At 47.9% G+C, this 133,191-nt stretch overlaps 1 protein-coding gene across 1 annotated transcript; it reads left to right on the forward strand.

The window, feature by feature from the left end:
- Window positions 1-12,044: 12,044 nt before the first annotated feature.
- Window positions 12,045-115,490, forward strand: anpepb.1 (alanyl (membrane) aminopeptidase b, tandem duplicate 1). The gene is made up of 20 exons (XM_070858662.1): window positions 12,045-13,280; window positions 15,233-15,375; window positions 22,204-22,340; window positions 30,245-30,371; window positions 36,554-36,708; window positions 38,339-38,452; window positions 48,520-48,663; window positions 48,757-48,822; window positions 48,926-48,991; window positions 50,534-50,709; window positions 63,059-63,138; window positions 78,687-78,820; window positions 83,481-83,536; window positions 87,134-87,281; window positions 91,572-91,663; window positions 95,836-95,946; window positions 97,308-97,475; window positions 98,284-98,424; window positions 98,589-98,670; window positions 112,928-115,490. The coding sequence occupies exons 1-20, from the start codon at window positions 12,661-12,663 to the stop codon at window positions 113,090-113,092; spliced, it is 2,925 nt and encodes a 974-aa protein (XP_070714763.1). The 5' UTR covers window positions 12,045-12,660; the 3' UTR covers window positions 113,093-115,490.
- Window positions 115,491-133,191: the final 17,701 nt, after the last annotated feature.

A 133,191-nucleotide genomic window follows, 5' to 3' on the forward strand; every position in this document is an offset into this window, starting at 1 on the left:
ATACAATCATTTACACACAGTATTATTCGCGACAGTTTCATTCGCAAAACCACATAGATTTAGGTACCCCTAATTTCTAACATGACCCCCTGTCCACCGCCATCCTCCTCCCCCTTCACACACCCCCTCCCCCTTCACCCACCCCCTTCCCCTTCACCCTCCCCCTCCCCCTTCACCCACAGCCCTCTGCTGCCCCTCCACCCTGTCACCCTGCAGCCTTTTAGCATCCTCCTCACAGCTCACACCGCCACTCAGTTTAGTGTCATCTGCAAACTTGGAGATATTACATTCGATTCCCTCATGCAAATCATTAATGTATATTGTAAATAGGTGGGGTCCCAGCACTGAGCCCTGCGGCATCCCCACTAGTCACTGCCTGCCATTCTGAAAAGGACCGCTTTATCCCGACTCTCTGCTTCCTGTCTGCCAACCAGTTCTCTATCCACGTCAGTACATTACCCCCAATATCATGTGCTTTAATTTTGCACACAAATCTCTTGTGTGGAACCTTGCCAAAACCGGAAAGTGGAACATACAGCTTGCAACACATTGAAACGCATTGCATCAACTTACCTCCAATTATTAAAGTCTCCCCCGCCCCCTATCCCTGGCCAAATGGCCTCTTCCCACCCGGTCCCTGCACCTAACTACATCCAAAAGGCTTCCCCCCACCCTCTCTTTCTTCTCTCTTCCCTCTCACTCACTCTTTCCCCCCCCCCCCCCCACTGCCCCCTCTTTCTCTCTCTTCCTCTATCCACCCCCGCCCCCCCCCCCCCCCCACAGCTCCCTCTTACCTTTCCTGCTACTGCTGTCTGGGCATCTGCTGCACTTGCCTGCTCCGATTCCCTTGCCCGCGCCGATTCCTTTAACTCTCCGGAAGGTTTTTCTGCAGAGGCCACATACACCGGCCTAAGCAGAACTGGAGTAACTCTCAGCTGGCCAAACTTGCCAGAATTGGCGCGGGTGGCAGGTTACACCCACTTTGGCTGAAAAAAAACATACCTAAAGAAATCGTAACTAACTGAGTTATGCTGGTGTAACTTGATTAGGGAAACTGTATTTTTAACTTAGGCCAAAAAAAGCAGCCTGCTCCAAAAGAACGGCGCAAATCACTGGGGGAAAATTGAGCTCATTGTCTGGGAATAACAGGACCTGATCTGCGAGGACCATCAGCGGCAAGTCAGGGCCTTAAAAGATGAGCAGTGTGGAGCATACCACTTCTGGGAGCAGCGCGAGCTGGTGCAAGAGGGCGATGGCTGTGACGACGGCGACTGGTTTGGACGTCACCATAACCCAGGTTGGTGATTGGAGCGTGGGCAGGTACAGCAGGAACGGCGAGTGATCGTGGAGCAACATGATCAGGGCCTAGGCGAGGCATTGGCCCAGGGGCAGCACGGGCCAGGTCACATTGCAATATGTGCAGTCGTCCTGGTTAATCCTTGACACTGGACCAAGACCTTGCTCTGACAAGCCCGTGTGGTGGCTGGTGTGCAACGGTCAAAAATTCCACGCACAGGCATCTTCCACCCTTCAACATGTAGTTCGGGACCCGGAATATCAGTGAAACACCTGTGAATTCAACCCTTTTTGGCGTGGAAGCAAGTCATCCTCGATACGAGGGACTGCCTATGATGATGATGATGATGACCATCTTTGTGGAATAATGGGAACATCTGACTGCCCATGAACCAACAGTCACACCTCGCCTCTAATGCGTTGTTACTAATATTTCCTTGTTCTTGTACAGTTGAAGTCTGATGTGGTAAAGACAAGGAGGATCACACAAAGGCACGGGATAAAAGCAATCGCTGAAATATATTGAAGCAGGTTCTCTGTTCATTCACACTACGAATTTACATAGACGTGTTTAGACATTCACCCTGGACCACAGGCTCATCTATTCGTCTGAAACATGGAAACCAAAACAATCCCCAAGAACGAAATCCCCAAAATGCACACCTTCCAAAAATAATATTTAACAAAGTCTAAAGGTCTTCTTGTCATTTCTGGGTGTAGACCAGTCTTTCAGCACCGCCATTGCAGAGTTCATGAAATTATAAGGCTGCTTGCTGTGTTTTTAAAACATATACGAGCCATTTTAAAAACAAAGATGTTCTGCAGCCACAGAAATAAGTACATTACCAACTGAGAAAAGATTGGTTTCTATATTTTTGCTATACCTTAAAATGTTGAAATATGCTTTTAGTATTAAGTTCGGAGTATTCATAAACTATAATCCTACAGATTTTCTGACTCCAGATGTTGTTCCACAGCTGCTTTGAGGGATTGTGCCATGTGTGGCTTTTCCTAATTAAAAACCGATGGCAGCAATAAATTTACAAGGAACTTAAAATGTTTCTGAATTACTGCAGCAAAATATTAGACTTCCAAAATTTGAGTGTCTTAAAATGCAGTTTTGCCACCTTTCTGCCATTTCTCTCACTGCTTATGTTTCCCTGCCTGTGCTGAAAATCATTTATAAAGTAATGCTGGCAGCCAATCCAATCTCTACCTTTCCTGATTGAAAACTGTGAGCTTTTTCATCCTTGGGAAGTTCGGAATTTGCATCATGTAAGGGGTTCTCAGAGAGTGTTGTTGTGCCTTGGGTGTCTCTCTCTGGGCTTCTGCCCTCACAGCTTATGCCTGGCCTGTGAGGTACCCTGAGTGCTGCAAGAGCACCCCTGGAGAGACTGTGTCCACAGCTTATGAAGGGGGTTTTGAGACTTGTGCATCCCCACAGCTTATGCCTAGCCTGTGAGGCACCTGTGAGTGTCAAACACTCCTAACCCCTTCTCCCCTAGCCTGTGACACACAGTTGAGCGTTTTCGAGCGCTCCTAGCTTCCCTTACACTGTTCTGACATAAGACTCACGATCAGGAGATGTAATACAATAGAACTGAGACAAGGTGATTCCAAGAGGAACTTAGGCTTCCAATTTATTTGACAAGGTGTATCTCAACAAACAGCTATACACCAACAAAACAATCCCCCGAAATCCCACTAAACGGACACAACGAAAATCTTTACACAAGTTTAGCAGTACAATGCCCAACCTCCCACCTTTCCTGGCCTAACTGAGTTGGGAGTTCCGGGGACCAGAGGTTATACTCACTACTGTGCCTTCTGCAGTCTGGTGGTTTGTTTCTTTTATCTTCGGTGTTTTCGGACACTGGTTTCCCTTAGAAACATAGACATAGAAAATAGGTGCAGGAGTAGGCCATTCTAGCCTGCACCGCCATTCAATGAGTTCATGGCTGAACATGCAACTTCAGTACCCCATTCCTGCTTTCTCACCATACCCCTTGATTCCCCTAGTAGTAAGGACTTCATCTAACTCCTTTTTGAATATATTTAGTGAATTGGCCTCAACAACTTTCTGTGGTAGAGAATTCCACAGGTTCACGATTCTCTGGGTGAAGAAATTCCTCCTCATCTCGGTCCTAAATGGCTTCCCCCTTATCCTTAGACTGTGTCCCCTGGTTCTGGACTTCCCCAACATTGGGAACATTCTTCCTGCATCTAACCTGTCTAACCCCGTCAGAATTTTAAACGTTTCTGTGAGGTCCCCTCTCATTCTTCTGAACTCCAGTGAATACAAGTCCAGTTGATCCAGTCTTTCTTGATAGGTCAGTCCCGCCATCCCGGGAATCAGTCTGGTGAACCTTCGCTGCACACCCTCAATAGCAAGAATGTCCTTCCTCAGGTTAGGAGACCAAAACTGTACACAGTACTCCAGGTGTGGCCTCACCAAGGCCCTGTACAACTGTAGCAACACCTCCCTGCCCCTGTACTCAAATCCCCTCGCTATGAAGGCCAACATGCCATTTGCTTTCTTAACCACCTGCTGTACCTGCATGCCAACCTTCAATGACTGATGTGCCATGACACCCAGGTCTCGTTGCACCTCCCCTTTTCCTAATCTGTCACCATTCAGATAATAGTCTGTCTCTCTGTTTTTACCACCAAAGTGGATAACCTCACATTTATCCACATTATACTTCATCTGCCATGCATTTGCCCACTCACCTAACCTATCCAAGTCGCTCTGTAGCCTCATAGCATCCTCCTCGCAGCTCACACTGCCACCCAACTTAGTGTCATCCGCAAATTTGGAGATACTACATTTAATCCCCTTGTCTAAATCATTAATGTACAGTGTAAACAGCTGGGGCCCCAGCACAGAACCTTGCGGTACTCCACTAGTCACTGCCTGCCATTCTGAAAAGTCCCCATTTATTCCTACTCTTTGCTTCCTGTCTGACAACCAGTTCTCAATCCATGTCAGCACACTACCCCCAATCCCATGTGCTTTAACTTTGCACATTAATCTCTTGTGTGGGACCTTGTCGAAAGCCTTCTGAAAGTCCAAATATACCACATCAACTGGTTCTCCCTTGTCCACTCTATTGGAAACATCCTCAAAAAATTCCAGAAGATTTGTCAAGCATGATTTCCCTTTCACAAATCCATGCTGACTTGGACCTATCATATCACCTCTTTCCAAATGCACTGCTATGACATCCTTAATAATTGATTCCATCATTTTACCCACTACCGATGTCAGGCTGACCGGTCTATTATTCCCTGTTTTCTCTCTCCCTCCTGTTTTAAAAAGTGGGGTTACATTGGCTACCCTCCACTCCATAGGAACTGATCCAGAGTCAATGGAATGTTGGAAAATGACTGTCAATGCATCCACTATTTCCAAGGCCACCTCCTTAAGTACTCTGGGATGCAGTCCATCAGGCCCTGGGGATTTATCGGCCTTCAATCCCATCAATTTCCCCAACACAATTTCCTGACTAATAAGGATTTCCCTCAGTTCCTCCTCCTTACTAGACCCTCCGACCCCTTTTATATCCGGAAGGTTGTTTGTGTCCTCCTCAGTGAATACCGAACCAAAGTACTTGTTCAATTGGTCCGCCATTTCTTTGTTCCCCGTTATGACTTCCCCTGATTCTGACTGCAGGGGACCTATGTTTGTCTTTACTAACCTTTTTCTCTTTACATATCTATAGAAACTTTTGCAATCCGTCTTAATGTTCCCTGCAAGCTTCTTCTCGTACTCCATTTTCCCTGCCGTAATCAAACCCTTTGTTCTCCTCTGCTGAGTTCTAAATTTCTCCCAGTCCCCAGGTTCGCTGCTATTTCTGGCCAATTTGTATGCCACTTCCTTGGCTTTAATGCTATCCCTGATTTCCCTTGATAGCCACGGTTGAGCCACCTTCCCTTTTTTATTTTTACGCCAGACAGGAATGTACAATTGTTGTAGTTCATCCATGCGGTCTCTAAATTTCTGCCATTGCCCATCCACAGTCAACCCCTTCAGTATCATTCGCCAATCTATCCTAGCCAATTCACGCCTCATACTTTCAAAGTTAGCCTTCTTTACGTTCTGGACCATGGTCTCTGAATTAACTGTTTCATTCTCCATCCTAATGCAGAATTCCACCATATTATGGTCACTCTTCCCCAAGGGGCCTCGCACAATGAGATTGCTAATTAATCCTCTCTCATTACACAACACCCAGTCTAAGATGGCCTCCCCCCTAGTTGGTTTCTCGACATATTGGTCTAAAAAACCATCCCTTATGCACTCCAGGAAATCCTCCTCCAACGTATTGCTTCCAGTTTGGTTAACCCAATCTATGTGTATATTAAAGTCACCCATTATAACTGCTGCACCTTTATTGCACGCATCCCTAATTTCATGTTTGATGCCCTCCCCAACATCACTACTACTGTTTGGAGGTCTGTACACAACTCCCACTAATGTTTTTTGCCCTTTGGTATTCTGCAGCTCTACCCATATAGATTCCACATCATCCAAGCTAATGTCCTTCCGAACTATTGCCTTAATTTGCTCCTTAACCAGCAATGCTACCCCACCTCCTTTTCCTTTTATTCTATCTTTCCTGAATGTTGAATACCCCTGGATGCTGAGTTCCCAGCCCTGATCATCCTGGAGCCACGTCTCCGTAATCCCAATCACATCATATTTGTTAACATCTATTTGCACAGTTAATTCATCCACCTTATTGCGGATACTCCTTGCATTAAGACACAAAGCCTTCAGGCTTGTTTTTTTAACACCCTTTGTCCTTTTAGAATTTTGCTGTACAGTGGCCCTTTTTGTTCTTTGCCTTGGGTTTCTCTGCCCTCCATTTTTCCTCATCTCCTTTCTGTCTTTTGCTTTTGCCTCCTTTTTGTTTCCCTCTGTCTCCCTACATTGGTTCCCATCCCCCTGCCATATTAGTTTAAATCCTCCCCAACAGCACTAGCAAACACTCCCCCTAGGACATTGGTTCCGGTCCTGCCCAGGTGCAGACCGTCCGGTTTGTACTGGTCCCACCTCCCCCAGAACCGGTTCCAATGCCCCAGGAATTTGAATCCCTCCCTGCTGCACCACTGCTCAAGCCACGTATTCATCTGCGCTATCCTGCGATTCCTACTCTGACTATCACGTGGCACTGGTAGCAATCCCGAGATTACTACTTTTGAGGTCCTACTTTTTAATTTAGCTCCTAACTCCTTAAATTCGTTTCGTAGGACCTCATCCCTTTTTTTACCTATGTCGTTGGTACCAATGTGCACCACGACAACTGGCTGTTCTCCCTCCCTTTTTAGAATGTCCTGCACCCGCTCCGAGACATCCTTGACCCTTGCACCAGGGAGGCAACATACCATCCTGGAGTCTCGGTTGCGGCCGCAGAAACGCCTATCTTTTCCCCTCACCATTGAATCCCCAATCACTATTGCTCTCCCACTCTTTTTCCTGCCCTCCTGTGCAGCAGAGCCAGCCATGGTGCCATGAACTTGGCTGCTGCTGCCCTCCCCTGATGAGTCATCCCCCTCAACAGTGCCCAAAGCAGTGTATCTGTTTTGCAGGGGGATGACCACATGGGACTCCTGCACTACCTTCCTTGCACTGCTCTTCCTGTTTGTCTTCCATTCCCTATCTGGCTGTGGACCCTTTCCCTGTGGTAAGACCAACTCGCTACACATGATACTCACGTCATTCTCAGCATCGTGGATGCTCCAGAGTGAATCCACCCTCAGCTCCAACTCTGCAACGCGGTCCGTCAGGAGCTTGAGGTGGATACACTTCCTGTAGATATAGTCGTCAGGGACACTGGTGTCGTCCCTGAGTTCCCACATGGTACAGGAGGAGCATAACACCCGACCGAGCTCTCCTGCCATGACTTAACCCTTAGATACACTTAAATTGGCAACAACAATGTTAAAAGTTACTCACTGATATAGAAGAGAAAAAAGAAAAACTACTCACCAATCACCAGCCAATCACTTACCCTCTTGGCTGTGACGTCACCTTTTGATTTCTTTCTACTTCTTTTTTGCCTTCTCCCTGTAGCTGCACAAGTCACGCCTTTTATAGGCCTCTCCACGCACCTCCTCGACGCTGCTCCCGACTGCCGCCGACGCTGGGCCCCTGACTCCCTGCTGTGCCTTTTATAGGCCTCTCCACGCACCTCCTCGACGCTGCTCCCGACTGCCGCCGACGCAGTGTTGAGAGGCTTGCTGGTTGTTGGATCACGAGAGTAGGGAACCATACACACTACGTCAGAAACCCCTTTTTATAGCCAGATTACCCAGTCCGCCTCTCCTGCTAAAATCGATCCTTCCCAGGTGGGCTTTGTGATTTTGAAAAATGCAGCAGTTTTAGATTATTGCGGGTTTTTTCCACTGATAACCTACTCCAGGTTTGAGTGGGTGTTGATTGTGTTGGTCTCCTGTAGCCATTGTGTAGGCCCTTGGTTTGTTTTGGGTTCTCTAGTTTTCTGAAAGTTTGCATAATTTCCCTCCATAGTGTAAACATGGGGAAGACAATAGCCCAATAATGGCTATGAGTCAGTATCACAGTTTTCGAGCAAGTGCTCTCCCATTGGCTTGAAAGCCCCATGCTTCAGGCTGACTCTGTCCCACCATTGGCCCTCCAGTGTCCTCCCCTGTCCAATCACTGCTCTGCCAAGGTCAAACTGTCTCTGTTTCAATTCACAGCACAGACCGATCCCACAGCCCTTTTCCTTCTGGGTAAAATGAGGGAGTTTTCGTCCTCCCCTACAATCAGGACACCAATGTAGTCACAATATAAAAAGTTAATTGTCCAATCCAATTTCATAAATGTCATACATTGCAGCTCACTTTCTTCCACAAATATACACAAGATGTGATGATACCCAGATGTTAGATTTGTTATTATTTCCACTATACGCTTTCTTTGGATCAACCTAATCATCAGTAAATTCTGAAGCTGATTTGAGGTATCACGTTATCCCCTATTAAAAAGAAAACACTTTTAAAATGTTGCATTAATAGCTTCACACAACCAGCTACCTCCACCCGGGACTAGAAGTTACTACGTAGAAAACTATTGAACAATTAATGTGTGTTTGAAATTTCTTGGTCCACTATTTTATCAGAGGTATCAACACATTGAAAATGAGTGAGTGCCTCAGTAAATATCAGGGAGACAAACGTTCGATGAATGGATTAAGCATGTTAATAATAGCCCAATGCATAATTTCAGAGCCCCATGTCACATAACACTAGTCAAAATTATTTATTTAAGCTTCACCTAAGAAGCTAATAAACCTAAAGTTCAAATTATTAGCTTCTCAATTGAAATTTTAAATATTTCCAGTTCACTCACTTACTGGCCCAAGAATCAGTCATTTTTATTTGAAGCAGATGTTTCCTACAATGCTACAGGATACAAGAGCAGGTTTCGTTTCACAGTACCAGCTTTCTTCAAAGTAGCACAAAGCCAATGGGATAGTGAGGTGGGGGCCTGGTATGACTTGGTAATCTTAAACTCTGATCACCAGCAGTACAGGAATTTTCAACACAGGTCATACCTTTAATAATTCTAATATTTCAAGAATCTCGATTGCAACTTTCGAAAACAAATGCTTTCTATGCTTGCCTCAGGTGATCTGGTGACTGTGCGGCTAAAATTCTGGCCGCAATGTTAAGTGGCCCCTCCCCAAACAAGGCAATATTGAATCTATATCTGCCACCCTATCAGACAGTGCATTGCAAATCCCAACCACTCGTACTGTAAAAACATTCTCTGCATGTCACCTCTGGTTCTTTTGCCAATCATCTTAAATCTGTGCCCTCTCGTTATCGACCCTTCAGCCACTGGAAAGAGTTTCTCTTTATTTGGAGGTTACTCGGTTGAGAACTGTGGACAGGGCCAGTTTTGTGGGTTTGATGGAAATTCTGGTCTATTGGGTTTTTGCACATAACTCACACCCAGAATTCCGCAATCTGTTCAGTAATTGGTTTGTGCTCCGATTACAAGCCCTCTGGGCAAGAATGGGGAGGGAACACCAGAGCCAAGAGTTTATTGAAGAGAAAAAAAAGGAAAGTAACAAAAGAGATGATTCAAACACATGGATAGCTTCTCTTTAATTACAAAGGTAGAATTATCAATTTTATTTTGCTTGATGACTGATAGAATTTTAAGAGGCATGTTTTGGTAAAATCAGACAGGAGATTTGTCAATCAGCCCAATTTGCATTACATCCACATGAGTTGTCTCAGCTTGCATGTAATTGCAATGAATCTGCACGTTCTCCCAGCATTAGCCTGATGGCAGCTACATGAGAAATTCAGGTTTACATCTAACTGATTATGAGCTGGGTGAGGAATCCTCTTTGACCAAACTTTTGGTCACTGTCCTAATTTCTCCTTTTGTAGCTTGGTGTTAAATTTTGTCTGATAATTGCCCCTGTGAAGTGCCTTGGAACATTTTACTAGTTAAAGGCGGAATATAAATATAAGTTGTTGCATCTGGGACAGTCACATGGGAACAAGGAGCACAGGGAGGCTGTTCAGCCTCTCAAGCCTCTTCCACCATTCAATTAGACCATGGGTGATCTGTATCTTAACTCCATCTATCCACTTGGATCCATAGTCCATAATACACAGGAGATCCTCCAGACATCGAACAGTACTTCTCCTGTCACAATTACAAAATATTGTTAGTTATATTTGTTAATCTCTTCCTCTCCTTGCAGGATGGATAACCACACCATTCTAATCCTATGGCATGTTTCAGGGAAGGGCCAGAATAACCTGATTGTGATTGAGCAATCTGAAACTTCTTGTTGCATCGATCTCTGGTTAGAGATCAGCCCATCTCACTGAACACAAAATATTCACAATTCAGAAAGCTGGCAGAAGAACCAATGTGGGAGCAAAAGGTCAAAGGGTATTTATATTGTAAGGATTTGTGAATTAGGGAATTAGAAAAGAAAGTGCTGCAAAGTCACGTTCCACTGAGGCAATGAGGGGTGATGGAAAAGCCGGGGAAATATAAGAGCATGGGGGTGATTGGATCTTCAAATTGATTTGCACAAACTCCTAAAACTAATTGAGATCAATCGTTATCCAAGAAATGGACTTAAAGGGTGAGAAATTGAGTATTGCTCTGTTTGGGGCCGGTAACAGTTGGGAGGTGTGAGCTTTAGTACCAGGTGCTGAAGTTTCGCTCCTCTCCAAAAATTCGGGTTACTTCCCGTGCTTGATTTAGTTCTGCACTTCCTTCCTGAAGCGCCATGCAGCGCAGTGGTGTCTGAGGGGCCCTTCTCCCATGCTGGACTACTGGGGAGCAGGGGGGGACTGCACCATTAACATAGCTCTCGAGCACGATGCCGGACTGAGCGATCGCGGCCAAGATCCCGCGAAGGGAAGGGAGCAGCATCGGGAAACCCAAGGTACGTTTTCTTTGTATTTTCCCTCAGCCACCTGGCCTTTAATCATCGCCCGATCCGTGCATCCTGTAGCTCTCGGTGTTTGCGCGGAGCTGCAGCAGGGGTAGGGAGTGAATTTCGGGGCCGGGACACTAACGGGGCGATGTGCGCGGCGATGATGTCATGATCTCCGGGTGCCGCCAAACTTCCGCCTGGTCGGTAATTGGTTTGCGGTGTCAGTGCTCCCCGGCCCGACGGTGGGAGGGGGAAGGGGGCGGGACTAACGGTAGGCGTGAGACACCCAGTTTCACCCAAAACTGTTCAAAACTACAGCCCAACACAGACTGAAGCTGAGGGCGCAGGGTCAGCATGGGGGGCCCAGGGGGCAACACGGGGGGGGGAGGGGTTCCGGGGGCAACACAGGGGGGTAGCCAGGGGGCAACATGGGGGGGGGGGCAGGGGGCAACGGGGGGGCAGGGGGCAACACGAGGGGGGGGCCAGGGGGCAACACGGGGGGGCAGGGGGCAACACAGGGGGCCCAGGGGGCAGCATGGGGGTGAGGGGGCCCAGGGGGCAACACGGGGGGGGGGCAACACGGGGGGTGGGGGTCAGGGGGTAGCACGGGCGGCCCACACTGCGATATGTGGGCACACTAGGTCCATGCAGCAGAGCTGGTCTCCAGCCGTCCTGGGTAATCCTTGCCACTGGACCAAGACCTAGCTCTGTCAAGCCCGTGTGGTGGCTGGTGTGCAACGGCCACCCCACGTTAAAAAAATGCACGCACAGGCATCTTCCACCCTTCAGGATGTAGCTCGGGTCCGGGATGTCGGGACCCTCAGTGAAACTCCTGATGTGGTGTGGAAGCGGGTCACCCTGGATCCGGGGGAACGCGGATGAAGAGCAGGCTCCGGTTGGTGTGAAAGTTGCTGTTTGAGCCGCAGGAGCTCGGGCTCCGGGAGCTGCTCTCCGATAGTTTGAGTAATTCGAAGCCTCGAGAATCCCACAATAATGTGTAACCCGGGAAAATACCAGCGACCTTTCCCAACCTCGCCCCACAATCTTCCTGCCCCACTCAACTCTCCAAATATTCATCATGCATTACCGAACTTCCAGGTTTGAAACGGCCGCGATAAGCGCACAGAATGTCCCTCCCTCCCCGGGTCACAGAACTCCCTCCCTCCCCGGGCCAGAGAACTTCCTCCCTCCCCGGGCCAGAGAACTCCCTCCCTCCCTCCCCGGGTCACAGAACTCCCTCCCTCCCGGGCCAGAGATCTCCCTCATTCCCTCCCTCCTTCCTCGGACCACAGAACTCCTCCCTCCCTTCCTCCCCGGACCACAGAACTCCTCCCTCCCCGGGCCAGAGAACTCCCTCATTCCCTCCCTCCCCGGGCCAGAGCTGGACCTGGAGCCGGTCCAGAGCTACAAACATCTGCATTGTGTCACCCTCAGCAACCCCAGGAGCTCCCGGATTTCTAAACTCTGGTTTTAAGGACAAACTGCTCTTTAATTGTTTTAATTCCGGGTTCTGAAAGTATTTAATTCACCGACGGGGCTCCGAGTTCAACCAATTCACTCCACACGGGAGCAAATCATTTTTCGTTCAACTCAAACTGGTTCCAGATGTTTGGAAGCCACAGCCCGAGTTAACCAGAGAGCAGGAACCAGCGCTCGGTTAATATTTCAGTCATTAACCCGACTGCAATAAAAGGAACGTTTCAGCTATAAAACATCACCGCAGCTGGGTCCGTTCTTCTTCTTCACCCGGACCTCCCTCACCTTGCTCACCCTCAACCTCACCTGGATCTCCCTCACCCGGATCTCCCTCACCTTACTCGCCCTCACCCTCACCTGAATCTCACTCACCCGGATCTCCCTCACCTTGATCTCCCTCACCCTCACCTGCATCTCCCTCACCCGGATCTCCCTCACCTGGCTGGCCACCATGGGCAAAGGTTTCTTCATCAGCAAAACTCTGGCGGTAGTGGGAATCATGTTGGCCGCCGCCGCTGTGGCCACCATCATCGCCCTGGCAGTGGTGTTCGCCCAGGAGAAGAACCGAGACACGGGCAGGCCGGACGGGACAGAGTCGCCGGACGGGACAGAATCGCCGGACGGGACAGAACAGCCGTCCAGCCCGCCGTCTCCACGCAATCCCTGGGACGAGTTCCGGCTGCCTGACACCCTGCTGCCCCAACACTATGACCTGAGTCTGTGGCCGCGCCTGGACCAGGACCCGGTCAAGGGCTACTACTTCACCGGGAACTCCACCGTCTTCTTCCGCTGTACCCGGGCCACCGACCTGATCCTCATCCACAGCAACAAGCTCAAGTTCAGCAAGTTCGGACCAGACTTCGCCCAACTGAGGGCCTGGGACGGCTCGCCTGTCCCCGCAATAACCCAGAGCTGGCTGCAGAACCACACGCAGTATCTGGTGATCCAACTGGCCTCCCAGCTGGCGGTGGACAAGCAATATTTGCTCTACACCCAATTTGAGGGCCAGTTGGCGGACGATCTGGCCGGATTTTACAGGAGCCAGTACATGGCTGAAGATGGAAAGAACAGGTGAGAAAAGAACTTGCCAGCACTGAGCCAGCTATCCGAGATTGTTCAAAGAATGTGGGTTGAGGATGGTTGAGAGAAGAGAGGCGACCCGACAGGGGCGATTGGGTGAAGATAAGCTCCCCGGGACCCCCAGTAAATGTTCACTGCCCGACCCCTCTCCCACCTCCCTGCTCCGGTTTGGCTCCGGTTCCGTGTGACTCGGGGCTGTTCCGTACCTGGACTTCACCCGGCATAGACCCTGAACCCACCCAGAGAGGCAGCGAGGGCTCAGGGTTTGGGGCACTTCTCACCGGGCACATGGTCTGAAACTCGGCTCAGCATTCCTGAACCATTCAGAGCTGGGACTCGAGATCGGAGAGTTTCCACAGAATGATCAAAATGACAGCACAGGAGGCCATTCTCCCCCAGGGCTGGAGCTCTCTTCTGTAACCCACTCCCCTCAGATCCTTTCACATTCCTTCCTTCCAAATATTCATCCTAGTCACATAAATGATGCTCTAGTCTCTGCCTCAATAGACACTTGTAGTGAAGCATCCCACGGCCTCAGTAGACATCGAGCAGCAGAGGCCAGGTGGGTCCTGCCCCAGCCCCGAGAGATGGCAACTCTGCTCTCCAGGAAATGTTTAAACAACCAGAAACCAATGTAGGCCAGTGAGCTCAGGGCTGATGGGTGAGCGGGACTTGGTGCGAGTTAGGACACAGAGCAGTGGGCACAGGGGGTGATGGGTGATTGGGACTCGGTGCGAGTTAGAACGGGGGGGGCAGCAGAGTTTTGGATCAGCTCTAGTTTACGTCAGGTAGAAAGTGGGAGACCAGCCAGTTGGAATAGTCAAGTCTAGAGATAACACAGGCATGGATGAGGATTTCAGCAGTGGATGAACTGAGGTTTGCTGTGGGGGAGGGTGTGGGTAGGGTGAGCGTGGGGTGGAGGAAGGGAGGGGGTGAGGGAAGGAGTGGGGGGGGGGGGTGAGAGAAGGAGTGGGGGGGGTGAAGGAGGGGGTGAGGGTGGAGGATGGTGAGCAAGGGTGGGGTTGGGAGGTGGGCGGAGGGAGGGGAGGATGGAAAGGTGGGTGAGGGGAGGGTGGGCAAGGTTGGGGAGGTGGGAGGAGAGAGGCGGAGGGTTGGGAGGAGGGAGGGAAAGGGTGGGGAGGAGAGTGGATGAGTGTGGGGAGGTGGGTGGGGGGAGGGTGGAGAGGTAGGTGGGGGGAGCGAGGTGGAGGGTTGGGAGGAGGGGGGAAGGGTGGGTGGATGAGGGTGGAGAGGTAGGTGGGGGGAGCGAGGCGGAGGGTTGGGAGGAGGAGGGAAGGGTGGGGGGGAGGGTGGATGAGGGTGGGGAGGTGGGAGGGGGGAGCGAGGTGGAGGGTTGGGAGGAGGGGGGAAGGGTGGGGGGGAGGGTGGATGAGGGTGGGGAGGTGGGTGGGGGGAGGGTGGAGAGGTAGGTGGGGGGAGCGAGGTGGAGGGTTGGGAGGAGGGGGGAAGGGTGGGGGGGGAGGGTGGATGAGGGTGGGGAGGTGGGTGGGGGGAGGATGGAGAGGTAGGTGGGGGGAGCGAGGTGGAGGGTTGGGAGGAGGACGGAAGGGTGGGGAGGTGGGAGGGGGAGTGGTCACTTCGCACAGATTGACTCGGGTTATTGCAGGTTGCCCAGGAATAACCCGGGAAATCCTACTTCATCCTCGACAATCCCAGATTTACATTCCTGTCAATTGCTGCTGGCTCAGGTCACTGAGTGCTTCCCTGACGAGTGAGAGTCATTTAGCACTTCACCAAGGGGCCAATTGTACAGCAGGTCTTCCAACAGGCTCCTCCAGCCAGTGACTGACTGGCACCAGCAAAATAACGGAAAGTGGGGGAGAAAGTAATTATACAAAATGGGAGATCAATGTGAAAGTGCAGTCCGGCCATTTTGACTTCTCCTGTGATCACCGAGCTCTGATCTTCCCCTGTCATTAAAGAATTATCGCAACAACTCAGATGCAGCCCACTGATGCCAGGAAAGCCTTCCCGTGCTTTGATGAGCCGGCGATGAAAGCTACATTTAACATTACTCTCTATCACAAAGCAGCACACGTCGCAATCTCCAACATGCCAGAAATTGGTAAGCCTCAAGTTCCATTAGCGTATTAGTGGTTTTAATAAAGTAACTCGGGTAAAACTAGAAGCGTGTTTATTTGTAACACCTAAAGTTCTGATTGGGCCCCCTTGATGACAAGTCCTGATCGCTGATTGGTCCCCTTGGAGGATATGACACACACAACAGTTTCTCTTTGCAAAGTGTAATTCGAGCCATTCTGATTGCCGACTCCAGACAGAACAAAGCTCACTTGAAACAGACAGTGCTCACTCTCACGAATTAAGACCTTCTCCCACCCTCAAAGAAATTCCTACCCCACCCACCCCCAACAAGTTCCTGACCTCCCACCCCAAGCAATAGAAAGGGCATTGTGTGTGGGTCACGGATTGTTAATAGGTTTATTGGGTATGAAGTGAATAGTGACAGTGTCGTGACTTCTGGATTTCGTCCAGTCTTACCAATTGAATCATGCTCTCGCTTTCACTTTTACGTTCACATTCCCCCTTTTAGACCTGGATCATGTTCTTCTGCCATCCCCACTATGCCTTCTGTACTATTTACCCCCCATCCCCAACTGAGTTCCTGACCTTTCCCCCCTCTCTCTCTCTGATCACTCCCCCCACCCCCCATCTCCCTCCCTCCGATCTCTCACTCTACCCTCCCTCTTTCCCTCTCCCCCCTCTGATCTCCCACTCTCTCTCTCTCTGATCCCCTCTCTCTCTCTTCGATCCTCTTTCTCGCTCCGATTGATCGTCTCTTCTTCCTCCAGCCTTGTGAGGGGACTCGTGGCTATACTGCAGCCGCAACTGTGGGGTACCGCGCATACGCATAAGGACACAACAATGTTTGTACGGATAATCGCTTTGTAAAACTAGGGCAGGGATGGGGACCTGGGAGGGGCCTTGCGTGTCTGAATTCCCAACTGATTTCCTCCATTGCAATGATCAAAAAAAGGGGAAAGGATAAACTAAGGTAGATTGGGAAACTACATTAAAAGATATGACGGTAGACAAGCAATAGCTAGCATTTAAATAATTGTTACATAATTCACAACAAACATATATTCCTTTAAGGCACAAAAACCCTACAGGAAAAGTGGTGCAAATGTGGCTAACAAGAGAAGTTAAAGATAGTAGATGAAAAGAAGAGGCTTATAAGTTGCCAAAAAGAACAGTAAGCCTGAGGATTGGGAGGATTTTAGAATTCAGCAAAGGAGGACCAAGAAATTGATAAAGAAAGGGAAAATAGAATACGAGAGAATATTAGCGAGAGACATAAAAACAGACTGTAAAAGCTTCTGTAGTTATGCAAAAAGGAAAAGATTAGCAAAAGTAAATGCGGGTCCCCTACAGGCTGAGACAGGAGAACTTATACTGGGGAATAAGGAAATGGCAGAGAAATTAAACAAACACATTGTGTCTGTCTTCACGGAAGAAGATGCAAAAAACCTCCCGGAAATAGTGGAGAACCTAGCGAGAATAAGGAACTGAAAGAAATTAGTATTAGTAAAAGTATAATACTGGAGAATGGGACTGATAGCCGATAAATCCTCTGGACCTGATGGTTTACATCCTAGGGTTTTAAAAGAGGTGGTTATAGAGATCGTGGATGCATCGATTGTCATCTTCCAAAATTCCATAAATTCTGGAATGGTTCCAGCGGATTGGAAGGTAGAAAATGTAACCCCACTATTCAAGAAAGGAGGGAGAGAAAACGTGGAACTACAGACCAGTGAGCCTGACATCAGTAGTAGGGAAAGTGCTAGAATCTATTATTAAGGATGTGGTAACAGCACTTAGAAAATAATAATAGTATTGGGCAGAGTCAACATGGGTTTATGAAATGGGAATCACGTTTGACAAATCTGTTGGAGTTCTTTTGAGGTTGTAACTAGCAGAATAGATAAGGGGGACCCAGTGGATGTGTGTATTTGGATTTTCAGAAGGCATTCGATAAGGTGCCACACAAGAGGTTCTTAAACAAAATCAGGGCTCATGGGATTGGGGATTGGTTAACGGACAGAAAACAGAGAGTAGGAATAAACAGTCATTTTGGGGTTGGCAGGCTGTAACGAGTGGGGTACCGCAAGGATCGGTGCTTGGGCCCCAGCTATTCACAATCTGTATCAATGATTTGGATGAGGGAACCAAATATCATATATCCAAGTTTGCTGATGATACAAAGCTAGGTGGGAATGTAAGTTGTGAGGAGGATGCAGAGAGACTTCAAGGGGATATAGTGAGATATAGGATATAGGGGATATTGGCTAAGTGAGTGGGCAAGAACATGGCAAATGGAATATAATGTGGAAAAATGTGAAGTTATCCACTTTGGTAGGAAAAATCAAAATACAGAGTATTTTTTAAATGGTGAGAGATTGAGAAATGTCAGTGTTCAGAGGGACCTGGGTGTCCTTATACACGAAGCACTGAAAGTTAACATGCAGGTACATCAAGCAATTAAGAAAGTAAATGGTATGTTGGCCTTTATTATAAGAGGATTTGAGTATAAGAGTAAAGATGTCTTACTGCAATTACACAGGGCCCTGGTGAGACCACACTGGGAGTATTGTGCACAGTTTTGGTCTCCTTACCTGAGGAAGGATATACTTGCTATTGAAGGAGTGCAACGAAGGTTCACCAGACTGATTCCTGGGATGGGGGATTGTCCTATGAGGAGCGATTGAGTAGACTAGGCCGATATTCTCTGGAGTTTAGAAGAATGCGAGGTGATCACATTGAAACATATAAAATTGTTACAGGGCTGGACAGGGTAGATGCAGGGAGGATGTTTCCTCCGGGCTGGGGAGTCTAGAACCAGGGGTCACAGTCTCAGGATAAGGGGTCGGCCAATTAGGACTGAGATGAGGAGAAATTTCTTCACTCGAGGGTGGTGAATCTTTGGAATTCTCTACCCCAGAGGGCTGTGGGGGCTCAGTCGTTGAGTATATTCAAGACAGAGATCGATAGATTTTTGGATATTAAGGGAATCAAAGGCTATGGGGATAGTGCAGGAAAGTGGAGTTGAGGTCGAAGATCAGCCGTGATCTTATTAAATGGCGGAGCAGGTTCGAGGGGCCGAATGGCCGACTGCTGCTCATAATTCTTATATTCTTAAAGCTGACAATTGCAGTTTAACGTCAGTGATAGGAAAGCTTGTGGGGTCATTTTAACATGGGGGAGCAGGGTTGGGGGTTAAGTGGGCAAAATATGGAAAGGTGTCAGCAAACCAGCTCCAACCCACCGACTTCCGGCTTTTACTGAGGCGGGACGGGCGGGGGGCAGGTGGTGGGAGGATGGGGGGGCAGGTGGTGGGAGGATGGGGGGGCAGGTGGTGGGAGTGGGGGGATGGGGGAGCGGGAGGAGTGGGGGTGGGGGGGCTGGGGTGAGGGGGGGTGGGGGAGGAGTTGGGGGGCGGGGGGGAGCGGGGGTGGGGGGGCCGGGGGGGAGTGGAGCGTGGGGGGGTGGGGGGAGCAGGGACGTGGGGGTGCAGCGGGGAGGGGGGGGGGAGCGGCAGCCAACTGCCTCCTAGGAGGCGGGTTGTAAATATTGTAGTGAGGTTGGAAGCCTGTGATTTGCCATGTGGTGCAGGTTTAAGCGGGGCCATGCGGTGCAGGTTTAAGTGGGGTCATGTGGTGCAAGTTTAAGTGGGGTCATGCGGTGCAGGTTTAAGCGGGGTCATGCGGTGCAGGTTTAAGCGGGGTCATGCGGTGCAGGTTTAAGCGGGGTCATGTGGTGCAGGTTTAAGCGGGGTCATGTGGTGCAGGTTTAAGCGGGGTCATGTGGTGCAGGTTTAAGCAGGGTCATGTGGTGCAGGTTTAAGCAGGGCCATGCGGTGCAGGTTTAAGCGGGGCCATGCGGTGCAGGTTTAAGTGGGGCCATGCGGTGCAGGTTTAAGTGGGTTCATGTGGTGCAGGTTTAAGCGGGGTCATGCGGTGCAGGTTTAAGCGGGGCCATGCGGTGCAGGTTTAAGTGGGGCCATGCGGTGCAGGTTTAAGCGGGGTCATGCGGTGCAGGTTTAAGCGGGACCATGCTGTGTTAAGCGGGGTCACATCTCCCCAGCGCTACAGGACCCCCTCCCCCACTTCCAGCACGTCAAAATGTTATTCCCGCCAATAATCCAGTAAAAAATTAACAGCCACTTGGAGAACCACAGACTAATAAAGGAGAGTCAACACGCATTTGTTAAGATCAAATTATATTTGACTAACTTGATTGAGTTTTTGATGAGGTGGATGAGGGCAGTGCAGTTGATGATGAGAATATGGACTTTCAAAAGGCATTTGCTAAACTACCACATATTGGTGCAGTAGCAGCATGGATACAAAGTTGGCTGAGAGACAGAAAATGGAGAGTTGTGGTGAATTCCTGTTTTTCGGACTGGAGGGAGGTATATAGTGGCGAACCCCAAGCTGTTTCTGATATAAATTAATGATTTGGACTTGGGTGTACAGGGCACAATTTTGAAATTTGAAGGTGATGTGGAACTTGGAAGTATAATGAGCGATGAAGAGGATTGAGATAGATTTCAAGAGGACATAGACAGGCTGGTGGAACGGACGGTTACATGGCAAAAGGAATTCAATGCAGAACATAAGAACATAAAAACTGGGAGCAGGAGTCGACCATTCGGCCCCTCGAGCCTACTCCGCCATTCAATGAGATCATGGCTGATCTTCGACCTCAACACTTTTCTGCACTGTCCCCATATCGCTTGATTTTTTAATATTCAAAAATCTATTGATCTCTTTCTTGCCTTCCTAATTGCTTGCTGTACCTGTATGCTAACTCTCTGTGTTTCCTGTACGGGGACACCCAAATCTCTCTGAACACCAGCATTTAATATAGTTTCTCATCATTTAAAAAATATTCTGTTTTTCTATTCTTCCTCCCAAAAGTGAATAGCCTCACATTTCCCCACAGTATTCTACATCTGCCACCTTCTTCCCCACTCTCTTAACCTGTCTATATCCTTTTGCAGGCTCTTTGTGTCCTCCTCACCACTTACTTTCCCACCTAACTGTATCATCAGCAAACTTGGATACATTGCACTCAGTTCCCTCATCTAAATCATTAATATAGATTGCAAATAGCTGGGGCCCCAGCACTGATCCTTGCGGCACCCCACTAATTACAGCCTGCCAACCTGAAAATGATCCATTTATCCCGACTCTCTGTTAACCAATCCTCTGTCAATGCTAATATTACCCCCAATCACATGATCACTTATCTTGTGTAGTAACCTTTTACGTTCACATTATCGAATGCCTTTTGTAAATCCAAATATACTACATCCACTGGTTCCCCTTTATCTATCCTGCTAGTTACATCCTCAAAGCACTCTAATAAATTTGTTAAACGTGATTTCTCTTTCATGAAAAGTGTGAAAAGTGATACATTTTGGTAGGAAGAACGAGGAGAAGCTAAATGGTACAATTTTAAAGGGGGTGCAAGAACAGAGGGACCTGGGGGTGTCTGTACACAAATCTTTGAAGATGGCAGGACAGATTAACAAAGCAGTTAATAAAGTATTCGGGATCCTGGGATTTATAAACAGAGGCAGAGGTGAGAATCTTTACCACCAAAAATCGTCGGGTGGAATGTAAAAATCTGAAGCCCGCACCCAACCCACCCACTCCCAGTTTTAATGGGGGCGGGGCAGGGGGTGGGCGACCAATCCACTCTCAGGAGGCAAGTTGGTCATTTAAATATTGTAATGAAGCGGCGGCCTCAGACTTAATCTTCATTTTAAAGTTCACCCTGGCTGATCGGGTTTTCCGGGACTCGGGAAATTGGCAGCTAAAGGGATGCGAGGATTGCGAGGCTCCTTCCTACGTACCTGCTTTTAAATTCAGCAGGGCCCGAGGGAAACTGTTCTTCCCGATCCGCAAACAGCCCCCATCCCATCCACTCCCTCCCTGTTTCTCCGTAAATATTGGGGCTTTAGAGTATAAACTACAGGAAATTATGCTAAACCGATATACAACATTGATTTGGCCCCAGCTGGAGTATTGTGTCCAATTCTGGGCACCACACTTTAGAAACGATGTCAAGGCCTTAGAGAGGGGGCAGAAAAGGTTGATGAAAATGGTTGCCGGCTGAGGGACTTCAGTTATGTGGATAGACTGGAGCAGCTGGGGTTGTTCTCCTTAGAGCAGAGAAGGTAAGAGGGGATTGATTGAGGTGTTTAAAATCATTCAAGGTTTTGGTAGAGTAAATAAATAGAAATTGTTTCCAATGGCTGAAGGGTTGCTAATCAGAGGGCACAGATTTTAGATGATTGGCAAAAGAACCAGAGGCGAAATGAGGAAAAGCTTTCTACACAGCGAGTGGTTAGGATCTGGAATGCACTGTCTGACAGATTCAATACCAGTCTTCAAAATGGAAGTGGATAAATACGCGAAGGAGAAACATTGCCGGGATATGGGGAAAGGGCGGGGGCAGGGGGACTAATGGGATTGCTCTTCGAAAGATGGGTCGAATGACCTCCTTCTGTGCTGTACTGTTTTATGATTCTGAGCATAAAATTCATTAAAAATACAAATAATGGTAGATAAAATCAAATCAAACAAAATAAACTGTATTAAATGATTTGTAGGAATTTACATATGGCTGTTTGTTTGAAAAAAGCCGAACAGATTGTAATGTTGACGAGCATTCTCAATCTACTCCGCCAAAATGAGAATGACTGTTGATCTATCCTGGGGCTATCTGTGGGATCTTGTTGTGTGTAAAACGGCTGCTGCAGCTGCCCAGCTAACAGTGGTGCTAATTCAAAGAAGTTCATTAGATGTCAGGCACTTTTGAGGTGTTCTTGAGTTGCGATAAATACAAGTTTTTCCCTTCATTGCAGATAATAAAACCATAGATGTCTCCGGTAACTCTTGGATTGTTACTGCCTTTGACAAAACACCCAAGATGTCCACTTACCTACTCGCTTTCATTGTTTCCGACTTTGACAATTTGAAGGAAGTGAGAAATGAGACTTTGGTAAGAGATCAGAACTTAGTTATCTTTAAATTGAATTGCTTTCCTTCCTATCATCATCATAGGCAGTCCCTCGAGCTGAGGATGACTCGCTTCCACCTCAAAAAGTTCACAGGTGTTTCAATGATGGACCTAAATTCCAGGTCCGAACTAAATCCTGAGGGGTGGAAGATGCCTGTGCGTGGATTTTTTTAACGTGTGATGGCCGTTGCAAACCAACCACCACACGGGCTTGACAGAGCTAGGTCTTGGTCCAGTAGCAAGGATTACCCAAGACGACTGGAGACCTGCTCTGCAGCACAGACCGAGCGCGCACACATATCGCACTGTGGGCTGGCCCATGCTGCCCCTGGGCCCTCGGCTCTTCTGGGCCCCGAACATGCGCCTCTCCTGGGCCCCGGTCACGTCCTTCCTATGGGGCCTCCAGCAATGGTGGACTGACCTGTTGGAGCCGATGATTCTTAGTCTCCAGCTGCTATGATATAGTTGAGAGAAATTCTGGGTAACTTGCTCGGTGAGATGTCTCTGTGTTACGTGGCAATTATCACTATCTGGGCATCATGGCTACACTACGATGGCATCTTACAACGAGATGGTCAGCAACGCTCACCCTATTGGCAATTAATTCAATGGATGCTTCACAATTCATACTGAATCTCCGATATTGGAACATTACCCCTCCAGGCGTTATTCCTGTGATGGGATACATCAACCCATATATTGTACACTCAAACTTATACATTGGACACTGAGGCGTGTCAAACTCCAGGGGTAAAGCTGGGGGGATATTACAGGTCGGAAGGGCACCAGTGAGCCAAGCCCCAATCCTGCTCCTCCTGGCCCCACAGAACCTGATGGTGCCTCTGCTCTGGTCCAGTCGGGGTTCGTGCATTCCATATGCCTTCTTAACCACTTTATCCACCTGGCCTGCAACTTTCAGGGATCTGTGGACAAACACTCCAAGGTCCCTTTGTTCATCTACACTATTAAGTGGCCTACCGTTTAATGTGTATACCCTTTCCTTATTAGCCCTCCCCAAGTGCATAACCTCACACTTCTCTGAATTAAATTCCATTTGCCACTGCTCTGCCCACCTGACCAGTAGATTGATATCCTCCTGCAGCCCATGACTTTCCTCTTCATTATCAACCACACAGCCATACTTCTTAATCATACTCCCTATATTCAAATCTAGATCATTGATGTATATCACAAAAAGCAAGGGTCCCAGTACTGAGTCCTGTGGAACCCTACTGGAAACATCCTTCCAGTCACAAAAACATCCATCAACCATTACCCTTTGCTTCCTACCTCGAAGCTAATTTTGGATCCAACTTGCCACTTTACCCTGGATCCCATGGGCTTTTACCTTCGTGACCAGTCTTCCATGTGGGACTTTATCAAAAGCCTTGCTAAAGTCCACATCCACTACATCATATGCACAACCCTCATCGACCCTCCTGGTTACCTCCTCGAAAAATTCAATCAGGTTATTCAAACATGATCTTCCCTTAATAAATCCGTGCTGACTGTCCCTGATTAATCCTTGCCTTTCTAAATGTAGATTTATTCTGTCCTTCAGGATTTTTCCAATAATTTTCCCACCACTGAGATTAGGCTGACAGGCCTGTAGTTATTCAGCCTATCCTGTTCTCCCTTCTTAAACAAGGGTATCACATTAGCAGTCCTCCAATCCTACGGCATCATGCCCAAATCCAAAGAGGACTGGAAAATGATGGTCAAGGCCTCTGCTATTTCCTCTTTTGCTTCGCTCAAAAGCCTGGGATGCATTTCATCCAGGTCTGGGGACTTATCCACTTTCAAAGCTGCTAAACCCCTAATACCTCCTCTCTCACTATGTTTATTTAATCCAGAATTTCACATTCCTCCTCGATAGCAGTATTTGCATTGTCCCTTTCCTTTGTGAAAACAGACACAAAGTATTCATTTGGAACCATACCAACATCTTCCACCCCACAAACAGATTACCCTCATGGTCTCTAATAGGCCCTACCCTTTCTTTAGTTATTCTCTTGCTCGTAATATATTTATAGAACATCTTTGAGCTTTCCTTCATTTTATTTGCCAAGAATTTTTCATGCTCTCTCTTAGCATTTCTAATATCCTTTTTAATTTTACCTCTTACCTTTCTATATTCCTCCAGAGATTCTACAGTATTTAGCCGTTGATATGTGTCATTCGCTTCCCTTTTTTTCTTTATCCTCCCCTGGAAGTCTCTAGACATCCAGGGGGCTCCAGAATTGTTATTCCCACCCTTTTTCTTTAAGGGCACATGTTTGGCCTGAGCCTTTCGGATCTCCTCCTTGAATGCCTCCCACTGTTCCGACACTGATTTACCTACAAGTAGCTGTTTCCAGTCCATTGTGGCCAAATCATTCCTCAACTTAGCAAAGTTAGCTTTTCCCCAATTTGGGACTTTTATTCCTGGTCTGTCCTTGTCCTTATCCATAACTAACTTGAATCTGACTGAATTATGGTCACTGGCACCCAAGTGCTCTCCCACTGATACCCCTTCCACCTGCCCCAGCTTCATTCCCCAAACTAAATGCAGAACCGCCCCCTCCCATGTTGGGCTTGTTACATACTGACTAAAAAAGTTCTCTTGAATGCATTTTAAGAATTCTGCACCCTTTATACCCGTCACACTATATTTGTCCCAATCAATATTAGGATAGTTGAAATCTCCTACTATTACTGCCCTATGGTTTTTGGACTTTAAAGAAATTTGCCTACATATTTGCTCTTCTATCTCCCTCCCTCTGTTTGGAGGTCTATAATACACGCCCAGCAGTGTGATCACCCCTTTTTTATTTTTCAGTTCGATCCACATGGCCTCATTTGATGATCCCTCTAACATATCATTCCTCTTCACAGCTGTAATAGTTTTTTAGCTGTAATAATCAATAACGCCACACCCGCTTCCTTTTTATCCCCCTCTCTATCCGGAAATACTAGGGGACCGAGCGTCTAGCGAGAAGGAGGAACTGAAGGAAATCTTTATTAGTCAGGAAATTATGTTATGGAAATTGATGGGATTGAAGGCCGATAAATCCCCTGGGCCTGATAGTCTGCATCCCAGAGTACTTAAGGAAGTGGCGCTAGAAATAGTGGATGCATTGGTGGTCATTTTCCAACAGTCTATCGACTCTGGATCAGTTCCTATGGACTGGAGGGTAGCTAATGTAACCCCACTTTTTAAAAAAGGTGAGAGAGAGAAAATGGGGAAATATAGACCGGTTAGCCTGACATCAATAGTGGGGAAAATGTTGGAATCAATTATTAAAGATGAAATAGCAGCGCATTTGGAAAGCAGTGACGGGATCGGTCCAAGTCAGCATGGATTTATGAAGGGGAAATCATGCTTGACAAATCTTCTAGAATTTTTTGAGGATGTTACTAGTAGAGTGGACAAGGGAGAACCAGTGGATGTGTTGTATTTGGACTTTCAAAAGGCTTTTGACAAGGTCCCACACAAGAGATTGGTGTGCAAAATTAAAGCACATGGTGTTGGGGGTAATGTATTGAAGTGGCTAGAGAACTGGCTGGCAGACAGGAAACAGAGAGTCGGGATAAACGGGTCCTTTTCAGAATGGCAGGCAGTGACTAGTGGAGTGCCGCAGGGCTCAGTGCTGGGACCCCAGCTATTTACAATATACATTAATGATTTAGATGAAGGAATTGAGAGTAATATCTCCAAATTTGCAGATGACACTAAGCTGGGTGGCAGTGTGAGCTGTGAGGAGGATGCTAAGAGGTTGCAGGGTGACCTGGACAGGTTAGGTGAGTGGGCAAATGCATGGCAGATGCAGTATAATGTGGATAAATGTGAGGTTATCCACTTTGGTGGCAAAAACATGAAGGCAGAATTATTATCTGAATGGTAGCAGATTAAGAAAAGGGGAGGTGCAACAAGAATTGGGTGTCATGGTACATCCGTCATTGAAAGTTGGCATGCAGGTGCAGCAGGTGGTGAAGAAGACAAATGGCATGTTGGCCTTCATAGCAAGGGGATTTGAGTACAGGAGCAGGGAGGTCTTGCTGCAGCTGTACAGGGCCTTGGTGAGGCCTCACCTCGAATATTGTGTTTAGTTTGGTCTCCTAATCTGAGGAAGGATGTTCTTGCTATTGAGGAAGTGCAGCGAAGGTTCACCAGACTGATGCCCGGGATGGCAGGACTGACATATGAGGAGAGACTGGATCGACTGGGCCTGTATTCACTGGAGTTCAGAAGAATGAGAGGGGATCTCATAGAAACATGTAAAATTCTGACAGGACTGGACAGGTTAGATGCAGGAAGAATGTTCCCGATATTGAGGGAGTCAAGAACCAGGGTTCACAGTCTAAGGATAAGAGGTAGGCCATTTAGGACGAGATGAGGAGAAACTTCTTCACTCAGAGAGTTGTTAACCTGTGGACTTCTCTACCGCAGAGAGTTGTTGATGCCAGTTCATTAGAAATATTCAAGAGGGAGTTGGATATGGCTCTTACGGCTAAAGGGATCAATGGGTATGGAGAGAAAGCAGGAAAAGGGTACTGAGGTGAATGATCAGCCATGATCTTATTGAATGGCGGTGCCGGCTCGAAGGGCCGAATGGCCTGCTCCTGAACCAATTTTCTATGTTTCTTGTCTGAAAATCCTGTAACCAGAAATATTGAGCTGCCAAACCTGCCCCTCTTTCAGCCATGTCTCTGTAATGGCTATAATGTCATACTCCCAAGTGTCTACCTGTGCCCTCAGCTCTTCTGCCTTATTTGCTCTACTCCTTGCATTGAAGTATATCCCATTTACCACAGGAAGACCTCCTTGATTACTACTTACTAACCCTTGTTTCCTCTGTCTTACGGATTCACATTCTTGCTTTCCAATTTCAGCTTTACTTCCTTCCCTATTGAATTTGTTCTCAGGTTCCCATCCCCCTGCCAAGCTAGTTTAAACTCTCCCCAACAGCACGAGCAAAACTCCCCGTGAGGATATTGGTCCTGGTGCTGTTGAAGTGCAAGCCGTCCGGTTTGTACAGGTCCCATCTCCCCCAAAAATGGTCCCAAAGCCCTCCCTCCTACACCAACTCTCCAGCCACGCATTCTTACTCTCTATCCGTCTATTCTTGTACTCATTAGCACGTGGCACCGGTGGTAACCTGGAAATTACTACCTTTGAGGTCCTACCCTTTAACTTTTCTCCTAACTCTCTAAATTTTGCCTGCAGGACCTCTCCCTCTTTTTACCTATGTCATTGGTCCCGATATGGGCCATGACCTCCAGCTGTTCACCCTCCCCCCCCACGTAGCTCTCAGCCTCGCGGATGCACCGTAGTGACTCCAGTCGCCGCTCAAGCTCTGAAATGCAGAGCTCGAGTAATTGAAGCTGGAGACACCTCCTGCACACATGGTTGTCTAGGCTGCGTGAAGCATCCAGGACTTCACACATGCCGCATGACATGCACTCCACAGGACTGAGCTGCCCTGCCATCTCTCTAATTAGACTTATCTGTTATAAAAGGGAAAGAGAGATACTTACCAATCAACCAGCCAATCACTTACCTGCCCGGAGGAGGGCTGTGAGCTCCTCGCCGACCTCCGGGCCTCCCGAACTCTCGCACTCAGACCTCCCGAACTCTCACACTCCTGACCTCCCGAACTCTCGCACTCCTGACCTCCCAAACTCTCGCACTCCTGACCTCCCGAACTCTCGCACTCCTGACCTCCCGAACTCTCGCACTCCTGACCTCCCGAACTCTCGGACTCCTGACCTCCCGAACTCTCGCACTCCTGACCTCCCGAACTCTCGCACTCCTGACCTCCCGAACTCTCGGACTCCTGACCTCCCGAACTCTCGCACTCCTGACCTCCCGAACTCTCGCACTCCTGACCTCCCGAACTCTCGCACTCCTAACCTCCCGAACTCTCGCACTCCTGACCTCCCGAACTCTCGGACTCCTGACCTCCCGAACTCTCGCACTCCTGACCTCCCGAACTTGCGGAGTCCAGACCGCCCAAACTCTCGCACTCGTGATCTCCCGAACTCTCGGACTCCTGACCTCCCAAACTCTCGGACTCCAGACCTCCCGAACTCTCGCACTCGTGATCTCCCGAACTCTCGGACTCCTGACCCCCTGAACTCTCGGACTCCTGACCTCCCAAACTCTCGGACTCCAGACCTCCCGAACTCTCGGACTCCAGACCTCCCAAACTCTCGCACTCGTGATCTCCTGAACTCTCGGACTCCTGACCTCCCAAACTCTCGGACTCCAGACCTCCCGAACTCTCGGACTCCAGACCTCCCGAACTCTCGCACTCGTGATCTCCCAAACTCCTGGACTCCTGACCTCCCGAACTCTCGGAATCCTGACCTCCCGAACTCTTGGACTCCTGGCCTCGTGAACTCTCGCACTCCTGACCTCCTGAACTCTCGGACTCCTGACCTCCCGAACTCTCGCACTCGTGACCTCCCGAACTCTCGCACTCGTGACTTCCCGAACTCTCGCACCCCTGACCTCCTGAACTCTCGGACTTCTGACCTCCTGAACTCTCGGACTCCTGCAGCAGTGGGCCCAGTACCCACACTGACACAGTGAGGGATTCCCCAATGCTGCAGGATAAGGTTCAGTGTTAATACTGCAGGAGTGGGGCCAGTACCAGTTAATTTTTAAAATCTCAAATCGACCCTAACCTGCCCACTTCTGTGTTTAATGGAGGCGGGGCAAGGGCTGGGCAACCAACCCGCTCCCTGGAGACACGTTGGCAATTTAAATAAAACGAGGCTGAGAGCCTCAGTTTTAATCTATTTTACAGGCTGTACCCTGAACCCTGGCTGGACGGGTTTCATAGAGACATAGAAAATAGGTGCAGGAGTAGGCCATTCAGCCCTTCGAGCCTGCACCACCATTCAATAAGATCATGGCTGATCATTCCTTCAGTACCCCTTTCCTGCTTTCTCTCCATACCCCTTGATCCCTTTAGCCGTAAGGGCCATATCTAACTCCCTCTTGAATATATCTAATGAACTGGATCAACAACTCTCTGCGGCAGGGAATTCCACAGGTTAACAACTCTCTGAGTGAAGAAGTTTCTCCTCATCTCAGTCCTAAATGGCCTACCCCTTATCCTAAGACTGTGTCCCCTGGTTCTGGACTTCCCCAACATCGGGAATATTCTCCCCGCATCTAACTTGTCCAGTCCCGTCAGAATCCCAGGCCTCTGGAAACCTGTCCGCTGAAGGGAGGTTCAATGCTTCCCTCCAAGCCCCCAAGCTCCCCCCATCAGACCCCCTACAAAGACCTGTGGAATTAAGGATCGGACCCTCACCCCCACCCCCCGCAGCTACAGGCTCCCTACTTGCTCCTGTGACCTGTTCCGGAATCCTTCCCAAGCGACTGGAAGCCAAGCCTGACCTGCGGGCAGGGAACCTGTCGCTGTGGAGCATGTGGGGAGATGTCCGAACCTCTGCCTACATAACCCATCCCAGTCAATATTGGGGCCTCTGCTTCTGCTAGAATAGCAGACTGGAGAATATTCTATTCATCCATTAAAGAAGTACTGACAGTGTTGTAGGCTACAGCTCCTTTAATACACCATGATGCTCCTTCTCTCAATAAGTAACAATCATTCTTCTCTGGAGTCAGTGACATTCCTAATGTGACGCCATAACACAGATAGTCACGTTCCTTTCTTGGAAAGAGGTAAAACAATAACATTTTCACACACAGATTGCAATATTGGTTTGAACGGGGTTAGAATGTTCTCTCTGCCAGGAGCTGCTATAGTTTGCTTGGTGCAAAGACTAGAATTGTTCTTCGGACCATCAATTCCTTCCATACAGGAGACCGTGTATATAAAAAAAATGTTCGAATCGACAAAAGATTTCTAAACAATTTAATATTTTTTAAGATCCGAATTTGGGCACGGAAGCAAGCAATTGAAGAAGGACAGGGACAATACGCACTAAATGTTACTGGGAAAATTCTAAACTTTTTTGAAACTTATTACAATGTTTCCTATCCACTTCCAAAATCAGGTATGATTTTTCTCAATATTCAGTGTTTCATTCAAATAAAATGCTTGACGTTTTTGCATTCCATGATTACCACAGGGTAGATTTTCCTTAAAATTGTTTTAATCTGCGGCAGGAGAACAGTGTCTTTTTAAAATTCTGATACGCATCCATTTCTGACCTGTCATCTCATTCTCAGCGCATGCTAAAAATCTACAGCTCTGCTAGTGATGTCACTGCAATGACGTCACCCTCATCTGTTTTCGTTCAATGAAATGCGCCTCACTAAACCAACTTTGCAGCTCAACTGATGCAAAATAGTCACTGCTGTGGATTTGTCAAATTCAGCCTCAGACAACCAGCTCCAGCGCTGGCATGATCTCGCATCGCCCGTTCATGGGGTCACCTGTTTGAAGGGCCCACTAATCAACTCAAACTTAGCGTTGGTGAAAAGCTGAGCGATGTGCAGGTGTTGCTGGATTGCAAGGTTGCTGATTCCGACTCTCTGCTGATTCAAAAACAAAATATTGCAGATGCTGGAAATCTGATAGAAAATGCTGGAAACACTCAGGCAGCATTTCCGGAATGAGAAACCGAAGCCAGAATTTGCGGGGTATCAGCAGACATGATCGGTGGCAGGTCAGGACCCCACTGTCAACCCACCACCACGTGCCTTTCCCAACGTCGGGTCTGTCAGCGCTGAGCAGACCTGACAGGGGACCCAGTTAATCTCGTCGTTGTCTTGTTGACAGATCATTAACTGGCTTTTAAAACTTTTCACTTCCTTCATGGCCACGGGAACCAGGCTGTTCGGGGACCACGGCTGTCAACCTGAGGTGGGAGTTCAGTGGCCATTGCTCCAGCTGATTACTTGACAGCTTCAAATGTACAGTAAAAGCTCCCACCTGACAGATCATCACTTTCCTCAGCCACAAGCTGTTTCTCAGTCCATTTCCAGCACAGATTCTGCAGGCTTCCACTTTCCACTCTTCATCCAGTATCCACTCTGGAACAACTCTCTCACCATTGACCGCATGCTTCTGTCATCTGTACTTCACCTGCCATCTATTCCATCAACATGGGTGCTCTTTGTACTCTCTCACCTTGGTCCTCAGAATCGGACCACGATCAGCCCCAACACTAGCAGCACCAACAACACCGACCTTGTCCGCAATCCCCTGATGCTGCACAGGACACAGGGCATCAGCACCCGAATACATTGCTGCCCGGGAGGCCAGGGATGGCCTCACCATGGCCAGATTTTCTTCACTTAACGCTGTACACCCTGGATGCCACATGATGCGCCAGGTTGGCACCACCGCACACAAACACCATAAAGCATCCTTACAATGCTCAAGCCATTCCTTTCACACTCGCCATCATTGCGGGTGGTTACCGTTATGTCGTGACATTCACTGCAACTCACTAAGCCGCTTCCAAAGGTGCTCACTAATCTATCCACCAACGCAAAATGTTGAAAATAAAGGTTTCAGTGTTTGACAACACATTAACAGAAACTTTACATGAACATTTCATAAAATACCCAAGTGCCTACCCTTGTGCGTTGTTAATTGGTATGATTGGACTAGGATGGGAGTGAGTGTGAGGAGTGGCTAGTGAGATGGGGAAGTGATAATGTAGATAGAGAGGGATGGGTGGAGATGCATAAGAACATAAGAAATAGGAGCAGGAATCGGCCATTTGGCCCCTTGAGCCTGCTCCGCCATTTAATAAGACCATGGCTGATCTGATCCTGGACTCAGCTCCACTTCCCTGCCCGCTCCCCATAACCCTTTATTCCCTTAATGCTCAAAAATCTGTCTATCTCCGCCTTAAATATATTCAATGACCCAGCCTCCACAGCTCGCTATGGCAGAGAATTCCACAGATTTACAACCCTCTGAGGGAAGAAATTCCTCCTTAGTTTTAAATGGGCGGCCCCTTATTCTGAGACTATGTCCCCTAGTTTTAGTTTCCCCTGAGTGGAAATATTCTCTCTGCATCCACCTTGAAGAGCCCCCTCATTATCTTATATGTTTCGATAAGATCACCTCTCATTCTTCTGAACTCCAATGTGTAGAGGCCCACCCTACTCAACCTTTCCTCATAGGTCAACCCCCTCTCCGGGATCAACCTAGTGAACCTTCTCTGAACAGCCTCCAATGCAAGTATATCCTACCTTAAATACGGAGACCAAAACTGTACGCAGTACTCCAGGTGTGGCCTCACCAATACCCTGTACAGATGTAGCAGGACTTCTCTGCTTTTATACTCTATCCCCCTTGCAATAAAGGGCAACATTCCATTTGCCTTCCTGATTACTTGCTGCACCTACATACTAACTTTTTGTGTTTCATGCACAAGGACCCCCAGGTCCCTCTGTACTGCAGCACTTTGCAATTTTTCTCCATTTAAATTGTAATTTGCTTCTCTAAGTTGGTGTGAGTAAGGATGTGCAGGGGTAGGGTAAGGAAGGCAGAGTGATGGGGATGTGATGAGTAGCACAGCAGGATGAGGTTGAGTGTGGCTTTGCAGTAACGCTTTGTGATCTACTGAGATCATTGAAAGGTTTGCGCCACTGCAGCCTGATCCTCCTGACCACATCCCTGCTTGTGCCCTCCTGTACAATGTGCAACCAGGCTGTTGGTGTCCTGGGGAGGTCTCTTTTGCCCAGGGAAGGGAAGAGGACCTCCCTGCGTGCTATGACTCCCTCCATAAGCATCTGGAAGGAGATGTGGGAGAGCCTGGGTGCAGCCCTACCCCTCTGTGCAGGGTCAGTGTTTGCAGCACCTCAATGCTGTAGAACACGGACAACACAAATGTCAAAATGAAGTTGGCCATGATCCCTTTAAGGAAACCGGCTGATCTCACATCATCAAATGACATCACCAGACCCGCTTCCTCTAATTGGACCGGGGAACTCGCTGGATGGGCTTAACAAGCCCTAGCAACGTAAAGTAATTTCACCGAGTGGCTTGGAACCAGCTGCGGAGTCAGGATCCGACATTGCCCGCCCCGGACCTGCTTCTCTCTCCACACTTCCAGCATTTAATGTTATATCGCTCAACTGCTGATTGGCAGAGCTTTACGCAGCCACCTTGGTTACCTGGCTTTACTGGGTGACTATCCACATTAACCATAGATACCACTGTCATGGCTGCACTGGAGCAGTCTGCCTGTGACAATGACTGGATCAAAATACACATTGCAGATAAACTGTTGAGTGTATTTTGTCCTCCAAGAGGTCCAACCCTCTTGTGGTGCAAATAAACACAGCCCCCTATCACAGACCTTCCCGTGCAAGCGCATGAGATGCAACACCTGTCCTTTTACCTCCCTTCCCACCGTCCAGGGCCCCAAACACTCTTGCCAAGTGAAACAGCGATTTACTTGTACTTCTTTCAATTTAGTATCCTGTATTCATTGCTCACGATGCGGTCACCTCTACATTGGGGAGACCAAGCGTAGATTGGGTGACTGCTTTGCGGAGCACCTCCGTTCAATCCGTAAGTGTGACCCCGAGCTTCCGGTCGCCTGTCACTTTAATTCCCCGCTCCACTCCCACTCTGATCTCTCCGTCCTCGGCCTCCTACAATGTTCCAATGAAGCTCAACGCAAGCTCGAGGAACAGCACCTCATTTTTCATTTAGTCACTTTACAGCCGTCTGGACTCAACATCGAGTTCAACAATTTCAGAGCGTAACCTCGGAAACAGAGAGTCGGGATAAACGGGTCCTTTTCAGAATGGCAGGTAGTGACTAGTGGGGTGCCGCAGGGCTCATTGTTGGGACCCCAGCTCTTTACAATATACATTAATGATTTAGATGAAGGAATTGAGCATAATATCTCCAAGTTTGCAGAAATCTCTAAGCTGGGTGGCGGTGTGAGCTGTGAGGAGGATGCTAAGAGGCTGCAGGATGACGTGGACAGGTTAAGTGAATGGGCAAATGCATGGCAGATGCAGTATAATGTGGATAAATGTGAGGTTATCCACTTTGGTGGCAAAAACACGAAGGCAGAATATTACCTGAATGGTGACAGGTTAGGAAAAGGGGAGGTGCAACGAGACCTGGGTGTCATGGTACATCAGTCATTGAAAGTTGGCATGCAGGTACAGCAGGTGGTGAAGAAAGCAAATGGCATGTGGCCTTCATAGCGAGAGGATTTGAGTATAGGAGCAGGCCTTACTGCAGTTGTACAGGGCCTTGGTGAGGCCTCACCTTGAGTATTGTGTGTAGTTTTGGTCTCCTAATCTGAGGAAGGACATTCTTGCTATTGAGGGAGTGCAGCGAAGGTTCACCAGACTGATTCCGGGGATGGCAGGACTGACATATGAAGAAAGACTGGATCGACTAGGCTTATATTCACTGGAATTTAGAAGAATGAGAGGGGATCTCATAGAAACATATAAAATTCTGACGGGATTGGACAGGTTAGATGCAGAAAGAATGTTCCTGATGTTGGGGAAGTCCAGAACCAGGGTTCACAGTCTAAGGATAAGGGGTAAGCCATTTAGGACCGAGATGAGGAGAAACTTCTTCACTCAGAGAATTGTGGACCTGTGGCATTCTCTACCACAGAAAGTTGTTGAGTTCAGTTCATTGGATATATTCAAAAGGGAGTTAGATGTAGCCCTTATGGCTAAAGAGATCAAGGGGTATGGAGAGAAAGCAGGAAAGGGGTACTGAGGTGAATGATCAGCCATGATCTTATTGAATGGTGGTGCAGGCTCGAAGGGCCGAATGGCCTACACCTGCACCTACTTTCTATGTTTCTATGTTTCTATTCTGATATTCCCATTTATACCTCTTTTAAACCCATCTTTTTGTTTCTTTACTTGTCCCATTACCATCTCCTTTTGCCTTGCACCGTTAACCCTTTTGTCATTTAATCTCTCATGCCTTGCACCCTATCTCAGACCTTCCGGCACCCCCCCCCCCCCCCCCCCCCCCTACCCCATTCTCTGCCTCTGTACTTGTTTAAAACTGGTTACATCTCAAACTTCTTCCCGGTCTGCCAAAAGGTCATCAACCTGAAACGTTAACTCTGTTTCTCTCTGCAGAGTTAAAACTTTGCTTGGCTGGAATGCACTCCAACATCAGGGAGTGTCTGTAATTGCCACTTGCCACAAATACATTTTAAATGCTTTGAGAATGTGGAGGGCGTGTCCGGATTCTCAGAATAAACTCTGTGTCAGTTTATAAAATGCCCTGGATCCATGAGATTTGTATGTCAGCTCTCAAGAGAATAAGATAAATATTAAAGGTGAATGTAACTGATGAAATGTCTGTACTAGCAATGTACGCATAGATTACATGGAGTGGGTAGAGGGGGGCAGAGTGGGGAGGGGAGGGGGCTGGGTGTAGAGGGGGGCAGAGCGGGGAGGGGAGGGGGCAGGGCAAGGGGCAGAGTGGGGAGGGGAGGAGGCAGGGCAAGGGGCAGAGTGGCTGGGAAGAGGGGGGCAGAGCGGGGAGTGGAGGGCAGGGCGGGGGAGGTAGAGGGGGCGGAGTGGTGAGGGGAGGGGGGCAGAGCGGGGGGGGTTGGGCGGGTAGAGCGGGGGGTTAGAGGGGGGGGCAGATTTGGGGGGTTGGGGGGTAGAGTGGGGGGTAGATTGGGGTGGTAGAGGGAGCAGAGCGGGGGGTAGAGGGGGGCAGAGCGGGGGCGTTGGGAGGGTAGAGGGGGGCAGAGCGGGGAGGGGAGGGCAGAGGGTAGAGGGGGCCAGGGCTGGGATAAAAACACTGAATTCCTATGTTGACCTTGTTTCTGATCATACTCCAGACTTTCCCCAGATCCTGCAGATCCTCTAGCCAGGACATTGGGCCGGGTTGTGCAGACGCCTCTCCCCTGTGCGGGCAGAGGCTGGGAGCTCCCCCTCAGGCCTGAGACTACCCCGCCAATTGGAGACACCCCACTCCACCGATTGGGGATTCCGCCCATTGGGGACCTCATCAGGCGATCGCGATGGGGGGCAAGGTGGCATTACAAGTCTCCAGCTGTTTTCCAATTTTGCCACATCTGCCGTATGACAATTTCCTGTCTTGAGGGATGGTAGTGAAATTATAATTATCCACAATCTGCTTTCTGGAGAGTAATTATTAAGGAGCGTCCAATAATTGATGTGTGTGGTGTCAATAAGGGTTCAGTAATGAACACAACCGAGGCTGTGAGTGGTATTAGTGTCTCATGTTTCTCAAAATACCCAACAGACCAGATTGCACTTCCTGACTTTAACGCTGGTGCGATGGAGAACTGGGGTCTCGTCACCTACCGTGAGACGGCACTTCTATATGATCCCGATCTGTCATCTAATGGAAACAAGGAGAGAGTCGTAAAGGTCATAGCCCATGAACTAGCCCATCAGGTACATTAATCAAGTGTTAGCTTGGCTCATTTTTTAAATTCTTACCTTGACTTAGAAGGTTCTGGGTTCAAGCCCCACTTAAGCACAATTCATTGCAGTGCTGAGGGAGTGCCGCACTGTCGGAGGGGCAGTACTGAGGGAGGGCCACACTGTCGGAGGGGCAGTACTGAGGGAGCGCTGCACTGTTGGAGGGGCAGTACTGAGGGGGCTCCGCACTGTCAGAGGGGCAGTACTGAGGGGGAGCTGCACTGTCAGAGGGGCAGTACTGAGGGAGCACCACACTGTCGGAGGGGCAGTACTGAGGGGGCGCCGCACTGTCGGAGGGGCAGTACTGAGGGAGCGCCGCACTGTCGGAGGGTCAGTACTGAGGGAGCGCAGCACTGTCGGAGGGTCAGTATTGAGGGAGCGTCGCACTGTCGGAGGGTCAGTACTGAGGGAGCGCCGCACTGTCGGAGGGTCAGTACTGAGGGAGTGCTGCACTGTCGGAGGGTCAGTACTGAGGGAGCGCCGCACTGTCGGAGGGGCAGTACTGAGGGAGCGCCGCACTGTCGGAGGGGCAGTACTGAGGGGGAGCTGCACTGTCAGAGGGGCAGTACTGAGGGAGCACCACACTGTCGGAGGGGCAGTACTGAGGGGGCGCCGCACTGTCGGAGGGGCAGTACTGAGGGAGCGCCGCACTGTCAGAGGGTCAGTACTGAGGGGACGCCGCACTGTCGGAGGGGCTGTACTGAGGGAGTGCTGCACTGTCGGAGGGGCAGTACTGAGGGGGCGCCGCACTGTCGGAGGGGCAGTACTGAGGGAGCGCCGCACTGTCAGAGGGTCAGTACTGAGGGGGCGCCGCACTGTCGGAGGGGCTGTACTGAGGGAGTGCTGCACTGTCGGAGGGGCAGTACTGAGGGGGCGCCGCACTGTCGGAGGGGCAGTACTGAGGGAGCGCCGCACTGTCGAAGGGGCAGTACTGAGGGAGCGCTGCACTATTGGAGGCCCCGTCTTCCCTCTTGGATGGATGTAAAATATCCCACAGCAGTATTCGAAGAAGAGCAGGAGCGTTCTCCCTGGTGCTATTGATCAGATTGATATATTGATGAGGTAGAGAGGGAGTCTTCAATCGATGATGATATTGAAACTGGCATGGTAAAGTAGTGATTTCAATGAGGGGAAGCTTGGGCGGGTATATAACGGCCGGCTGACCCATTGGGGACAGCCAATGAATCCCAACCCCACTTTAGCAAGTTGTGAAATTGAACAATAAATCTGATCATTTTGGAATGTCAGCAGAATATAAAGAATCCCCTGATTCCCCAGTGTTGACATAGTTACTGCTAGAACTACATACGATTTACGACATTGAACAAGGCTGCTCGGCTCGAGCCGTCATGTTGGAGTTTATTCTCTGACGAGCTGTAAAACCTTCGCAAGGTGCTTTACAGAGGCATAACCAGATATTAATGAAGGTGAGCCAATGAAGGAGATATTTGGAGGCTGGACCAAAAGCTTGCTCACAGACGTGACATGAAACTGATGTACACATTCCTGAAATAATTCTCTGTTACAGACTGAGACGCTCCTGAAGTCCTCCAGCCAATTACAGGAGAATTGTTTGTAATGTTATGCTGCTCCTGTGTTTCAGTGGTTTGGAAACCTGGTGACTATACGATGGTGGAATGACCTGTGGCTGAATGAAGGATTTGCCTCTTATGTAGAATACCTGGGCGCAGATAATGCGGAGCCTACATGGAATGTGGTAAGATGATCAGGGTCAGAATTGTTAAAGAAAGACCTGAAATTATAAGTTGTTCACAAGTAAAAAGGTAAAATAACACGAATAGGAGTTATACAGCTTGAGCTACTTCACTGTGGTCCTGAGACTGAGTCAACACCCTTCTGAAAATACACCCTGTCACATCAATTATTTCCCTCTTCTACTGAACTACCGATGTGACAAACACTAATTGTTTGCTAACATTCTGCTCAATAGTTGAAGTTCAAGATTGAAGAGTAGAAATTGTTACTGTATAGTTATCTTAGAAATCATTGATACTCTCATATCGAACTCCTGTTACTTTATTGTGGTGTGAACTTGTAACTTTAATTATTATTGCTAACGCTGTTCTGAAATGCCGGTATCATATTCCTGTCTTCACCCTCAGTGGCGGAGTCTTTGTTAAAGAGTTGTTCAATACAAGGGCATTAAGCATTTGTATATTATAGTATCAAAACAAATTCCTATCCTTAAATCCTTAAACCAATGATTACATGTTTTAAGAAGGACTGAATAGGGGGAGTGGGGGGGGTTGTGGTTATGCAGCTTATAGCCTGCCTTCAATGTTGGAATATGGACTTGGAGCTATCTGCGGCCAGAGTTTGTCATGAGTCTGACAGTGCACAAATTGAACAGCAACTTTGGCGAACAGATATGCGATGCGAAGATCCGGATGTTGCCGTCTGAGATGCGGCGCTCCTCCATGAGCTGTGTGGAAACAGGACCTCGCCGTTGAGCACCCCGCTGAACGATGTGAAGTTCCTCTACTGGCACTGTAGATATGGTCTAACCTGGTGACAAGAAGTTAGAGCTTGCCCATTCCAGTCTAGGTAGAGAAGGACATCAGAATTAGGAGCAGGAGTCGGCCATTCGGCCCCTTGAGCCTGCTCCGCCATTCAATCAGATCATGGCTGATCATCGACCTCAACTCCACTTTCCCGCCCGATCTCCATTTCCTTTCATTCCCCTAGAGTACAAAAATCTATCGATCTCAGCCTTGAATATACTCAACGACTGAGCCTCCACAGCCCTCTGGGGCAGAGAATTCCAAAGATTCACCACCCTCTGAGTGAAGAAGTTTCTCCTCATCGCAGTCTTAAATGGCCAACTCCTTATCCTGAGACTGTGCTTCATGCTTTTAATTACTGTTGAAGATTTAGAGAAAAAAATTAAAATAATAAAAAAAAAACTTTTTCTTTCTGTCCTTGTTAATCTCATTTTCCTTTCCCTCACTTTATTTCGCTCTCTGTACCTGACTTGACATTGAATGAAATATTCTAACTGATGCATTCTGGTTCAGTTTTTCACCTCATTAACGATGCTTCAATTTGATTGGTTAGGGAGATGCACAGTTGCTTGCTCTGTTTGCACAGATCCCAGATGCCCTGTAGAGGGCGTTGTGCTGTTTGGATGTCCTGCTGACAGCGACTTGCGCCCACGGAAAGTCTATGAGCAAGTGCAAGTGTAATGAACGGCAAAAACAATGTAGAACAGCAATGGGAAACATTTCAAAACGGTGTTCAACAGAGTGCAGGAACAATATATTCCACTAAAGATATATAAGATAGTCACCAAGAAATCCAATGGGGAATTCAGAAGAATTTACCCAAAGAATGGTGAGAATGTGGAACTTACTGCCACAGGGAGTGGTTGAAGTGAATAGTATCGATACATTTAAGGGGAGGCTAGACAAGCATATGGGGGAGAAGGGAATAGAGGGTTATGCTGATAGATTTAGATGAGGAAAGACGGGAGGAGGCTCGAGTGGAGCATAAACGCCGACATGGACTGGTTGGGCCGAACGGCCTGTTTCTGGGCCGTATATCCGATGTAATCCTGTGAATGGAGGGCGCCGCTCCTTTGCAGCTCATTGCAAAATTTGGCCTATAGTTTCTTGGCAGCTGTAAAGGTCCTGAGTTTGAAAGACTCGGTAAGTGTGAATCGGTGGCTTAAGGCAGCTCCTGTTTTATCAATGTGGTTCTGTGAAACCAAAAGGATGTGTGGTGGAAATATCTACGTCCCCGTGCTGTCGTTCTGATGCTGGAGTCTGGCCAAAGGTCGCAGGTGACTGTGAGTTGTCCAAATGTTTCAGATAGTCTCATCAAATTATTCATTGTCATATTTCAAAGGTGAGTTTAACTCTTTAAAATAAAATAACGCCAGAGAGGGACTTAATACTAACAAGATGTGACCTTGCAATATCATTGTTCACAGTGATCTCCAGCCTGTATCACTGAGCAGATTTTGCTCCAGGACTATCCCTTGCAATATTGGAGCCAGGATTGCTTGTTCTGGTCAATTATATGGAGGACACACTGTGTCCCAACACTGACCTCCCTCCCCACCACCAGCTCAAATCGGCATTCAAACTGTGAATCATAGAGTTATAGACGTTTACAGCACGGAAGGAGACCTTTCAATCCATCATGTCCATGCTGGCCGACAAAGCTGTTACGTATGTAAACATTACCAATGTGTAAGACTTGCCACCAGGGGGCGCACTTGTGGGAGACCCAAGGGTCACCTGCACACCCCGGGCAAGCAGGTATAAAAGGCAGTCTACCATGCTGCCTCCTCACTCTGGAGTTACAATAAAGAGACCAAGGTCGCAACAGTTTGAGCTTAAGATATACAGTCTTGTGAAGTTATTCTAAATGTAACAATTGGCGACGAGTAACAGATCACGAACGTTCATGCAGTTATGGCTGCCGTTAGTATTCTTGAGAGATTTGTTGAGGGTGATGATTGGGAAGCCTTCATTGAGCGTCTTGATCAGTGCTTCGTGGCCAACGAACTGGAAAAGGAAGAAACCGCGGTCAAGCGCAGGGCGATTCTCCTCACCGTTTGCTGGTCCACGATATAAGGCCTCATCAAACATCTGCTAGCAACGATGAAACCAACGGAGAAGACCTATGCAGAGCTGTGCACGCTGGTTCGGGAACACCTCAAGCCGAAGGAGAGCATCTTAATGGCCAGGTATCGCTTTTACACGCACCACCGCTCCGAGGGCCAGAATGTGGCAAGCTATGTCGCCGACCTAAGACGCCTTGCGGGACCATGTTTATTTCTTGGATTTTTGGGGGCAATGTTGTGGGACTTTTTCATGCTTGGAATCGGCCACGAGGTCATTCTTCGCAAACTGCTGTCTGCCGAATCCCTAGATCTGAGCAAGGCCATCACGATAGCCCAGGCTTTCATGTCAATGAACGATAACGCTAAATAGATAGCATTGCAGCATCGAAGCTCACCGGCAAGTACTGTGCATAAAATAACGCCTTCAGCCGGCAGAACTGTACATGACAGGGCCTACACGCCCGCAGAGGCCAGACCTAGGATGACTCAGAGTCCGCCGTGGGGCGTGAATGCGAATCCATTAACACCATGTTGGCGCTGCGGGGGTAATCATCGGGCCCATCAATGTCTATTCAAGCACTAAGTGTGCAAGGGCTGTGGAACAATGGGGCACTTCCAGTGAATGTGCAAACGTGCTGCGACTCACCACGTGGCAGGGTCGGCAGAAGATGACGATCCAGCACGGATCATGCTGAACGAGTAAGAGAGGCAACTCAACCCAAGGCTGAAGAGGGAGTGTATGGGGTACACACCTTCACCACCAAAAGCCCTCCGATAATGTTAAAAGTCAAATTAAATGGCATTCCAGTTTCCATGGAATTGGACATAGGGGTGAGTCAGTCAATTATGAGCCAGAAGGCTTTTGAGAAACTGTGGGGCAACAAGGCACAAAGGCCAAAACTAAGCCCGATCCACACCAAGCTGCGCACTTACACCAAAGAGCTCGTACCAGTCATTGGCAGTGCGGCAGTGAAGGTACGATGGAGCTGTGCGTGATTAACCACTATGGATTGTACCAGGCGATGGTCCAACGCTGTTCGGCAGAAGCTGGCTAGGAAAGATCTGATGGAACTGGGATGACATCAAAGCACTATCTTCGGTGGATGATGCCTTGTGCGCCCAAGTGCTAAACATATTCCCGTCATTATTTGAGCCAGGCATCGGCAACTTCACAGGTGCCAAAGTGCAGATCCATCTAGTCCCTGATGCACGACCCATTCATCACAAGGCCCGAGTGGTTCCATACATGATGCGAGAGAAAGTCGAGATCAAGCTGGACAGACTTCAATGAGAGGGGATCATATCGCCAGTCGAGTTCAACGAGATGTCCAGTCCAATTGTGCCGGTGTTGAAGAGCAATGGGACAGTTAGAATCTGCAGGGACTACAAGGTAACGATCAACCGAGTCTCGTTACAGGACTAGTACCCGCTACCCAAAGCAGATGACCTGTTCGCAACACTAGCAGGGGGGAAGTTGTTCACCAAACTGGATCTAACCTCTGTTTACATGACACAGGAGCTGGCTGAACCTTAAAAAAAATTGACGTGCATCAACACGCACAAAGGACTGTTTATATACCACAGATGCCCTTTTGGGATTCGCTCAGCTGCGGCCATCTTCTAGAGGAACATGGAGAGTCTGCTGAAATCGGTTCCGCACACCGTGGTGTTTCAAGATGACATCTTGATTACTGGCTGCAACACCACCGAACACTTGCACAACTTGGAAGAGGTTCTCAAGCGACTGGACAGAGTGGGACTCAGGCTGAAATGCTCCAAGTGTGTTGGCCCGGTGCCAGAGGTCGAATTTCTGGGGAGAAAGATTGCGGCGGACGGCATCAGACCCACGGACTCCAAGACGGAGGCCATCAAAAATGCACCCAGACCACAGAATGTGATGGAACTGCGTTCATTCCTGGGACTCCACAACTATTTTGGTAACTTTCTACCGGGGTTGAGCACTTTGCTGGAACCATTGCATTTATTGCTACGCAAGAGTGACAACTGGGTTTGGGGTAAATCTCAAGAGACAGCCTAAACAATGCCAGAAACCTGCTGTGTTCTAACAAGTTACTTGTATTGTATGACCCGTGTAAACGTTTAGTACTAGCTTGTGATGCATCTTCGTACGAGGTCGGTTGTGTGTTACAACAAGCCAATGGGTCAGACAAACTGCAACCGGTTGTAAATGTGTCCAGAAGCTTATCTAAGGCTGAAAGAGCCGACAGTATGGTTGAGAAAGAAGCGTTAGCATGCGTATACAGGGTTAAGAAAATGCACCAATACCTATTTAGGCTCTGGTTCAAGCTCGAAACCGACCACAAGCCGTTCATTTCGTTGCTCTCAGAAAGCAAAGGTATTAACACCAATGCTTCGTCCCACATCCAAAGATTGGCACTAATGTTATCTGCGTATGATTATGTAATCCGCCTGAGACCAGGCACTGAAAACTGTACTGATGCCCTCAGTTGGCTACCATTGTCCACCACCGGGGTGGAAATGGCGCAACCTGCAGACTTGCTCCTTGTAATGGATGTTTTTGAGAGCGAGGGGTCACCCGTCACGCCTCGCCAGATCAGGACCTGGGCTAGCCAGGACCCGGTGATATCACTAGTAAAAAGCTGCGTCCTCGATGGGAGCTGGTCGGGGGTTCCCGGGGAAATGCAAGACGAAATTAAGCCGTTCCACCGATGCAGGGACAAAATGTCCATCCATTCGGACTGCCTCCTATGGGGGAATCGTATAATTTTGCCAAAAAAAGGCAGGGAAACGTTTACACGCAACCTTCACAGTACCCACCCAGGCATAGTCATGATGAAGGCTATCGCCAGGTCGCACATTTGGTAGCCCAGCATTGACTCGGAATTGGAGTCATGTGTACACCAATGTAACACTTGCTCACAGTTAAGCAATGCACCAAGGGAGGCCCCACTGAGTCTGTGATCATAGCCCTCCAAACCGTGGTCCAGGGTCCACATAGATTTCGCTGGCCCCTTTCTAGGAAAGATGTTCCTAGTAGCAGTGGACGCTTACTCTAAATGGATTGAATGTATAATAATGTCATCATGTACGTCCACTGCCACCATTGAAAGCTTCCGGGCCATGTTCGTCACCCATGGTTTGCCTGACGTCCTTGTTAGCGACAATGGACCATGTTTCACCAGCTCGGAATTCAAAGAGTTTATGACCCGCAATGGCATCAAGCATGTCAGGTCTGTGCAGTCTAAGCCCGCATCCAACGGTCAAGCGGGACAAGCAGTCCAAACCATCAAGCAGAGTTTGAAACGCGTGACGGACGGTTCCCTGCAGACCTGGTTATCTCGGATTCTGCTCAGCTACTGCACGCGACCCCACTCGCTTACCGGGGTTTCCCCTGCAGAATTGCTAATGAAGAGAGCACCCAAAACCAGACTCTCCTTAGTCCACCCGGATCTCAATGATCATGTAGAAACCCGGCGTCACCGACATAACGTGTACCACGATCGCGCGACTGTATCACGTGACATTGAGGTTAATGACTCTGTGTTTGTTCTTAATTATGGTCATGGTCCCAAATGGGTTGCTGGCACTGTGTTAGCCAAGGAGGGGAATAGAGTGTTTGTTGTCAAACTTTTGAATGGACAAACGTGCAGAAAGCACTTGGATCAGACCAAACTGCGATTCACTGACAACCAAAAACAATTTGAAGAGGACATTACCATCAATGATTCACCCACACACACCCAACCAGCAATCAACCTCGCGGTCAACCACGAGGATGAACACTCTCTCATAGTTACTCAATAGTCCCGGGTGTTCAATTGGTCTGACACTGCTCCTTCTGTCGCTGTCTGGTTCCTGCTTCTGTCGAGTGTTAGTCCCGGGTTCTCACTACGGACTGACCCAACGTGTCCATTTTTATACCTTTTTTGCCCCTTTGTTAGCCGTATAGGCTGCCACTAATTGTCTGCTTGTTTCTACAAGATACAGAGACATTCTGCTGTAATCCCAACGTGTCTCTGCCTACAAAAGTTATTACCAAGTTGGGAGTCTCCCTTTCCGTGTGCGACCATTAATATGATCTCTGGAATTTTTTTTAGCACCCCCCTGCTGTGGCAACAGATGGCCCTGTGATGGTGGGTGACTCCCTCCTGTCCATTGGTCTTCAGGTTGTTATTTCTAGCCTGACCTTTTGTTCGGTCGTTAGCAATTGCTGGAGCTTTGTTAATTGGCATTTGGCTTTATTATTTTGTGACTTTCCTTGATGGTTGCAACTCCAACTCATCCTTTATCTCATTGACCCTGAGGTTAACGTCTGCTTGTTTTTTTTTGTGCAAGAGAGCTTGTTAGTTTTTTAGACCTCAGGTCTGAACTAACTTCTTAAACCTTTCTGATAATTCCACAATTACCAGTGTATAAGACTTGCCACCAGGGGGCGCACCTGTGGGAGACCCAAGGATCACCTGCACACCCCAGGCAAGCAGGTATAAAAGGCAGTCTACCATGTTGCTTCCTCACTCTGGAGTTACATTAAAGAGACCAAGGTCACAGCAGTTTGAGCTTGAGCTATACAGTCTTGTGGAGTTATTCTAAATGTAATAAAGAGCTACCCAGCCTAGTCCCACTTTCCAGCTCTCGATCCGTAGCCCTGTAGGTTACGGCACGTCAAGTGCACATCCAAGTACTTTTTGAATGTGCTGAGGGTTTCTGCCTCTACCACCCTTTCAGGCAGTGAGTTCCAGACCCCACCACCATCTGGGTGAAAAAAGTTCTCCTCAACTCCCCTCTAATACTTCTATCAGTTACTTTAAATCTATGCCCCCTGGTTATTGACCACCTCTGCTGAGGGAAACAGGTGCATCCTATCCACTCTATCTAGGCCCCTCATAATTTTATACACCTCAATCAAGTTTCCCCTCAGCCTCCTCCGTTCCAAAGAAAACAACCACAGCCTATCCAATCATTCCTAATAGCTAAAATTTCCCAGTCCTGGCAGCATTTGCAACTAATCGATGAATTAATAGCACAGATAGAAATGAATAGGTTTGATCCAATGGCCATTACAGGAACTAAATATTCCAGGATACTTGACTTTTAGAAGAGATAGGCAAAATGGAAAAGGAGGAGGGGTAGACCTGATAATAAAAGATGGGATAAAGACAGTAGAGAGAAAGGATCTTAACTCCGAAAATCAAGAAGTAGAATCAGTTTGGGTGGAGTTAAGAAACAGCAAGGGGCAGAAAACATTGGTGGGAATTGTTAATAGTGATAATGTAGGGCACAGTATAAATCAGGAAATTAGAGGTACACATAACAAGGGTAATACGGTAATCATGGGGGATTTTAATCTACATATAGACTGGGCAAACCAAATATACAGTAATATTGCAGTGGACAAATTCATGGAATGTATACAAGATAGTTTTCTAGATCAGTATATTGAGGAACCAACGAGGGAACAGGTTATTTTAGATCTCGTATTGTGCAATGAGAAAGGGTTCATTAATAACCTTGTAGTAAAGGGGCCTTTAAGAAAGTGTGACCATAATATGATAGAATTTTATATTGAGTTTGAAAGTGATTAAGTTAAGTCCAAAATTAGCATCTTAAATCTAAACAAAGTAAACTACGTAGGTATGATGGGCAAGTTGGCTAAGGTAAATTGCGAAACTACATTAAAAGATATGACGGTAGAGAAACAATAGCCAACATTCTACTAAATTAATATATAATTTACCACAAATATACAACCCATTAAGGCACAACGATCCCACAGGAAAAGTGGTCCAACCGTGGCTAACAAGAGAAGTTAAAGATCAAAGGAAGAGGCTTATAATGTTGCCAAAAAGAGCAGTAAGCCTGAGGGTTGGGAGGATTTTAGAATTCAGCAAAGGAGGACCAAGAAATTGATAAGGAGAAAAAAGAATATGAGAGTAAACTAGTGAAGTGATACATTTTGGTCGGAAGAATGAGAGGAAATATAAACTAAAGGGTACAATCCTAAAGGGGGTGCATGATCTGGGGGTATGTGTGCACAAAGGGGACAGGGCAGGTTGAGAATGCGGTTAAAAAGCTTACGGGATCCTGGGCTTCATCTATAGAGTACAAAAGCATTGAAATTATGATGAATATGTGTAAAACAATAGTTCGGCCTTAACTGGATTTTTGTGTCCAATTCTGGCACTGCACGTTAGGAAGGATGTGAGAGGCTGCAGAGGAGATTTACCAGACTGGTTCCAGGGATGAGGGACTTCAGTGACGTGGATAGACTGGAGAAGCTGGGGCTGTTCTCCTTGGAGCAGAGAAGGTTGAGAGGAGATTTTATAGCGTTGCTCAAAATCATGAAGGGTCTGGACAGAGGCGACATAAGAAAAAAACTTTTTTACGCAGCGAGTGGTTAGGATCTGGAACTCGCTGCCTGAGAGGGCGGTGGAGGCAGACTCAATCGCTGCTTTCAAAAGGGAGTTGGATAAGTACCTGAAGGAAAACAAAATTGCAGGGCTCCGGGGAAAGGGCGGGGGGGTGGGACTGGTTGAGGTGCTCTTCCAGAGAGCCGGCACGGGCCCGACGGGCCGAATGGCCTTCTTCAGTGCTGTAACCGTTCTAACATCCTCGAGCTGTGGCCTAACCAGTGTTTTATACAGTTCAAGCATAACCTCCCTGCTCTTGTATTCTATGCCTCAGCTAATAAAGGCAAGCATTCCGTATGCCTTCTTAACCACCTTATCCACCTGGCCTGCTACCTTCAGGGATCTGTGGACATGCACTCCAAGGTCCCTTTGTTCCTCTACACTTCTCAGTGTCCTATCATTTAATGTGTATTCCCTTTCCTTGTTAGGCCTCCCCAAATGCATTACCTCATATTTCTCTGGATTGAATTCCATTTGCCACTGTTCTGCCCACCTGACCAGTCCATTGATATCTTCCTGCAGTCTACAGCTTTCTTCCTCACTATCAACCACACGGCCGATTTTTGTTAAATATTTTAAAGGAAGGGATCTTTTATATTTCTCTCACTTCCAATATTCGAGGGTTTCCTGAGTCAGAGGATTTAAAGGATTTACTAATCCTTTAAATTCACCATTTGAAACAAGTTTGTTTGATAAATAATTATTTAAGTTTCTCCAAAGTGTGTCTGTATCACAGAAATCCTCTTTCCAGACTGTACCAAGATTGTTGCTCATTAATTCGTAGACAATCATTTTCCCTTTTTACAGAAAGATCTAACTGTCCTGGACGATGTTTACAGAGTGTTTGCTGTCGATGCTTTAGCCTCATCTCACCCTCTCTCCTCCAAAGAAAGTGAGATTAACACACCTGCGGAAATCAATGAGCTTTTTGATGCAATTTCGTACAGCAAGGCAAGCGCTCACTTTTACCTTCCCCGAAGCATGTTGCAACAGTGTAACTGGATCATTGACATTGTAACAAACTTCTGACTGCTTTTGTTGCAGGGAGCAGCTGTTCTTCGAATGCTTTCTAACTTTCTCACCGAGCCAATATTTGTGAAAGGGCTCAGTGTAAGTCTGAATGTTGCATTTTATTTGATGGTGTCAATTAATTTGAAATATTTCAGTTGTTGAAGTTTCCTGAATTTCTTGACTACTTTTTCTTGCCTTATAGACCTATCTCCAACAATTTTCATATGGCAACACAGTGTATGCGAATCTCTTTGATCATCTGCAGATGGTACGTATCTTAAAATAAATAATTAAAATCAAGAAGGGCTTTAGTAATAATATATAGACTGTAAACACACATGCTGTAAACTTCCATTTAAAAACATGAGCACAAAATTGCTTACAATAGTGGCTCGTATCCCAAGTCCGACTGCAGACACATTCACAATCTGCTCTTCTAGTCTTCAGCAATTCTCTTCAAACAAGTTGGTCAAAATTGACTATTTCAGATTGGGTGTTCTAACCTTTCACCCTCTTGGTTACTTTGTTCACAGAAATAGTTCCTCTCTACGCTGTTCTCAGCAAGTCTTTTGAGCAAAACATGACAATTCCTTTAATGTCAAACACCGAACATAATTGGATTCTGATCATCGGCTTGTGACAGTGGCAGGGATATCATTATCCAACTATGACCTCCTTTTCCTGTTTACTTACTTCCCAGCATCTAAAGGTAACCGCATCTCCACAGATCTCCACAGATCTCTATAGATCTCCATGAAAAGGTGATGGATCTTTGTGGATCGCCAATTTGTTGTTACCTGTTAATTCTAGGCTATAAATCTAGGATAGATTGTGATCAGTTATATGATAATGAACACATCGGGGGTAATTTTAACTCCCAAAACAGGAGGGATTGAGTCAAGTAAATCGTAAAAAATTACAAATTCACCTCGAACCCGCCCACTTCCGGTTTTAACGGGGTGGGGGGGGGGGAACCAATCCGCTCTCAGGAGACGGAATGAGGGCCCGGGGGCGACCAATCAGTACTTAATGGCGGGAGTGGTGAGATGAGCGACCAATCCGCTCTCAGGAAGCAGGTCAGTCAGTTACAGCTCCGAAGGAGGCTGCGTGACAATCTGTTTATTGTTAACCAATGTTGGCCGGGTTTCCTGGCCAATGGGAAACCCAGCAGGTAAAAGGAGGTGAGAGGAACTGAATCCATGAGGTAAGTGCCTTTCCAGCACCTTGACTCTCCTCCCCCACCGTGCCTCGCCCCCCCACCCACCACCCCACCCCACCCCCTCCAACCGTGCCTCGCCCCCCCCCACCCACCACCCCAATCCCTCCAACCGTGCCTCGCCCCCCCACCCACCAACCCCCCTCCCACTACCTCGCCCCCCCACCCCCCACCTCGTCCACCCCATCCACCACCTCGTCCCCCCCCACCCACCACCTCGTCCCCCCCACCATCTCGCCCCCCAATCCACACCCTCACCCCCCCCACCCACCCCCTCCCCCCCCCCACACCCACTATCTCACCCACCCATCATCACCTTACGCCCCCCCCCCCCCGCCCTCCTCCGCCCAATCACCACCTTGCTCCCTCCCACCTCACCCTTTTGCCAGACAGTCTGCCTGTCAATCCGTAAGCTGGGCGGGAAACCTGGATGAAAGATGTCAAAGATGTTGTGTTGTTAGAAACTGCAGGACTTTCAGGAAACCTGCACTTCCGGGTTTCCTGCCCAGAACCCCCGACCCCTAACACGTGCCCCCGTAAATATCGGTCTGTTAATTCTGGGTCTTGTAACTGAGCAACATCTTTTTCTTTCAGGCTGTCAATAACTCTAACCTGATTCATTTACCTCATTCCATTGACAAAATTATGAGTCGGTGGACGCTACAGATGGGTTTCCCAGTCGTTACCATAAATACTGAAACGGGACTTGTCAAACAGGAACACTTTCTTCTGGATCCAAATTCAAATGTGACACGTCCTTCAGAGTTTAAGTGAGTCTGTTCAGTACATTGATGGTCAGTTAGGGCCATATTTTAATATTTTGATACTATATAACATGAGGTGACATTATTAAATTCTTTTTATATTAAGATTGTAAATGATAAAATAACAACTATTAGTGATTTTTCGGTAATGGGATATACAGCACAGAAACAGGCCGTTCGGCTCAACCAGTCCATGCCGGCGTTCATGCTCCACTCGAGCCTCCTACCATCTTTCCTCATCTAACTCTATCAGCATAACCCTCTATCCCCTTCTCCCCCATATGCTTGTCTAGCCTCCCCTTAAATGCATCGATACTATTCGCTTCAACCACTCCCTGTGGTAGCGAGTTCCACTTTCTCACCACTCTCTGGGTAAAGAATTTTCTTCTGAATTCCCCATTGGATTTCTTGGTGACTATCTTATATTGATGGTCTCTAGTTATGCTCTTCCCCACAAGTGGAAACATTCTCTCTGTACCCACTCTATCAAAACCTTTCATCATTTTAAAGACCTCTATTAGCTCGTCCCTCAGCCTTCTTTTTTCAAGAGAATAGAGACCCAGCCTGTTCATCCTTTCCTGATATGTATACCCTCACATCTCTTGTATCAGCCTTGTAAATCTTCTCTGCACCCTCTCCAGTGCCTCTATATCCATTTTGTGGTCTCCAGTCGTCTTGGTTAATCCTTGTTACTGGACCAAGACCTAGCTCTGTCAAGCCCGTGTGGTGGCTGGTGTGCAACGGTCACCCCACGTTAAAAAAATCCATGCACTGGCATCTTCCATCCTTCAGCATGTAGTTCAGGACCTGGAATATCAGGTCCCTCAGTGAAACACCTGTGAACTCATCCCTTTTTGGCGTGGAAGCAAGTCATCCTCGATATAGGGACTGCCTATGATGATGATATCCTTTTTATAATATGGTGACCAGAACTGTACGCAGTGTGGTCTAACCAAGGTTCAATACAGGTTCAGCATAACTTCCCTAGAAATAAACCCTAGTGCTTGGTTTGCTTTTTTTTTAATGGCCTTGCTAACCTGTGTCACAACTTTTAGTGATTTGTGTATTTAAGAACATAAGAAATAGGAGCAGGAGTAGGCCATACGCCCCCTCGAGCCTGCTCCGCCATTTAATATGATCATAGCTGATCCGATAATGGACTCAGGTCCACTTCCCTGCATGCTCCCCATAACTCCTTAATCCCTTATCGTTTAAGAAGTTGTCTATCTCTGTCTTAAATTTATTCAATGTGCCAGCTTCCACAGCTCCCTGAGGCAGTGAATTCCACAGATTTACAAACCTCTGAGAGAAGAAATTTCTCCTCATCTCAGTTTGGGGGAGGTGAGACTGGGACCAATGTCCTAGGGGGAGTGTTTGCTAGTGCTTTGGGGAGGAGTTAAACTAATATGGCAGGGGGATGGGAACCAATGCAGGGAGACAGAGGGAAACAAAAAGGAGACAAAAGCAAAAGACAGAAAGGAGATGAGGAAAAGTGGAGGGCAGAGAAACCCAAGGTAAAGAACAAAAAGGGCCACTGTACAGCAAAATTCTAAAAGGACAAAGGGTGTTAAAAAAACAAGCCTGAAGGCTTTGTGTCTTAATGCAAGGAGTATCTGTAATAAGGTGGACGAATTAACTGTGCAAATAGATGTTAACAAATATGATGTGATTGGGATTACAGAGACGTGGCTCCAGGATGATCAGGGCTGGGAACTCAACATCCAGGGGTATTCAACATTCAGGAAGGATAGAGTAAAAGGAAAAGGAGGTGGGGTAGCATTGCTGGTTAAGGAGGAGATTAATGCAATAGTTAGGAAGGACATTAGCTTGGATGATGTGGAATCTATATGGGTAGAGCTGCAGAACACCAAAGGGCAAAAAACGTTAGTGGGAGTTGTGTACAGACCTCCAAACAGTAGTAGTGATGTTGGGGAGGGCATCAAACAGGAAATTAGCGGTGCATGCAATAAAGGTGCAGCAGTTATAATGGGTGACTTTAATAGATTGGGCTAACCAAACTGGAAGCAATACAGTGGAGGAGGATTTCCTAGAGTGCATAAGGGATGGTTTTCTAGACCAATATGTCGAGGAACCAACTAGGGGGGAGGCCATCTTAGACTGGGTGTTGTGTAATGAGAGAGGATTAATTAGCAATCTCGTTGTGCGAGGCCCCTTGGGGAAGAGTGACCATAATATGGTGGAATTCTGCATTAGGATGGAGAATGAAACAGTTAATTCAAAGACCATGGTCCAGAACTTAAAGAAGAATAACTTTGAAGGTATGAGGCGTGAATTGGCTAAGATAGATTGGCGAATGATACTTAAGGGGTTGACTGTGGATGGGCAATGGAAGACATTTAGAGACTGCATGGATGAACTACAACAATTGTACATTCCTGTCTGGTGTAAAAATAAAAAAGGGAAGGTGGCTCAACCGTGGCTATCAAGGGAAATCAGGATAGTATTAAAGCCAAGGAAGTGGCATACAAATTGGCCAGAAATAGCAGCGAACCCAGGGACTGGGAGAAATTTAGAACTCAGCAGAGGAGGACAAAGGGTTTGATTAGGGCAGGGAAAATGGAGTACGAGAAGAAGCTTGCAGGGAACATTAAGACGGATTGCAAAAGTTTCTATAGATATGTAAAGAGAAAAAGGTTAGAAAAGACAAACGTAGGTCCCCTGCAGTCAGAATCAGGGGAAGTCATAACGGGGAACAAAGAAATGGCGGACCAATTGAACAAGTACTTTGGTTCGGTATTCACTAAGGAGGACACAAACAACCTTCCGGATATAAAAGGGGTCAGAGGGTCTAGTAAGGAGGAGGAACTGAGGGAAATCCTTATTAGTCAGGAAATTGTGTTGGGGAAATTGATGGGATTGAAGGCCGATAAATCCCCAGGGCCTGATGGACTGCATCCCAGAGTACTTAAGGAGGTGGCCTTGGAAATAGCGGATGCATTGACAGTCATTTTCCAACATTCCATTGACTCTGGATCAGTTCCTATGGAGTGGAGGGTAGCCAATGTAACCCCACTTTTTAAAAAAGGAGGGAGAGAGAAAGCAGGGAATTATAGACCGGTCAGCCTGACATCGGTAGTGGGCAAAATGATGGAATCAATTATTAAGGATGTCATAGCAGCGCATTTGGAAAGAGGTGACATGATAGGTCCAAGTCAGCATGGATTTATGAAAGGGAAATCATGCTTGACAAATCTTCTGGAATTTTTTGAGGGTGTTTCCAGTAGAGTGGACAAGGGAGAACCAGTTGATGTAGTATATTTGGACTTTCAGAAGGCTTTCAACAAGGTCCCACACAAGAGATTAATGTGCAAAGTTAAAGCACATGGGATTGGGGTTAGTGTGCTGACATGGATTGAGAACTGGTTGTCAGACAGGAAGCAAAGAGTAGGAGTAAATGGGTACTTTTTAGAATGGCAGGCAGTGACTAGTGGGGTACCGCAAGGTTCTGTGCTGGGGCCCCAGCTGTTTACACTGTACATTAATGATTTAGACGAGGGGATTAAATGTAGTATCTCCAAATTTGCGGATGACACTAAGTTGGGTGGCAGTGTGAGCTGCGAGAAGGATGCTATGAAGCTGCAGAGCGACTTGGATAGGTTAGGTGAGTGGGCAAATGCATGGCAGATGAAGTATAATGTGGATAAATGTGAGGTTATCCACTTTGGTGGTAAAAACAGAGAGACAGACTATTATCTGAATGGTGACAGATTAGGAAAAGGGGAGATGCAACAAGACCTGGGTGTCATGGTACATCAGTCATTGAAGGTTGGCATGCAGGTACAGCAGGCGGTTAAGTTAGAAAAAGGCATGTTGGCCTTCATAGCGAGGGGATTTGAGTACAGGGACAGGGAGGTGTTGCTACAGTTGTACAGGGCCTTGGTGAGGCCACACCTGGAGTATTGTGTACAGTTTTGGTCTCCTAACCTGAGGAAGGACATTCTTGCTATTGAGGGAGTGCAGCGAAGGTTCACCAGACTGATTCCCAGGATGGCGGGACTGACCTATCAAGAAAGACTGGATCAACTGGGCTTGTATTCACTGGAGTTCAGAAGAATGAGAGGGGATCTCATAGAAACGTTTAAAATTCTGATGGGTTTAGACAGGTTAGATGCAGGAAGAATGTTCCCAATGTTGGGGAAGTCCAGAACCAGGGGTCACAGTCTAAGGATAAGCCATTTAGGACCGAGATGAGGAGAAACTTCTTCACCCAGAGAGTGGTGAACCTGTGGAATTCTCTACCACAGAAAGTTGTTGAGGCCAATTCACTAAATATATTCAAAAAGGAGTTAGATGAAGTCCTTACTACTAGGGGGATCAAGGGGTATGGCGAGAAAGCAGGAATGGGGTACTGAAGTTGCATGTTCAGCCATGAACTCATTGAATGGCGGTGCAGGCTAGAAGGGCCGAATGGCCTACTCCTGCACCTATTTTCTATGTTTATGTTTCTATGTTAAATGGGCGAACCCTTATTCTAAGGTCATGTCCCCTAGTTCTAGTCTCCCCCACCAGTGGAAACATCCTCTCTGTATCCACCTTATCAAGCCCCCTCATAATCTTATACATTTCGATAAGATCGCCTCTCATTCTTCTGAACTCCAATGAGTAGAGGCCCAACCTACTCAACCTTCCCTCATAAGTCAACCCCCTCATCTCTGGAATCAACAGAGTGAACCTTCTCTGAACTGCCTCCAAAGCAAGGATATCCTTTCGTAAATATGGAAACCAAAAGTGCATGCAGTATTCCAGGTGTGGCTTCACCAATACCCTGTATAACTGCAGCAAGACTTCTTGTACTTTTATACTCCATCCCCTTTGCAATAAAGGCCAAGATTCCATTTGCCTTCCTGATCACTTGCTGTACCTGCATACTAATCTTTTGTGTTTCATGCACAAGTACCTCCAGGTCCCGCTGTACTGCAGCACTTCGCAATTTTTCTCCATTTAAATAATAACTTGCTCTTTGATTTTTTCTGCCAAAGTGCATGACCTCACACTTTCCAACATTATACTCCATCTGCCAAATCTTTGCCCACTCACTTAGCCTGTCTATGTCCCTTTGCAGAATTTTTGTGTCCTCCTCACACATTGCTTTTCCTCCCATCTTTGTATCATCAGCAAACTTGGCTATGTTACACTCGGTCCTTTCTTTCAAGTTGTTAATATAGATTGTAAATAGTTGGGGTCCCACCACAGATCCCTGTGGCACCCCACTAGTTACTGAATGCCAACCCGAGAATGAATCATTTATCCCGACCCTCTGTTTTCTGATGGTTGGCTAATCCTCTATTACCCCCAACCCCGTGAACTTTTATCTTCTACAGTAACCTTTTATGTGTCATCTTGTAAAATGCCTTCTGGAAATCCAAATACACCCCATCGACAGGTTCCCCTTTATCCACCCTGTTCGTTACATCCTCAAAGAACTCCAGCAAATTTGTCAAACATGACTTCCCCTTCATAAATCCATGCTGACTCTGCCTGACCGAATTTTGCTTTTCCAAATGTCATGCTACTGCTTCTTTAATAATGGACTCCCAACATTTTCCCAACCAGATGTTAGGCTAACTGGTCTGTAGTTTCCTACTTTTTGTCTGCTTCCTTTTTTGAATAGGGGCATTACATTTGCAGTTTTCCAATCTGCTGGGACCTCCCCAGAAACCAGGGAATTTTGATAAATTACAACCAATGCATCCACAATCCCTGCCACTACTTCTCTTAAGACCCCAGGATGCAAGCCATCAGGTCTAGGGGATTTATCCGCCTTTAGTCCCATTATCTTACTGAGTACCACCTCCTTAGTGATTGTGGTTGTGTTAAGTTCCTCCCCCCCTATAGCCCCTTGACTCTTCACTGTTGGGATATTGTTAGTGTCCTCTACCGTAAAGTGATACAAAATATTTGTTCAGAGTTTCTGCCATCTCCATGTTCCCCATTACTAATTCCCTGGTCTCGTCCTCTAAGGGACCAACATTTACTTTAGCCATTCTTTTCCTTTTTATATTCCTATAGAAACTCTTGCTATCAGTTTTTATATTTTGTGCTAGTTTACTTTCATAGTCTATCTTCCCTTTCTTAATCACTTTTTTAGTCGTTCTTTGCTGGCTTTTAAAAGCTTCCCAGTCTTCTGTCCTCCCACTAGTTTTGGCCACTGTATGCCCTTGTTTTTAATTGGATACTGTTCTTTATTTCTTTAGTTAGTCACGTATGGCTATCTTTTCTCTTACACCCTTTCCTCCTCACTGGAATATATTTTTCTTGAGAGTTGTGAAATATCTCCTTAAATGTACATCACTGTTCATCAACCGTCCTATCCTTTAATCTATTTTACCAGTCCACTTTACCCAACTCTGCCCTCATACCTTCATAGTCTCCTTTATTTAAACTTAGTATGCTGGTTAGAGATCCAACTTTCTCACCCTGCATCTGAATTTGAAATTCAATCATGCTATGATCACTCATTCCGAGGGGATCCTTTACTAGGAGATTGTTTATTAATCCTGTCTCATTACACAGGACCAGATCTAAGATTGCCTGCCCCCTGGTTGGTTCCGTTACATACTGCCCAAAGAACCCATACCTTATGCACTCTATGAATTCTTCCTCAAGGCTACCCTGACCAATTTGATTTGTCCAATGAATATGGAGGTTAAAATCACCTATGATTATTGCTGTTCCCTTTTTACAAGCCCCCACTATTTCCTGGTTTATGCTCCGACCAACAGAGTTGCTACTGTTAGGGGGCCTATAGACTACGCCCACCAATGACTTTTCCCCCTTATTATTTTGTATTTGTACTGCGAGAACCCGTTGTTCCTCTACCCCACCTAGACTCACACCCTCCCTATTCTCGTACCAAAATGTAATACCTCATATCTATCTGTGTTGAACTTTATTTTCCAATTCAATGTCAATTTTGCAAGTTTATTAATGTCCCCCTGTAATTTGTTGCAGTCCATTATCCTCCCTCCCCCCAAATTGGTGTCATCTGCATACTTAGAAATTATGTTTTTGATTCCAAAGTCTAAATCGTTAATATAAATTGTGACCAACAGCGGTCCCAGTACTGATCCTTGTGGAACACCACTACCCACCTTCTGCCACTGTGAATAGCTGCCCTTTACCCCACTCTCTGCTTTCTGTCTTGAAGCCAGCTAGCGATCCATTCTGCTACTTGTCCCCTAACTCCGCATTCTCTGACCTTGTTTATCAGTCTATTATGGGTACCTTATCGAAGGCCTTTCAAAAATCTAGATATATTACATCTACTGCATTAGCCTTGTCTACTCTCTCTGATACCTCTTCAAAACATTCAATGAGGTTGGTCAAGCAAAACTTTCCCTTTTGAAATCCATGCTGACTATTCATTATTATATTTTTGTTTTCTCGATGTTCTTCTATTTTCTCCTTTAGTAGGGATTCCATTATTTTTGCTACCACCGACATACTTCCTGATGTAAAAATTCACTTTGTACAAATGGAGTTTAAAATTATGAGGTGTTTTCATATTGAAACTTTAGCAAATGCAGCAGTCGTTCGAACACAGTAAGGGCTCAAATGGAGCAATGAAATCAGTGAGCAGCTCCTCCTTTGGTGACTCCAGTTCTTATTGAAATAAAGCCAAAAGATAGTTTGCATCAGCAGACAAGGGGTCAGTTTACCATTGCATCTGAAGGAAGTGGATGGGCCCCGTGGCCCCCCCCTCGTGCACCCACCCCACCCAGTGCCGCCCTACCCTGTGCACCCCCCCTGTGCGCCACCCCCACCCTGCGTGCCCTCCCCGTGTGCCCCACCCTGTGTGCCCCCCCACTCTGCGTCCTCCTCTGCGTGCCCCCCCACCCCCCCCCGCCTTGTGCGCCTCTGACATTCTCTGGCCCAGTTGGTCTGACAGTTGGTCAAGTGGACAGCCCCTGGAATGGGGCTTGCACCCCAACTTTCACAATCAGAGGTACAATCTCCTGGATTAAAGTTGTGCTGAGAGCGACGAGTTAAGTGTATCTAAGAGTTAAGTCATGGCAGGAGAGCTCGGTCACGTGATATGCTCCTCCTGTACCATGTGGGAACTCAGGGACACTTCCGGTGTCTCTGACGACTACGTGTGCGGGAAGTGTGTCCGCCTCCAGCTCCTGACAGTCCGCGTTGCGGAATTGGAGCTGAGGGTGGATTCACTCTGGAGCATCCACGATGCTGAGAATGATGTGAATAGCACGTGTAGCGAGTTGGTCTTACCGCAGGTGAAGGGTCCACAGCCAGATAGGGAATGGAAGACCAGCAGGAAGAGCAGTGCAAGGAAGGTAGTGCAGGGGTCCCTTGCGGTCATCCCCCTGCAAAACAGATACACCGTTTTGAGTACTGTTGAGGGGGATGACTCATCAGGGGAGGGCAGCAGCAGCCAAGTTCATGGCACCGTGGCTGGCTCTGCTGCACAGGAGGGCAGGAAAAAGAGTGGGAGAGCGATAGTGATAGGGGATTCGATTGTAAGGGGAATAGATAGGCGTTTCTGCGGCCGTAACCGAGAATCCAGGATGGTATGTTGCCTCCCTGGTGCAAGGGTTAAGGATGTCTCAGAGCGGGTGCAGGACATTCTGAAAAGGGAGGTTGAACAGCCAGTTGTCGTGGTGCACATTGGTACCAACGATATAGGTAAAAAAAGGGATGAGGTCCTACGAGATGAATTTAAGGAGCTAGGAGCTAAATTAAAACGTAGGACCTCAAAAGTAGTAATCTCGGGATTGCTACCAGTGCCACGAGCTAGTCAGAGTAGGAATCGCAGGATAGCTCAGATGAATACGTGGCTTGAGCAGTGGTGCAGCAGGGAGGGATTCAAATTCCTGGGGCATTGGAACCAGTTCTGGGGGAGGTGGGACCAGTACAAACCGGACGGTCTGCACCTCGGCAGGACCGGAACCAATGTCCTAGGGGGAGTGTTTGCTAGTGCTGTTGGGGAGGAGTTAAACTAATATGGCAGGGGGATGGGAACCAATGCAGGGAGACAGAGGGAAACAAAAAGGAGACAAAAGCAAAGGACAGAAAGGAGATGAGTAAAAGTGGAGGGCAGAGAAACCCAAGGCAAAAAACAAAAAGGGCCACTGTACAGCAAAATTCTAAAGGGTCAAAGTGTAATAAAAAGGCAAGCATGAAAGCTCGGTGCCTCAATGCAAGGAGTATTCGGAACACAGGAGAGGGCTCTAAGCTAGTTAGAATGGGTGAGAGCTCAGATGAACAGGATCCCAAGAAAGAATGCAAAAGGCAGGAGGCAACAGAGCAGAGTAGCACTGGGGTAAGTGTAAACCACAAGGTGATTGGAAGGGACAGTATGTATGAATATAAAGGGGCTGCAGGAGGGGTCAAAATAAAAATCATGGTTTAAAAACTAGTATTAAAACACTCTACCTAAACGCACGCAGCATTCGAAATAAAGTAAATGAGTTGACGGCACAAATCATTACAAATGGGTATGATTTGGTGGCCATTACAGAAACGTGGTTGCAGGGTGGCCAAGACTGGGAATTAAACATACAGGGGTATCTGACAAGTCGGAAGGATATACAAGAAGGGAAAGGAGGTGGGGTAGCTCTGTTAATAAAGGATGATATCAGGGCAGTTGTGAGAGACGATATTGGCTATAATGAACAAAATGTTGAATCATTGTGGGTGGAGATTAGAGATAGTAAGGGGAAAAAGTCACTGGTGGGCGTAGTTTATAGACCCCCAAATAATAACTTCACGGTGGGGCGGGCAATAATCAAGGGAATAATGGAGGCATGTGAAAAAGGAACGGCAGTAATCATGGGGGATTTTAACCTACATATCGATTGGTCAAATCAAATCGCACGGGGTAGCCTGGAGGAGGAATTCATAGAATGCATACGGGATTGTTTCTTAGAACAGTATGTTACAGAACTTACAAGGGAGCAAGCTATCTTAGATCTGGTCCTGTGTAATGAGACAGGAATAATAAACAATCTCCTAGTAAAAGGTCCGCTCGGAATGAGTGATCACAGTATGGTTGAATTTATAGTACAGATTGAGGGTGAGGAAGTAGTGTCTCAAACGAGCGTACTGTGCTTAAACAAAGGGGACTACAATGGGATGAGGGCAGAGTTGGCTAAAATAGACTGGAAACACAGACTAAACGGTGGCACAATTGAGGAACAGTGGAGGACTTTTAAGGAGCTCTTTCATAGTGCTCAACAAAAATATATTCCAGTGAAAAAGAAGGGCAGTAAGAGAAGGGATAACCAGTCGTGGATAACCAAGGAAATAAAGGAGAGTATCAAATTAAAAACCAATGCGTATAAGGTGGCCAAGGTTAGTGGGAAACTAGAAGATTGGGAGAATTTTAAATGACAGCAAAGAATGACTAAGAAAGCAATAAAGAAAGGAAAGATAGATTACGAAAGTAAACTTGCGCAAAACATAAAAATAGATAGTAAAAGCTTTTACATATATATAAAACGAAAAAGAGCGACTAAAGTAAATGTTGGTGCCTTAGAAGATGAGAAGGGGGATTTAATAATGCGAAATGTGTAAATGGCTGAGACCTTAAACAATTATTTTGCTTCGGTCTTCACAGTGGAAGACACAAAAACCATGCCAAAAATTGCTGGTCACAGGAATGTGGGAAGGGAGGACCTTGAGACAATCATTATCACTAGGGGGATAGTGCTGGACAGGCTAATGGGACTCAAGGTAGACAAGTCCCCTGGTCCTGATGAAATGCATCCCAGGGTATTAAAAGAGATGGCGGAAGTTATAGCAGATGCATTCATTATAATCTACCAAAATTCTCTGGACTCTGGGGAGGTACCAGCGGATTGGAAAGCAGCTAATGTAACGCTGCTGTTTAAAAAAGGGGGCAGACAAAAGGCAGGTAACTATAGGCCGGTTAGTTTAACATTTGTAGTGGGGAAAATGTTTGAAACTATCATTAAGGAAGAAATAGCGGGACATCTAGTTAGGAATAGTGCAATCAAGCAGACGCAACATGGATTCATGAAGGGGAAATCATGTTTAACTAATTTACTGGAATTCTTTGAGGATATAACGAGCATGGTGGATAGAGGTGTACCGATGGATGTGGTGTATTTAGATTTCCAAAAGGCATTCGATAAGGTGCCACACAAAAGGTTACTGCAGAAGATAAAGGTACACGGAGTCAGAGGAAATGTATTAGCATGGATAGAGAATTGGCTGGCTAACAGAAAGCAGAGAGTCGGGATAAATGGGTCCTTTTCGGGTTGGAAATCGGTGGTTAGTGGTGTGCCATAGGGATCAGTGCTGGGACCACAACTGTTTACAATATACATAGATGACCTGGAAGAGGGGACAGAGTGTAGTGTAACAAAATTTGCAGATGACACAAAGATTAGTGGGAAAGCGGGTTGTGTAGAGGACACAGAGAGGCTGCAAAGAGATTTAGATAGGTTAAGCGAATGGGCTAAGGTTTGGCAGATGGAATACAATGTCGGAAAGTGTGAGGTCATCCACCTTGGGAAAAAAAAACAGTAAAAGGGAATATTATTTGAATGGGGAGAAATTACAACATGCTGCGGTGCAGATGGACCTGGGGGTCCTTGTGTATGAATCCCAAAAAGTTAGTTTGCAGGTGCAGCAGGTAATCAGGAAGGCGAATGGAATGTTGGCCTTCATTGCGAGAGGGATGGAGTACAAAAGCAGGGAGGTCCTGCTGCAACTGTACAGGGTATTGGTGAGGCCGCACCTGGAGTACTGCGTGCAGTTTTGGTCACCTTACTTAAGGAAGGATATACTAGCTTTGGAGGGGGTACAGAGACGATTCACTAGGCTGATTCCGGAGATGAGGGGGTTACCTTATGATGATAGATTGAGTAGACTGGGTCTTTACTCGTTGGAGTTCAGAAGGATGAGGGGTGATCTTTTAGAAACATTTAAAATAATGAAAGGGATAGACAAGATAGAGGCAGAGAGGTTGTTTCCACTGGTCGGGGAGACTAGAACTAGGGGGCACAGCCTCAAAATACGGGGGAGCCAATTTAAAAGAATTGAGAAGGAATTTCTTCTCCCAGAGGGTTGTGAATCTGTGGAATTCTCTGCCCAAGGAAGCGGTTGAGGCTAGCTCATTGAATGTGAAATCACAGATAGATAGATTTTTAACCAATAAGGGAATTAAGGGTTACGGGGAGCGGGCGGGTAAGTGGAGCTGAGTCCACGGCCAGATCAGCCATGATCTTGTTGAATGGTGGAGCAGGCTCGAGGGGCTACCTACTCCTGTTCCTAATTCTTATGTTCTTATGTTCTTATGTTATCCCGCGCCATGACAGGAGAGTCTGACCAAATTGTTCTTTTTGTGTTTCAGTTATGTTTGGTATGTGCCAATCACAGGGATGAAACGTAGTACAGCAGAGAATCTAACGTTTTGGTTATTGGATACTGAAGGTATGAATTCTTGATTTCGGCACTTATCACACTGACAGATAAAAGTGGTGGAGGTTTTGAGGCCCCTCACTTGATGGAAACTGGGCATTGATGAGAAATGAACCTGGTCCGTCATCACTGTGGTCTCTGCAGGTCGTATGATGGTCACCATGTTAGCATTCACCACCCACGGCGTCGCTTTCACGTATCATCCAAAAGTCGGCACTTCCGACAGTGCGGCACTCCCTCAGCACTGCAGTATCAGCCGAGATTTTATCGCTGAGCCCACTCTCCTCCCAGTGTCAGGTTGTTGGGCCAAAATGTTGTTTGCTTAGTGAGCCGTGCTAACGGGCCGCGAAGCGTTTACCGCCCGAGCGCCGCGCTGTTAGTGCCTGCTGCAAACTTCATTGTTGGTTTAGAGTGGCGCTATCAGTTAGTGATGCGATCAGAAGAAAGTTATTGACGACGGATGACTTGACTTTTGAGATTGCTTGTCAGACAGCAAGGTCAATGGGTATGGCCGATCAATATTCCTGAGAATTGCATAATAATTACGGTCATCAGTCAACCGAGGTAAATCACCTGCAGGTTCAAAGTCAAAGGCGGTAGGGGCCCAAAGTCTCAGAAACTGGAAATTCTAACAGAGTGTCGAAGTCGTGCTATAGGTGCCTGGGACAACACATTGCTCAAAGTTGTCCATACGTGAAGGCAGAGTGTTTCTTCTGCAGAAAGACTGGGCATCTTGCGAAGGCATGCCGACTGAAGGGTAAACCAGTGTTCAAAGCTATGAGTAGAAATCCTCAGAGACTACACAACATGAAAGAACAACAACAGGACGAGGAGATGTTAGAATTACATGTCATCAGGAGCACGAGGTCAATGGACAGTGATTCAGAAAGTATCAAAATCTACATTGATGTTGCGGGATTCAAGATACCAATGGAAATCGACACGAGTGCATCCATGAGCGTAGTACTGGAGTCGCTGTACCTTGACAAATTGCGGGATTTCCCATTGGAGAAACCCAAGATAGAGCTGTGAGGCTACTCAGGTGAGAAAATTTCTGTGGTAGGTCGTATCACCGTACCGGTGAAATATAAAGATCAATTTCAGAACTTGCCTCTAATAGTATTGGAAGGAGACAAGCCTGCCTTACGAGGAAGAAATTGGTTGAGCTCACTGAAGCTGGATTGGAGGGAGATTTTCTGTGTTGAAACGAGATTTTCATCAACGGATGAGGTTATCAAGAGTTATCCGAAGGTGTTCTGTGAAACGGGCAGTCTGATCCAATGCTTCAAGGCGAGTATCAGGGTACAGGAGGACGCTAGTTCGGTTTACGACAAGCCACGTTCCGTACCATATGCACTCAAGGAGAATTCCAATGAGTAGAGGCCCAATCTACTCAACCTTTCCTCGTAAGTCAACCCCCTCATCCCCTGAATCAACCAAGTGAACTTTCTATGAACTGCCTTCAAAGCAAGTATATCCTTTCGTGAATATGGAAACCAAAACTGCACGCAGTATTCCAGGTGTGGTCTCACCAATACTTTATATAGCTGTAGCAAGACTTCCCTGCTTTTATACTCCATCCTCTTTGCAATAAAGGCCAAGATACCATTGGCCTTCCTGATTACTTGCTGTACCTGCATACTAACCTTTTGTGTTTCATGCATAAGTACCCCCAGGTCCCGCTGTACTGCAGTACTTTGCAATCTTTCTTCATTTAAGTAATAATTTGCTCTTTGATTTTTTTTCTGCCAAAGTGCATGACCTCACACTTTCCAACATTATACTCCATCTGCCAAACTTTTGCCCACTCACTTAGTCTGTCTTTGTCCTTTTGCAAATTTTTTGTGTCCTCTTCACACATTGCTTTTCCTCCCATCTTTGTATCGTCAGCAAACTTGGCTACGTTACACTCAGTCCTTTCCAATAGTTGGGGTCCTAGCACTGATCCCTGCGGCACCTCACTAGTTACTGGTTGCCAACCAGAGAATGAACCATTTATCCCAACTCTCTGTTCTCTGTTAGCCAATCCTCTATCCATGCTAATGTATTACCCCCAACCCCGTGAACTTTTACCTTCTGCAGTAACCTTTTAAGTGGCACCTTGTCAAATACCTTCTGGAAGTCCAAATACACTACATCCACTGGTTCCCCTTTATCCACCCTGTTCGTAACATCCTCAAAGAACTCCAGCAAATTTGTCAAACATGACTTCTCTTTCATAAATCCATGCTGACTCTGCCTGACCGAACTTTGCTTTTCCAAATGTCCTGCTACTGCTTCTTTAATAATGGACTCCAACATTTTCCCAACCACAGATGTTCGGCTAACTGGTCTATAGTTTCCTGCTTTTGTCTGCCTCCCTTTTTTAAACAGGGGCGTTACATTTGCAGTTTTCCAATCTGAGGGACCTCCCCAGAATCCAGGGAATTTTGGTAAATTACAACCAATGCATCCACAATCCCTGCCACTACTTCTCTTAAGACCCTAGGATGCAAGCCATCAGGTCCAGGGGGTTTATCTGCCTTTAGTCCCATTATCTTACTGAGTACCACTTCCTTAGTGATTGTGATTGTGTTAAGTTCCTCCCTCCCTATAGCCCCTCGACTATCCACTGTTGGGATATTGTTTGTGTCCTCTACCGTAAAGACTGATACAAAATATTTGTTCAGAGTTTCTGCCATCTCCATGTTCCCCATTATTAATTCCCCGGTCTCATCCTCTAAGGGACCAACATTTACTTTAGCCACTCTTTTCCTTTTTATATAACTATAGAAACTCTTGCTATCTGTTTTTATATTTTGTGCTAGTTTACTTTCATAATCTATCTTCCCTTTCTTAATTACATTTTTTTAGTCATTCTTTGCTGGCTTTTAAAAGCTTCCCAGTCTTCTGTCCTCCCATTAGTTTTGGCCACTATATGCCCTTGTTTTTAATTGGATACTGTCCTTTATTTCTTTAGTTAGCCATGGATGGCTATCTTTTTTCTTACACCCTTTCCTCCTTACTGGAATATATTTTTCTTGAGAGTTGTGAAATATCTCCTTAAATGTATACCACTGTTCATCAACCGTCCTACACTTTAATCTATTTTCCCGATCCACTTTACCCAACTCTGCCCTCATACCTTCATAGTCTCCTTTATTTAAGCTTAGTACGCGGGTTAGATGGGTGTTTTTGTGAAGGATGTTTCCAGTGAGGTTCCGCAGGGCTCAGTATTGGGTCCCTTGCTTTTTGTGTTATATATCAGTGATTTAGATTTGAATATAGGGGGTATGATTAAGAAGTTTGCAGATGACACTAAAATTGGCTGTGGTTGATAATGAAGAGGAAAGTCATGGACTGCAGAAGGATATCAATCTACTGGTCAGGTGGGCAGAGCAGCGGCAAATGGAATTTAATTCAGAGAAGTGTGAGGTGATGCACTTTGGGAGGGGTAATAAGGAAAGGGTACACACATTATGCGGCAGGCCAATTAAAAGTATAGATGAACAAAGGGACCTTGGAGTGCTTGTTCACAGATCACTGAAATTAACAGGCCAGGTGGATGAGGTGGTTAAGAAGGCATACGGAAAGCTTGCCTTTATTGGCCGAAGCATAGAATATAAGAACAGGGAGGTTATGCTTAAATTGTGTAAGACTTTGCTTAGGCCACAGCTGGAGTACTGCGTACAGTTCTGGTCGCCATATTATAGGAAGGACGTGATTGCACTAGAGAGGGTGCAGAGGAGATTTACTAGGATGCTGCCTGGAATGGAGAATTTTAGTTATGAGGACAGATTGTAAAGGCTGGGTTTGTTCTCATTGGAACAGAGAAGGTTGAGAGGAGACCTCATTGAGGTGTACAAAATATTGAGGGGCCTGGACATAGTGGATAGTAAGGGCTTATTTCCATTGGTGGAGGGGTCTATTACGAGGGGCATAATTTTAAGGTGGTTGGTGGAAGGTTTAGAAGGGATTTGAGAGGGGGCTTCTTTACGCAGAGGGTTGTGGGGATCTGGAACTCGCTGGCTGGAAGATGCAGAAACCCTCACCACTTTTAAGAGATGATTGGATGGGCACTTAAAGTGCAGCAGTTGCAGGGTTACGGACCTAGAGCTGGTAATTGGGATTAGACTGGATGACCTTTTTGTTGGACGGAGCAGATATAATGGTAAGTACTGCAGGGAATAGAATACGGCCAGGGTGATCTCCGGGACTAGTTTTGATCGCCTGGATGAGTCGGAGAGGAATTTTCCCAGATTTTTTCTCCCTAAATTGGCCTGGGTTTTTATCTGGTTTTTGCCTTTCCCAGGAGATCATATGGCTCCAGTTGGGGTGGAGTGTAGAATGTTTTAGTGTAAGGGGTGTCGCAGTTATGTGGGGCTGACTGGTTGGGCTGGGTGCTCTTTGCCTTTCCGTCATTGTTCATTATTAATAGGTTTATATCTAACCTTCAGGGCTGCTGACCGAGGGCCATGCGGCTCTTTGTCGGCCGGCGTGGACACGCTGGGCCGGAATGGCCTCTTTCTGCGTTGTAAATTTCTATGTTTGTGTGTTTCCTTCTCATTGGGATATATTTTTGTTGTGAGTTGTGAAATATCTCCTTAAACGTCTGCCACTGCTCATCAACCGTTCCATACTTTAATCTATTTGCCCAGTCCACTTTAGCCAACTCTGCCCTCATACCTTTGTAGTCTCCTTTACATAAGAACATAAGAAATAGGAGCAGGAGTAGGCCATATGACCCCTGGAGCCTGCTCTGCCATTTAATACGATCATGGCTGATCCGATCATGGATAGGTCCACTTCCCCACCTGCTCCCATAACCTCTTAGTCCCTTATCGGTTAAGAAACTATTCTAAGATCATGCCCTCTAATTCTCGTCTCCCCCATCAGTGGAAACATCCTCTCTGCATCCACCTTGTCAAGCCCCCTCATAATCTTATACGTTTCGATAAGATCACCTCTCATTCTTCTGAATTCCAATGAGTAGAGGCCCAACCAACTCAACATTTTCTCATAAGTCAACTCCCTCATCCCTGGAATCAACCGAGTGAACCTTCTCTGAACTGCCTCCAAAGCAAGTATATCCTTTTGTAAATATGGAAATCAAAACTGCACGCAGTATTCCAGGTGTGGCCTCACCAATACCCTGTATAACTGTAGCAAGACTTCCCTGCTTTTATACTCCATCCCCTTTGCAATAAAGGCCAAGATACCATTTGCCTTCCTGATCACTTACTGTACCTGCATACTAACCTTTTGTGTTTCATGCACAAGTACCCCCAGGTCCCGCTGTACTGCAGCATTTTGCAATTTTTATCCATTTAAATAATAACTTGCTCTTCGATTTTTTTCTGCCAAAGTTCATTACCGCTCACCTTCCAACATTCTACTCCATCTGCCAAATTCTTGCAAACTCATTTAGCCTGTCTATGTCCTTTTTCAGGTTTTTTGTGTCCTCCTCACACATTGCTTTTCCTCCCATCTTTGTATCGTCAGCAAACTTGGCTACGTTACACTCAGTCCCTTCATCCAAGTCATTTCAGCTTATGACGTTAGTTTGAGATCCAACTGTCTCACCTTCCAACTGAATTTGGTCACTCATTCTTAGAGGATCCTTTACCAGGAGATTGATAATTAATCCTGTCTCATTACACAGTACCAGATCTAAGATAGCCCTCTGCCTGGATGGTTCTGCAATGTACTGTTCAAGTAATCTATCCCGGATACACTCTATGAACTCTTCCTCCAGGCTACCCTGGCCAATTTGCTTTGTCCAATGAATATGAAGGTTAAAATCACCCATGATTATTGCCGTTCCTTTTTTACAAGCCTCCATTATTTCTTGATTTATACTCCGTCCAACAGTGTAGCTACTGTCAGGGGGCCTATAAACTACGTCCATCAGTGACTTTTTCCCTTATTATTCCTTATCTCCAACCAAACTGACTCAACATTTTGATCTTCTGAGCCAATATCATTTCTCACTACTGCACTGGTCTCATCCTTTATTAACAGAGCTACCCCACCTCCTTTTCCTTTCTGTCTGTCCTTCCGAATTGTCAAATACCCCTGACTATTCAATTCCCAGCCTTGGTCGCCTTGCAATCACATCTCTGTAATGGCCATCAGAGCATATCCATTTGTATCTATTTGTGCCGTCAACTCATCTATTTTGTTACGAGTGCTGCGTGCATTCAGATAAGGAGTTTTTAAATTAGTCTTTTTACCATTTATCCCTGCTTTGACCCCACTTTCTGATTCACCTTTATGTTTATCCATTCTGTCCCTTCCTGTCACGCTCTGGTTTACATTCCCCCCGGTGCTACCCTGCTCTATTGCCGCCTTCTTGCTCTTTGACTATTTAAATTTTCGCTCACCTGAACTCCCCCCCCCCACTAATTAGTTGAATTAAATGACTTTCAGTGATTCGTGTACAAGGACAATAAAAAATTGGGGGGAGGGGTCAGGTGAGAGAAAGTTTAGATTTCTAAAGAGAAAGGTCAATGCAATCGAGCAGTGCAGCGATTTGGGTAAAAACAAGCAGAGCGTGACAGGAAGGGACAGAGAATTTAACGGGAGCAGTGCAGCAGAGAATAAGGTCAAAGCAGAGAATAATGGTAAAACATTAAATTAAAGGCTCTTTATCTGAATGCACGAAGCATTCGTAACAAGATAGATGAACCAGTGGCACAAATAGAGATAAATGGGTTTGATCTAATCGCCATTACAGAGACATGATTGCAAGGTGACCAAGGTTGGGAACTAAATGTTCCAGGGTACTTGACAGTTTGAAAAGACAGGCAGAATGGTAAAGGGGGGTTGGCGGGTGGCCGTGGGGTGGGGGGTGGGGGGGGTTAGCCCTGATAATCAAGAACAGTAGAGAGAAAGGATCTTACCTTGGAAATCAGGAAGTAGAATTAGAATCAGTATGGGTGGAGATAAGGAATAACAAGGGGCAGAGAACACTGGTGGGGGCAGTATATAGACCCCCTAACAGTAGCTATACCGTTGGACAGAATATTAATCAAGAAATAGTAGGAGCTTGTAACAAAGGTAATGCGATAATCGTGGGGGATTTTAATCTTCATACAGACTGGACAAATCAAATTGATGAAGGTAGTCTGGAGGATGAGTTCATGGAATGCATTTGGGACAGGTTCCTAGAACAATACAAAAGCCAAATACTGCGGATGCTGGAATCTGGAATAAAAACAGAAAATGCTGGAAATCTCAGCGGGTCAGGCATTGTCTGTGGAGAGAGAAACAGAGTTAACATTTCGGGTCTGTGACCCTTCGTCAGAACTGGAGAGTGTTCGGAAAGAACGGATTCTTCAGAAGCACTGAAAGGGGGAGGGGAAGAAAGAACAAAAGGGAAGGTCTGTGATAGGGTGGAAGACAGGAGAGATTAGAGAGACAAAAGGGCTGATGGGCCAATTTCAAATGCTAATGCCAGGAGTTAGAAAAACATTAGTCCAGGTAGGGCATGAATGGTGGGATAATGACCAGCTGCCATTAGAGACAAGGAGAAAAAAAGGAGATAGAAACAGGCTCTGTGGTGGGTGGGGGCGGGCGGGGGGGGGGGGGGGGGGTGGTGTTGGTGCGGGCTGGGGTGGGGTGGGGCCAAAGATTGGCAGCGGTTACGGTCTGAAATTGTTGAACTCGATGTTGAGTCCAGAAGACTGTAAAGTGCCTAAACGAAAGATGAGGTGCTGTTCCTCGAGCTTGTGGAGACCGAGGGCGGAGAGGTCAGAGTGGGAGTGGAGTGGAGAATTAAAGTGACAGGCGACCGGAAGCTCAGGGTTACACTTGCGGACTGAACGGAGGTACTCCGCAAAGTGGTCACCCAATCTCCTTCCTCGGCCCTCATACCTAAGTCAACTCCCACATCCCTGGAATCAACCTAGTGAACCTTCTCTGAATTGCCTCCAAAGCAAGTATATCCTTTTGTAAATATGGAAATCAAAACTGCACACAGTATTCCAGGTGTGGCCTCACCAATACCCTGTATAACTGTAGCAAGACTACCCTGCTTTTATACTCCATCCCCTTTGCAATAAAGGCCAAGATTCCATTTGCCTTCCTGATCACTTGCTGTACCTGCATACTAACCTTTTGTGTTTCATGCACAAGTACCCTCAGGTCCCGCTGTACTGCAGCACTTTGCAATTTTTCTCCATTTAAATAATAACTTGCTCTTCGATTTTTTACTGCCCAAGTGCATGACCTCTCACTTTCCAACATTATACTCCATCTGCCAAATTCTTGCAAACTCATTTAGCCTGTCTATGTCCTTTTTCAGGTTTCTTGTGTCCTCCTCACACATTGCTTTTCCTCCCATCTTTGTATCGTCAGCAAACTTGGCTACGTTACACTCAGTCCCTTCATCCAAGTCATTTCAGCTTATGACGTTAGTTTGAGATCCAACTGTCTCACCTTCCAACTGAATTTGGTCACTCATTCTTAGAGGATCCTTTACCAGGAGATTGATAATTAATCCTGTCTCATTACACAGTACCAGATCTAAGATAGCCCTCTGCCTGGATGGTTCTGCAATGTACTGTTCAAGGAATCTATCCCGGATACACTCTATGAATTCTTCCTCAAGGCTACCCTGGCCAATTTGCTTTGTCCAATCAATATGAAGGTTAAAATCACCCATGATTATTGCTGTTCCTTTTTTACAAGCCTCCATTATTTCTTGATTTATACTCCGTCCAACAGTGTAGCTACTGTTAGGGGGCCTATAGACTACATCCACCAGTAACTTTTTCCCTTATTATTCCTTATCTCCATCAAACTGACTCAGCATTTTGATCTTCTGAGCCAATATCATTTCTCACTACTGCACTGGTCTCATCCTTTATTAACAGAGCTACCCCACCTCCTTTTCCTTTCTGTCTGTCCTTCCGAATTGTCAAATACCCCTGACTATTCAATTCCCAGCCTTGGTCACCTTGCAATCACATCTCTGTAATGGCCATCAGAGCATATCCATTTGTATCTATTTGTGTCGTCAACTCATCTATTTTGTTACGAGTGCTGCGTGCATTCAGATAAGGAGTTTTTAAATTAGTCTTTTTACCATTTATCCCTGCTTTGACCCCACTTTCTGATTCACCTTTATGTTTATCCAATCTGTCCCTTCCTGTCACGCTCTGGTTTACATTCCCCCCGGTGCTACCCTGCTCTATTGCCGCCTTCTTGCTCTTTGACTATTTAAATTTTCGCTCACCTGAACTCCCCCCCCTACTAATTAGTTGAATTAAATGACTTTCAGTGATTCGTGTACAAGGACAATAAAAAATCGGGGGGAGGGGTCAGGTGAGAGAAAGTTTAGATTTCTAAAGAGAAAGGTCAATGCAATCGAGCAGCGCAGCGATTTGGGTAAAAACAAGCAGAGCGTGACAGGAAGGGACAGAGAGTTTAACGGGAGCAGTGCAGCAGAGAATAAGGTCAAAGCAGAGAATAATGGTAAAACATTAAATTAAAGGCTCTTTATCTGAATGCACGAAGCATTCGTAACAAGATAGATGAACCAGTGGCACAAATAGAGATAAATGGGTTTGATCTAATCGCCATTACAGAGACATGATTGCAAGGTGACCAAGGTTGGGAACTAAATGTTCCAGGGTACTTGACAGTTTGAAAAGACAGGCAGAATGGTAAAGGGGGGTTGGCGGGTGGCCGTGGGGTGGGGGGTGGGGAGGGTTAGCCCTGATAATCAAGAACAGTAGAGAGAAAGGATCTTACCTTGGAAATCAGGAAGTAGAATTAGAATCAGTGTGGGTGGAGATAAGGAATAACAAGGGGCAGAGAACACTGGTGGGGGCAGTATATAGACCCCCTAACAGTAGCTATACCGTTGGACAGAATATTAATCAAGAAATAGTAGGAGCTTGTAACAAAGGTAATGCGATAATCGTGGGGGACTTTAATCTTCATACAGACTGGACAAATCAAATTGATGAAGGTAGTCTGGAGGATGAGTTCATGGAATGCATTTGGGACAGGTTCCTAGAACAATACAAAAGCCAAATACTGCGGATGCTGGAATCTGGAATAAAAACAGAAAATGCTGGAAATCTCAGCGGGTCAGGCATTGTCTGTGGAGAGAGAAACAGAGTTAACATTTCGGGTCTGTGACCCTTCGTCAGAACTGGAGAGTGTTCGGAAAGAACGGATTCTTCAGAAGCACTGAAAGGGGGAGGGGAAGAAAGAACAAAAGGGAAGGTCTGTGATAGGGTGGAAGACAGGAGAGATTAGAGAGACAAAAGGGCTGATGGGCCAATTTCAAATGCTAATGCCAGGAGTTAGAAAAACATTAGTCCAGGTAGGGCATGAATGGTGGGATAATGACCAGCTGCCATTAGAGACAAGGAGAAAAAAAGGAGATAGAAACAGGCTCTGTGGTGGGTGGGGGCGGGCGGGGGGGGGGGGTGGTGTTGGTGCGGGCTGGGGTGGGGTGGGGCCAAAGATTGGCAGCGGTTACGGTCTGAAATTGTTGAACTCGATGTTGAGTCCAGAAGACTGTAAAGTGCCTAAACGAAAGATGAGGTGCTGTTCCTCGAGCTTGTGGAGACCGAGGGCGGAGAGGTCAGAGTGGGAGTGGAGTGGAGAATTAAAGTGACAGGCGACCGGAAGCTCAGGGTTACACTTGCGGACTGAACGGAGGTACTCCGCAAAGTGGTCACCCAATCTCCGTCCTCGGCCCTCATACCTAAGTCAACTCCCACATCCCTGGAATCAACCTAGTGAACCTTCTCTGAACTGCCTCCAAAGCAAGTATATCCTTTTGTAAATATGGAAATCAAAACTGCACACATATTCCAGGTGTGGCCTCACCAATACCCTGTATAACTGTAGCAAGACTACCCTGCTTTTATACTCCATCCCCTTTGCAATAAAGGCCAAGATTCCATTTGCCTTCCTGATCACTTGCTGTACCTGCATACTAACCTTTTGTGTTTCATGCACAAGTACCCTCAGGTCCCGCTGTACTGCAGCACTTTGCAATTTTTCTCCATTTAAATAATAACTTGCTCTTCGATTTTTTACTGCCCAAGTGCATGACCTCTCACTTTCCAACATTATACTCCATCTGCCAAATTCTTGCAAACTCATTTAGCCTGTCTATGTCCTTTTTCAGGTTTCTTGTGTCCTCCTCACACATTGCTTTTCCTCCCATCTTTGTATCGTCAGCAAACTTGGCTACGTTACACTCAGTCCCTTCATCCAAGTCATTTCAGCTTATGACGTTAGTTTGAGATCCAACTGTCTCACCTTCCAACTGAATTTGGTCACTCATTCTTAGAGGATCCTTTACCAGGAGATTGATAATTAATCCTGTCTCATTACACAGTACCAGATCTAAGATAGCCCGCTGCCTGGTTGGTTCTGCAACGTACTGTTCAAGGAATCTATCCCGGATACACTCTATGAATTCTTCCTCAAGGCTACCCTGGCCAATTTGCTTTGTCCAATGAATATGAAGGTTAAAATCACCCATGATTATTGCTGTTCCTTTTTTACAAGCCTCCATTATTTCTTGATTTATACTCCGTCCAACAGTGTAGCTACTGTTAGGGGGCCTATAGACTACATCCACCAGTAACTTTTTCCCTTATTATTCCTTATCTCCATCAAACTGACTCAGCATTTTGATCTTCTGAGCCAATATCATTTCTCACTACTGCACTGGTCTCATCCTTTATTAACAGAGCTACCCCACCTCCTTTTCCTTTCTGTCTGTCCTTCCGAATTGTCAAATACCCCTGACTATTCAATTCCCAGCCTTGGTCACCTTGCAATCACATCTCTGTAATGGCCATCAGAGCATATCCATTTGTATCTATTTGTGCCGTCAACTCATCTATTTTGTTACGAGTGCTGCGTGCATTCAGATAAGGAGTTTTTAAATTAGTTTTTTTTACCATTTATCCCTGCTTTGACCCCACTTTCTGATTCACCTTTATGTTTATCCATTCTGTCCCTTCCTGTCACGCTCTGGTTTACATTCCCCCCGGTGCTACCCTGCTCTATTGCCGCCTTCTTGCTCTTTGACTATTTAAATTTTCGCTCACCTGAACTCCCTCCCCTACTAATTAGTTGAATTAAATGACTTTCAGTGATTCGTGTACAAGGACAATAAAAAATCGGGGGGAGGGGTCAGGTGAGAGAAAGTTTAGATTTCTAAAGAGAAAGGTCAATGCAATCGAGCAGCGCAGCGATTTGGGTAAAAACAAGCAGAGCGTGACAGGAAGGGACAGAGAGTTTAACGGGAGCAGTGCAGCAGAGAATAAGGTCAAAGCAGAGAATAATGGTAAAACATTAAATTAAAGGCTCTTTATCTGAATGCACGAAGCATTCGTAACAAGATAGATGAACCAGTGGCACAAATAGAGATAAATGGGTTTGATCTAATCGCCATTACAGAGACATGATTGCAAGGTGACCAAGGTTGGGAACTAAATGTTCCAGGGTACTTGACAGTTTGAAAAGACAGGCAGAATGGTAAAGGGGGGTTGGCGGGTGGCCGTGGGGTGGGGGGGCGGGGGGGCGGGGGGGCGGGGGGGTTAGCCCTGATAATAAAGGGACATAAGAACAGTAGAGAGAAAGGATCTTGGCTTGTAAGATCAGGAAGTAGAATCAGAATCAGTGTGGGTGGAGATAAGGAATAACAAGGGGCAGAGAACACTGTTGGGGGCAGTATATAGACCCCTAACAGTAGCTATACCGTTGGACAGAATATTAATCAAGAAATAGTAGGAGCTTGTAACAAAGGTAATGTGATAATCGTGGGGGACTTGAATCTTCATACAGACTGGACAAATCAAATTGGTAAAGGTAGTCTGGAGGATGAGTTCATGGAATGCATTTGGGACAGGTTGCTAGAACAATACAAAAGCCAAATACTGCGGATGCTGGAATCTGGAATAAAAACAGAAAATGCTGGAAATCTCAGCGGGTCAGGCAGTGTCTGTGGAGAGAGAAACAGAGTTAACATTTCGGGTCTGTGACCCTTCGTCAGAACTGGAGAGTGTTCGGAAAGAACGGATTCTTCAGAAGCACTGAAAGGGGGAGGGGAAGAAAGAACAAAAGGGAAGGTCTGTGATAGGGTGGAAGACAGGAGAGATTAGAGAGACAAAAGGGCTGATGGGCCAAATTCAAATGCTAATGCCAGGAGTTAGAAAAACATTAGTCCAGGTAGGGCGTGAATGGTGGGATAATGACCAGCTGCCATTAGAGACAAGGAGAAAAAAAGGAGAAAGAAACAGGCTCTGAGGTGGGCGGGGGCCGTGCGGGGGGTGGGTGGTGTGGGGGGGGTGCAAAGATTGGCAGCGGTTATGGTCTGAAATTGTTGAACTCGATGTTGAGTCCAGAAGACTGTAAAGTGCCTAAACGAAAGATGAGGTGCTGTTCCTCGAGCTTGTGGAGACCGAGGGCGGAGAGGTCAGAGTGGGAGTGGAGTGGAGAATTAAAGTGACAGGCGACCGGAAACTCAGGGTTACACTTGCGGACTGAACGGAGGTACTCCGCAAAGTGGTCACCCAATCTCCGTCCTCGGACCTCATACCTACCTAGTTTGCTTTGGTTAAGAACCTAGTTTCGTATTTAACTAAATCACTTTCAAAGTCAATATAAAATTCTATCATACTGTGGTCACTCTTCCCTAAAGGACCCTTTACTACAAGGCTATTAATTAAACTTTTCTAATTGCACAATACTAGATGTAAAATAACTTGTTCCCCAGTTGGTTCCTCAACATACTGATCTAGAAAACTATCTTGTATACATTCCAACATTCCATGAATTCATCCTTTATAATATTACTACAAATTTGGTTTGCCCAGTCTCTATGAAGATTAAAATCCCCCATGATTACCCTTGTTATATGTACCTCTAATTTCCTGATTTATACTCTGCCCTACATTACCACGACTGTTTGGGGGCCTATTAACAATTCCCACCAATGTTTTCTGCCCCTTGCTGTTTTTTAGCTCCACCCAAACAGATTCCACTTCTTGATTTTCTGAACTTCCTTTCTCTCTACTGTCTTTATCCTATCCTTTATTATCAGGGCTACCCCTCCTCTTTTTCCATTTCGCCAATCATGGATTTATGAAAGGGAAATCATGTTTGACAAATTTCCTGGAGTTCTTTGAGGATGTAACGAGCAGGGTCGATAAGGGGAACCAGTGGATGTGGTGTATTTGGATTTCCAGAAGGCATTCGATAAGATGCCACATAAAAAGTTACTGCACAAGATAAACGTTCACAGGGTTGGGGGTAATATATTAGAATGGATAGAGGATTGGCTAATTAACAGAAAACAGAGAGTCGGGATAAATCGGTCAATTTCCGGTTGGCAATCAGTAACTAGTGGGGTGCTGCATGGGGATCGTTGCTGGGTCCTCAACTATTTACAATATATATTAATGACTTGGATGAAGAGACCAAGTGTAAAGTTTTGGTCTCCGTATTTAAGGAAAAATATACTTGCATTGGAGGCTGTTCAGAGAAGGTTCACTAGGTTGATTCCAGAGATGAGGGGGTTGACTTATGAAGATAGGTTGAGTAGGTTGGGCCTATACACATTGGAGTTCAGAAGAATGAGAGGTGATCTTATCGAAATATATAAGATAATGAAGGGGCTTGACAAGGTGGATGCAGAGAGGATATTTCCACTCATAGGGGAAACTAAAACTAGGGGGCATAGTCTCAGAATAAGGGGCCGCCCATTTAAAACTGAGATGAGGAGGAGTTTCTTCTCAGAGGATTGTAAATCTGTGGAATTCTCTGCCCCAGAGAGCTGTGGAGGCTGGGTCTTTGAATATATTTAAGGTGGAGATAGATTTTTGAGCGATAAAGGAATAAAGGGTAATGGGGAGTGGGCATGGAAGTGGAGCTGAGTCCATGATCAGATCAGCCATGATCTTATTGAATGGTGGAGCAGGCTCGAGGGGCCGAATGGCCGACTCCTGCTCCTATTTCTTATGTTCTTATCTTCTAAAGTTAATTATCCTGGAATATTTAGTTCCCAACCTTGGTCACTTTGCAACCACGTCTCCACAATGGCGATTAGATCAAACATATTCATTTCTACCGGCGCTATTAATTCATCGATTTTGTTGCGAATGCTTTGAGCATTCAGACACAGTGCCTTTAGGTTTGACCTTTTTCTATTTCTCCCTGATGTCACCTTAGTCTGTGATGCCCTATGACCTTTGTTACTCTCTCTGTCCCTTCCTGACCCACTCAAATGTCAAGGCTCTGGAGCAGAGTTTTGGGTAAAAATAAACACTCTTGCTGCTTTAAATTTACTGTTTCCTGAATCCTCCCCCTCCCTTCCCCCTCCCTTCCCTCTCCCCTCCCCTCCCCCTCCCTTCCCCCTCCCCTTCCCCTCCCCTTCCCCTCCCTCTCCCATCCCCCTCCCCTCCACTCCCTTCCCCCTCCCCTCCCCTCCCCCTCCCCTCCCCCTCCCCCTCCCCTCCCTTCATTAGAACAGCTACAATCAGATTGCCTCAATGATGTATTCTGTGCTTGTCATTGTGGCTTGGTTTTAAATCCCACTATAGATACTGTCAAAAACGTAACATATCATGGCGATGACTGGTTCCTGGCCAACATCAATGTTGTAGGATATTACCGAGTGAATTATGATGACAGGAACTGGAAGAATCTCCTACAGCAATTGAAAACCGAACACACGGTGAGTACAAGCTTCATCCTTCGGTTTGTTATTAAAGAGCTGACAGAATAGTCGATGCCTTCAAAACCAAACTTCAAATGGGAGAAACGAGTATCTCCCTTGGTTATGAAGCTATTAATGTTACTGTAGGAATGTTTAACCAGCATGTACCACAGTCCTCGCCATTGTTTTCTCTGAGACATCAATGAACGATTTGAACTTTGAGACACATTCCGCATGAACCTGCTCCAGTTAGTTCCCACCTATCAGGCAGCAGGAGACCATTGCGGGCGGGAGGGCAGGTCGGTTGGGGAAGGGGAAGCGGGGCCATGCAGGGGTTGGGGGGCGGGACCATGCAGGGGTTGGGGGCGGGACCATGCAGGGGTTGGGGGCGGGACCATGCAGGGGTTGGGGGCGGGACCATGCAGGGGTTGGGGGTGGGGCCATGCAGGGGGCGGGGCCATGCAGAGGTTGGCGGGCGGGGCCATGCAGGGGTTGGGGGCGGGACCATGCAGGGGTTGGGGGTGGGGCCATGCAGGGGTTGGGGCCATGCAGAGGTTGGGGGCGGGGCCATGCAGAGGTTGGGGGGGCGGGGCCATGCAGGAGTTGGGGCGGAGCCACGCAGGGGATGGGGCGGGGCCAAGCAGGGGTTGGGGCGGGGCCATGCAGGGATTGGGGGGCACGCAAGGGTTGGGGGCGGGGCCACGCAGGGGTTGGGGGCAGGGCCATGCAGGGTTTGGGGGCGGGGCCATGCAGGGGTTGGGGGGGAGTGGGTGGGAGGATCTCATCCACCTGCATAACTTTCCGGTTAAAATCAGGAACATCAGGAAAGAGTCAAGTTACAAGCGGGTGAGGAAACCGCTCATTTTTAACTGCCTACCTGTCTGATTTCTGCTGGTCAGGTAGTTTAAATTCAATTGCATTACTGTACCTGGGTTAATGCCATGGTCAACATTAGCAGAGTGTGATAAATCTTGAGTCTTCACTATATACCATTTGTTAGCGGATTTCCCGTGGTTACAGTCGCAACAAAGGGTTGTTAGTCCAGTGACAATAACCTGCGCTGATTCAGGCCCAACAACAAGCTTTAATATACAAAATACCGCGAATGCTGGAAATCTGAAATAAAAACAGCAAATGCTGTAAATACTCAGCGGGTCAGGCAGCATCTGTGGAGAGAGAAACAGCGTTAACGTTTCAGGTCTGTGACCCTGCGTCAGAATTGGTCTGTAATATATATTGACTAATAATAGTACTACTTTTTATATAACTGTCCTACAGTATTACGTTAAATGACCGGCCATTAATACAACCTGTTTACCTTCATAAAGTCTCGTTCAATTGACCAGATTTGTAATCTTTTGTGGATGGACTTCCAATTATCCCGAGAGTGCTCTGAACTTTAAGAGGAAAAAGGTCCCATCCTTATACTATTCGGCTACCTAGGGCTGCACATTGGCTGAGGCCACGTATTGAGGGGTTTTCCCCACTTCTAATCTTGCAGCCTTTATCTCTGTTCTACAAGCTTTGTGTAATACATAGGCCACATGCCCTTGCAATATCCTGACTGCCTTGTTCTATCTCTTACTGTGGTATCTTAGCAACAGTCCCTCATTGCACTATGGGCCATCTCTTGGCCTGGGTGTGTATCATTCTCTACACCTTCACATTTGCTCTCGGGCTAAAATGCTGAAGCAAAGGATGCTGGGATACCATGACCTCACCGTCACCGGTCTCTCCCCTAACTTGACCCACATCCTTTATGGCGTTTAGCTTTACTGCCCAAGATCTTTGATATCATGACCTGGAGGCCATAACAATGAAACCTTTTGCTATTGTAATCTCTAATCTTCCAAAAAGCACATTGATTAATAGTTTAGTTTAAATGAATGAGCTGGTTTAGGCATCGCTGGACAAACAAAGACCGAGATCCATCTATTTCGCCTTCTCTCACCCTGGTGGCCCCATGACCCAACGATAATAGGGTTGTTGACCAATCACAGTGATCGATTTCTATCAGTGAGTCTATAACAGCCCCAGACATGAGGTGAGGAAATCCCCAGTGGGGTGAGCTCTGGGGACCACACAGTCCAAAGTCCCCTGTTCCTCCCGAGCTCGCTCCACTTCCCCCACATCATGGCTCGCATTACTCACATACTGGAGCACAAAATACTATTTTCTGAAATAAATCTCTCCAATTTGCATTTGAATGAATCAATACTGACTGCTCCCACCGTCTCCCTCAGGAGCCTGCTCCACAGATTCACCCCTCGCTCACAGAAACATGACTGCTATCCTCAGAAATCAGGGTGTCGGGTTCTGGTGACACCTAAACATTTAACATTCTCAAACCCCATCTACCCCTCCCCCCGCCCCCTTTAACCAACGTTTCCTTTAAGCTACGCAGGCGTACAGCTTCCCCCCCCTCCCCCCAGTCGGGGATTAGACCCCACCAACCCCCTCTCCCCGCCCCTCCCACCAGTCGGGGATCAGACCCCACCAACCCCCTCTCCCCGCCCCTCCCCCTCCCCCCAGTCGGGGATCAGACCCCCCCCTCTCCCTGACCCTCCCCCTCCACTCCCCCAGTCGGGGATCAGACCCCACCACCCCCCTCTCCCCACCCCTCCACCCCCCAGTCGAGGATCAGACCCTCCCCCCTCTCCCCTCCCCCCCCCCCCCCCCCAGTTGGGGATCAGACCCCACTGCCCCCCCCCCTCTCCCCGCCCACTCCTCCCCCCCTCCAGTCGGGGATCAGACCCCCCACCCCCCTCTCCCCGCAGCCCCCCCACCCCCACCCCCTGCAGTCGGGCCTCAAAGAACTCTAAATTTCTAAATGTCCTGCTACTAGCTGTTTAATAATGTTCCAGCATTTCCCAGTGACATGTTCGGCTAACTGGCCTGTAGTTTCCTGCTCTCTGTCTCCCTCCTTTCTTGAATAGGGGCATTACATTTGCACTTTTCCAACGTCTAGGACCTTTCCAGAATCGCGGGAATTTTGGAAGACTACAACCAATCTCTGTAGCCACTTCTATTAAGAGCCGCAGGCTGTCAGGTGGAGAGGACTTGTCAGCCTTTTGTCCCGTCAGTTTGCCGAGTCTATTTTCTCTAGTGATAGTGATTGTTTTAATTCCCTCCCTCCCTTTTTGCCCCCTGATTATCTATTATTATTGGGATGCTTTTAGTGTCTTCTGCCGTGAAGACAGATACAAAAAGTCTGTGCCCTTTCCCTCTTACCCATTATTAATTCATCCTCGATGGGACCAACATTTACTTTAGCCACTCTCTTTATACACTTGTAGAAGCTCGTACTGTCTGTTTTTAAATTTTTTGCTCATAATCTATTTTCTCACTTCATTATTTTTTAGTCATCCTTTGCCTCTTTCTAAAATGTTCCCAATCTTCTGGCCTACCACTAACCTTTCGCAACATTGTCTGCCTTTTCTTTGAATTTGATACCATCCTCAACCACAGAAGGTTCATTCTTCTCGTAGTGTCTTTTTTTCTCACTGGAATACATCTTCGTTGAGAGTTATGAAATATCTCCTTAAATATCTGCCACTGCTTATCTACCGCCTGACCTTTTAATCTATTTTCCCAGTCCACTTTAATCAACTCTGGTTCCATACCTTACGTAGATTTGGGGCCAAAATTCAGGGTCCCTATAAGGCCCGTCAGCGCTGTTTTGTGGCCGAATCGAGTGGCTCTGACCCAGAGTCACATCGTGGATTTTTCAGCCTGTCCCTGCTTCCGGCCCCGCTGCTGCCAACCGCCGCGATCCTGCACCTTCGTATCAATCCGCCCCAAATTTGCTGAAAAAAATCCACGAGCTGCTGGACGGTGCCCCCCCGACAGCTTTTTCTGTCAGTGCACCTTGTCTACTCTCGCTCAGGCCTGACGGTGCGGCGGCCATTAAAGGCGAGGGCTGAATGCCGTGGCCGCCATCTTATTCTTTTTGCCAGCCAGTCGGCCGGTCTATTGTTCCCTCGGGTTCGGCCGGGCCGCTAACCGGCAGCCAGGCACCCCCCGGCCAAAACCCTCCCTGGCGGCTCAGTGGCCGAAGGGGAGAGAGCGTGGCGACGCACACGCGCTGTGACGTTTCCACCGCTCCGCCGCTGAGTGACAACGTCAGAGTCTCGATCCCGCTCCAACTTCTGCCCCTCAGCAGGACTTACCGCCGTAATTCCACCCCCATGTAGACTGACTTCCGGTCCAACTTTAAAAAACCTTCTAAGTCCTGAAAATCGATCGGACGGTGGCCTCATTGCTCCCAGCGGAGGTGCGCCAGCTTTCTGGCGTGCCTGAATTTCGTATCCATAATATTTTAAATATTAAATTTACAAGATCAAAACTAAAAGAGGGCGCCTTCAGTCGGAAAATTCCAGTTGCTGAATTATCATTTAGAAAACAGCATTTCTCATCTTTTATCATTGTGCATTTACAGATGTGATGGAGGCAAAGTGGAAAAGTAGATTTTCCAAGTTCCCTTCTCTCAGCACTGCCTTACAAGCTAGCCCTGGGCAAGGACTCGGAAACCATTGTGATCGCTGTTATAAGCTTTTGTTAAATCCCACGGAAGAATAGAAGGGCTGAGATAGTAATTTAACACACACCTGCTCGAGAGATTTAATTCTGTTTTTAAAGGGTCATTGTGTGAACCATATTTGAAATCTTTCTTTTATAGGTTTTACCAGTCATTAACCGAGCCCAGATAATTGCTGACTCGTTCAATCTCGCAAGGTAAGTTGTTTAAAACTTATGGGGCATCTAAAAACAGCAAAAGTGATCATACAGTGAAAGATAAAACATTAAATAATGTGAAACCAGTAAACAATATTGCTGCTTTTGTAAACATTTAAAATGTTTTCTATTGGAAAGCAGTCCATGCCCATATGCAGCAAGACCTAATGACATTCAGACTTGGGCTGATAAGTGACAAGTAACATTCGTGCCACACAAGTGCCAGGCAAAGACCATCTCCAACAAGCGAGAGTCTAACCACTGCCCCTTGACATTCAATGGCATTACCATCACCGAATCCCCCACCATCAACATCCTGGGGGTCACCATTGACCAGAAATTTCACTGAACCAGCCACATAAATACTGTGGCAACAAGAGCGGGTCAGAGACTGGGTATTCTGCGGTGAGTGTCTCACCTCCTGACTCCCCAAAGCCTTTCCATCATCTACAAGGCACAAGTCAGGAGTGTGATGGAATACTCTCCACTTGCCTGATGAGTGCAGCTCCAACAACACTCAAGAAGCTCGACTCCATCCAGGACAAAGCAGCCGCTTGATTGGCACCCCATCCACCACCTTCAACATTCACTCCCTCCACCACCGGCGCACCGTGGCTGCAGTGTGTACCATCTACAAGATGCACTGTAGCAACTCACCACGGCTTCTTCAGCAACACCTTCCAAACCTGCGACCTCTACCACCTAGAAGGACAAGGGCAGCAGGCACATGGGAACACCATCACCTCCACGTTCCCCTCCATGTCACACACCATCCTGACTTGGAAATATCTTGCTGTTCCTTCATAATCGTTGGGTCAAAATCCTGGAACTCACTGCAGAATGGATATTTCAGTAACAGGAATTCACAACTGGCTTTAGCCAACAGTGGAAGTCTTTCCCAAGTTGCTCGATGATAAGAGAGTATTTCACTGTAATAGTGCTAAATAACTTTGTTTGTTATTGTTATTGGGGAGTCATCTTTCACAATGGCAATGAAATCTTTTGCCACTGACAGCCCTTGAACAAGGTCCTCTTAGAATGAAGAATAAACTGACCATGTGTGTCTTCTGCACGGAGTCATTCAGAGACAGGTTTAACATTTTGTACAAACACTGCACGAAAATCAATCTTTTTGTAAAATGACCTTCATTGGAAATGGCCCTAAAAATAAAGTCGCAACTATTTGAAATATTGATAAATGTTAAAATTGCAGTCTGTTGATAGAAGATAATGCACCGAGATAATGTGCAGCCTTTATTTAAAGTGAAAATGAAATGATGTCCGTATCCGTGGTTAGTGAGACATGAGAGGAAGTGAAAGTATTTGGATGAATGCGGAAAGTTTTGAAGATCCTGGGGAACGCAACTTTCCCAGGAAACTTTAAGGCTAATCATGATCTCCTGGTAAGCATTTTAGTGAAATAATCACCATGAGCACAAAACAGGAAAAGCTCTCCCTAACATTTGCTGCTGACAACATAGTCCATCTGCTGCTGGAGCTTCCTACATGGTTCATGATCTCCTCTCTGCCAATCCACTGCTCAACTTTCCCGTCTTCCAGCCACTGCCGTCCTTCTCATTCAACACTCTGCTGCTGGATCCACTGTCACACCAAGTCCTGCCCAGGGTTACTGACCTGGTCCTCCAACAGCTCAAATGTAATATTCTTGACTTTTCTAAACCCTCACTGCCTTTCTTCTCTTGATTTTTTTATCCTTCTTTATCCCCACAACCATCTTCTCACTCCACAAACTCTTCGTTCCTGACTCCCGATTCCCATGTATCCACAATTCCCTTCACCCCACCATTGACCACTGTGGCTTTATTCACCTAGATCCCACTCTGGAATTCTCTCCCCAAATCCCTAAACCTCTCGCCCCGCCTCTCTCGACCTTTAAGGCAGTCCGAGCTTTTGATTGCCCCATCAAATCTTTTCTTCTTTGACTTCATGTCTGTTTTCCTCCTGATTCTGTGAAACAGCTTTGGATGTTGTTATATATTCAAGGTGCTATAGAAATGCAAGTTGTTCTTTTGTAAAATGATTAACAGGAATAGTTCTAACAGCCCTTCCCCACACTGTCCCAGTGAAAGGTCAGCTAGCCACTGTATACACACAGTGACGGACAGGTAAAGACCACCTGGTTCATCCAGCCCGTCCCACACAATCGCGATACCTTGTGTGTCACAACATGTACTCTCCTAACCCTAACCCTAACCCTGCGATCTCCCGGGAGAGGCAAAAATCAGATAAACAACCCAGGCCAGTTTGGGGGAAAAAATCTGGGAAATTCCTCTCCGACCCATCTAGGCGATCAAAACTAATCCAGGAGATCCCTCTGGCCATTAAGTTCCCTGCAGTACCGACCGTCTGTAAGGGTTAATCGCGCCGCAGCCAGAAACAAACCCAGCTCTCGCTTGAAGGAGTTCAGTGAGTCTGCATCGACCACATGAAACGGCAGCTTGTTCCAGAGGGCTACTGTTCTCTGGGGAAAGACCCACCTCCTGATGTCTAACCTCGATCTAGCCCGATACAACTTAAATTTGTGACCCCTTGGTCCTGTCTAACCCGTTTAATTGAAATAAACAGTCAACTAGAACAGTGATATTCCCTTCATTATCTTATAAACCTCAATCAGATCCCCGCTAAGTCCACGCTGCTTTAAGGTGTAGAGTCCCAACTCCCTTAGCCTATCTTGATAACTAAGATGCTTTAGACTTGGAATTAATCTAGTGGTCCTCTCCTGCATCCTTTCCAGAGCCTCAATATCACCCACCGTGTGAGGAGACCAAAACTGGACACAGGATTCCAAGTGTGGCCTGACTAAGGTCTTGTACAAGGACAAAACAGGATGCCTCGTCTTATACTCAATTGTCCTATGGATACACCCCAACACCCGATTTGCTCTCGCTATCGCTGCACCGCATTGCTCGTGTACCTTTAAGGATGTATGCACTAGAATACCCAAATCTCTTTCTATCTCCACCATCTTTAATGCCTTTCCCTGGGGGGTGTATGAACGTTGAGCATTTGCCCTGCCCACATGCATAACACTGCACTTATTTAAGTTATACATTGTTTTCCAGTCTTGAGCCCAAACTCCCAACACATTCAGATCTGCCTGAATCAGACGAGCCTCTTCTACAGTTCTCGCACTCGCACAGATCGTGGTATCATCGGCAAATCTGCAAATTGTGCCGCCAATCCCTGAATCCAGATCATTAATAAAAATAGTAAAAAGCAACGGTCCCAGCACTGATCCCTGTGGGACACTACTGGGGACCGGTCTCCAAACAGATCCAAGTCCATCTATAACTGCTCTTTGCCTGCGTCCTGCCAGCCAGTTCTGTATCCAGCTCAATATATTTCCACTAATACCAGAGGCTCTGATCTTATAGAGAAGTCTCTTGTGTGGTATCTGAGGGTGTGCTTTCATTTTGAATATATACTGTCTTATTTTACAAGTTACTGCACTGAAGATCAAGTTGTATATAATTACTGCAGCAGTGATACGGTGAAAAGGAGAATTACAGTTAACAACAAATGATTGTTTTTGGAAGGCACTTTGTCCAATGGACTGATGTTCTTTGTCCGTGACAGGGCCAAGTATCGTGCCACCATAACAGCACTTGATACCACAATATATCTGGTCAAGGAGTTAGAATATATTCCCTGGCAGGCTGCCCTGGATAACTTGGCTTACATTAAGATCATGTTTGACCGAAGTGAGGTTTTTGGACACATGAAGGTAAGGAATTTTTGAAATGTTCATTTCTAGCTGTTTTGAATTCTGTTGGAGCTTTCTGAGCTTTTATGGTTGTGATCTTTAGCTAGTCAAACAAATGCTACTTTTGACTCGTTATTGTTACATAAAATGGATTTATCATCACTGCAATGGAATAAATTGCAGAAAAACTTAAATGTGATATATTAAAGGGGAGGAGTTGTCTCGAGAGAGTATTTTCTGTTCCAAGTATTCCTCCAATGTCCATTAGAAAATAAACAATCAAATATATTTCCAAATTTAAAAAATGAAATTTACTGCGTGTGATAAAAATGAATTATTTTTGTCTAGTTTAGGTTTGGTGCCTGCCCCTTTAAATCCACTCTGTACTTCAGCAGTGTATAAAGTGACTGCTGTTCAGGCTGAACTACAAAATGCAAAACTACAAGTAAAAACAAGATTAAAGAAAGACCACACAATACAATCTAGTCGCACCAGATAAACCTTGTTTGTAGCAAATCAAAACACTAATAAACGATAGTGAAAGCCATAATAAAAGATAGAACTGCATAAACTATGCATCAGACTCGGCCAGGATTGTATTTTCCGGGGATTGCTGGGCTCAGACCTCTCCAAGCTCTGTAGCTCAACCACATCACCAGTTGAGACTGGCGATGGCCAATCAGGCAACTGACAGGAGGAGGCTCCATGAACATTCCCATCCTCACCCATGGTGGAGCCCAGTGTGTAAGCTGAAGGGGCAAATCTGAAATATCTTCATCCAAAATTGCCAAATTGATTATCCACGTGGGCCACCACCCAGGATCTCCACCAGTGACAGTGCCCAACCAGTTCGCTTCACTCCACGTGATATTAAGCAGTGTCTGTGTCCACTGGACACTGGACTCCAATCCATCCCAGCTGTGCACCAGAACTAGCCACTCCACAGCCAAGCTGTTCCAGGACAGCTACAACACTGGCATCCACTTGACATTGTGAAAGATTTACCAGGATAAATTGAACCTAGCTTTTTACTGCCTCCTCTCAATCATCAGGAAAGCAATTGAGGGATTAATCAATAGAACCATTTAGCAACACTAATCATCAATAACCTGCTTACCGATGCTCAGTCCGGGTTCCAGCAGAATCATTACAGCCTTGATCCAAACCGGGAGGCATGAGCTGATGTGAGATTAACTCCCTTCGCCATTAAGGCAGAGTTCGGCCAAGTATTGGAAACAAGGTGGCTGATTTTCACCTTGCTTGTTAATGGAGCAGGATGCAAACCTGCTGACTTACCTGTAATGGGTTATGAACTCAAAGGGACAAATGTTTACGTGATATCCTCAGGGCATGAGCACAAGGAATATTCACACATTTTAAATCAGTTCAAAAACATGACTCAAGTATCTCACATTTAATACACATGTGTATACATACATAGAAAAACACAGAAACATAGAAAAACAATTAACTCATTTAAAGCAGCACATATCTGTAGGAAAGACATTAAAAATGCTTAATACATCCAAGACAAGACTACAAAGGGCTAAATGACTTTTAGCTCTGTACACAGAACAGTGTGTGGAGCTAAAACAAATATAACAGATACTTTTTTTAAAGACAGACTTTCAGACAAAAGAAATGCTGTACAAAAGAAAATTACTGCGGAAGCTGGAATCTGAAATGAAAACAGGAAATGCTGGAAATCTCAGCGGGTCAGGCAGTGTCTGTGGAGAGAGAACTCTGACGCAGGATCACAGACCCGAAACGTTAACTCTGTTTCTCTCCACAGATGCTGCCTGACCCGCTGAGATTTCCAGCATTTCCTGTTTTCATCACATAAGAAATGCTGTAACTTCTTAAACATCCATAGTCAGAAAAGCTTCCGCACTTTAACACCGACTGAAATTCCAGCCCCCTTTAAGTTTCATTCACTCAGCAATTCTTGTGTTTCCTTTTTCTCGGCACAGAAGCTTGTTTTGGTTCTCTGATCGTTCCGATCATTGGCTGAGTTTACAGATTGCTGTGTTACCTCTATTATTTTCTGCGGTTCCAAATGTTCCCCTTCTCTGTGATTCCGAATGTTTACGATCTCTTATTTCACCGCGCGGTGCACAGGAATGAGCTGCATAGCTGAACAAGTGCTTCCCTCTGACCTTCCCCAGAGACACTTGGCTCTGGACCCACTCTATCGCCTTCTGATATGACTCTCCTTCCAGACTCGTCACAAGCGATAGTAAATCAGTTACACATCATTTTCTGAACTCTTTATCCGTGGCATGCTCAACTTCCATTAAGTCTGCCATTTCTACTGACTTATTGCTATTACTGCTGCTAGGTCACAGTGCCCTACATTCCCAAAGGTTCCTTTCCTTAACTGGCTAGGTCGCACTAACCACACCAGTGCTAGGATCATGTACCAAATAGTTTATAAACGAATCCGTTATCACCAACCTCCTGGCTCACTCACCAATTTGTAAGGATCCCTGAGTGATCCTGATTCCAAATGATTGGAGGTTGACCCATGTGTGTGACACAGATTTAACTTTATTCAGCACAAGCAAGACTTGATACATTACAGTATTCGAGCAGCACTTTACCAGAGTATAATTGAGAACTGTATTGCATCATAAGGTCTGTGTAGAGTCGGCTGCACCCTGTGTCTCTTGTCTGTCTCTCGGGTGACTCTGAGATCTTCCACACTTTGTGTCCCCTTCTTATACCCTTACTGTTATTCAAAACCTATGGAATTCCTCCTGAATCCATCACTGGCTTACACCCAATTCCCCCAAAATCCAACCATGAAGATGTCTCATACACAGCACCTCTACTCAAGTTCTGGTCTTATCATCTGACATCATCTGTTTTTCATCATCAAGACTGGTATCTGGGGCAGTTATGGCAAATCAAAAGAACATGTCTCCATATTGGAGAGAGACTGCGCCCTTGTTGGTCCTGTGACAGGCCCATGCTTCAGCTGACTGCCAGGCGTGTAACTACAACCAGGCTGTCTCGGTCAAGGTTTACTCACAGACTTTCATTATAGGCAAAGGATTACAGGTCTAATATAACACAGGTTACCATTGCATAGACTTGACGATTACAGACATCTACATTTAAATCTTACACGTGATTATAAATCCATTACTGATAATAAGATACTACTAATTATAAGATAATAAAATAAGTATTCTAAAAACGATCTAATCCATGATAATCTTACATGGAGACCCTCCCAACACAATCTTCCAATTTAAATGGCCCAACACAGCTGCCAGAGACAGAAGATGGGGAGGCAATTAAAATATGGAACTGGGGTCAAATGACAAAGAGCCCAATACAATGTATTAGTCAATCAGTAAATGGCCAACATTACTTCCTCAAACCACCCAGGGTTCAGGTAGAGAGACCACCTCCAATAAAGGAATCATTAGCTACAGTACTCCTTTACCTTCAGTACTTTGGGAGGTTGAAGCCTTAAAACGTCCTTAACTCCAATCCTTGTTCTGGGCGTGTTCCTTACATTTCTCCAATGCTGAAAGAAGTTGCCCGGTTGATGCCCCTCGGTGCAGCCTAGGCCTGTTCCGGTGCTGTGGCAGGTGGCTCAGTGTTGGACTCACCACACTCCCACCCTTATAGACCGTGCTGACAACTCGCCTGTTCACTGCTTATTGAGGTCCAACTATGATGGCCATATCATCCATCGCCCGATATCATCCCATGGCTGCAGTGTGTATCTACAAGATGCACTGCAGCAACTCACCAACTTACTCTGACCAGCTCCCAAACTCTGTCACCGAGGACAGGGGCAGAAGGTTCGCTTCCAAGTCACTTCTTCCTGACAGGAATATTGCTGTTTCTTGATGGTCAGTGGATCATTATTCTGACGTTCTCTACCTCCGCCTCTGTGGGCACACGATCACCACAGACTGCTCAAACACAAGGCACATCGCCACCTTCTCGGGGCAGATCGACTCGCTCATAAATTCCAGCCTTCCTGAGCATAAGTAAATAAACGGGCAATGCTGCTGAAATAGCGAGTGGGAAATATTGTTCTCTATCTCATCAAAATAATCAAATGAGGAAAGCATTAGCCGAGTAACTGGGACTCTTCATCAAATGCTTGAGCTGGCTCTGAACTGTCTGCAAGTGCCTTTCCAAGCCTGCTGCTGCCTCGCTGACCGAGGCCACAGGCTTCTTCATATATTTAATTTGATGTTTCTGGGGAGGTAGCTGCCATTTATAAGGCCTGTGGGACAATATATTTGTGTATATTTTGTGATTAATACTTTGTTATTGTGTTACTTATAGAATTACATGAGACAACAGGTGACCCCACTGTATAATCACTTTAAACGTCTGACTGATAACTGGACAAATCCTCCTCCTGGTCACATGGAGCAGTGAGTATCCCTTTACAATAATTACCAAATGGCCGAGACTCCTCCCCCCCCGGAATACATTGTCAACCTGGAGTTGACATAACTCGACCTCCTCCCAACATCTACCACCGGCCCCCTCCCCACCTCCACCCATCCCCCTACACCCCCACCTCCCCCATCACCCCCCCACCTCCCCACCTCCCCCATCACTCCCCCCCTCCCTCACCTCCCCCCATCATCCTCCACCTCCCCCATCACTCCCCCCTCCCCCATCACCCCCCCACCTCCCCATCACCCCCCACCTCCCCATCACCCCCCCAACCCCCACCTCCCCCATTATCCTCCATCTCCCCATCACTCCCCCTCTCCCCCTCCCCACCTCCCCCATCACCCCCCCCACTTCCCCCATCACTCCCCCCCTCCCCACCTCCCCCCATCACCCCCCCCACCTCCCCCATCACCCCCCCACCTCCCCACCTCCCCCATCACTCCCCCACCTCCCCCCATCATCCTCCACCTCCCCCATCACTCCCCCCCTCCCCCACCTCCCCCCATCACCCCCCCCACTTCCCCCATCACTCCCCCCCTCCCCACCTCCCCCCATCACCCCCCCCACCTCCCCCATCACCCCCCCACCTCCCCACCTCCCCCATCACTCCCCCACCTCCCCCCATCACCCCCCCACCTCCCCCAATTATCCTCCACCTCCCCCATCACTCCCCCTCTCCCCCCCTCGCCCCCTCCCCACCTCCACCCATCACCCCCCCTCCCCCACCTCCCCCCATCATCCTCCACCTCCCCCATCACTCCCCCCTCCCCCACCTCCCCCCCATCATCCTCCACCTCCCCATCACTCCCCCTCTCCCCCCTCGCCCCCTCCCCACCTCCACCCATCACCTACCACCCACCTCCCCCATCACTCCCCCCACCTCCCCATCACTCCCCCCCTCCCCACCTCCCCCCATCATCCTCCACCTCCCCCATCACTCCCCCTCTCCCCCCTCGCCCCCTCCCCACCTCCCCCCATCATCCTCCACCTCCCCCATCACTCCCCCCCTCCCCCACCTCCCCCCCATCAACCTCCACCTCTCCCATCACTCCCCCTCTCCCCCCCTCCACCCATCACCCTCCCCCCCCACCTCCCCCATCAGCCCCCAACTCCCCACCCCCCCATCACTCCCCCCCTCCCCCACCTCCCCCCATCATCCTCCACCTTTCCCACCTCCCCCATCACCCCCCACCTCCCCCATCACTCCCCACCTCCCCCCATCACTCCCCCTCCCCCCCCCCCCCACCTCCCTCAGTCCCCTGCCCAGGAGGGACTTTCCTCCTCCTTCCCATTCAGGGACCTGGTGGTTTCCCAAGCCCTACCCATGATGCTTTGTTCCTGCTGACTCCGGGAGACCTTTTCCGACAGAAAGGCTCGGGATTCATTCACCCAGGTGCCTGTAGACATTGTATAACCGCTGTTCTCTCAGCAAACACTTCGCTCTTCCCTCGAGTCATCCTTGGTCTCAGGAAGTGGGATAAGGAACGGGAAGGTGGTGGGAGAGGGATATGCCGTATGGAGGAGGAGATTGGTGAGGTATCTGGTGCATATTATCTGTTTCATTCATCTCTTCATTTCTGCCGTGTGGCCATGGCTGGAGTGACTAGAATTCATGTTCCCATATTTACCTCAGGCTGTGCAAAGACAGTCGCTCCTTCATAGAAACATAGAAATTTACAGCGCAGAAGGAGGCCATTTCAGCCCATCGTGTCCACGCTGACCGGCAAAGAGCCACATGGCCCTCGGTCAGCAGCCCTGAAGGTTACATATAAACCTATGAACAATGGCGGACAGGTAAAGAGCATCTGGCTAACCAGTCCGCCCCATACAACTACGACACCCCTTGCACTGCAACATTCTACACTCCACCCCAACCAGAGCCATGTAATCCCCTGGGAGAGGCAAAAAAAGATAAAAACCTAGGCCAATTGGAGAAAAAAATCTGGGAAAATTCCTCTCCAACCCATCCAGGCGATTGAAACTAGTCAGGAGATCATCCTGGCTGTATTCGATTCCCTGCAGTACCTGCGTATCGTATCTGTGCCAGCCAACAAGAGGTTATCCAGCCTAATCCCACTTACCAGCTCTAGGTCCGTAACCCTGCAGGTTACGGCACTTCAAGTGCCCATCCAAGCACCTTTTAAATGTGGTGAGGGTCACTACATCCACCACACTTCCAGGCAGCGAGTTCCAGATCCCCACAACCCTCTGCGTGAAGAAGCCCCCCCTCAAATTCCCTCTGAACCTTCCACCAACCACCTTAAAACTATGCCCCCTCGTAATTGACCCCTCCACCAATGGAAATAGACCCTTACTATCCACTATGTCCCGGCCCCTCAAAATTTTGTACACCTCAAAGAGGTCTCCTCTCAACCTCCTCTGTTCCAATGAGAACAAACCCAGTCTATCCAATCTGTCCTCATAACTAAGATTCTCCATTCCAGGCAGCATCCTAGTAAATCTCCTCTGCACCCTCTCTAGTGCAATCACATCCTTCCTATAATACGACGACCAGGACTGCACGCAGTACTCCAACTGTGACCTAACCAAAGTATTATACAATTTAAGCATAACCTCCGTGCTCTTATATTCTTATGCCTCGGCCAATAAAGGCAAGCATTCCGTATGCCTTCTTAACCACCTTATCCACCTGGCCTGCTACTTTCAGGGATCTGTGGACAAGCACTCCAAGGTCACTTTGTTCATCTACACTTTTAAGTGGTCTACCGTATAATGTGTATACCCTTTCATTATTGGCCCTCACAAAGTACATTATCTCACACTTCTCCAAATTAAATTCCATTTGCCACTGCTCTGCCCACTTGACCAGTAGATTGATATCCTCCTGCAGTACTGAGCCCTGCGGAACTCCACTGGATACAGCCTTCCAGTCACAAAAACACCCATCAATCATTACCCTTTGCTTCCTGCCTCTAAACCAATTTTGGATCCAACTTGCCACTTTGCCCTGGATCCCATGGACTTTTACTTTCATGACCAGTCTGCCATGTGGGACCTTATCAAAAGCTTTGCTAAAATTCATATACACTACATCATACGCACTACCCTCATTGACCCTCCTGGTTACCTCCACAAAAAATTCAATCAAGTTTGTCAAATACGATCTTCCCTTGACAAATCCATGCTGACTGTCCTTGATTAATCCATGTCTTTCCAAATGAAGATTTATCCTGTCCCTCAGGATTTTTTCCAATAATTTTCCCACCACCGAGGTTAGGCTGTAATTACTCGGCCTTTCTCCCTTTCTCCCTTTTTAAACAAAGGTACAACATTAGCAGTTCTCCAGCTGCGGCCCAGACTGTCTGCTCCTCCTCACTCCAGACTGCCGGCTTCTCCTGTTCTGGGTCTGCCTGGCTTTCTTTGCCCTTCTTGTCTTTATCTAGACCAACATCGGCCTCACTGGGCCTTGGGCTCTTGTCCACTGCCGGCAGCCCAGATGCTATTGCACCTTCCCCATTCTCCTCTCACTGTGTCCTGCTCCGTTTCTACCTCTAAGATAGACAGGCCTAAAACATTGGTGCTGCCCCACCCTTTGCAGAGGTTTTCCCACCCCCTGCACACATGTTTTTGGGCAGGATCAGATTTTTGGGCCACAATGGTGTTGGGTGGCGGTGAGACTGAGAGTGGGCTCAGGAAAATGCTGTTCTTTGTGTCTTCAACTAAATCCAGTGAAGATTAATCTTGAACAGACACAGGCAAACTAAATAATAGAAAAGAAAGACTTGTATTAAAACAGGGCCTTTTAGCATCTCAGGGTGTCCCACAGCGCTTTACAGCCAATGAAGTGCTTGGTGAAATGTAGTCAGTGTTGCACTGTAGGAGATGCAGCAGAGGCTGGCCATCCATCAACAGTCCTCCTCGCTCTTGTCGTAAATTCTGCGCAAGGAGTGTGGAATGTGGGAGAAATTGCAACCCATGGACTTTTGTGCAGAAGCCTCTTGTGTTTGGAAGGTTTGCGGAGGGACATGCCTTCGTCATTAATAATGATCACCATCTTGGAATCCTTTTGAATTGCATCTATCAATACTGTCAAAGTTGTACTGTCAAGGTTTGTTTAGGTATTTTTGTTTGTAAGTCAATCCCAGATCAGACTGAGTTGCTTATTATTGCGTCTGTTTTGCAGGTACAATGCGATCAATGCGATGAGTGTGGCCTGTGGATATGGTCTCCAGGACTGTCAGAACAGGGCACAAGCATTATACAGGCAATGGATGGATAATCCCACTGTCAATCCGTAAGTCTTTTGCATGAAAGGGGAATATCAAAGTGGAGTTTGATCAAATATAATCAGAGTTGATGGCAATGTAGAGATTTACATAACATTACATAAAAACATAAGAAATAGGAGCAGGAGTCGGCCATTTGGCCCCTTGAGCCTGCTCTGCCATTCAATAAGATCATGACTGATCTGATCATGGACTCAGCTCCACTTCCCTGCCCGCTCCCCATAACCCTTTATTCCCTTATCGCTCAAAAATCCGTCTATCTCCACCTTAAATATATTCGATGACCCAGCCTCCATAGCTCTCTGGGGCAGAGAATTCCACAGATTTACAACCCTCAGAGAAGAAATTTCTCCTCATCTCAGTTTTAAATGGGCGGCCCCTTATTCTGAGACTATGCTCCCTAGTTTTAGTTTCCCCTATGAGTGGAAATATCCTCTCTGCATCCACCTTGTCGAACCCCCTCATTATCTTATATGTTTCGATAAGATCACCTCTCATTCTTCTGAACTCCAATGAGCATAGGCCCAACCTACTCAAGTTATCTTCATAAGTCAACCCCCTCATCTCCGGAATCAACCGAGTGAACCTTCTCTGAACTGTCTCCAATGCAAGTATATCCTTCCTTAAATACAGAGACCAAAACTGTACGCAGTACTCCAGGTGTGGCCTCACCAATACCTTGTACAGTTGTAGTAGGACTTCTCTGCTTTTATACTCTATCCCCCTTGCAATAAAGGCCAACATTCCATTTGCCTTCCTGATTACTTGCTGTACCTGCATACTAACTTTTTGTGTTTCATGCACAAGGACCCCTAGATCCCTCTGTACTGCAGCACTTTGCAATTTTTCTCCATTTAAATTATAATTTGCTTTTCTAATTTTTCTGCCAAAGTGGATAACCTCACATTTTCCCACATTATACTCCATCTGCCAACTTTTTGCCCACTCACTTAACCCGTCTATATCCCATTGCAGATTTTTTGTGTCCTCCTCACAATTTGCTTTCCCGCCCATCTTTGTATCATCAGCAAACTTGGCTGCCTTACACTTGGTCCCTTCATCCATGTCATTAATATAGATTGTAAATAGTTGAGGCCCCAGCACTGATCCCTGCAGCACCCCACTAGTCACTGTTTGTCAACTGGAAAATGACCCATTTATCCCGACTCTCTGTTTCCTGTTAGTTAGCCAATCCTCTATCCATGCTAATATATTACCCCCAACCCCGTGAACTTTTATCTTGTGCAGTAACCTTTTATGTGGCACCATTGTATTCCAGAAAGAAAGCTTTGGTAATATCTGATGTTATCAAAAATACCATTTATTTCATTCTCTGTGCTAATTTTCTAACATTATTTCTCATTAATAGAATCCAAGTGAATCTGAAGACAACAGTTTATTGCAACGCAATTGCGTCAGGGACGGAGAAGGAGTGGGACTTTGGGTGGGAGAAGTTCCAGAATGCGACAATAGCCACAGAGGGAGATAAATTGCGATCTGCGCTGGCCTGTGCCCGCGAGCCTTGGATACTGAACCGGTGAGCTCAGTAACTGACCGGGCTAACCGAGTGTTGGTGGAGCCTCTCCGCCACGGACATAAACACCAACCAAGTGAGAGTGAACGAGAGCCGCGGCTGTATAACCCCCTCCCTGTGCGACTTTGAGCGGAGGAGAGAAGGTTAATCGTCGAAGTTTGGTTGGTGACCCATGTTTGGGACTTGAAGCCACAGATGTGTGGTGGGTGTGGGAGCTCGGGGAGGGTGGGTAATTTGGGGACCGATTACATCATGTTGCAAAGTGTATATTTCCCGGGGCGGGGAAGGTTCGGGCCCAGGGGTTCAATCTGGGAAATGTAATTCCCGCCCGCGATGTGATATTAATGTCAAGCATCTGTTAGCAACACAAACCATGCAGGGGGTTGCAGGAGGTTTAAAACCTCACTTCCCCAGAACCCCTCTCAGCCCCCAACCCCCCCTCATTCCCCCAACCCTCCTCAGTACCCCATCCCATCCTCCCCCCGCAACCTCCCATCCCCCCCACACCCTCTCCCCTGCCCCGCACCATCCCCTCCCCTCTCCCCCGCACCATCCTCTCTCCCCCCGCACCCTCTTCTCTCCCCCGCACCATCCCCTCCCCCCAGCACCCTCCCCTCCCCTTCCCCCCTGCACTCTCCCCTCCCCTCTCCCCCCTCTCCCCCGTGTCCTCACCCCCCTCCCCCGCCCCTGCACCCTCCCCTGCAGTGATTGTATTTAAATGATGCTGTAACCAGTTATATTTCAGTGACTCAGGAATGTATCATCCTTTCAAGAATTCTACTTATTTAATGTTTTCTTTGATATGTTAAAGATATCTCAACTATACTTTGGATCCGACTAAGATTCGTAAGCAGGATGCCACAAAGACCATTATTTCCATTGCCAGTAACGTGGTGGGTCAGTCTCTGGCCTGGGACTTTGTTCGAGCAAGGTGGCAGTACATATTTCAGCAGTGAGTACCTGACTTTTCTGATAATCATGAGTTTAATTATAATCCTACATGTTGTGCACAAATTAGAATTTATATCACATGGGAAGTTACCAGCACTTGTGGCTTATTCAATTACAATCGCTCTGTTCTACAAGGATTAATATTTGAAATATTTTATTGTTTAGATACGGTGGTGGCTCATTTTCATTCTCGTCATTGATAGAGAGAGTGACACAGCGATTCTCAACCGAATTTGAGCTGACACAGGTTGGTGATAACTTTGAGAATTCTGTTCGAGTTAGGTTAACTGATACTTGGAATAGTTTAACCGTTGCTGCTAATGAGCATCACCCAGCTCGCTCACAAACAATATTTCTTATTTACCTAAACCATACATTGAGCAGGCTGACAGTTAGCATAACTGCTTGCAGATCAAACTCACCATCGGTCTTGTATTTAAATAGTAAAAAGCAAAATACTGCAGATGTTGGAGTTCTGATGCAACTCAGGAAGCAGCTGAGGAAAGAACAGAAGTTATAGTTTCATTGTCGACCCGTTGCACATGAAACATTAATTATCATCTCCAAAGATCTTGACTTATTTGTGTTTCCAGGACATTCCCTTTGTTGCCGCCTCTTATTTACATCTTGCTCCATCAGGTAACCATCTGTCACTCAGATAGATTAAACAGGTTTCCATTTCAATAACATGAACAATCCTCATCATTTCACTCAACCAGTCTTTGTGTTTGCTAATAGATCACTTTGTACTCCAGTGCAATACTGTCGGAGGGGCAGTACTGAGGGAGCGCCGCACTGTCGGAGAGGCAGTACTGAGGGAGCGCCGCACTGTCGGAGGGGCAGTCCTGAGGGAGCGCCGCACTGTCAGAGGGGCACTACTGAGGGAGCGCCGCACTGTTGGAGGGGTAGTACTGAGGGAGCGCTGCACTGTCGGAGGGGCACTACTGAGGGAGCGCCGCATTGTCGGAGGGGCAATGCTGAGGGAGTGCCGCACTGTCGGAGGGGCAGTACTGAGGGAGCGCTGCACTGTCAGAGGGGCACTACTGAGGGAGCGCCGCACTGTCGGAGGGGCAGTACTGAGGGAGCGGCGCACTGTCAGGGGCACTACTGAGGGAGCGCCGCACTGTCGGAGGGGCAGTCCTGAGGGAGCGCCGCACTGTCGGAGGGGCAGTACTGAGGGAGCGCCGCACTGTCGGAGGGGCAGTACTGAGGGAGCTCCGAACTGTCAGAGGGGCAGTACTGAGGGAGCGCCACACTGTCGGAGGGGCAATACTGAGGGAGTGCCGCACTGTCGGACGGGCAGTACTCCTTACACATTACTATAAATTCACACGAGGCACATTCTGCAGATAAGGTCACTCTGTGACCTGAACCTTTATTCATAGGACCAAGAAGTGATGACCCTGCGTGGGACCTCCCTTTATATACCTGGATGACCAGGTGAGGAGTGTCTCCCACAAGTTCACCCCGCTGTGGTCAAGGTGTGCATTTCTTACGTATATACAGTATGCAGTGTTGTTACATGAAGGTTACAGTTACATGAAGGTTACATACGTGACATCACCTCCTCCCCCAACGTCCTATGGGTTCTTTCAGGCGATCAACGCTCTCTCGTGGAACGCCGCAGTTGGGGCTCTGGTTGTTGAGCCTTGGTATGCGTGTCTGTCCCCTGTGGTGATTCCGGCCTGTCCGGGCTGACCGCAGGAACTGTGCATGCTGCTGAATGTTCTTGTTGCTCGTTCACAGGCGGTGGTGTGGGCAACATCACATGATCTTCCTCAGGTCCCTCAGTGTCCATGCTGAACCTTTTTTTTTACTTGGTCCAGATGCTTTCGGCATATCTGTCCATTGTTAAGCCTGACCACTATGACCCTATTCCCCTCTTTACCAATTACAGTACCCTCAAGCCACTTGGGTCCCAAAGCGTGATTAAGAACAAATACAGGGTCATCGATTTCGATACATCTCCCCTTTGAGTTATGGTCATGGCACTCATTTTGGGACTGGCGCTTGCTCTCAACAATGTCTGACAGGACTGGATGAATGAGGAACAGCCGAGTTTTAAGTGTACGTTTCATGAGTAGTTCCACGGGCGGGACTCCCATGAGCGAATGCGGTCGGGACCTATAGGCCAGCAGGAGGCGCGATAGGCGGCATTGAAGGGAGGGTCCTTGAATCCGGAGCATGCTCTGTTTTATGGTTTGGACCGCACGTTCCGCCTGGCCATTGGAAGCCAGCTTGAACGGTGCCGTCCGGACATGTTTGATGCCATTACCCGACATGAACTCCCAGAATTCATAGCTAGTGAAACACGGGCCGTTGTCACTAACCAGGATGTCCGGCAAGCCGTGGGTCGCAAAGACCGCACGCAGACTCTCCACAGTGGTGGATGTCATGCACGAATTCAATATGATGCACTCGATCCATTTCGAGTACGCATCAACAACAATGAGGAACATTTTTCCCATGGCCTGGTGGGCCAGGGCCACGGGCTGAGTGGGGCCTCCCTGGGGGCATTCGTGTGCGGGCGCCCAATCCCCAGTCAGGACACATTTCTTAATCAAGGATAGGAGGGGATCACTGTTGGTCCAGATTTTGATCTGGCGGGCTATGATGGGGGAGCCTGCGCTGTCAAAGGCATCAGCGGCCATGACCATCTCAGTGCTTTGTTCCGCTGCCCCCTGGGTAGTGGCCAATGGAAGCCTGCTGAGCGTGTCAGCGCAGTTTTCGGTGCCTGGCCGGTGCCGTATGGTGTAGTCATACGCAGCCAGCGTGAGAGCCCATCGCTGTATGCGAGCTAACGCATTGGCATTGACAGCTTTGCTGTCAGACAACAGGGATGTTAATGGCTTGTGGTCCGTTTCTAACTCGAACCTTCTGCCAAAAAGGTACTGGTGTATCTTTTTCACCCCGTAGACACATGCGAGTGCTTCCTTTTCAACCATCCCATATCCCCATTCTGCTTGGGAGAGCGACCTGGAGGCATAAGCCACAGGTTGAAGTTGGCCCTCATCATTACTCTGCTGCAACACGCACCCAACCCCATAGGATGATGCATCACATGTCAAAACCAATTTCTTACAGGGGTTGTACAGGGTCAACAGCTTATTAGAACAAAGCAGATTCTGCGCCCGATTGAAAGGCCGTTCCTGACAGTCCCGCCAAAACCAATCGCAACCCTTACGCAGGAGCACGTGTAGCGACTCCAACAATGTGCTTAAGTTCGGCAGAAAGTTCTCGAAATAGTTCAAGAGTCCCAGAAATGAACGCAACTCCAATGTGTTGCCAGGCCTGGGCGCATGACAAATCGCCTCCATTTTGGATTCGGTAGGCTGGATCCCGTCTGTGGCAACCTTCCTGCCCAAAAACTCGATCTCTGGGGCCAAAAACACACACTTGGACACACGCAGGCCTACCCGGCCCAGTGGGCGTAGCACCTCCTTCAGGTTGTGGAGGTTTCCTCGGTGTCTCGACTCGTGATAAGGATGTCGTCCTGAAATACGATTGTTCCAGGGATGGATTTGAGCAGACTTTCCATGTTCCTTTGAAAGATAGCGGCCGCTGATCGAATGCCAAACGGACACCTGTTGTAGACAAACAGCCCCTTGTGCGTGGTGATGGTGGTCAGTAGCTTGGATTCTTCAGCCAGTTCCTGAGTCATGTAGGCTGAAGTGAGGTCCAACTTGGTGAACAGCTTGCCGCCTGCCAGCGTGGCAAAAAGATCATCCGCTCTCGGAAGCGGGTATTGGTCTTGTAGTGACACTCGGTTGATGGTGGCCTTGTAGTCGCCACAGATCCTGACTGAGCCATCCGTTTTTAGGACAGGGACGATGGGGCTTGCCCAGTCGCTGAATTCAATGGGCGAAATTATGCCGTCTCTTAGCAACCTGTCCAACTCACTCTCAATTTTCTCCCGCATCACATATGGCACAGCTCTGGCTTCGTGGTGCACTGGTCTGGCGTCCGGGCTGATGCGTATCACTACTTTGGTGCCTTTGAAAGTCCCGACACCAGGTTGAAATAGTGATTCAAATTTCTGTAGGATCTGTGAGAGTGAACTTCGCTCCACAGAAGAAATGGCGTGCACATCCCCCCCATTTCCAGTTCATCTCGGCTAGCCAGCTCCTCCCCAAAATCACGGGACCATTTCCCAGGACAATCCAGAGTGGCAGCCGGTTCTCTGATCCATTATGTGTGACCACCAACATTGCACTGCCTAGCACTGGGATGATCTCTTTGGTGTACGTCCGTAATTGCGTGTCAATGCGTTCTAGTTTGGGTCTGCTAGCTCTGAGTGGCCATAGTTTCTCGAATATTTGGACACTCATAAGTGACTGGCTGGCCCCTGTGTCCAGCTCCATGCATACTGGGATGCCATTTGATAGGACTTTCATCATCATAGGTGGCGTTTTGGTATATGAGCTGTGGATGTTTGCCACATGAACCCACTGAACTTCAGCATCCATTGCTTTGTCCCAAGCATCAACCTGCCTTTCAGACCCCTCTTCTGGTTCATCTGCCTCATAAATTAGCCTCACTGCGGGCTTCCTGCACATTCTGGCTAAATGTCCATTGTTGAAAACTACAGGTTTTTGCAGCATGTCTGCCCCCGCACCTCCAGCATGAGCTGAGATTGTTGTGAACAAAAGAGCTGTTACCAGGCATTCCTCTCTGATTGTCTCTTTGATTACTCTTGAGCACTCTGTTAGTGGGTGTCAATGGCCCCATCCCGGGATGCATTGTCCACCCTGATGGCGTAAATGTCTGTTCAACCTGCCATTTTCTCTGTTGAGGGCCCACTCTAGAGTCTGTTGCTGCCTGGGTGGTGTTGAATTGCCCTTGCCTGCCTGCGGGGTTCTGAGTCGCGTTTACAATGTTAACTCCCTGATCCATTGCCACATTGGAAGCAGAGTTGCGCGCATATATTATCTTGGTTTCCTCCTCCCCCGCCATGAAGGTCTGAGCCATCAACGCCGCCACTTCCAAGGTCAAGTCCTTGGTCTCAATTAGCTTTCTGAAAATCCCGGCATGACCAATGCCCTCAATAAAGAAATCCCTTAGCATCTCCCCCCTGCAGGCGTCTGTGAACTTACAGAGGCTGGCCAAGCGCCGAAGGTCCGCAACGAAGTCCGGTATGCTCTGTCCTTCCCAACGCCGGTGGGTACAGAATCGGTGTCGGGCCATGTGTATACTGCTTGCCGGTTTGAGGTGCTCACCGATCAGTTTGCTGAGCTCTTCAAAGGTTTTGTCCGCCGGCTTCTCGGGTGCTAGCAGGTCTTTCATCAGCACGTACGTCTTAGGTCCACAGCTGGTCAGCAGATGAGCCCTTCGCTTGTCGGCCGCTGCGTCTCCCAGCCAGTCCTTTGTGAGAAATCTCTGCTGGAGCCTCTCAACAAAATCGGCCCTGTCCTCACCAACACAGTACCGTTCCTCCGTGCTGCCGGTGTCCACTCTCGTGAGTCGTTGATTGCCGTTTCCCGTCGCCAACTGTAATGTCCTTACACACTACTATAAATTCACACGAGGCACGTTCTGCAGACAAGGTCACTCTGTGACCTGAACCTTTATTCACAGGACCAAGAAGTGATGACTCAGCATGGAACCTCCCTTTATATACCTGGATGACCAGGTGAGGAGTGTCTCCCATAAGTTCACCCCCCTGTGGTCAAGGTGTGCATTTCTTAGGTATATACAGTATGCAGTGTTGTTACATGAAGGTTACATACATGACAGAGGGAGTGCCGCACTGTCGGAGGGGCAGTACTGAGGGAGCACCGCAGTGTCGGAGAGGCTGTATTGAGGGAGTGCCGCACTGTCGGAGGGGCAGTACTGAGGGAGCGCCGCACTGTCGGAGGGGCAGTACTGAGGGAGTGCCGCATTGTCGGAGGGGCAGTACTGAGGGAGTGTCGCACTGTTCGAGGGCAGTACTGAGGGAGCGCCACACTGTCAGAGGGGCAGTACTGAAGGAGCGCCACACTGTCGGAGGGGCAGTACTGAGGGAGTGACGCACTGTCGGAGGGGCAGTACTGAGGGAGCGCCGCACTGTCGGAGGGGCGTAACAGAGGGAGTGCCGCACTGTCGGAGGGTCAGTACTGAGGGAGTGCCGCACTGTCGGAGGGGCAGTACTGAGGGAACGCCGCACTGTCGGAGGGGCAGTACTGAGGGAGCGCCGCACTGTCGGAGGGGCAGTACTGAGGGAGTGTCGCACTGTCGGAGGGGCAGCACTGAGGGAGTGCCGCACTGTTGGAGGGCAGTACTGAGGGAGCGCCACACTGTCAGAGGGGCAGTACTGAAGGAGCGCCACACTGTCGGAGGGGCAGTACTGAGGGAGTGACGCACTGTCGGAAGGGCAGTACTGAGGGAGCGCCGTACTGTCGGAGGAGCAGTACTGAGGGAGTGCCGCACTGTCGGAGGGGCAGCACTGAGGGAGTGCCGCACTGTTGGAGGGCCAGCACTGAGGGATTGCCGCACTGTTGGCAGGGCAGTACTGAGGGAGTGCCGTACTGTCGGAGGAGCAGTACTGATTGAGCGCCGCACTGTCGGTGGGGCAGTACTGAGGGAGCACCGCACTTTCGGAGGGGCAGTACTGAGGGAGCGTCGCACTGTCGGAGGGGCAATACTGAGGGGGAGCTGCTCTGTCAGAGGGGCAGTACTGAGGGAGCACCACAGTGTCAGAGGGGCAGTACTGAGGGAGCGCCACACTGTCGGAGGGGCAGTACTGAGGGAGTGACGCACTGTCGGAGGGGCAGTACTGAGGGAGTGCCGCACTGTTGGAGGGCAGTACTGAGGGAGCGCCACACTGTTGGAGGGCCAGCACTGAGGGAGTGCCGCACTGTTGGCAGGGCAGTACTGAGGGAGTGCCGTACTGTCGGAGGAGCAGTACTGATTGAGCACCGCACTGTCGGAGGGGCAGTACTGAGGGAGCACCGCACTTTCGGAGGGGCAGTACTGAGGGAGCGTCGCACTGTCGGAGGGGCAATACTGAGGGAGTGCCGCACTGTCGGGGGGGGCAGCAGTGACGGAGTGCCGCACTGTCGGAGGGGCAGTACTGAGGGGGAGCTGCACTGTCAGAGGGGCAGTACTGAGGGAGCACCACACTGTCAGAGGGGCAGTACTGAGGGAGCGCCGCACTGTCGGAGGGGCAGTACTGAGGGAGTGCCGCATTGTCGGAGGGGCAGTACTGAGGGAGTGTCGCACTGTCGGAGGGGCAGTACTAAGTGAGCGCTGCACTGTCGGAGGGTCAGTACTGAAGGAGCGCCGCACTGTCGGAGGGGCGGTACAGAGGGAGTGCCGCACTGTCGGAGGGTCAGTACTGAGGGAATGCCGCACTGTCGGAGGGGCAGTACTGAGGGAACGCCGCACTGTCGGAGGGGCAGTACTGAGGGAGCGCCGCACTGTCGGAGGGGCAGTACTGAGGGAGTGTCGCACTGTCGGAGGGGCAGCACTGAGGGAGTGCCGCACTGTTGGAGGGCAGTACTGAGGGAGCGCCACACTGTCAGAGGGGCAGTACTGAAGGAGCGCCACACTGTCGGAGGGGCAGTACTGAGAGAGTGACGCACTGTCGGAGGGGCAGTACTGAGGGAGCGCCGTACTGTCGGAGGAGCAGTACTGAGGGAGTGCCGCACTGTCGGAGGGGCAGCACTGAGGGAGTGCCGCACTGTTGGAGGGCCAGCACTGAGGGATTGCCGCACTGTTGGCAGGGCAGTACTGAGGGAGTGCCGTACTGTCGGAGGAGCAGTACTGATTGAGCGCCGCACTGTCGGTGGGGCAGTACTGAGGGAGCACCGCACTTTCGGAGGGGCAGTACTGAGGGAGCGTCGCACTGTCGGAGGGGCAATACTGAGGGGGAGCTGCTCTGTCAGAGGGGCAGTACTGAGGGAGCACCACAGTGTCAGAGGGGCAGTACTGAGGGAGCGCCACACTGTCGGAGGGGCAGTACTGAGGGAGTGACGCACTGTCGGAGGGGCAGTACTGAGGGAGTGCCGCACTGTTGGAGGGCAGTACTGAGGGAGCGCCACACTGTTGGAGGGCCAGCACTGAGGGAGTGCCGCACTGTTGGCAGGGCAGTACTGAGGGAGTGCCGTACTGTCGGAGGAGCAGTACTGATTGAGCGCCGCACTGTCGGAGGGGCAGTACTGAGGGAGCACCGCACTTTCGGAGGGGCAGTACTGAGGGAGCGTCGCACTGTCGGAGGGGCAATACTGAGGGAGTGCCGCACTGTCGGGGGGGGCAGCAGTGACGGAGTGCCGCACTGTCGGAGGGGCAGTACTGAGGGGGAGCTGCACTGTCAGAGGGGCAGTACTGAGGGAGCACCACACTGTCAGAGGGGCAGTACTGAGGGAGCGCCACACTGTCGGAGGGGCAGTACTGAGGGAGTGACGCACTGTCGGAGGGGCAGTACTGAGGGAGCGCCGCACTGTTGGAGGGCAGTACTGAGGAAGTGCTGCACTATCGGAGGGGCAGTATTGAGGGAGTGCCACACTGTCGGAGGAACAGTACTGAGGGAGCGCCCGCACTGTCGGAGGGGCAGTACTGAAGGAGTCCCGCACTGTCGGACGGGCAGTACTGAGGGAGTGCCGCACTGTCGGAGGGGCGGTACTGAGGGAGTGCCGCACTGTCGGAGGGGCGGTACTGAAGGAGTGCCGCACTGTCGGAGGGGCAGTACTGAGGGAGCGCCGCACTGTCGGAGGGGCAGTACTGGGGAAGCGCTGCACTGTCGGAGAGGCAGTACTGAGGAAGTGCTGCACTGTCGGAGAGGCAGTATTGAGGGAGCGCCGCACTGTCGGAGGGGCAGAACTGAGGGAGTGCTGCACTGTCGGAGGGGCAGTATTGAGGGAGCGCCGCAGTGTCGGAGGGGCAGTACTGAGGTAGCGCCGCACTTTTGGAGCGTCAGTACAGTCCAATACGAGAACCACAGACCCTGTCACAGGTGGGACAGATAGTCGTTGAGAGAAGGGGTGGGTGGGACTGGTTTGCCGCACGCTGTTTCCGCTGCCTGCGCTTGGTTTCTGCATGCTCTCGGCGATGAGACTCGAAGTGCTCAGTGCCCTCCCGGATGCACTTCCTCCACTTAGACAGTCTTGGGCCAGGGACTCCCAGGTGTCAGTGGGGATGTCGCACTTTATCAGGGAGCTTCTGAGGGTGTCCTTGTCACGTTTCCTCTGCTCACCTTTGGTTCATTTGCTGTGAAGGAGTTCCGAGTAGAGCGCTTGCTTTGGGAGTCTCGTGTCTGGCATGCGGACAATGTAGCCTGCCCAGCAGAACTGATCAAGTGTGGTCAGTGCTTCAATGCTGGGGATGTTGGCCTGGTCGAGGACGCTAACATTGGTGCGTCTGTCCTCCCAGGGAATTTATAGGATCTTGCGGAGGCATCGTTGATGGTATTTCTCCAGCGACTTGCGGTGTCTACTGTACATGGTGCATGTCTCTGAGCCATACAGGAGGGCGAGTATTACTACAGACCTATAGACCATGAGCTTGGTGATAGATTTGAGGGCCTGGTCTTCGAACAATCTTTTCCTCAGGCGGCCGAAGAGTGCACTGGCGCACTGGAGACGATGTTGAATCTCGTCATCAATGTCTGCTTTTGTTGATAAGAGGCTCCCGAGGTATGGGAAATGGTCCACGTTGTCCAGGGTCGCCTGTGGATCTTGATAACTGGGGGCCAGTGCTGTGTGGTGAGGACAGGCTGGTGGAGGACCTTTGTCTTACGGATGTTTAGCATAAGGCCCATGCTTTTGTACGCCTCATTTGACTATATGCTGGAGTTCAGCCTCTGTAGTAGTGAGGTTGGGGACAGTAGTAGTGAGGTTGGGGATGGCATCAAACAAGAAATTAGGGATTCGTGCAATAAAGGTACAGCAGTTATCATGGGCGACTTGAATTGACATATAGATTGGGCTAACCAAGCTGGTAGCAATGCGGTGGAGGAGGATTTCCCGGAGTATATTAGGGATGGCTTTCTAGATCAAAATGTCAAGGAACCAACTAGAGAGCTAGCCATCCTAGACTGGGTATTATGTAATGAGAGAGGACTAATTAGCAATCTTGTTGTGCGAGGCCCCCTGGGGAAGAGTGACCATAATATGGTAGAATTCTTTATTAAGATGGAAAGTGACAGTGTTAATTCAGAGACTAGGGTCCTGAACTTAAGGAAAGGTAACTACGATGATATGAGACGTGAATTGGCTAGGATAGACTGGCAAATGATACTTAAAGGGTTGACAGTGGATAGGCAATGGCAGACATTTAAAGATCACATGGAAGAACTTCAACAATTGTACATCCCTGTCTGGAGTAAAAATAAAACGGAAGGTAGCTCAACCGTGGCTAACAAGGGAAATTAAGGATAGTGTTAAATCAAAGGAAGAGGCATATAAATTGGCCAGAAAAAACAGCAAACCTGAGGACTGGGAGAAATTTAGAATTCAGCAGAGGAGGACAAAGGCTCTAATTAGGAGGGGGAAAATAGAGTATGAGAGTAAGCTTGCAGGGAACATAAAAACTGACTGCAAAAGCTTCTATAGATATGTGAAGAGAAAAAGATTAGTAAAGACAAATGTAGGTCCTTTGCAGTCAGAATCAGGTGAATTTATAATGGGGAACAAGGAAATGGCAGACCAATTGAACAAATACTTTGGTTCTGTCTTCACGAAGGAAGACACAAATAACCTTCCGGAAATACTACGGGTTCGAGGGTCTAGTGAAAAGGAAGAACTAAAGGAAATCATTATTAGTCAGGAAATTGTGTTAGGGAAATTGATGGGATTCAAGGCTGATAAATCCCCTGGGCCTGATAGTCTGCATACCAGAGTACTTAAGGAAGTGGCCCTAGAAATAGTGGATGCATTGGTCATCATTTTCCAACATTCTATTGACTCTGGATCAGTTCTTATGGACTGGAGGGTAGCAAATGTAACCCCACTTTAAAAAAAGGAGGGAGAGAGAAAACAGGGAATTATAGACCGGTTAGCCTGACATCGGTAGTGGGGCAAATGTTGGAATCAATTGTTAAAGCTGAAATAGCAGCGCATTTGGAAAGCAGTGACAGGATCAGTCCAAGTCAGCATTGATTTATGAAAGGGAAATCATGCTTGACAAATCTTCTCGAATTTTTTGAGGATGTAACTAGTAGAGTGGACAAGGGAGAACCAGTGGATGTGGTGTATTTGGACTTTCAAAAGGCTTTTGACAAGGTCCCACACAAGAGATTAGTGTGCAAAATTAAAGCACATGGTATTGGGGGTAATGTATTGACATGGATAGAGAACTGGTTGGCAGACAGGAAGCAGAGAGTCGGAATAAATGGGTCCTTTTCAGAATGGCAAGCAGTGACCAGTGGGGTGCCGCAGGGTTCGGTGCTGAGACCCCAGCTATTTACAATATACATCAGTGATTTAGATGAAGGAATTGAATGTAATATCTCCAAGTTTGCAGATGACACTAAGCTGGGTGGCGGGTGTGAGCTGTGAGGAGGATGCTAAGAGGCTGCAGGGTGACTTGGACAGGTTAGGTGAGTAGGCAAATGCATGGCAGATGCAGTATAATGTAGATAAATGTGAGGTTATCCACTTTGGCGGCAAAAACAGGACGACACAATATTATCTGAATGGTGACAGATTAGGAAAAGGGGAGGTCCAACGAGACCTGGGTGTCATGGTACATCAGTCATTGAAGGTTGGCATGCAGGTACAGCAGGCGATGAAGAAGGCAAATGGCATATTGGCCTTCATAGCTAGGCGATTTGAGTATAGGAGCAGGGAGGTCGTACTGCAGTTGTACAGGGCCTTGGTGAGGCCTCACCTGGAATATTGTGCTTAGTTTTGGTCTCCTAATCTGAGGAAGGATGTTCTTGCTATTGAGGGAGTACAGCGAAGGTTCACCAGACTGATTCCCGGGATGGCAGGACTGACATATGAGGAGAGACTGGATCAACTGGGCTTGTATCCTCTGGAGTTTAGAAGAATGAGAGGAGATCGCATAGAAACATAAAATTCTGATGGGATGGGACAGGTTAGAGGCAGGAAGAATGTTCCCGTTGCTGGGACGTTCCAGAACCAGGGGTCACAGTCTAAGAATAAGGGGCAGGCCATTTAGGACCGAGATGAGGAGAAACTTCTTCACTCAGAGAATTGTGAACCTGTGGAATTCTCTACCACAGAAAGCTGTTGAGTTCAGTTCATTGGATATATTCAAAAGGGAGTTAGATGTAGCCCTTACGGCTAAAGGGATCAAGGGGTATGGAGAGAAAGCAGGAAAGGGGTACTGAGGTTGAATGTTCAGCCATGATCTTATTGAATGGTGATGCAGGCTCGAAGGGCCGAATGGCCTACTCCTGCACCTAATTTCTATGTTTCTATGAATGTGCGCAGATGCAGGCTTCGTCCACGTACTGTAGCTTGACGACAGAGGTTGGGGTGGTCTTGGACCTGGCCTTGAGACGGCGAAGGTTGAACAGCTTCCCACTGGTCCTGTAGTTTAATTCCACTCCAGCGGGGAGCTTGTTGACTGTGAGGTGGAGTATTGCAGTGAGGAAGATTGAGAAGAGGGTTGGGGTGATGACGCAGCCCTGTTTGACTCCCGTCTGGATATGGATTGGGTCTGTAATGGATCCGTTGGTAAGGATCACGGCCTGCATGTTGTCGTGGAGCAGGCGGAGGATGTTGACGAACTTTTGGGCGCATCCGAAACAGAGGAGGACGCTCCATAGACCCTCGTGGTTGACAGTGTCAAAGGCCTTTGTAAGGTCGAAGAAGGCCATGTATAAGGGCTGGTGCTGCTCCCTGCATTTTCCTGCAGCTGTCGCACTGCAAAAATCATGTCCGTTGTGCCCCGCAGGGGACGAAATCTGCACTCCGACTCCGGGAGGAGCTCCTCGGCCACGGGAAGAAGACGGTTGAGGAGGACTCTAGCGACGACTTTCCCAGTAGCCGACAACAGGAAGATTCCTCTGTAGTTGCTGCAGTCAGACTTGTCCCTTTTTTAAAGATGGTCACGATCACTGCATCACTTCGATCTCCCGGCATGCTCTCCTCCCTGCTGATGAGAGAGATGAGATCATGTATTCGCACCAACAGCGCCTCTCTGCCATACTTTAGTGCCTCAGCAGGGATTCCAACCGCTCCCGTAGCCTTGTTGTTCTTGAGCTGTCTTATGGCTTTTTCTACCTCGTGCAACATTGGGGTTTCACTGAGGTGGTGGCGGGTCGCATGCTGCGGGATGGAGTCGAGAACACTCGAGTCAGAGGCAGAGTCTCGATTGAGGAGATCTTCAAAGTGCTCCTTCCAGTGGGCCCTGACTGCCTCGGTGTCCTTGATGAGTGTTTCCCCGTTCTTGGCCAGCAGTGGGGTGGGGCCTTGGGTGTTTGGCCCATAGGTGGCCTTGACTGCGATGAAGAATCCTCACACATCATGGCTGTCGGCCAGTTGTTGTATCGCCTGTGCTTTCTCCAACCACCACCTGTTCTTTAGGTCCCGGGTGCCTTGAGCCGTCTGTAATGTTGCTTTGTAGTTCCCGAGTTGGCTTGTTGCTCAAGGCACTGAATAATAATTTCTATTAACAATCAGCAATTTAACCTAACACATAGTGGAGAAGATCAGACTGCTACTTGCAGCTTGGGCCCTAAACACCCTGCTATCTGTCAACAGAAAGGGAAATATATTCATCTCATTTCTCCGTGGAGCTCAGAACACTCGATGACTTGTAGACTGGTGTTTATATTACAAAGCCACTTGGACTTGAAGCATTTCGGTAATCTATGTCTGGAATTTCTGTAGAGAATTGTCACAAACTCTCACCATTTAAACAAAGCAACAGAGGAAGAGGAGGAGACCATTCAGCCCCTCCAGCCTGTTCCACCCTTCAATCAGATCATGGCTGATCTGTATCTGAACTCCATTTCTCGCCTTTGCTCCATAACCCTGATACCTTTACCCAACACAAATCTATCGATCTCAGGCTTAAACATTTCAACTGACCCCCCCTCCCCCCAGCATCCCCAGCCTTTTGGGGGAGAGAGTTCCAGATTCCCAACACACAGAAGCACTTCCTGAACAGCCTGGCTCTAATTTTATGATTATGTCCCCTTGTTCTAGACTCCCGCACCAGAGGTAATAGTTTCCCTGTATCTATACTAGTATTGGGTACAGTAGTACAGAAGTTACATTACTGGACTGATAATCAGGAGGCCTGTATCTGTACCCCTAGACCTCTGTACCTTTACCCCTGATTCTTTGTATGTGTCCCTCGATTTCAGTTGCTCCATTGCATTGAGAATATTACAGTTATAGTTAAGAATGAAGCTTTACTGTCAAAACAAAGTGAAAGATGTATCTCTCATTCCTCAGCTTCTTCCAATGTTTCTCAGTTTACTAATGACTCTAATTTATCAACGTTTAAACAAAAGAAAGTAAGGCCTTGGGAATATATCCATGTTAAACAATGTCCATGGTTGCTTTAATCATCATGTGGAAACTTATTTTCTTTGTTGCGTTCATTCTTCACAGCTCGAACAGTTTAAGCGAGATAATGAGCACATTGGATTTGGCTCTGGGACTCGAGCACTGGAACAGGCTTTAGAAAAAACAAAAGCCAATATCAAATGGGTGAAAGAAAACAAGGACCCCGTTAGCGAGTGGTTTGTCAAAGAATTCAAACCCCAAAATCCTTAACTGAATGGCCACTGGTTAATGTAAATAGAAAATCTAATTGAAATATGTTTCTGGATGCAACTGAAGCAAGGAAGCAGTTTCCGATGGGAATATCAGGAACTCTGTTCCACAGAGGAGAATGTTTTATTACTTGTGTCTGAAACAAGAGAGGGAACGTTTTAGTCAAATAATTCCAGGCCCTGTGTGAGTAATGGTCCAAAGAACAGGGAGCTAAAACCATAAATACTGTCCAAGCCAATACATTTCAACCATGCCCTGTCACCCCATACTGCGCAATGTTACAATGCCACAGCATTGCTGACCATAACATAGTACAGAATCAGAGAAATTTACGGCACAGAAGGAAGCCATTCGGCCCATCATGCCTGTGCCGACCGAAAAATATCTAGCCAGTCTAATCCCACTTTCCAGCTCTTGGTCCGTAGCCCTGTAAGTTACGGCACTTCACGTGCACATCGAAGTACTTTTTAAATGTAGAGGGTTTGTGCCTCTACCACCCTTTCAGGCAGTGAGTTCCAGACCCCCGACCAATTGCTTTAATTCTATGCCCCCTGGTTATTGACCCCTCTACTAAGGGGAATAGATGCTTCCTATGGACTCTATCTAGAGCCCTCATAATTTTATACAACTCAATTATATCTCCCCTCAGCCTCCTCTGTCCTGTTACCTTCAGGGATCTGTGGCTATGAACTCCAAGGTCCCTTTGTTCCTCTACACTTCTCAGTGTCCTACCATTTAATGTGTATTCCCTTGCCTTGTTAGCCCTCCCCAAATGCATTACCTCACACTTCTCCAGATTAAATTCCATTTGCCACTGTTCTGCCCACCTGATCAGTCCATTGATATCTTCCTGCAGTCTACAGCTTTCTTCTTCATTATCAACTACACGGCCAATTTTTGTATCATCTACAAACTTCTTAATCATACCCCGTACATTGAAGTCTAAATCATTGCTATATACCACAAAAAGCAAGAGACTGAGTACTGAGCCCTGCGGAACCCCACTGAAACCAGTCTGCAAGGGGCAAAAAACACTGGCCGACCAATACCCTCTGCTTCCTGCCACTGAGCCAGTTTTGGATTGAACTTGCCACTTTACCCTGGATCTCATGTGCTTGCTTTTATTTTTCTGACTGGTCTGCATGTGAGACCTTGTCAAAAGCTTTGCTAAAATCCATGTAGACTACATCGTACGCACTGCCCTCATCGACCCTCCTTGTTACCTCCTCAAAAAAGTCAATCAAGTTAGACATGACCTACCCGTTACAATTTATGCTGGGCTGTAATATTACACACCATATTCTACCACACACAGCGGTACAATACAAACATGCTTAGTGAGCGAGAGAACTAGAATGGAAGTGAAGATCAGGTGGTTTCTTCCACTGCCGTAATCAGTTACTGAAATATTACTCTCTTTGCTGAGATACTACATTGAACCTTTGCCCATTGGCTGTAGTGATTGGACAGCCTCTTTCATTGTTGCTTTATTTTGATTGGTTGTTGGGAATCCCGAGAGTTAAAAGTTTCCGCTGGTTTCATTGACACAGTGTTGCAGTTTGATGTTGTCTAGTTTAAAGCAAAATATTAAATATTTAGAACAGGAATCTCAGTGATGAGGACAGACTTGTAAAGGGTTTACACGATCCCATAGCAGACAAGGGACACGGCTAGATTAGATCAATGTCTTCATTTATAGAGAAAAGTGTCACAAATATATGATTGAAATATTGTTTATTATTAAACAATCTGATGGGTTAATTCAGCTTTGTAGAATGAATTTTTGGTGTATGGATTATGCTTTAAAGAAATAACTGCATTAATAATGACATGTGTTGTGTAGGTCACTGTATTATCACATCACTTCCAGGGACGGTGTGAATGCATGGCCTTTTGATAATGTTTCTAAATAGCACCTGAAACAGTAAAATATTTCATTGAATTAATTTTATTAAATTAATAACGGAGGAAAAAATGCCTCTGACAACAGAAGGCCTCTGAGAAAAATGGCGCAAGGACTTGTGATTCTTGAGTAGATCCATTTCCCTGCACTGCCTGACCCACAGTTCATAGCCGAAAACATGAAACCAAACTCCAGTCAAACATTCCCATAAAAAATTCAGATAATAAATTGCTGAGAATTTGCAACATGTGTCAGCGTTGTACAGATTGTCACAGGATGGCGACTATCTGATGGAACAATGAGATCTTGTGCCTGTCCATGTTACACTGCAGGCAATTAAAGAACTGAATGAAAGTCACGGTGAACTTTGTGACTCTCAGAACACCAGCGGAAAACACCGTGTAAGAATGCAACTTGTGTCTGTAGCACAATCAGAAATGTTTATAGTAACTTTTCCAAATAAAAGCTCCCATTAAAAATTGTTCAAAAACATTATCTGTGTGTTGGTTAAACTCAGTGATTCACTCTCCAAGCTGGGGCTTTTTGAGGGAGGAATTTCCCAACCTGTGTCTAAATAGACTCAAAACACGATTTCCTGTAGATTTCTGAAACCTGTGCATTCTGAGGGAGCATTGAGCTGCATCCAGGGGACTCAGTGCAACCGAACCCATCTTTCCGCTTACAACCTGATATACCCGCTTTCCTTTCATCTTTGGGTTTTATTTCTGATGATTTTCGGTTGATTGACAGGAACACAGCACTTTAACGGGGGGGGGTTAGGGGACTTTCCTCCTCCCCACTCTCACATAACGGGGTGGGGGGGAAGGGTTAGGGGACTTTCCACCTCCCCACTCTCACATAACATGGGGGGGTTCAGGGGACTTTCCCCCTCCACACTCTCACATAACATGGGGGGGGGGGGTCAGGGGACTTTCCCCCTCCCCACTCTCACATAACATGGGGGGGGGTCAGGGGACTTTCCCCCTCCCCACTCTCACATAACATGGGGGGGAGGGGTCAGGGGACTTTCCCCCTCCCCACTCTCACATAACATGGGGGGGGGGGTCAGGGGACTTTCCCCCTCCCCACTCTCACATAAGATGGGGGGGGTCAGGGGACTTTCCCCCTCCCCACTCTCACATAACATGGGGGGGGGGGTCAGGGGACTTTCCCCTTCCCCACTCTCACATAACATGGGGGGGGGGGGTCAGGGGACTTTCCCCCTCCCCACTCTCACATAACATGGGGGGGGGGGGGTCAGGGGACTTTCCCCTTCCCCACTCTCACATAACATGGGGGGGGGGGTCAGGGGACTTTCCCCCTCCACACTCTCACATAACATGGGGGGGGGGTCAGGGGACTTTTCCCCTCCACACTCTCACATAATGGGGGTGGGTGGATGCCAGGGACCCCCCCCCCCACTCACATAATGGGGCATTCCCTCGGCCAACTTGACCTGAATGATTGAAAGGAACGGCTAAGAGGATGATCAAGTGGAGGGAGGGCGCTGGGGGGCCATGCCCAGAGTGTGAAGGGTTCATTGGGAAAGTGTTGCTTTAACAGGGTGAACAGTGTGGGGGGGGGGGGGCGCAGGGAGAGGGAGGTGGCAGGGAGAGGGGGGGGCAGGGAGAGAGGGGGGGCAGGGAGAGAGGGGGGGCAGGGAGAGAGGTGGGGGCAGGGAGAGAGGGGGGCAGGGAGAGAAGGAGGGCAGGGAGAGAAGGAGGGCAGGGAGAGAGGGGGGCAGGGAGAGAGGGGGCAGGAAGAGAGGGGGGGGCATGGAGAGAGGGGGCAGGAAGAGAGGGGGGGGCAGGGAGAGAGGGGGGTTCAGGGAGAGAGGGGGCAGGGAGAGAGGTGGGGGCAGGGAGAGAGGAGGGGCAGGGAGAGAGGGGGGTAGGGAGAGAAGGAGGGCAGGGAGAGAGGGGGGGCAGGGAGAGAGGGGGGCAGGGAGAGTGGGGGATGCAGGGAGAGAGGTGGGGCAGGGAGAGAGGTGGGGCAGGGAGAGAGAGAGGGGGCAGGGAGAGAGGGGGCAGGGAGAGGGAGGGCAGGGAGAGAGGGGGGAGGAGAGAGAGGGGGTGCAGGGAGATGGGCTGGGGGGGACAGAGCCAGTGCGGGGGGCAGGGGGCAATGAGGGCGGGCCCAGTGCCCCCTCCCTCCAGGCAGCAGGTTACTTTCAGTGATGTGACCTCAGTCTCTAACCTCAGTCTCTGTGACCTTTAGTCCCATTGCTACAAAGCTGCAGGAATCAATCAACGGTCATCACTAGTGGGCAAAGCCTTTCCCTCACTATAGTCTTGTTAATTGAGTATTCTCATCCATCTAGTTTTACATTCACAGTCCAAGTTAAATAACCCCCTTAATCTGCATTGTGTATAATCGTTTAAGGACATACGTCATATTTTCCTGAATTTTATTTTCTCTAAACAAGGTAACCGTAAGTACGATAGGTTTAAGAGGAGCCTGACAGCGGAAAAGATCTTGCGTGTTGTCCTGACAGAGTTTGATCGATAAACAGCAAAGTATGGGGGGCGGGGGAGGGGTTGTTGGAGGAGCCTGTAGGGGAGTGTGAGTGGGCTGGCGGAGGGAGGGTGTTGGCGATGAAGAAGTGGGAGGTGGGGGGAGAGTGTGCAGGTGAGGGGGAGGTGGAGGGAGTGGGGAGTGGGGGTGGGGGTGTGGTGAGGGGGTGGGGGTGAGGGTGGGAGTGAGGGGGTGAGGGTCAGGGGGTCAGTGGGGTGACAGGGTGGGGGTGGAATTAGGGTGGGAGTGTGAGTGGGGGGAGGCTGTGGGGTGGGGGGAGGGTGAGGGGGTGGGGGGTGAGGGTGAGGGGGTGGAGGGTGAGGGTGAGGGGGTGGAGGGTGAGGGTGAGGGGGTGGGGGGTGAGGGAGTGGGGGTGGGGGGTGTGGGAATGGGAGTGGGGGTTGAGGGAATGGGGTGGGGGTGAGGGGGTGGGGGTGAGGATGAGGGGGTGGGGGGTGAGGGAGTGGGGGCAGGGGGTGAGGATGAGGGGGTGGGGGGTGAGGGAGTGGGGGTGAGGGAGTGGGGATGGGGGGTGAGGGTGAGGGGGTGGAGGGTGAGGGTGAGGGGGTGGGGGGTGAGGGAGTGGCGGTGCGGGGTGTGGGAGTGGGAGTGGGGTTTGAGGGAATGGGGGTGGGGGTGAGGGTGAGGGGGTGGGGGTGAGGATGAGGGGGTGGGGGATGAGGGAGTGGGGGTGGGGGGTGAGGATGAGGGGGTGGGGGGTGATGGGGTGGGGGGTGAGGGAATGGGGGTGAGGGGGTGGGGGGGAGGTGAGGGGGTGGGGGGTGAGGGAGTGGGTGTGGGGGGGAGGTGAGGGGGTGGGCGGTGAGGATGAGGGGTTGGGGGGTGAGGGGGGAGGTGAGGGGGTGGGGGGTGAAGGTGAGGGGGTGGGGGTGTGGGGTGTGGATGAGGGGGTGGGGGTGAGGGATTGGGAGGTGAGGGAGTGGGGTGGGGGGTGAGGATGAGGGGGTGAGGGGTGAGGGAGTGGGGGTGTGGGGTGAGGATGAGGGGGTGGGGGTGTGAGGATGAGGGGGTGGGGGATGAGGGAGTGGGGGCGTGGGGTGAGGATGAGGGGGTAGGGTGAGGATGAGGGGGTGGGGTTGAGGGAGTGGGGGTGTGGGGTGAGGATGAGGGTGTGGGGTGAGGATGAGGGGGTGGGGGGGGGGGCGGTGAGGTTTCTGACCCGAGCTCACAGTGAGGTGAAGCTGTGAGCCACAGTAAACCCTGGAGAGAATATAAGAATGTAGGAAGTAGGAGCTGGAGTAGGCCAGTTGGTCCTTCAAGCCTGCCCCGCCATTCAGTAAGATCCTGGCTGATCTTCTACCTCAACTCCACCTTTCCGCACTATCCCCATCTCTCCTCGAGGAGAGGCAATATAAACGAAAGGGTACAATTGTAAAGGGGGTGCAGGAACAGAGAGACCTGGGGGTATATCTGCACAAATCTCTACGAAAAACAATGAAAATAAAACCGGACGGACCAGCCGGCATTGGCCTCTGCACCGGACACGACAACAGCAGAGATTGATAGATATTTAAGGCAGAGATCGATAGAATTTTGGACTCCATATGGCCTACTCCTGTTCCTATTAAGAACGTAAGAAATAGGAGCAGGAGTCGGCTATACGGCCCCTCGAGCCTGCTCCGCCATTCAATGAGATCATGGCTGATCTGATCTTGGCCTCAGCTCCACTTTCCTGCCTGTTCCTCATAACCCCTTATCCCCTATAGTTCAAGAAGCTGTCTAACTCAGCTTTGAATATACTCAATGACCCAGCCTCCACAGCTCTCTGAGGTACAGAATTCCAAAGATTCACGATCCTCTGAGAGAAGAAATTCCTTCTCATCTCCATCTTAAATGGGCAACCCCTTTTTCTGAAACTATGCCCCCTAGTTCTAGATTCCACAGGAGGGCAAACATCCTCTCAGCATCTACCCTATCAAGCCCCCTCATTCTTCTAAACTGCAATGCGTAAAGACCCAACCTGCTCAACCTTTCTTCATAGAAACATAGAAACATAGAAATGTAGAAAATAGGTGCAGGAGTAGGCCATTCGGCCCTTCGAGCCTGCACTACCATTCAATAAGATCATGGCTGATCATTCCCTCAGTACCCCTTTCCTGCTTTCTCTCCATACCTCTTGAACCCTTTAGCCGTAAGGGCCACATCTAACTCCCTCTTGAATATATCCAATGAACTGGCATGAACAACTCTCTGCAGTAGGGAATTCCACAGGTTAACAACTCTCTGATTGAAGAAGTTTCTCCTCATCTCAGTCCTAAATGGCCTACCCCTTATCCTAAGGCTGTGTCCCCTGGTTCTGGACTTCCCTAACATCGGGAACATTCTTCCTGCATCTAACCTGTCCAGTCCCATCAGAATCTTGTAAGTTTCTATGAGATTCCCTCTCATCCTTCTAAACTCCAGTGTATAAAGGCCCAGTTGATCCAGTCTCTCCTCATATATCAGTCCCGCCATCCCGGGAATCAGTCTGGTAAACGTTCGCTGCACTCCCTCAATAGCAAGAACGTCCTTCCTCAGATTAGGAGACCAAAACTGAACACAATATTCCAGGTGAGACCTCCCTGCTCCTACACTCAAATCCCCTAGCTATGAAGGCCAACATACCATTTGCCTTCTTCACCGCCTGCTGTACCTGCATGCCAACTTTCAATGACTGATGAACCATGACCCCCAGGTTTCGTTGCACCTCCCTCTTTCCTAATCTGCCTTCATTCAGATATTATTCTGCCTTTGTATTTTTGCCCCCAAAGTGGATAACCTCACATTTATCCACATTATACTGCATCTGCCATGCAGTCCTGCCAACCTGTCCAAGTCACCCTGCAGCCTTTTAGCATCCTCCTCACAGCTCACACCGCCACCCAGTTTAGTGTCATCTGCAAACTTGGAGATATTACACTCAATTCCTTCATCTAAACCATTAATGTATATTGTAAAGAGCTGGGGTCCCAGCACTGAGCCCTGCAGTACTCCACTAGTCACTGAAAAGGACCCGTTTATCCCGACTCTCTACTTCCTGTCTGCCAACCAGTTCTCTATCCACGTCAGTACATTACCCCCAATACCATGTGCTTTGATTTTGCACACCAATGCCTTGTGTGGGACCTTGTCAAAAGCATTTTGAAAGTCCAAATACACCACATCCACTGGTTCTCCCTTGTCCACTCTACCAGTTACACCCTCAAAAAATTCTAGAAGATTTGTCAAGCATGATTTCCCTTTCATAAATCCATGCTGACTTGGACCGATCATGTTCCCCGTTTTCTCTCTCCCTCCTTTTTAAAAAAGTGGTGTTATATTAGCTACCCTCCAGTCCATAGGAACTGATCCAGAGTCGATAGACTGTTAGAAAATGATCATCAATGTATCCACTATTTCTATGGCCACTTCCTTAAGTACTCTGGGATGCAGACTATCAGGCCTTGGGGATTTATCGGCCTTCAATCCCATCAATTTCCCTAACACAATTTCCCACTTTATAAGGATATCCTTCAATTCCTCCTTCTCACTAGACCCTCGGTCCCCTAGTATTTCCGGAAGGTTATTTGTGTCTTCCTTCGTGAAAGCAGAACCAAAGTATTTGTTTAACTGATCCGCCATTTCTTTGTTCCCCATTATAAATTCACCTGAATCTAACTGTAAGGGACCTATGTTTGTCTTCACTAATCTTTTTCTCTTCACATATCTATAGAAGCTTTTGCAGTCAGTTTTTATGTCCCCAGCAAGCTTCCTCTCATACTCTATTTTCCCCCTCCTAATTAAACCCTTTGTCCTCCTCTGCTGCATATGACAACTCCTTCATCCCAGGAATCAATCTAGTGAACGTTCTCTGAACTGCCTCCAATGCAAGTATATCCTTCCTTAAATACGGAGACCAAAACTGTACGCAGTACCCTCGGTCAATGATCAGCCATGATCTTATTGAATGGCGGAGCAGGCTCAAGAGGCTGTACTCTAGGTATAGTCTCACCAATACCCTGTACAATTGTAGCAGGACTTCTCTGCTTTTTTACTCCACCCCCCTTGCAATAAAGGCCAACATTCCATTTGCCTTCCTAATTATTTGCTGTATCTGCATACTAACCTTTTGTGTTTCATGTACGAGGACACCCAGATCCCTCTGTACTGCAGCATTCTATAGTCTCTCTCCATTTAAATTATATTTTGCTTTATCTCTTACAAGCTCCCATTATTTCTTGAGTTGTACTCTCTCCTACAATGTAGCTATTCTTTGGGGGCCTGTCGACCACTCCCACCAGTGACTTCTTTCCCTTACTATTTCTTATCTCCGCCCAAACTGATTCTGCATCTTGATCTTCTGAGCCAAGATCATTTCTTACTACTGCACTGAACTCATTCTTTATAACCTCACCTCCTTTTCCTTTCTGTTCTTATGCACTCATAGTATCATACCTTTCAGCCAATGTCCCAGACTACTCCATCGTCCTGTCCCACCGGTGGCAGGGGTATACAGTTGGGAGGGCGTAGCCCTGGGAGCATTCAACATTGACTCCAGACTCCATGAAGTCTCATGGCTTCAGGTCAAGCATGGGCAAGGAAACCTCCTGCTGATTGCCACCTGCTGCCCCCATCCCCCTCAGCTGATGAATCAGCACTCCTCCATGTTGAACACCACTCGGAAGAAGCACTGAGAGTAGCAAGGGCACAGAATGCACTCTGGGTGGGGGACTTCAATGTCCATCACCAAGACCGGCTCAGTAGCACCACTACTGACCGAGCTGGTCAAGTCCTGAGGACATAGTGTTATGTTTGCAGACTATAGATATACTGTCTGTGTAGTCACTGTATAGTTGCATACGATGGAGACTTGTTACCTGATGTACTATCAATAAGGTTTACACTGTGTATATACTATGCTGGCACCACTAGAGGGTGCAACTGGTGGAGACCAGGGTTTCCTACCCCTGTGGCAGAGGCTGTCCACCAGAGGGCACTGCGGTGGGAGACCTGAGGGTCTCCTGCATAGGTGTGCAGGGCCCAGTATAAAAGGCTGCTCACCATGCTTGTGCCTCACTCTGCAGTTACAAATAAAGGACCAAGGTCACTACAGTTTGAGTACAACACATTGCCCTGTGGAGTCATTCATGTGTATTACAGACATAACAACTGGCGACGAGAATACGGACTTTCACACGATTATGGCTACCTTTGGCATACTAAAAGACTTCACAGAGGGTGATGATTGGGATGCCTTCACGGAAAGGCTCGAGCAATATTTCGTGGCAAACGACCTGGCAGGGGACACGGACACATTGGCGGAGAAGCGCAAGGCTATACTGCTGACCAGTTGTGGGCCCGAGGTCTACCGCCTCGTCAGGGACTTGCTGGCCCCCACGAAGGCCAAGGATAAGACATACGATGAGCTGACTGAACTAATTCGCGACCAACTCAAACCAAAACAGAGCATCCTCACGGCCAGGCACAGATGCTACACTCACCGCAGACCAGGAGATTGCCAAATATGCTGCCGACCTCAGGAGACTTGCAGCACTGTGTGATTTCGGCACGCACCTCAACGAAGCATTGCAAGACATCTGCGTTATGGGAATTGACCACGAGGGCTTCCTTCACAAGCTATTATCTGCCGACACCACAGTCAACCTGCAGAAGACCATCAGCATCAGTCAGGCATTCATGACCTCGACCTGCAGCACCAAGCAAATTATTCATCCTGTGGACTCAAACCTCGCAAGCACTGTACACAGAATGGTGCCTTTCACAAGCAAGGCTTGTAGAACGTGGCTTTGCCCAGGGCAGAGAGCTCAGGGTTCCAGAACTCAGGGTCCGCTGAGGGGTGCTAATCGAGTAGTACCATGCTGGTGTTGCGGAGGAAACTATAGGGCTCACCAGTGTCCGTTTGTTGAGTTCATATGCAAAGCCTGTAACATGAAGGGCCACCTCCAGCGTATGTTTAAAAGAAATATGACTCACCGTCTAGCAGAAGAGTCGGTAGATGACTTTGAATCCAGCGGGGAATATAATGATTTGGCCAGAGAGGTAGCTCAGCCCCAAGAATGAGTGTATGGAGTGTATACCTGCATCACCGATTGTCCTCCAGTGAAGATGGAAGTCGAGATAAACAGCGTTCCAGTTTTCATGGAAGTGGACACGGGAGCGAGCCAGTCAGTAATGAGCCAGGATGCCTTTGAGAGGCTATGGAATGAAAAATGACCTGAGCTGGTTCCAGTACTGGAAAAGTTGCGCACCTACACCAAGGAGCTGATCCCGATCCTTGGTAGTGTGGATGTAAGTGTAATCCATAATGGCGTGGTGCACAAGTTGTGGATTGTTGCAGGTGATGGTCCAACGCTCCTCGGAAGAAGGTGAATGGGAAAGATCCAGTGGAAATGGGAAGACTTCTTCATTTCAGCAATCGATATTCCCCGTGCTCAGAGGCAGAGAAAAACCTCACCTTCGCTTGGGCCAGGCACCAGAGAACAGACCAGTGCAGCACCTGAGGCACAGACCGTCCATCATGACTGCGTGGCAATGATCCGACCGAAACGACCTAAAAGTATCTTCCCAGCTCCAGTGGCAGGACTCCTGGGGAGGAAGATCGAATTCACAGGCACTCTTCCAGCTTTTGTGGCAGAATCGCGGGAGAGAAGGATCAAGGCAGTTGACCTTGAGGACAGAGGCCAGATGGTGTCCCTGCTGTAGCGAGGTGCAGCATGGCTGAAAAAAAAGATGGCCGCGGCCATATCATGAGGTGCAACGCTGAGGGAGCAACATATGGTGTCTAACAAAGTATTTGACTGGAGTAAAGCCAGCAGGGTTCTCTTAAAGGAGACATGCAACCAACTGAACTTAAAGAGACATTGTATGCATGGCAATCAATGTAACGAACCGAGTAAGATTGTGAACAAAATGTTGTTGCGAGATGTCAGGAATAGAGTGTCCCCAAAATTAGCAAGTGAGCGAATTTGGGAGGGTAAAGGTGCTGATCCTGATGCCCTGCCCCAGGTGTCCTCACAAGTTATACGCCAGCGACCTCAGGAGGGTGAAGGCACTGATCCTGATACCCTGACCCAGGTCTATCCCACGCTGCAGGCACCCAATGGCACTATTCGCCACGGACCTGGAAATGAAAACGGTGCCAATACGCGCAGTAGACCGCCATTGCCCACCACCAGGTGGAGACGGCGTAGCCCCCAGACCCAGTCGCTACCTCGGCCATGTCCGGGAGCGAAGGGTCAGAGCCAACGAGTTCCCCAAATGGGACCTGGAACAGCCAGGTTCCCAACACCGTTAGAGAGCAGGCAGAAGATTCTGTAGCCCTCAAAGGAGGACAGGGAGGCCACACACATCTGTGGCTCTGCCCACCACTAGGCCACAGCAAAGGCCCTGAGTCCTGGCTATATGAGCGAACCAAGCCCACCCCGCTAGCAGGGGGCGCAGCGCCGCTATCAGACGACGAAGACCCTGTCCGGTTGCTCTGGAACCTGCGTCCTCACATATCTGTACTGCTACCTCAGTATTTACCATGACTGAACCATGAATGCAAACTACCCAATCCTGGTGCATGACTGCAAAACGTAACGAATGTAAGTCACTGAACCAAGGTGTCATGAGACAAATTGTAACTTCCTTTCTTTGTACTTGCACTGTGACTGATCCTGTATGTAATGTAATGGGCTTGCTGCATGATCTTGCTGGGGGAGGGGTGGGGTGTGGGGAGGCGGGAAATGGATGTATGTAGCCATGGACACACACATGGATCAAACCCAGAACCCACTGGAATCTCCACTGCATCATCGATCCATCCAAACTGGTAACCACTACCCAACGTTGTGGCAAAAGAACTTGGGGGTTAACAGGGAGAGAGCCAAGCCAAAGCACAGCCAAGGTGCAAGGGCTATTGGTACTTAAGTCTGGGGAGAGCTAAGCCAGAGCACATAGTCCAAAAGTAATTGGTACAAAGGACTTGGGGGAGAGTGATGTTATATATGCAGACTATAGATATACTCTCTGCGTAGCCACTGTATAGTTGCATAAGATGGAGACTTGTTACCTGATGTACTATCAATAAGGTTTACACTGTGTATATACTATGCTGGCACCACTAGAGGGTGCAACTGGTGGAGACCGGGGTTTCCTGCCCCTGTGGCAGAGGCTGTCCACCAGAGGGCACTGCTGTGGGAGACCCGAGGGTCACCTGCATAGGTGTGCAGGGTCCAGTATAAAAGGCTGCCCACCATGCTTGTGCCTTACTCTGGAGTTACGAATAAAGGACCAAGGTCACTACAGTTTGAGTACAACACATTGCCTCGTGGAGTCATTCATAAGTGCATTACAGACATAACACATAGCTGCTAGACTGGGCCTGAGGCTGGTCATGAGAGAACTAACATGAGGGGAAAAACCTACTTGCCCTCGTCCTCACCAATCTACCTGTCGCAGATGCATCTGTGCATGACATCGTTGATAGCAGTGACCACCGCATAGTCATTGTGGAGACGAAGTCCCATCTTCACATTGAAGACACCCTCCATCGTGTTGTATGGCACTACCACCGTGCTAAATGGGATAGATTCAGAACAGATCTAGCAGCTCAAAACTGGGCATCCATGAGGCGCTGTGGGCCATCAGCAGCTTCAGAATTGTATTCCACCACAATCTGTAACCTCATGGCCCGGCATATCCCTCACTCTACCATTACCATCAAGCCAGGGGACCAACCCTGGTTCAATGAAGAGTGTAGAAGAGCATGCCAGGAGCAGCAGCAGGTGAACCTAAAAATGAAGTGCCAACCTGGGGAAGTTGCAACACAGGAATACATACATGCTAAATAGCGGAAGCAGCATGCAATAAACAGAGTTAAGCGATCCCACAACCAATGGATCAGATCAAAGCTTTGCGGTCCTGCCACATCCGTTCTTGAATGGTGGTGGACAATTAAACAACTAACGGGAGGAGGCTCCATGAATATCCCCAACCTCAATAATTATCACAGGATGATCAAAGTCTGGGTTCGTCCAGCAATTTTATGCTGCGTGTTAGATTGTAACTATGTACAGACTGTAAACTATATCTAGATATTGTGGATGTAATCTGCAGCCTGTAGATTTCTGCAATCTTTGCAGTGATAAAGTTTGCTGGCAAATAAAGGCTCCATACTCACTGTAGTTATACACTTCCCTGTGCAGCCCCTGGATTTCCGCAGCTTTCTCCTGATCTCTGGCCTTAACCTCAGAGGGAGATGGACGGAATCCCCAGTCAGGTATTCCTCCAAACATGCAGTCATCCAAATTCTGAGGGCCAGAGGGAGCACTGCGATGTAGAGCTGTAAGAAATTTCCCACGCACAGTGTGGCACAGTGAGCTAATGGAAGGTGTCAAGCATAGAGGTGGGATGATTACCCCTCCTTGTTTCTGTAACCGCCTACAGCTCTACCCCACCCCCAGAACTCCGCGTTCTTCCAATTCTGGCCCCTTGGGCATTGCCCCATTCTTCGCCCCACCATTGGCGGCCATGCCTTCAACTGTCTAGACCGTAGGCTCTGGAATTTCCTCACTAAACCCCTCATCTTCTCCACCTCGCTCTCTCCTTTAAAATCCCCCTTAAAATCCACGTCTTTGACCAAGTTTTTGTTCTACCCACCACTCCCCCACACCCTGCCAATACAAGTGCACCAATACATATTTGGACTTCCGTTTGAGCTTGAAACTGACCACAAGCCGCTCATTTCGCTGTTTTCAGAAAGCAAAGGTATTAAGCACCAATGCTTCGTCCCGCATCCAAAGATGGGCACTAACATTGTCCGCCTATGACTATGTTATCCGCCACAGACCAGGCACGGAGAACTGTGCTGATGCCCTCAGTCGGCTACCATTGCCCACTACCCGGGTGGAAATGGCGCAGCCCGCAGACTTGCTTCTGGTCATGGATGCTTTTGAAAGCGAGGGATCGCCAGATCAGGACCTGGATCAGCCAGGATCCTGTGCTATCACTTGTAAAAAGTTGCGTCCTCAATGGGAGCTGGTCGGCCGTTCCCGGGGAAATGCAAGATGAAATTAAGCCGTTTCACCGACGCAAGGATGAAATGTCCATCCAGTCGGATTGTCTCTTATGGGGTAATTGCGTGGTTTTGCCAAAAAAAGGCAGCGAAACTTTTATACGCGACCTACACAATACCCACCCAGGCATAGTCATGATGAAGGCTGTAGCCAGGTTGCATGTTTGGTGGCCCGGCATTGACTCGGACTTAGAGTCATGCATACACCAGTGCAACATGTGCTCACAATTAAGCAATGCACCAAAGGAGGCTCCATTGAGTCTGTGGTCATGGTCCTCCAAACCGTGGTCCAGGATCCACGTAGATTTTGCTGGCCCCTTTTTCGGAAAGATGTTTTTAATTGTAGTGGACGCTTATTCTAAATGGATTGGATGCATAATCATGTCATCCAGCACATCCACTGCCCCCATTGAAAGCCTCCGGGCCATGTTTGCCATCCATGGCTTGCCCGATGTCCTTCTCAATGACAATGGACCATGTTTCACCAGCTCGGAATTCAATGAGTTTATGACCCGCAACGGCATCAAGCATGTCAGGTCTTCCCCGTTTAAGCCCGCATCCAATGGTCAAGTGGAACGGGCAGTCCAAACTATCAAGCAGAGCTTGAAACGCGTGACGGAAGGCTCCTTGCAGACCTGCTTATCTCGGGTTCTGCTCTGCTACTGGACGTGACCCCATTCGCTCACTGGGATTCCCCCTGCAGAATTGTTAATGAAGAGAGCACTCAAAACCAGGCTCTCCCTAGTCCACCCGGATCTAAATGATCACGTGGAAACCGGCAAAACGTGTACCACAATCGCACAGCTATATCGCGTGACATTGATGTTAACGACACTATGTTTGTCCTTAATTACGGTCATGGTCCTAAATGGGTTGCTGGCACTGTCTTGGCCAAGGAGGGGACTAGAGTTTTTATAGTTAAACTATTGAATGGACAAACGTGCAGAAAGCATTTGGATCAGACCAAACTGCGGTTCACCGACAACCAGGAACAACCTGAAGAGGACATCACCATCATCGACCCACCAACACACACCCAACCAGCAGTCGACCTCGCTGTCAATGAAGAGGATGAACCCACCATTCCCAACAGTCCTGTCAGACCAGCCGCGCCGCAGTGCAGCAATGGTACGACCAATTCACCCATGCCAGAGTTTAAACTCAGACGATCAACCAGGGAGCGTGGGGCCCTGGATCGTCTCAACTTGTAAATAATTTGTATCAAAAACTTTGGTGGGGGGGGGGGGGGGTGGGGAGTGATGTTATGCATGTAAACATTGTAACTGTGTAAGACTTGCCACCAGAGGGCGCAACTGTTGGAGGCCCAAGGGTCACCTGCACACTTTGTGCAAAGGAGTATAAAAGGTTGTCTGCCATGCTGCTTCGGCAGTCTGGAGTTGTATTAAAGAGACTAAGGTCACATCAGTTTTAGCTCACAGTACTCAGTCTTGTGGCGTTCTTCCATACTTAACATTATGTAGTCTGCAAAGGGATATAGATAGACTACGTGAGTGAGCAGTAAGGTGGCAGATGGAGTATAATGTGGGGAAATGTGAGGTTATTCACTTTGGTAGGGAGAATAGAAAGACTTAATATTTTTTAAATGGTGAGAAACTTTTAAATGTTGGTGTTCAGAGAGATTTGGGGGTCACTTGTGCAAGAAACACAGAAAGCGAGTGTGCAGGTACAGCAAGCAATAAGGAAGACAAATGGCATGTTGTCCTTAATTGCAAGGGGGCTGGAATATAGAGTAAGCAAGTCTTGCTACAATTGTACAGGGCCCTGGTGAGACCACACCTGGAGTACTGTCACAGTGTTGGTCTCCTTATTTAAGGAAGGATAGACTTGCCTTGGAGCCAGTACAACAGAGGTTCACTGGATTGATTCCTGGGATGAGAGGGCTGTCCTATGATGAGAGATTGTGTAGAATGGCTCTCTGCAGTTTAGAAGAATGAGAGGTGATCTCATTGAAACATACAAGATTCTGAAGCGGATTGACAGGGTAGATGCAGGGAGGATGTTTCCCCCGGGCTGAGGTGTCTAGAACTAGAGGGCACAGTCTCGGGATAAGGGGTCGGCCATTTAGGACTGAGATGAGGAGGAATTTCTTCACTCAGAGGGTGGTGAATCTTTGGAATTCTCTGCCCCAGAGGGCTGTGGAGGCTCAGTCTCTGAATATATTCAAGGCTGAGATCGATAGATTTTAGAAGTCTAAGGAAATCAAGGGATATGGAGATCGGGAAAGTGGAGTTGATCAGCCATGATCTTATTGAATAGCGGAGCAGGCTCAAGGGGCCGTATGGCCTACTCCTGCTCCTCTTTCTTATGTCCAGGAAATTATAGACCAGTCAGCTTAACATTTGTGGTCAGAATAATTATGGAATCCCTACTAAAGGAGAAAACAGAACATCTAGAAACCAAAAATATAATAATGAATAGTCAGCATGGATTTCAAAAGGAAAAGTCTTGCTTGGCCAATCCCATTGAACTTTTTGAAGAGGTAACATGGAGAGTAGACAAGGGTAATGCAGTAGATGTAATTTATCTAGATTTTCAAAAAGCCTTTGATAAGGTACTCCATAATAGACTGATGAACAAGGTCAGAGAATGCAGAGTCAGGGGACATGTAGCAGAATGGATCACTAGCTGGCTTCAAGACAGAAAGCAGAGAGTAGGGGTAAAGGGTAGCTATTCACAGTGGCAGAAGATGGGTAGTGGTGTTCCACAAGGATCAGTGCTGGGACCTCTGTTGGTCACAATTTATATTAACGATTTAGACTTTGCGGATTACACCACATTGGGGGGATAGTCAATACTGAGGAGGACTGCAACAAATTACAGGGGGACATTAATAAACTTGCAGAATGGGCATATAATTGGCAAATGAAGTTCAACACAGATAAATGTGAGGTATTACATTTTGGTCGGAAGAATAGGGAGGTCACTTATTACTTGGAGGGTGTGAGTCTGGGTGGGGTAGAGGAACAAAGGGATCTCGGATACAAATACACAAATCACTAAACGTTGCGACACAGATTAGCAAGGCCATAGAAACATAGAAAATAGGTGCAGGGGTAGGCCATTCGGCCCTTCGAGCCTGCACTACCATTCAATAAGATCATGGCTGATCATTCCCTCAGTACTCCTTTCCTGCTTTCTCTCCATACCCCTTGAACCCTTTAGCCGTAAGGGCCATATCTAACTCCCTCTTGAATATATCCAATGAACTGGTATCAACAACTCTCTGCGGTAGGGAATTCCACAGGTTAACAACTCTCTGAGTGAAGAAGTTTTTCCTCATCTCAGTCCTAAATAACCTACCCCTTATCCTTAGACAGTGTCCCCTAGTTCTGGACTTCCCCAACATCGGGAACATTCTACCCGCATCTAACCTGTCCCGTCCCGTCAGAATCTTGTAAGTTTCTATGAGATCCCCTCTCATCCTTCTAAACTCCAATGTATAAAGGCCCAGTTGATCCAGTCTCTCCTCATACGTCAGTCCAGCCATCCCGGGAATCAGTCTGGTGAACCTTTGCTGCACTCCCTCAATAGCAAGAACGTCCTTTCTCAGATTAGGAGACCAAAACTGAACACAATATTCCAGGTGAGGCCTCACCAAGGCCCTGTACAAGTGCAGTAAGACCTCCCTGCTCCTATACTCAAATCCCCTAGCTATGAAGGCCAACATACCATTTGCCTTCTTCATCACCTGCTGTACCTGTATGCCAACTTTCAATGACTGATGAACCATGACACCCAGGTCTTGTTGCACCTCCCCTTTTCTTAATCTGCCGCCATTCAGATAATATTCTGTCTTCGCGTTTTTGCCCCCAAAGTGGATAACCTCACATTTATCCACATTATACTGCATCTGCCATGCATTTGCCCACTCACCTAACCTGTCCAAGTCACTCTGCAGCCTCCTAGAGGCCCCCTCACAGCTCACACTGCCACCCAGCTTAGTGTCATCTGCAAACTTGGAGATATTACTCTCAATTCCTTCATCTAAATCATTAATATATATTGTAAATAGCTGGGGTCCCAGCACTGAGCCCTGCGGCACTCCACTAGTCACTGCCTGCCATTCTAAAAAGGACCCGTTTATCCCGACTCTCTGTTTCCTGTCTGCCAGCCAGTTCTCTAGCCACTTCAATACATTACCCCCAACGCCATGTGCTTTAATTTTGCACAACAATCTCTTGTGTGGGACCTTGTCAAAAGCCTTTTGAAAGTCCAAATACACCACATCCACTGGTTCTCCCTTGTCCACTCTACTAGTAACATCCTCAAAAAATTCTAGAAGATTTGTCAAGCATGATTTCCCCTTCATAAATCCATGCTGACTTGGACCGATCCTGTCACTGCTTTCCAAATGCACTGCTATTTCATCCTTAATAATTGATTCCAACATTTTCCCCACTACTGATGTCAGGCTAACCGGTCTATAATTGCCCGCTTTCTCTCTCCCTCCCTTTTTAAAAAGTGGTGTTACATTAACTACCCTCCAGTCCATAGGTACTGATCCAGAGTCGATAGAGTATTGGAAAATGATCACCAATGCATCCACTATTTCTAGGGCCACTTCCTTAAGTACTTGGGATGCAGACTATCAGGCCCCGGGGATTTATCGGCCTTCAATCCCATCAATTTCCCTAACACAATTTCCCGCCTAATAAGGCTAGCCTTCAGTTCCTTCTTCTCACTCGACCCTCAGTCCCCTAGTACTTCCGGAAGGTTATTTGTGTCTTCCTTTGTGAAGACAGAACCAAAGTATTTGTTCAATTGGTCCGCCATTTCTTTGTTCCCCATAATAAATTCACCTGAATCCGACTGCAAGGGACCTACGTTTGTCTTCACTAATCTTTTTCTCTTCACATATCTATAGAAGCTTTTGCAGTCAGTTTTTATGTTCCCGGCAAGCTTCTTGTCGTACTCTATTTTGAACATAAAAAGCAAACCAAGCACTAGGGTTTATTTCTAGAGGTATAGAATTGAAAAGTAGGGAAGTTATGCTAAACCTGTTAGACCACACGGAGTACTGTGTACAGTTGTGGTCGCTGTATTATAAAAAGGATATAGATCACTGGAGAGGGTGCAGAGAAGATTTACAAGGATGATACCAGAAATGTGAGGGTATACATATTAGGAAAGGATGAACAGGCTGGGTCTCTTTTCTTTTGAAAAAATCTCTGGAGTGACCTAATAGAGGTCTTTAAAATTATGAAATGTTTTGATCGAGTGGATACAGAGAGAATGTTTCCATATGTGGGGAAGAGCATAACTAGAGGTCATCAATATAAGATAGTCACCAAGAAATCCAATAGGAAATTCAGAAGATAATTTTTTTACCCAAAGAATGGTGATAATGTGGAACTCGCTCAAAGTGGATGAAGCGAATAGTATCGATGCATTTAAGGAGCGGTTAGAGAAGAAGCATATGAGGGAGAAGGGAATAGAGGGTTACGCTGATAAGATTTAGATGAGGAAAGATGGGAGGAGGCTCGAGTCGAGCATAAATGCCGGCATGGACTGGTTGGGCCGAATGGCCGGTTTCTGTGCCGTATATCCCTTTTAATCCTGTGTATCATGGTTGCCCCTTGCATTGATGACCTTGGGGTAATGCAC

This window comes from Pristiophorus japonicus, chromosome 17 (genome assembly GCF_044704955.1).
Source record: "Pristiophorus japonicus isolate sPriJap1 chromosome 17, sPriJap1.hap1, whole genome shotgun sequence".
Lineage (NCBI taxonomy): Eukaryota > Metazoa > Chordata > Chondrichthyes > Pristiophoridae > Pristiophorus > Pristiophorus japonicus.

Coding starts and splice junctions, on each gene's coding strand:
- anpepb.1 (XM_070858662.1), top strand. CDS start 12,661: ATGGGCAAAGGTTTCTTCATCAGCAAAACTCTGGCGGTAGTGGGAATC. Junction 22,341..30,244: donor AAGTGAGAAATGAGACTTTG/GTAAGAGATCAG, acceptor ATATTTTTTAAG/ATCCGAATTTGGGCACGGAA. Junction 78,821..83,480: donor AATTGAAAACCGAACACACG/GTGAGTACAAGC, acceptor TTTCTTTTATAG/GTTTTACCAGTCATTAACCG.